Source organism: Camelina sativa, chromosome 2 (genome assembly GCF_030686135.1).
Source record: "Camelina sativa cultivar CO46 ecotype springtype chromosome 2, ASM3068613v1".
In the NCBI taxonomy this organism is placed as follows: domain Eukaryota; kingdom Viridiplantae; phylum Streptophyta; class Magnoliopsida; order Brassicales; family Brassicaceae; genus Camelina; species Camelina sativa.
Window position 1 is genome coordinate 21,355,718 of NC_141881.1, and position 122,226 is coordinate 21,477,943.

A 122,226-nucleotide genomic window follows, 5' to 3' on the forward strand; every position below is an offset into this window, starting at 1 on the left:
ATTTATAAATTAAATTAAATTTAACAAAAATATATTAAAATTTGTTGTATGTAGTTTATAAATTTATTTTTGTTATAATACACTGATTTATATCCATTTACAAATCTTTTATGAATGTTAATATTAAAAGTGTATTCTTTACACCTAAATATACTCTATGTTACAAATATATTTTTTATCACCACCTAGAAAATGTCTATATGAACACATTAAACCAACTATTTTACTTTCACTTCTGCAAAGTTTTTTAATTACTAAAAGTATTGGCTCAAAAAACATTTTGAACAAAAAATATATTACATAATATACTAAACAATGATGTACCATTACAATAATGTATGACCACCATGGAGAAAACCTCGGCTCTGCCCTCTTCCCTTATGGAGAGAACCTTGCATTCAACCTCCTCCACCATGGAGAGAACCTTGGCTCCGCCTTCCTCCCTTGGGAAGCTAACCTTATGTCCAACCTTCTTCACCATAGAGAGAACCTCGGTTCTGCCCTCCTCCTGTGTGGAGAGAAAATGTTCACGTCTTTTTGCTTTCTCAAAATGGTTTGCTCCGACAACCAATGAAAGTAAAAATCTTTTTCTAACGTCACAAAATTTTTTGATAGTAACTAATGTTAAATTTCCCAATGTATTCGTGGAAGTGCCTTTGACACACCATGATGTAGCGTTTGTCTTTGTAACGCCTCAACCACCACTTTTCTTAGTGAGCCCATGTCCACTCTTAGTCCATGGGCCCACCTTCCTAAGTGGGTCCTACATTTATTCTCATTCCGTGGACCCACCTATATTCGATGGTCAGTTTGTTACATATGGGTATGGGAGGCTTTAAAAACTTGTTACCGACCCTACAAATCAACAAATGATTTTTTTCCTGTGTTTTGTCCTCACTCGCACAGTTCCGACAATCACTTCCAGGAAAGTGAATCATCATGAAGTTCTCTCAAGACCCTTGACCAAAAAATAAGTGCATTTTGGTGACATATATGGCCAAATCAATTCTTTTAAACATTTCTACAAACCAGGGTGTCAGAGTCTTTGAGCTCTTATGGATCTATCAACAACTGTTTATGTTTTTCCAACCTATCTATCTATGTTTGTTGTAAGCTTATGTTTAATTAGCCTATTTTATCCATCCATTTGGTTGATGAACTTCTACTTGTTATCTCCCTTTGGGATTGAATGAATAATGGTAACAATTATGTTTGAAAAAAAAAAGTTTGAGAAATTAGAAGAAAAATAATTTGGAACAATAGAAAGTTATAAGCATGGTAATATATGAATCCCTAATAATTCAAAGATAAAAATATAAATTAAATAAAATAATCTAAAAATAGTACGATAAATTTTAAAATACAGGTTTAGGGAAAGAAGACGCATACATTAAATTATTATTTTTTTTGTAGGTCAACATATTAATCTTACCTATTCCCAACTGAAAAAGGAGAAAGTATGAGAAAATTTTGGTTTAAAAAAATAAGAAAAATTTAACTTCTCATTAAAAAAAATTTCTCAATTAAACAAAGTTGAAAGCAATGTTTATGAATAAATTATTTAAATATGAGACGATCTATGTTTATGTAGAAGTGAGTATTTACAAAATTTAGAATTAATAATTAACTGTATATTTTCCCTAATCCCTTTTTCTATATTTTTTGTAGAATTAATAACTTAAAATTAAAAATAAGTAAATAATATTATAATTTCGAATTTTATGAAATATATATATATATATATATATAATCTCCTTATAATTATTAAAAAAAAACTTTATATTTTTTATAAATTCTATAGTTTTTGATAATTATCTTTTTACATTATTAATATTTTTAAAAACAAAATATTTTATTTTTGTTGTAATCAAATTCCTCTTATTAAATATCAACTTTTACACATGTTAAAGTCTAAAATTGATAATTTGACAGATATCAAAATCTTGTTAATGACTAACTTTCAAAACCCAACTTTATATAATAAAATAATACCAAACCGTTTGACTTACATTTAATTAAAATAAATGCTCAGCGAGCCAATAAATTCATAGTTCCAACCGGTTTGACTCTAATTTATTTCAAAAAAATTCTTAGCGAACCCAAATTACTGTAACTTTAATTTACTTTCTAAAAAAAGAACAATAATTATTTTTAACTTACCGATGAAAGACCTTTGCGTTCCAATACCTATACCAAGAGGAACATAGTCCGGGTCGTCAATGGAGACTCGAGCTTTTTGTAGCTCGAAGTCGATGTTCTCTAAATTGCTAAGAACTATTCTTTTCTTTGGTTCCAATGACGCCGTAGAAGTGACGTTATTACTTGTTGTAGTAATGATCGGATTCAATCGAATGGTCCGATTATCATTTCCCTGTTCAATAATAATATACTGTATTAATATTTAAATTACTTTTAAGTTTTTAGTAACCAAAACATATTGACATGTGTTGTTGATTAATTAGTTCAAATTTAGACCACCCGACCAAACAGATAACAAAAAAAAAAACAATTTCGCTATAACTTTTGCTCACAAAAAGAAACGAATAAAAAATTTACAGTTTGTTATATACGAGATCGAGATGAATATAATTTCCTTATTCTTCTTGGAAAATTTAACATATGTAGATAGGTAGATTTACTATTATCATAAATGTAAAGAAATTTCGATATATGCAAGTAATATTATTGTATACATAATATAAGTTTAATAAAGGCTAATGAAAAAGAGAGAATATTCTAACAAGTAATATATACACATGTATATGTTAGCTTTCCTAAAAATAATAAGGAAATAAAACAATATGAATGTTATGATATCTGTTGGTAAAAAATAAGATTAGAAAGAAAAAAAGAATAAACAAAATAGCCGGAAAGAAGAAAAGACATAATTAACATGCAAAGATGAAGAATGAAGGAAAGAATAATTTTGGTATTTCTAATTAAGTAATTTCTCTAACCTGAATAGATTCCACTTTAGTCGATAAAGATGATTGCAACGACGGAAGTATCATCTCTGGTGGCAGAGGAGATGGCGCCGGTGCCGTCGTTGAAGGCTACAAAATCATTGGTATATTATATACATATATATATACTAGATCCGTGCTAGAGTACGGGTTGAAATTCATTTTATTTATATTGTAATTTTTATATAAAATATAATTTATGTGATTGTTTTTAAAAGTTTTTTTGGATAAAACATTATGCAACAAAATCACATGCAAATATAATAGCTTGAAAAATACACTTATTTTGTAAGTTTTATATTATTAATGATTCTAGATAAATATCCGTGCTATAACACTGGTTAAATTTTATTTTATATAAAATTTTGTATATTTTATATTTTAAAATAAAATTTTAATATTTTGTATTAGTTTATTTATGTGAAGTTATTTCCAAAATGAATATTCTACATCATGAGTTGAATGTCATTATAAGACATAATTTTGTAAATTTGGTTTTTCAAAGGCGAGTTATTATATTATGAATAATTTAGTATATTGTAATAGTTTTTGTTTTAATATACTTTCATATTATATTGACATATTATTGACATTGCTATAACAAACCAGTTTAGAGTGTTTATAGTTTCTAATTTTTATATCAAGTTTTAATATTTTAAAAATATTTCAAAATATATTATTTAAAGTTTATTGTATTATATAAAATTATAAAATTCAACAAAAAACAAATGAAATATTCAAATTTTGATCTTTTACTCAGTAAAATTTTTAATTCAATAGATATTATTTTTAAAGAATAATATTACTAAATCTTGAATATTTTATAGATTGAACAATTTATATTTGTTTTCAAAAATTCAACTTATGGTATATCAAGAAATAAAACTATTTTTTTAATTATAATAAATAATATGATAATTTATTTGTTTCACAAAAATAGACTCATATATAAAAATGAGAGGTGAAGTATAATGATACTCCCTCTGTTTCACAATAAGTGTCATTTTGACACTTTTTCTTGTTACAAAAAGAGTGTCATTTTATGTTTCTAATGCAAATTTTAAGCTTAAATCTCTTTTTTATCTTTATTATTTGAGCTTATTAATTAGAAAGAGAAAAAACTTTAGTGTATTTATAAAGGGTAAAACAGAAATTTAAACAATTTCTTAATTTGTGTGCATTATGTCAAAATGACACTCTTTGTGAAAGAGAGGGAGTAATTAACAAATTAATATGTTAAGTTAGATATCAAAATATTTTATTTGATGCATAATTTAATAAAAGAAATTAATATGGTAAGTTAGATGATATCAAATGATTATTTAGAATATTCTTTTTAAGATTTTTGGAAACAACGTGCTCTAGTAATAAAATCTTCCGAAAATAAATTAAGGTTACACCTACTATTTAACTTGTAACCAATTAATCTATTAATTAATATATAACCTATTTGTAACCAACTTATTAAAATTATATAGTTTACAAAAAAATGTTGTGTACTTCCGTTTTATTATAAAAGACTAGATTAGGATCCGTGCTAGAGCACGGATTAAAATTTCTTTTATTTATATTATAATTTTATAATAAAATACGATTCTGAAGATCATGATTAATGCTAGATTAGGACGTTAGAAACTTTTAAAATCAATCATATAAATTATATTTTATTCTAAAATTATAATATAAATAAAAGGAATTTCAACCCGTGCTCTAGCACGGTCCTAATCTAGCATTAAGATTTAATTTTTAATTTCTGAATACGATCCCGAAGATCACGATTAATCTTGTTAAATTAGCGAGATTTGATTACTTTTTATGATTGTGAGTATATTTTTATCCCTTTAATAACTTTTTTTATTGATGTGGTTTATCAATAAAATCTATAGAAAATAAATTAATTCGGTTTGGTTCTTCGGGTTATATGTATTGGTCTAATTAAAATCGAAACTGTATTGGTTCGAGATTTATGAAGATTTTTGGAAAATTCAACAAAATCATAAAAAATGAATAAGTGAAAGATTGTTAAAGATTGCTAGAGAGTTTTATTGATTAGTTTTCTAAAATCTTGTAAAGTTTTCCAAACAATCCATGTATTTTTATGATACTTTCCATGACTTTATTTTGTAAAGAAAATGTCTAAAATCATGAACCAATAATATAATAATTGTACTCATTAACAATCCTAGATTCTTTTGTTTTAATTGAATAACACAAAACTTTTAATGACTTTATAAAAGTCTGAATCCAATAGCCCAGATTTTAAATGACTTTTTTTTAAATCACAAACTAATAACACTAAACTTTAACAGAGTTTAACAAAATCTTGATCTAATAACAACAGATTCTACATAACATTTAAAATTTTAAAACTCTATTCAAATCTTAAACCAATAACCTCACTAATAAATTCCAATTCTGTAAACACTACACGTCTTCTAAATCCTCTTACATAATCCGCCACGTGCTCTTCTTCACTCTCTTTTTATCTTCCTCTCTCCCAACTCGAAATTTTCTCACCACATTTTCCCAAGAAAACAAGAAAAAAAAAAACAAACCAAAAGAACAATGTCTGGAGGTCTCGGTCCAACGTACAACGACATAACCTTACCAAAAGAAGAAGAACAACATCATCAACAAACCCAAACACCATCCACCGGAAAAACCACTGGCTTCTTTTCATTTCGGCAACTAAACATCCTTGCAGTAATCATCGTTTTCTCCGCAAAGGGTCTCGTAACGATCCAAGACTTCATATTCACGATCCTCACTCTCATCTACTTCTTCTTCCTCTCTAAACTCATCTTCCCACCACACAACAACCCGAGCCGCGACGCTCCTCTCAACGTTTCCGTTGTAGTTCTTTGCCTTGTGTTCTTCAAGCTCTTCTTGCGTTGCTGGATATTGCCAGTTCGAACTCAAAAGAAGCTTAGAGATAACGGATTTTTAGGTCCACAACCTAGTTTTCCATTAGGAAACCTTAATGACATGAAGAAGCTGAAGATGGCTCCGTTAGTGGTGGATAATAGCAAATCTTCCACTATTATCAACCATGACATACACTCCATTGCACTTCCACATTTCGCTCGGTGGCAACAAGACTACGGTAACTAATCAGTCTCCATTCTTACATGTATCTTATTAAGTTCCCGACATTCATATATACCATATGATCGGTTTGGCTACCAACATTACTATATGTAATTATTAACATTTATCATTGGTTCCGTCTTATGTAACGCAGGGAAAGTGTTTGTTTACTGGCTAGGGATAGAGCCGTTCTTGTACGTTGCGGATCCTGAATTCTTGAGTGTCATGTCGAAAGGTGTATTGGGGAAGAGTTGGGGGAAACCAAATGTTTTCAAGAAAGACAGAGAACCAATGTTTGGTACCGGTTTGGTTATGGTCGAAGGTGACGATTGGACAAGACATCGCCACATCATAACACCTGCATTTGCCCCTCTTAATCTTAAGGTATAATTATAATCATTACTCTTTTTTACCGTTTACATTGGCAAGAGTCCAAAATATTGTAGAAAATTAATAGGGTGACTAATCTATTTCAACAATTTAGACTTTATAGTCCTTCCTCAAAAGCATGAGCCACCATTTTTCATGACAAATAAATTTCAAGGTCTTATAGTGTTAAAAAGACTATTGATAAAGTTATTAGACTCATTCAATTCAAAGGGTCATGGATAAAGAATATTTCTCATTTTCTCATTGCTTTTAATTGATCGTCTTAATTATTAGGCAATGACAAACATGATGGTGGAATCAATCTCCAACATGTTGGATCGATGGACAATACAAATAAACTCGGGCAATCCCGAATTTGACATGGAAAGCGAGATCATAGGAACAGCTGGTGAAATAATCGCTAAGACAAGCTTCGGAGTCACGGGAGAAAATGGAGTTCAAGTCCTCAAAAACCTAAGAGCTGTGCAATTCGCTCTCTTCAACTCAAATCGCTACGTAGGCGTACCGTTCAGCAACATTTTGAATTTCAAGCAAAACGTTAAAGCAAAGGAGCTAGGCCGAGAGATCGATGGTCGCCTTTTGTCGTTCATAAACGAACGGAAGAGGTCTTTAGTCAAAGGTGGCGACCAAGGCCACGATCTTCTCGGAATGTTGCTAAAGGCAGATCATACAGGGAATTTTACGGCAAAGGAGCTTGTGGACGAATGCAAGACCTTCTTCTTCGCTGGCCACGAGACGACGGCTTTAGCACTCACGTGGACGTTCATGCTTCTCGCGATTCATCCCGAGTGGCAAGACTCGATCAGGGAAGAGATTAGACAAGTCATCGGAGATTCCAAGATAGAATATAACAAACTTGGCGGACTAAAAAAGGTACGTTACCAAACACAATACACAACAATCCACGTGGTGAATGATATGCATGCATAAATTATATTTGGACGCGTTCACAAAATACAATTTAGCATGTTCACATTTTCTTAGAAAACGGAAAAGAAAAAAAAAAAAAAAAGCTAATGCACGTAAATGTGGATATAATTGTAGCCTGATACTACATAATTAATATACACCTTAAGTATAATAAACCTAATTAATATACATCTGACCACTGTGGTCAAAGTCTAATGGTCACAAAGAAGTCAAAATATACGAAACGTAGTAGATCAAAGCATAGAGGCGCGTCGCCTCTCTAGATCAAAACTAGTCAACGACTGCGCTGGAAAATAAGTGAAGCACCCACGTTATCTGATATCTGTACTCATAATGCATATTGTGCGATACAAGTGTCATTAGTCATACTTTAATTAAATATTAACACTTCATAATTAAAAATTATTTGAATCACATACCTCTTGATTTTTGTATAAATATTAACGAAACAAAACTTGTGAGCATTATAATGCAGATGAGTTGGGTAATGAACGAGGTTCTCCGGCTATATCCGCCTGCGCCTAACGCACAACGACAAGCTAGGACAGACATTGACGTGAACGGCCGAGTGATTCGAAATGGAACAAACATTTGGATCGATTTGGTGGCGATGCACCACGACGTAGAGTTGTGGGGAGACGACGTTAACGAGTTTAAGCCGGAGAGATTCGACGGCGATTTGTACGGTGGTTGTAAGAACAAGATGTGTATCGGTCGGAATTTGACGACAATGGAGTACAAGATTGTCTTGTCGTTGGTTTTGTCCCGGTTCGAAATCTCGGTTTCGCCCGGTTATCGTCATTCACCGACGCATATGCTCTCTCTTAGACCAGGTTACGGTTTGCCTCTAATTGTGCGACCACTTTAGCTTGCATTAACGCATAAATTACAAAATAAAAATGTTTTTAATCTTGAGTTTGATTAGGATCATTTTTCTTTTTTTTTGGTCGGCAGATCAAAATTTAAGGTCTCGACTATCTCTACTATTAAAAGAAAAATCTTTTAACAAATTAAGAAAAGTCTTTTAACAAACTAAGACCTTCCCCAACGGAGGTTTTTTTTTTTTTTTTTTGGCTCAACAATAACTTTCATTAACCAAATCAAGAACACATTATATTCACCTCAATAGATTTAGACCACAAAACAAATGCAAATGGTTGATCAAGTACAACCCTAGAACACTAGGCGGATCCAACGCTACTTAATCGAGAACCATTGCATTTTTTAACCACAACACTAGGCGGATCCAACGCTACTTAATCGAGAACCATTGCATTTTTTAACCACAGCGAGATAGATAATACACCACGACTCGGAGTGAAATCATCTCTTAACTACCTAAATTTACTCAATGACATGAAATCAAATACTAACACAGAGAAGGCCTAAACCAATACTGAAAACAGATCAAATCCCAGCTAAGAGATCCACATGATCGACGTGAAGAACTTGTCTCAATAACTTCAACACCCAGGAGGCGCATGATCAGGAGGCGCATGATCAGAAAAGCATGATCAGAAAACCTCCCAACGGAGGTTTTAAGGGGTTTATAAGAGGGGTTTTAAGTGAAAAGAAGGAAAAAAATAAATCAGAAAATTGAAAAAGAATAAGAGGTTCTCTTATATAGTAGACTCGATTTGTTTATAAGAGACGCTACGTGTCACAAATTGGTTGGGCAAACCGAGATAAAAAAAATTTGATGGTCGATTGATTTTTTTTTCTTCCTCTCCCTCTCTCTGTCTCTCTCTCGATCGAAGTCGCGAAGATGTTGGGGTCGGAGGATGGTCGATTGATTTTTTTCTTTCTCTTCCTCTCTTTCTCTCTCTCTCTCGATTGAACTCGGAGGAGATTGAATTCCGATATTGCCCATCTCGGCTTTTTGATTCCGGTGAGTTTTTCGATTTCTAATCTCCTCATTCGAATCTTTTCTATTGCCCAACTCGCAGGATGCTTTGCCTCCAAAAGAAATTGATCCTGCAAGAGAAACACTGCAAAATGGCTGATCTTGTACTCTGCTTGGGTACCAGGTAATCAATGACCAAGAACTCTCATGTTTGTTTCCTTAACACTTTGATCATTTAGCCAAGCACATCAGAAATGTTTAAACAGTGGGAAGTTAATTTGTCATGCTGAATTGCTGATGCTATTCTTGCAAAGGCAGCCGATGTTTTGCGGAGACGTCAGGAAGAAGAGAAAAGCTCTGTAATGCTGGTTGCAACTATTGGTGGAATCTATTGGTGGTATAAGACATCTTCACATCCTGCTGCAATATTAGCTTTGAGAGGTTTGGGTTAGAGGAACGGTTGCAGCGAAGCCAGGAGAGTTCGCTGCCATTGTCAATGACCATGGAGATGTTTTGAGGAGTGCTGACGGTGAGAGTGACGTTGTGGTGGAAATGGGGTTTGTCGGTGGGTCGATGATCCGTTGGAGTTATTTGTGTCTTTAAAGGCAGAACAAGTGTTTGATGTTTTTGATTATGTAATCTTGAGAACATGATGAGAAGTTTTTTTGATTATTGTAAGTTTGAGAAAATTTTCAAATTAAGAGACTAAAACCCACCATTGGAGGGGCAAAAAATTAATTAGGATTTCCAAAGTTCTTATCCTACTAAAAGTACAAAATATAGTAATTAAAAATTTAAGAGCTCCAAAAATATAAACCTCCCATTGTGGATGACTTTAGTTTCGTAAAGAATTACGACTGCCGTTGGAATGATGACAAATTTAATCTATTTAAAAGAGGGTAAAAACGAAATTAAATAAATTAATAATAATAACTAATAAGAAAAGAGTAATAACTAGATTTGGATCTTAGTTTTAATTTTTTGGAAACAAAATTAAATAAATTAAGAATAATAACTACCCAGTATTTTAGGAAAACTCTTAAAGTTGTTACCATAATAATCAGACTATTAAATTTAAATTGTAGATATGTAAACTAATTTGATTTGGTTTTATATTTTGAGATATTTAGGCAAATCAATTTAATACAATTAAAGATGTGGTTCCTACTTTAAAACAGTTGGATATACGATAATAATTAATATTTTTTAAAATAAAACGGGGAATATCGGCATATATTTGTTTTCTCTTTTCAGAAACTTTAATCAACTTAATATTTTCTAAATTTTTTTATTTCAGAAATTTTAGGAAACAATAACAAACTATTTAATTCTCAAAACCTAATTTAAATAACACAATATTCCTTATAAATATAATACTATATACATCCGATTACTTCATATTTTGTTTTTGGTTATGAAGTATGAAGGTTGTTTTCTCTTCTTTTTCTTAATCCATATAGTCTTAAATTTCTTTTGATTTGTTTTAGTCCAATATAAAACTAGAAAATGCTATATGTGTTTCTTCTTTTTACAGCCATCTCTGTTTTGACTTTTGAGTTTTAGTTTTAATGATTCGTTCGACCAGACAAATGGAAGAAATTATACATCAGTTTACATATAACTTTCTTTTAATAATTTATCTTTACATGGAAAAAAATTCTCATCAGTTTTCTATAACTTTGAGAAACTAAGTTATACATTTAAGATGAAATATTCGTCTTTTCTTTTCAAGGGGTTTTCAATATAAAAAATATTGTGATGTCTCAAGTTCGAGCCACTATAACATCCAATTTTTTTTCCTTTTTATTATTCTGCTATAAATTACTGTAATATTAAAAAAGATATTATATATTAATTTAATGTTTCTTATTATTTCTCTATTTTTGAAAGAAACGAAAAATATAAACTGTAATATAAATCTTCATATTATATAAGATTATACCAAATTTTAAGCTGGATTTTTAACGCAAATTATTTGATTGCATGTCCTATAATTATGGTGTTAATTTGTATAAAATTATATCATATAATTATGAGATTTATTAAATAACAAACAAACTTGGTTACCAAGTATTATAACATATATGATATTTTGAACTAGTTAAAATATATATTACGGGAAGAATAAATTTACTATATTACTGGAAGTATATATTACTAAACTTTGTTCTATTTAAAATATACTAAAATAATACTTATCTACCCTTACATACTAGGTTGTTACTTACTAAATTTTTATATTTTTAAAATATATTATTTCTTAATTAGTTATCTTACTAAATTTCAAAAATCATAAACTTGCAGTTTCCATAATTCTCGAACATTTAAATTAAATTGGATTATACATTTTGATGAATGCAACTTAGAAAAATTTGTTGAATAGATAGATAGTTGGTGGGGAACTCGCTTTGGGGAAAAATATATTAGTTATAATATCAGCCAATTTCATTCTTTTTTCTTAAATTTGGTAACAAATTTTTTCAAAAATCAAGGATATGTTAAAATTAATACTAAATTTCAAAAATCATAATTTTGCAGTTTCCATAATTCTCGAACATTTAAATTATGTTTTTATGTTTATTATATATAGCAAAACATTCTTAATGCTTTCTCTAAGGTTCAAGAAGGGCAACTCAGTTTCGCATGCAACAGCGTACTCATTCGGCGAAACAACATGGTCAAATCCAACTTCTACGATTGTGAACAGCTTAACGGAACATCCTCCTTCTTCCTACTCTGTCAAGATTGAGAATCTCACACAACTTAACAATGAAAAATACCAATCTCGTTGTTTCAGGGTAGGCGGGTGTGTCGGGTATGTATCTAGAATCTAGCCTTTACATTAGCAGGCCTACTATACATACTTAGTACTCAATCAGTAATATTTATGTTTTATGACATTATGAGACATGTATGCATGAAACACGTATAGACGATGATTTTACTATATTCACATTAGCTCCAAAATTGTTCAATCTTCATCATAGGAAAAGAACATCAATTAATCTTTCTTACTTACTTATGCAATAATATATATTAAAAAAATTTAGGAGATTGATTATATATCCGGAAGGGAACAACGGGACTAAAATCTCATATCTTCCTATCCATCAAAACAATTTCTCAAAACCCCTCAATGGTAAAAAGACAATATTACCCTTAATGAATGTTGTTTTCGGCTGTTTTAAGTTAAATATAATTAAACCAGTAAATGTTCAACGAAAAACACAGTAGCTCAGTGGTTGCAAGCTCCATGCGCACGCACGCGCGCTCAGGGTTCGAATCCCACTATGCTGGGTGCAACTAGGTACAACTGGGTACAACTGGGTGCGGGTACAACTGGATGCAATTGGGTACAACTGGGGATATATGGTACAACTAGATGTTCAATTTTAACTTAAAAATTGTTAGAAGGGTAGTTTCGTCCTTTCATTACAGAATGGGTAGTGAGAATAAGTGAGGGTTTTTGAGAAATTGTTTTAAGGAAAAGGGGGATAGGAGATTAAAATTCACAACGAGGACAACGGAGGCGGTTTTGTTTCAATGTACGTGAAAATAGAAAACACCACATCCGAAGTTACTGCATATGTCAAGTTCTTTGTTTACAATACAAAAAAAGTATTTTACTATTCATGGTATAGTAGAACACACATCTAGACTAGAAGACTTAGGGCCTGACTGGTTTAAACGTTGTGGTTGCGGTTGCGGGAGATTGCGGAAGCGGGCGATTGCGGTTTCAAGCGTTATTAAGCGTTTTGAATGACTGGTTTAGCGGTTGAAAATTGGTGCGTTTGCGGGAGGTTTACCACAGGTTGACCAGCGGGTGCAATAGCGGTTGGAACATAATAAATGTGATATATAATATATAAATGTTTTAAAACACCAATTTTTTAAATAAACTTGATTTATAATTAAAATTTATTAAAAAATACTAAAATAATTATTCAAAAAACAAATAAATTTCATATTGAAATACTTATTCCTTTATGCATTTGGCTTTTCACCAAAATTTTAATCAAGTAATTTGATAAATGTGAAAACATCTGCTTTAGATCGTAGATCTTATCTCTTTTCTCTTAGATTGTGGGTAAGTAGTTGCATCGGTAAAAATTGTCAAATGAGAGTTGAGAAGAGTCATTGGTGATTTGTTTTAATATGTTTTACAAATAGTCTTATTTTCTTAAATTTCTGATGAAATATTATATTAATTTAGATTTTTTGAACTTATGTGTGATGTGCTATTAAATTTACATCAAGTTTTCCGGGTTATTGTTAATTGGAAACACGTATAGACGATGATTTTACTATATTCACATTAGCTCCAAAATTGTTCAATCTTCATCATAGGAAAAGAACATCAATTAATCTTTCTTACTTACTTATGCAATAATATATATTAAAAAAATTTAGGAGATTGATTATATATCCGGAAGGGAACAACGGGACTAAAATCTCATATCCCCCTATCCATCAAAACAATTTCTCAAAACCCCTCAATGGTAAAAAGACAATATTACCCTTAATGAATGTTGTTTTCGGCTGTTTTAAGTTAAATATAATTAAACCAGTAAATGTTCAACGAAAAACACAGTAGCTCAGTGGTTGCAAGCTCCATGCGCACGCACGCGCGCTCAGGGTTCGAATCCCACTATGCTGGGTGCAACTAGGTACAACTGGATACAACTGGGTGCGGGTACAACTGGATGCAATTGGGTACAACTGGGGATATATGGTACAACTAAATGTTCAATTTTAACTTAAAAATTGTTAGAAGGGTAGTTTCGTCCTTTTATTACAGAAGGGGGTAGTGAGAATAAGTGAGGGTTTTTGAGAAATTATTTTAAGGAAAAGGGGGATAGGAGATTAAAATTCACAACGAGGACAACGGAGGCGGTTTTGTTTCAATGTACGTGAAAATAGAAAACACCACATCCGAAGTTACTGCATATGTCAAGTTCTTCGTTTACAATACAAAAAAAGTATTTTACTATTCATGGTATAGTAGAACACACATCTAGACTAGAAGATTTAGGGCCTGACTGGTTCAAACGTTGTGGTTGCGGTTGCGGGAGATTGCGGAAGCGGGCGATTGCGGTTTCAAGCGTTATTAAGCGTTTTGAATGACTGGTTTAGCGGTTGAAAATTGGTGCGTTTGCGGGAGGTTTACCACTGGTTGACCAGCGGGTGCAATAGCGGTTGGAACATAATAAATGTGATATATAATATATAAATGTTTAAAAACACCAATTTTTTAAATAAACTTGATTTATAATTAAAATTTATTAAAAACTACTAAAATAATTATTAAAAAAACAAATAAATTTCATATTGAAATACTTATTCCTTTATGTATTTGGCTTTTCACCAAAATTTTAATCAAGTAATTTGATAAATGTGAAAACATCTGCTTTAAATCGTAGATCTTATCTCTTTTCTCTTAGATTGTGGGTAAGTAGTTGCATCGGTAAGAATTGTCAAGTGAGAGTTGAGAAGAGTCATTGGTGATTTGTTTTAATATGTTTTACAAATAGTCTTATTTTCTTAAATTTCTGATGAAATATTATATTAATTTAGATTTTTTGAACTTATGTGTGATGTGCTATTAAATTTACATCAAGTTTTCCGGGTTATTGTTAATTGGAATATTATTTTCTTCTAATAGTTTATTTTATAATCTCTGCAATCGTATCCGTACTTCATTTTCTCCCATCCTTAATGAGTAAAATGGTTAGATAGAAGATATAACAAAAAAAAATTATTATCATTGATTTCTTTTAAGTTTTTTTACAAAAAAAAAAAAAAAAAATTCAACCGCAATCGCCTGCAACCGCAAACGCTTGTGGGAAGCAATTTTTAGAATTCAGTGGTTTGAAGTGGTTGGGAGCGATTAGGAGCGATTGGGAGCAGTTTGTGTGATTGGTTCCAATCGCTAGCAACCGCTAAGTAGCAGGAGAACCAGCCAACACCTTAGTTCATTTGTCATATGGTCACATTGAATTAATTATTCAATTTTTTTTTGTTCTTTCTAATAGATATTGAGGTAAAGCGTTTCACGCTTTAAGAATGGTAAGTGGATTCTCTCAAGTGCTGCCTTTCTATTTATTCAAGGATCCAAAAAATGGATATGTCTCAGAAGGGAATAAATGCGAGTTTGGTGTTGAAATCATGGTTGTTCCACCCCTTACCAATTGGAAAGTCATCTCTTTTAACGAGAGATTTTTTAATCCCGAATTCTCCTTTATTTTCGAAGATTCTCCAAATTGGTAAACAAGCTTGGGAGGGGGTATTGAATTAAGATTTTAAAAGACTTTGGGGAATTTAATAAATTTTGGATTTTGAGAGATTTATGTGAGTTTTTAAGATATTTGGTGGAATTGTTAGATTGTTTTTTTAATAGAAAATTGGATTGTAAAAGATTTCTATGGGAGATTGTAGGAGATTTTCTAAGAAACAAAAAAAGGAAAATTGGATTTCAGAAGAAAATTGGAAGAACAAACAAACGCAAAGAAAAGTATTGATTGATAAACAGAGCATTGTAGTAAAACTATGCAGAGAAATGAACAATTAATTCGGTTACAAGACAAGTCACGTTAAAAACTTATCTCACTTCGATGAAAATCCTAAATATAACAATAATAAAGATGATAATATGAAACACGAGCTAGGATGTCCAAGCAGCGATACTAATGCATATAAACGATGTCTTCTGAAATGAAAACCTAATGAATCAGGCGTTGTTCGACCTTATATTGCTACTAGTAGTGGACTAGTGGGATTCAATTTATATTTGTGTGATCATGTTCTGTAACAAAAAATGGAGGATTGGAATACAAAATTGATCGGAGAATCTGAATCTGGATTCAGTCCGAAATGGAACGTAGGAAGATCTCCTTTGAAACTCAGTTTTTTGTTTTCAGACCGAAGAATATAGATATGCAATGAGAACAAGAGAGTAAAGAACACAAGAAAAAAGAACGTCCCATTTATTTCTGTGATTCTTTTTTTTGTTAATAACAAATCTTACAAAATAACACCTCTAAAGGTGTGATTCTTTCATGTCAATTTTTTAAGTACAAACGTGTTCAAAGTCTTCCAAAATCAGTGTTTTGGATTTTTTTTAAAAACCTTTTATGTTTTGAATAACAGTTGATTTGATATGATTTTCATAAATTATTGATTGAATAACAAAAGATTGTGAGTGATTTTGAAAGATTTTATACAAATATCATATTGAATAACACAGGATTTGGTAAGTGATTTAAAAATCACAAATTGAATAACAGAGTTTTTTTCAAAAAACCAAATTGATTTCTATGTTTTATAGGGTTTTGAAGATGTATCCAATAGATAGAAGAACTAAAGAAAATGGCAAATCGAAATCGTTGTCTTTTTTTTCTGCAATTAGCTGATAGTGAAACCCTCTCAGAGGATGAGAAGGCGTACATGGATGCAGATCTCCGAATATTAGACACATACTACGATGACAATCACATCACAGGCGAACATACGTATGTCTTGAAACTAGAGTTTTATTTTGCTTTGTGTCCAAGTCTTAAACCAATATGTTTATATTTATTACTTTTTCTTGCATGCAGTTAAGTGCTGGTACAAGACACCGAATGGGGTTGGGAGTTTGACATTTTTGTGGCTTCAGCTAAACCTTGGGAAAGTATTCAGTTGGACAATGACACTTTGACATTGGAGGTCGAATTTAAAGTTATTTTACAACCATGTATTCTTTCTTTTTTTCCTTTTTTTCTTTTTAACTAAACCGATTCTCATTCAATTAATTAGCATTTCAGACCGGCCAAAAGGTCTTCTTTTGCCAGAGTGTCTGCTCGGTGATTAAAATCCCTAGATATTAAATAGAAAGAAACAGATGAAAATCCAGCCGATAAAATCAGTGCAAAATGCATTACTGGTAGGCGAGAATCTGATACACCGCCAAGTGTACACGACAGCTAGTTGCCCTCACTGCGGGAGTACAGAATCTGAGCTCCACCTACTCTTTCAGTGCCCTTTTGCTGCGCAGATTTGGACACAAACCCCACTCTACCCCTCGGTTCAACCATTGAGCTTCAACTCTATTCAGGAGGTTATCGCCCAGACTGTGAAAGCGACGTGCCTTCCCCCTACCGGTGTCAGTACTGGTCCGCTGTCCCCATGGGTCCTCTGGACCATCTGGACAGCTAGGACTCGATTAATATTCAATAAGGAAAAAATGACACCAAGCGAGGTACTAGCGATTGCGATCAAGCGAGCTAAGAAATGGCAAGAGGCACAAAGTGGGAAAGAAAAACCACTCACCAAGATGCGAAATCCACCCCGGTCCACTCCGAGAGGATCAAATTACCTAGTTTGCTCTGACGTCGCTTGGAGAGATGATGGATCAACGGGACTGGGCTGGGAGATATGAAACCCCCAAGAGGAACTACTCTGTGAAGGGTCGGCTCCGGCTTCGCATGTCTATTCACCATTGGTGGCCGAAGCTCTAGCAACTCTAATGGCAATCAAAGTTGCTATTGAATCGGATCTCACCTTGGTATCTTTCGCTTCAGACTCGTTAACCTTGTCAAAGCAATTAACAAGGAGGTCCAAGTCAAGGAACTCTACGAGATTTTACAACCATGTATTCTATGATCTTAATTAATAGCCTTTTCTTTTAGACTATCAATTACATTATATATCTACAACAATTCTATATTCTACTATATGTAGTGTGATACAATAAGATACAATTCTGGTTTAACTTTGCTAAAAGAAAGCGGTCTAGGCGGCCGCCTAGGCGCTAGGTGCTCAGCAGACGCCTAGACGACTATTTAGAACGCCTAAGATCACATAATATTATTTTTTATTTTTAACTACATATATTTAAATTTTTAAGTTTAAATTCATATCCATATTTATAAATGTTCACAACTTCATATGTTATTAATCTAAATTAAATAAATGTATTTTTACTAATTTTAGTTTATGATTTATTATTATTTATTTTTCTAACATCTATATATACATTTTTGGAGACATTTATGAAATAAATCCTGAAATTCATACCTATTTACAACCATGTCATTGACATTAAATATTAAATATTAATTTGGTAATTAATTTAAATAGTATCAAGATTCCGATTTTTGGAAACAAAATTTCCCCTTAACCAAATTTCAAAAAAAATCTCCCTAATAAATAATCGATTAATTGCTAAAAAATCAGCCTAGATATTCGATCTTAAAACATTGATTTCGGATTATTTTCCCCTATAATATATGTTAACAATCAAATTAAAGAAACAAATTTAAATACCAAAAGATATCATATCCCTACCATATTCCTTAAAAAGAGATTACAGTGATTTACTCCCTAATTAGTTACTAAATCAGATTTTTTTTTTTTGCCTGGAAAGGTTTGTTTCCTCAACATAATGTTCACCCTATAAATACTAGAAAAATACTTAGTTTCACCCCTAGGGGTGAACCTCTCCATTCACCCCCTCTTCTCTCAGCCAATCAAAATCTTTCATCTAATATTTCATTTAAAAAATAAATAAAAATTAAATTAAAAAGCAACCCAAATTAAGGAAACAAATTCTGTATACTTTTAATTAAGGAAAGTTAAATATTTGGCTTGGTTTAGATTTTTAAAACTAGAGTAAAATTATATGTCGGTTTGAATTTACAAATGAAGTGGTTAGGGTTTAGATTTTACAATTAAAACGAAATTATATGTCGGTTTGGGTTTACAAATGAGGTGGTTAGAGTTTAGATTTTACAATTAGAATGAAATTATATGTCGGTTTGGGTTCACAAATGAGATGGTTAGGGTTTAGATTTTACAAGTAGAACAAAATTATATGTCGGTTTGGGTTCACAAATGAGATGTTAGGGTTTAGATTTCACAATTAGAACGAAATTATATGTCGGTTTGGGTTCACAAATGAGATGGTTAGGATTTAGATTTTACAAGTAGAACGAAATTATATGTCGGTTTGGGTTCACAAATGAGATGGTTAGGATTTAGATTTCATATATATCGGTTTGGGTTTATTAAAAAGTAGTTTAAGTTTTTAATTTTATAATAATATATACAGATTTTATTTCCTAATTTTATAAGGGGGTGAATGGAGAGGTTCACCCCTAGACCCAAGTATTGTTCTAAATACTATACATCTAAACACCAATTATATATCAACAATCATAATTACATAACCCTTAAAAACCCTTAAACACTTTTTCGTGTTTGATTTTTAGATTTGTCTCCAAATATTAGAAATCTTTATAAGAAAAAATATAATGATGGAGAAACAATGGAGTGGTTATTATACCTTTTTTTTTTTTGGTTAAGGAGCACTATCAAGATTTTGTAATATCATATAAAAGTGTAAGAAGAAGGAAAAAAAAATCTAAAAAAAATTATAAATTAATTAGAAAAAATAATTAATTGAGAATTTGAAAACTAAATAAATTAAAAATTATTATTTAAAATACAACAATTTATAATGTAGTTTCGTAGTGTATCACGAGTGAAATCCTAGTATTTTTACATAATTTTATATTTAATATCATATATATAATGTTTTGTATTGTAAACGCTTAAACCGCCTAAAAACACTTAAACCCTGACTAAGTGTTTTAGGCGCTAGGCGTTGGGTGACCGCCAAGCGCTTGAACACTGGTTTTTAGTTAAGCCATTTCAGTAATTTGGTTCCGGTTCATTCATTTGGTTCTAATGTAATACGCGAAACCGAGATCCCAATTTTTCAATTCGGTATAAAGATTGGAATCGTTCGGTTCTAACGTAGTATCCAAATGTTCAATTCGGTTAGGTTCTTCGGTTAATACGTACTGGCCTAATTAAACTAATTTGTGAGCACAATGATAAGACAAACCAAAATAAAAAAATTCCAGTTCTGTAAACACTCCACGTCTTCTAAAACCTCTTACATAATCCGCCACGTGTTTACTTCTTCACACTCTTTTTATCTTCCTCTCTCTCAACTCAAAATTTTCTCACCACATTTTCCCAAGAAAACAGACTAAAAAAACCAAACCAAAAGAACAATGTCTGGAGGCGTCGGTCCAACGTACAACGACATAACCTTACCAAAAGAAGAAGAACAACATCATCAACAAACCCAAACACCATCCACCGGAAAAACCACCGGATTCTTCTCATTCCGGCAACTAAACATCCTCGCAATAATCATCGTTCTCTCCGCAAGTGGTCTCGTAACGATCCAAGACTTCATATTCACGATCCTAACACTCATCTACTTCTTCTTCCTTTCCAAACTCATCTTCCCACCGCACAACAACCCAAACCGCGACGCTCCTCTCACAAGCTCCACAAACAAGATCTTCCGTATCTACGTAACGTCGGCGGGGATCGTCGGGCTTTTGATCCCGATCTGTTACATCTTCGAAGGTATGGTCGAGGACGATAAGAGCGGTGTGAGTGCAGCTGCACCGCACGTGTTTCTTTTGGCGAGTCAGGTTTTTATGGAAGGGTTGGCTGCGTCTTGTGGGTTCTCTGCTCCGGCGAGGATCCTTGTTCCTATTGTTTATAACGCTAGGAGGGTTTTGACACTTGTCGAGTGGATTTTTAGTGAGTTCTCCAGGGAGTATGTGAACGGGACGACGGTGTCTCCGCGGCGGATGTATGCCGGAAAAGTTTTGGCTGCGGTGAATTTGGGGATTTGGTCGTTTAATCTCTTTGGTGTTTTGATTCCGGTTTACCTACCCAAGGCTTTTAAGAGGTACTACGGTTCTGATAAGGAGAATTGAAAACCCCGGTTTAGTTCCGGTTTCAGTTAGAAGAATTGAAACCCGGTTTAGTTTTCCATCACTTCCAAGCTCTCTTGTTGTCTTTTTTCGTTTTATTTTGTTTAATCGGTCCGGTTTGGTTTTAGGATTAATCGTGATCTGGATGTGTTTTTCTGCTTTGTTCTGTATACTATTTTGATGTTTTTTCTTTGAACAAGGTTTATGTAGCTCCCAGTTTCATTATATCCAAATCTATGTTTCAAGATTGATCAGCTTAAAGAACAAAAATGAAACAAGATGTTTGTGTGATCGTGTAACAGAAGAAATAGAATTTCATTTCACAAGGCATGAGTACTTGTATAAGTGTAACGACATTGTAACAGGATTAGATGTAGGAGCTGATACAAGAATATTCCAAAGTTCCTAACTACATCAGTAGTACAGAAGTTAACTGCAAACCAAAGCTTAGCTTATTTATTCAGTGTGTATAAGTTGTTAGAACCCAATCTCTTACCTTTTTTTCACGATCCATGTTCAAGGGTTGTTATAGTTTTTTTTTGGTAATGAAGAAGAAGAATGAGACATGTTATTATTATATGGTTAGCTGACTCCAGAACGTAACCCAGGGAAGAAGCTCCAGCTGTTTCCAGCGACCTTCTCAATATTCTCGTCTTTAGTGTTGTCGAATTTGAAATCTTTGCTAGATCCAACCGATGAGGAACTCAGCTTCTGAATTCTCTGCTGTTCGGTCTCTCTATTCTCTATACTTTCAATCTTTTGGAAGCTGTTTCTTCTTCCTCTGTCTGTTAATGAACTCTCCTCTGTCGCAATCCGGTCATTGTTGTTCATTCTGTCGTGTGATCGATTTAGCTTGCTTGCAAAGCAACGTGCAACGTCTTCGCCTGTTAACTCAAACGAAACTCTGTGATCTGCCACAATGACTTCAGAGCCATGATCCGAATTCGCCAGTGAAGCAACTTCAGAGATCTGATTCTGAAGTGGCCATGTGGTGTTGTTGGGTGTTAGGTTCCCAGAGACTATCTCTGGACCATTTGGTGTCAGAGCGCCTGAAGCCAAACCTGAACCGTGCCCAACAGGTGTGATCGAGCCAGAACCAAACCTTGATCCCCATTTACGTGCTGTGAAATGCTCAAAACCAAGGAACTTTGGAGGCTCGCCTATTCTAAACTCGACCATGGGGGATTTACCCGGGTAAGGAGAAGATGTACCAGAGTTTGAAATCACTGACCCGGGGGAGATAAGATTACCACCACCAGGACTTCCAGGACAGACCTGATTAGACCGAAACTCATAATGTGACGATGAGAACTTTTGATTCATCCCACTACTATCTCTTCGAGTTAGCTCCAAAGAAGATGTAAGCAACTGAGCAAAGGGAACCTCAGGGGACGAAGGTGTAGTTATATGGACTGACGACTCCGGAGGTGGAGTGTACGGTGCAGTAGAAGGCTCGGTTATAAACGCAGAGAACACAGGAGGAGTGACAGGTTGAGTTTCATTAGCATATGGTCCAACGGTAAAGACAGACTGAGGTTCCTTAGGAGAGAATGTATTGCTGGTAAGAGAAAGCGGACCAACAGGCGAATGAGAAACAGACGAAGGATCAGATTGAAGAAACGAAGCTGGAGATGAAGGAGGAGCTATAAAAGGAAGAACAACTGTAGTTGAAGTAGCTGAGTTTTGAACTGTAACAACCGGAACTCCAGATGCAGCAACAGGTTCAGGTACAAGCACAGCGTTACCAATCCGTTTATTGTTCTTTTGTGATCCAAAACATGAACATAAACTCCAACATTTTGCCCATCTTCTCTTCTATATAAAACCAAATACATAAAATATTAGAATCATGAGCTACAGAATCTTAATCTTGATCCCCTTTCTAGAGACATAGAGCACTGTTTCAATTCAACCAAAGTAAAAAGCTAGTATTTGAAATAAAGTAAGTAAATAAAGAAGATAAATTACCTAAACGTCTTGTTAGTTCTCACTTTTGGAGAAAGTTATACTAATCTGAGGAAAATTACGAAACATGAAGTGAAAAGAAAAAAGAATAACGCTTTAAACCTTTTTTTAATCATGAATGCTATAATGACTTGTAAAGCACAATCCACAATAAGATTGGAAAAACAAAAAAGCTAACATATTCTTCTTTCAATAAGCAAACCTTTTTTGGTATGACCAAATTGTAAGTAAAATCCAAAACACAACAAAAATTAACACTAGTGAAATCAAGAACTAAGCTCACCAATTGCATAAATCTTAGCTCTGATCTAAAAATCTATTAGAACGTTGGATCTAAACTTCGAATTCCTTATCAAGATCCAAGATCCACACACAAAAAAAAAAAAAAAAAAAAAAAAAAAAAGATCGAAACACAAAAATTTAGACTAAGCACAGATCATATATCTCACAGCAATCAAACAATAAGCTAGACGATCTATATTATACAGTTAGTTTCAGGAAAAAAAAAAAACAATACTGATCTGAAGCAGAAGACATATTATAATCTCGGAAAACTAGAAGAAGGAAGTAAACCTGAACAGAGGAAGGCTGAACACGAGACTCGGCGGTGACAATAGCAGTAGCGGCGGCGTTAACAGTCTCAACACTATTATTAACAACGTTGCTCATCTTTTTTTTTTCAACTTCAGATTCGCCACAACAACACCGACAATAACATCCGGATTCGCTACTACTACTACTCTTACACTTGGATCTCTCTACGAAAGAGAGAGATTTTTCCCGAGAAAATAAAAAAAGGTTTATTGTATAATGATGGGATTGAATTCTCTCTCAGCTCTCTTCTCTCTCTCCTCTCTCTTCTCTCTCAGGGAGGGAGGGGTCGTTATCTAATCCAGCTTTTCATTCAATTTTAGTTACCACGAGCTTTTGCCACGTCATCACGGTTCCTTCACACGCGCTTCAGTTAAAAAGTTATACTAGTATATAGCATCATTTACAACTTGATTAGTCTACTCATATGTAATTTTGGGAGGGTAAATTACGATTGTTTAAAAAAAAAAAGATAAATTTAGTTTTAATAAAGTGAAAACTCTAAGCTGAATTTCAGATTCGCATGTGATTTTTTTGTTTGGTGTTTTTTACTAGTGAACTCATTGTTTAGCTTTAAAGTCAATGAATGATATGTCATTAGTAATGACTCATTACACTGTTTTGTTGTTGTATATAATCGATGATTGCAAAAAAAAAACTTAGGGGGTTATTGGTTTAGGATTTAGAAAGAATTTGAATGATTTTAAAAGTTATGTAAAATATGTTGTTATTCAATCAAGACTTTTTAAAACTCTTTAAAAATTTGGTGTTATTGGTTGTGGATTTGTAAAAAGTTATCTAAAATCTTGATAAATCTAGTGTTATTGGATTAAGAGTCTTATAAAGTCATTAAAAGTTTTATGTTATTCAATTAAAACAAAAGAATCATGGATTGTTAATGAATTCAAATTTTGTGTTATTGGTTTAGGATTTTATAACATTTCCTTCATAACAAAAGTCATGAAAACTCTTTCATCAAATAGAAAGATTTTGAAAGATTTTATGAAATATTTTACAAGATTAGAAAACACAAATCAGCAAGATTTAAAATAACTTCCTAAACAATCTCTTATAGAATCCTTCATTTTTACTTTCTAATTTTCTATGATTTTAAAAATCAGCAAGATTTTTAAAAACACAAAGTCATTAAAACTCTTTCTAAATCCTAAACCAATACCTCCCCCTTAAAGAGTGTGAGCTGAAATACTTAATTACAATTCAAACTGCGCTGTATTTCTTTTGCACATCACCATCCATAATTTAAATTGTAGAATAATGAATCATTCTTTTGTCTTTCAAATCATAGAGAAAGGCCCTTAATTTTTTTTTTTTTTTTAATTCATGAAAACATCAACTTTTCTTTCTTAAAAAAAGAACATTTACCTTTCAAATTATCCATACAGTCTAAATAACAGTTCTTTATCACTTTATTTTTACTTGTTTTTATAGAGTTTAAATTTTAATTTGTCTGATATAATAAACTGAACTGGTGAAGACATATGGAAAGACTAATAAGATTTTTTTTTTCCATCAACATATTGGCAAAAAAAAAAACAAAGGAAGATAAACTTGATTTCAGCAGCTTAGATTGACCTAATAAATTTTTTCCATAACCAAGGGCTTGCTGGAGAGCCATTTCTTCATATTGATCCTATAAAGACTTCAATGTATTCACTAATTTTGGATGGTCCTCTATCCAAGATTTAAGGCCATTTTTGACATCCAAGAAAGTGTTTTTTAATTCATAGAATGAAACATTCTTCTCATCATAGCACACAGAAGATTAGGTTTTACGAGCATGATTGAGAGTTCTTGTTGGTGTCAAATCTTTTTGGATCCCAATTTGAATTGACAAGCATATACAAAGCTTTGTCAGGGTGGATAACTATCCTTGAAAATTTGAGGTAACAATAGCGTTCATCTTCTAATCGTCGATAATAATCTTCGTCATTTTAGATTCGCGTCGAAAGACTAAGGTGATATGCAGTTTAACTTCTCTATGTTCAAAAGTAGAGACCATAATTTTTTTATAAAAAAAAACAGTTTAAATTTTTCTAAGAAATTCAGTTTTGAGTTTTGCTGGAATATAATTTTGTTACTTCTATTTTTCATATTTGTTTTTTCACTAGCTTTTCTCCAACAAATAAACTTTATTAAGAATAAAACCAGTTAACAGACAATAATTTAATCATCTAAACCGAATAATCCATAAAACCAGAGTAGAAATTAGAAATATTACAACCCAATTTCCAATTTTTTTCACTAGTATTATTATCTTTCCGTGGACGTGATTTTGATGTCATAAACTGGTCTTTCTAATATCCTAGATTGATGATGATATATTATGAATTGACGAATAACAAAGTCAAATTGTTTTAAATATATATCAAATAAAAATTACTGAGAAACTTCTGGAAAGTTATTAGAAATAAGAAGACTTGTAAAATAATATTTTTTTCTCAGCGTTGTTAGTTTTCTCAATTCCAACTTCCAACCCATAAAAAAAAAAAAAGTATTCGTGGATCTTAAAATATTTATGTAACGTAAAACAATAACGTTGGCTAATGTCTATATGTAGGTAATCTATAAAACGAATGATTCTTGTCAAAGGAAAGAAGAAAATACTAGTATTAAAACTACCATCCGAAGAGTTGACCCTTACTTAGCCGTGTATCAGTGTATATTATATGATATGATATGGGGACCAAACCAATAAGTGAGGGTAATAATATAATAGCCGGCTTCATCATTGGAACTCCCATGTGACTCTCCTCATCTCATGTTTTAAGTTTACTTTATTATAATCTCTTTGATAACGAGAGTCGCTTTATTTCATGCCATGAAAATGTAATCTTAATTACTTAATTTGATTCTTCTTCTCTAGTGCTCCTAAACTATTCACTTATTATTACTATTACTGTTTTTACCGTTGGATAAACTCTTTTCTTTTCTTTAGTAGTATGTAGAAACTAGGTTTCCACAATGAATTTGTTTAAGGAGGGAAACAAATTCAATAGGGTTATCTCTCTAGAAAATAGATCTTAACCTTGAAATTAAGAGTAAAAAAGAAGAACTCGAAAGGATTAGGGTTTATTGCAAAGAACAAAAAGAGTACTCAATTATTGTATTGGATTCTGGATGATCTACAATGGAGAAGTCTCCCCTTATTTATACATATTCGTAGATCTCTAAATATATTAACTTTCCTTAACGGACGAAGTGATATATGGAAAACTGCCTCATTCCTTGAGTCGGCCGCCGCGTCGAAGTGGATGTCGGTTCCTTCTTCTCCAAGATTATACTTCGTCCGAATTAACTCCTAATGACCTAATTGATCCCCTAACCGGATTCCCGGTTAAACAATCAATTAATACTTCTGGTTTAGTTCGGTATGTCGGGGGTGCTGAATCCCGCACCAACAATTAGTCCCCCCCCCCAGTTCCGAATATTCGAAATTTAATTCGAATATTTTGAACTATGAAAAGAGAATATCCGATCTAACCCATAAAGACTTAATTGATTTTACTCAGATCTCCGAATCATCTCGCCGCGTACTGTCCGGATGACACGTGTCGTTCCCGTCACATCCGCTAGCTCGGAATTCGAAGAGTCGCGTAGGTCATCATTACTTTTCATAGGGTTGCCGCCCACTCAACTCTATAAATACGCCTCTTCTTTCGTCATTTCTCATTTTCCGCCAACAACGACAGGTAATTTGCTCCGATCTCTCTCCTATTTATTTCCTTTGTTCCACTTTCCTTCCGCACTCTCCGAACTCAGGACATGGCGAGTACTTCGGAACCCGTCTCTTCGCCAGAAATCGAAAGCGAACAACTAATTCGTCGTACTTCCAAACGAAGAACTCTCAACCCTGAATGCTTTGTGCAGATCGGGGAATCAAGTAGATCGGCCTCCGAAGTCCCACCACTCCTGGTTCGCTGTTCAACAGGAGTTTCAAATTTGTCGTCGTCAGTTCGTCGCGAAGAGGAAAGTACCGAACTGACTCCGGATGTACTTGCGCAAGAAGAAGACCGGTTCGTTCCCCTTTGATTCTCGATCGAAGATATCGATCCGTTGTACGACCACGCAGGACGAATTGGAGCCGAAAAAAGTTTGAGTTCGACCAAGTCCGTGAATGACATGCTGAACTCGTGTGGCTTATTCAACAGCAACGTTACAATTTTGATTCCGCGAGAAGACCAACGTCCCTGGAATCCCCCGGAAGGGTATATATGCTTGTACGAGGGTTATTTTTACGAGTGTCGCCTCCTGTTCCCAATCCCGGAATTAATATTACTCTACTCCCAAAGACGGAGGATAGCGATCTGCCAGTTCGTTCCCGGAGCCATTTGTAACTTTATGGCCGCCCTTACCATAGCAGCCAAAGTCGGAGTCAACATTGGAGTTCAATGCTTCGAACAACTATCCAGCTTTAAGTCGTCGAAGAGTTCGAACCGCTGGGAAGTGAATATGAGGCCAGCCCATAACTTCCTTCCCGGCAAAAAAGTAAACAAATTCAAGAAGTACGTGGACCACTACTTCTATATCCGGGTTGACCAGTACTCGCTTGCCAATCCGTTGGGTTTTCAGCGGAGAGTGTGGAATAAAAATCCTGGTAGACTTATTTTTCTAGTATACTTTAATTGACTTCGGCATCTCTGACCATTTTTAACTGTTTCTTGTCCTGCTCCCAGATCGTTCGTTTTGCGCAACGCGCCTAGCTCCAAACTTTCTCCTTGTCAGAGACGCTTTGCTAACCGGGCGCGATCGTCAGTGGGAGCTTATTACTCGTATTCGTGTCGAAACAGCAATGGGCAAGGCTAGGACAAATTTCCCAAGTTTCGCCAGTTCGCTAGGACGATCTACTGGATGCAACATCATGGAAGCCAAAGATCTCCAGGTTGTTCGCCGAGACACTCAAGCTGCCATTGAAGCCGAGATCGGTCCATCCCAGGGTCTAACCGAAGTTGATCCTACCCCAGACCAGACCATCGCCGACCCTATTCGGGCACCCGGAGAAGAGATCGAGCCATCCAGCGTAGCAGAGGGAGAAAACCTTCCGTTGGCTGTAGAAAACGCCGATCTTCCGAACGAAGAACAAGATGTTCCTCAACTTGAAGCTGGATCTAAAAGGAGGAAGAAGAAGAAGAAGCAATCCGGAGATAACCCAGCCACTGAGCCGCGACCAGGAGTGAATCGCAAGCGCTCAGCCGAAGAAGCCGGACTGGAATCAGTAGATCGGTTCCGTCTGGAACGGAGGAATGACAAAACTGATCGCTTCTCCTATCACTACTTCAGCGACTACCCTCTGGTGACCAATCGTGAGGCTTCAGGCGAGCTCTTCCGGACCTTGAAGGTCTCCAATCGAATCCTCCCGTCGGCGGATGATCTGGAATTCAAATAGGCGTACCTTGATGTCGCCGAATCCCACCTAAGAGTATGCCTTCTTTTAAACTGTAAGTGCTTAAAATTTTAGCGGGTGAACTGACAGACTGCGGCCAAGATGAACATGCTAACTCAGTTATACGATAGCCGTGCCAAGTCCAACAAAAAGTCGGGATTGGAGCTCGAAAAAATGAAGGAATGCGCCGAGCAGATCCGAGCTGCCAGTGACGCTAAGGATGCAAGGATCAAGGAACTCGAGGTGCTTGTTGCCGAAAAAGACGGCATTATTGCCAACGTCAAACTGAGGGTTGGCAAACTGAACTCCCGAGCGCTTACTCTTGAAGAAGAGAAAGCCGAACTGCAGAAATCATGCGATGGGTTGAGGGCTCAGCTTGCGTTCGAAGTTAAGAGACTTCAGACGGATCGATGGGAGAAGGTGGAACGAACAACGAAGAAAGCGCAGTCTCGACTGGATAAGGTCAAGGCCTATCTAGTTGAACAGGTGAAGGTTCGCCCCCTGGAAGATCTGTTGAACCAAGCCACCGGAGTACAAGAAGCTGTACGATATCTGATCAAAAACGGGGCCGTCATTCCTGAAGAGCGGATCAAGGAGATCAACGAGAGAAAGGTCGAAGCTGAGGAGATGGTCAAGGCGGTCGATGTACTCGAACTGAATGATGATGACCTTGCCATGTCCCCGGACCAGCTCGGTTTTGGGTTTCCCCCCCAGAGAGGTCGGCTCCGGAGTCCGTTGAACATCCATTCGGCTCGAACGCCGGGAGTTTTCAAGCAGATCTGTCCGGTGCTGTGGACGTGTAAAATTTGTTTTGCTTTTTGTTTTAGACTTCATGAAGTATGGACTTGGATATCCTTGTAAAACATTGCCGATGTGTTGGGCCCATTTTCCTTTTTTGTTTTTTGGAACTTATTAGCTGGAATGTTTCCTTTTCGGTGGAAAAGAAAATTGACAATTTGGAAAAAGGTTGCATTTTTGCCAATTTGCATGGAAAGTTGCCAATTTCGGAGAGAATTTTGCCTTCCGATACTTGTATAAATGTACTCAATGCTGCTCACGGATTAAACATCCAAGAAAACTTCTTAATCAAAGATAATGTCAAGCTCGATTAGCAGCGTAGAATCCCCGTTGGTTGGTAATGACGTGCCGACGTTCTCGAATGCCGAAGCTATCGAAAGAGGGATAGCGTACTTCCCGAATATCCGAGCTCCCTGGATGTTGATGTTCCGCATTAAACCGGAAGAAAGGCGCGAACTGGTCGAGTTTCTTCACGAAGTGGAAGATCGCCACGCGGAATATTCCAGTCGTATTGCCGCATCAGAACAAGTACAACGAGATCTGCTGCTCAAACTTGAGATGCTGGAATCTCACCCAAAGGATTGGATCAAGAACGGGTTCGACAAGATAGCTGATTTGCCGCCATGTCTTGTTGCATACTGCAATGAATGCCGAAGTGAATCAGATCGGAAGCCGATACACATGGATCCTGCCTTAATTGGCGATTTCATTCCAGGCAATGTTAAGCCGTTCTACATTAACCGGCGCGCAACAGATGCCGAGCTTGACGAGGCTGACGGCTTTTTCCGTCAGGTAACCGTTAACTTCTTTTCCTTTTTGCTTTTCTTGTAAGCGATCGAAACTTGCCTCCTTCGTACTAACCCGTTGTTGATCTTGCGTATGCAGATTGAGGGTACGCACCAAGAATTGACTCAAGATCTTCAGTATTTTCATATGAAGAGGGGCAGAATCGATCGGCGATTGAGGACTCTGGAATCTGAGATTGCCCTACTCAAGGCAAAAAGGAAAAGGACTACTGATCTGCTTGACGAATCCGAACAAAAAATCAGAGCGTTGGAAACTCGTTCCGAGGATTGGGAAAAGACTGGGTTGCAACAGCTATGGCCAATGCCGAAACGACTCAAGACGAGCATTCGTGAGATTGCTGCGAATGGCGAACCAGTTCGAAATTAGGATATTTTATTTTATTATTTTATAAAACCTAGCTGCAATGTAATGGGCGAACTTGAATTTCGCTTAGAATAAAATTTCCATAATAATAAAAGATTTGCGTTGCTGCTTTATTTGAAAAATATGTCAAAGGCGAGACGTCTCCCGGCTTACAACAGACAATTTCTATTGATTGATGGTTACAACTTTCAAATCGACTCGAGCATCAAAAGTTGGCGATGAAGTGTTAACAAAGTGTGTTTAATCGGAGAGCGAGATAATGGGCTCGGCTTATCTCCTTTGTTTTAGTTCGGATGCCGGACTGCGAAAATATTCTCTGGGTTCGGCTAACTGTTCCGTCCGAACTAAAGTTTGGGTGCGAAATAAATACTCTGGGTTCGGCTTACCCCAAAAATAAAAAGCGGGTGCGGAAAAAATACTCTGGGTCCGGCTTATCCCTACATAGGAAGGTCAGGCGCGACTCTGGGTTCGGCTTATCCTGAAAATAATGGGTCTTTATCTTAGCTGATCACCTGGCCAGGGTGTCAACGAAGTGAATTTAGTGTGGACTAATACTTTTTCTAGATCGGGCTGAGATATGTATATATATATATATTTATATATATATATATATATATATTTTTTTTTTTAAGGAAAACTTCCCTTTCCATCTCGCATTAAATGCGCTGCGCGGTCTTTGAGAGTTATTCTCGGGACCTCGCGAAAATCTCGCTGCACGCTGATTGGTGGGTTCAGCGGCTGTTGCTTCCTTAATCCTGTATAAGTAGAGATTGAGAATCTGAGAAGATCATTCTAAAAACCACAACTTCCCTAAATATTGAGTAAAAAGATGGTGACTACTCGATCTGCGTGGCTGAGACGAGCCCGGGAAAGGTTGGCCACTTCGTCGAGCGGTTCCAATCAAGCCGAATCGTCAGATAACCCCTCCGCCCAAGAGAGCGTATAGACTTTCCGAGTCTGCGCACCTCCCCCACATGTCGATATGGCGGGTGTGGAAGGGAGCCCCGTGTGTCAAGAACTCCGAAGGTATCGAGCTCGCCGCTATAGGCTGGGGGCTCACCTTATGGCGAGGCGCCGCAGATTGACCGAAGTCTGTCGGCTTTATCGTTTGGACGGGACTATTCGGGTCCTGAACGAGATCATCGCCGAGGGCTTCTACTTGGAAAAGTGGCGCATGACCGGGCTGCTTGCCGCGCGTGCGGCGTGCCAAGAGCTGGTGGCGAACATGGAGGTGCCTATTCTTTTGGAAGCCGACTGTCAGCCTCTCGAAGATACCGCGCACCTGCTTACCGTGCTTCTCTGGGCCTACCGGGCTTCTCTAGAAAGGTTAAGGCGGTACGCCAATTTTCTGGAGTCGGCAGGCCCGATTTTTCGTGAGAGGCACTTGGTTGAAGGCCCGTATTCCTTTTTGGAGGACCTGGTGTCAAAAGGTGTCGAAGTGCTGAGGGAAAGACTGGCGATCCTGAGGCAATCTCGTCAGTTCTGGCGAACCGAACTGGATAAGGTAACGGTGGAGGAACCGCTGGCGGACGATCTGTCGGGTCCGCGGCCTCCACTTCGTCTGCAAGACCAGCCCAGACGGTGATGGTAGAACTCCGACCATTCCGAACTCCGAATTCGGACGATCTTTTTCTTTTCTTATCTAGGACCCTGAGTCGTAGGAGGGATTTTCTCCCTTTGCGTCTCTTTTCTCTTTCTTTCTTTTTTTTTATTAGTATTAACATCCAAAGCATGTAATGGGGATTAACTTAGTTATCGAATCCTTATTTTGATTGGAATTATCAAAACTGCCATAAGGAATGCAAGTGAATGTTGGATATTTTGGAAACTTTTGCACATCGGCTTGTCGCCGAATAAGATAAAGTTTTTAAACCACTCAAAAACTTTATTAATGTATTAGCTGCATTCGCTTAGTCTTTAAAAGATAAGGAATTGCCTACGTACCCCGAAGTGGGGATCAAGCCAACCGTAGTTCGTTTTACAAATGAAAAATAAATGGAGTTTGGATTCCCGAAAACTCCTAGACAGAGTCGTAACAACAGCTTAGCTGTAGTAGCGTTTCAAGTGGGCCGCGTTCCACGAGTTTTTGATTCGTTCCCCGGCCATGGTTAAGAGTTCGTAAACGCCCGGACAAACTGCTCTAGATACGAGGTATGGACCTTCCCATCGAGCGCCGAGTTTGCCGGCGTTCACTTCTTTGGTGTTCTCGAAAACTTCCCGAATAACCAGATCACCTTCGTTGAAACGCCGCTGACGAACAGTCTTATTTTAGTATCGAGCCGCTGCGTCTTGGTAGTGTTGCATCCGAACTAGAGCTTTGTCGTGCAATTCTTCGGCAAGATCGTTGTGGTCGATCAGCATCTCATCGTTAAGTTTGGGATTATCGACCATCATAGTGCGACGAAGTGTCGGGACTCCAGCTTCAGCCGGGGCAAGTGCTTCGAGACCATATGCGAGGGAGAAAGGGGACTGTCCCGTGCTTTGCCGCGGGGTTGTGCGGTATGACCAAAGCACGCCATCCAGGTGATCTGCCCACGCTCCTTTCCTTTAACCGAGTCGTTTCTTGAGCCCGTCGGCGATTGACTTGTTCGTGGCTTCGGCTTGACCGTTGCCTTGCGGGTATCGAGGAGTCGAAGTGCTGAGATGGATTTGCCATTTTGTCAGGAAGCATCTGGTGATCATCGAAGTGAATTGGGTACCGTTGTCGGTGACAATCTCATATGGGAGTCCGTGGCGACATATGATGTTCTTCCATATGAAATTGGTCACGTCTAAGGATTGGATCCTTGTGAAAGATTCTGCCTCCACCCACTTGGTGAAGTAATCGGTCAGCACCAGGACATACTTCTTGGATTTGGAGGCCGGCAGAGGTCCTATGGCATCCATGGCCCAGCGCATAAAGGGATACGGAGCAGTGACGGTGTTTAATAGTTCGGGCCGGACGTGCCGCATGGGCCCATGGCGCTGACAAGCTTCGCATTTGGCCGCGAAAGTTTCACAATCGGCCATCATGGTGGGCCAATAGTGTCCGTCCTTTTTGATTTTGAGAGCAAGTGCGCGTCCGCCAGAATGGTTGCCACCCTCGCCTTCGTGCACTTCGATCATGATGCGTTCGGCTTCGTCCCGAGTAACGCAGGTAAGGAATACTCCCGAAGCACTCCGGCGAAACAGTTCCCCGTCCAACAGGATGTACCTGGCACTTCGAGCCTTCAGTCGTCGAGCTGCCCATCGGTCTGCCGGGACGGTGCCATCGGAGATGTAAAGTTTGATCTCAGTCTGCCAATCTTCGGGAGGCTCAACGATATCCGCCATATCTTCTATTGGCTCGTCGACTTCCATCGGGATTGGGTCATCGTTGATGAGGGCGATCTGGCTGTCCGGATTAATGCTGGGAGCGTCGATGCATTCGATGGGAATGGTACGCCGTAACTCGGGGTCGGAGCGGTTCGCCAGAGCTGCGAGAGCGTCAGCTGATGCGTTCTCATTCTGTGGGACCTTCGTCAGAGAGAAAGACGTAAATTTGCCGGATAACATGCGGACCAACTGTCGATATGCTCCCATTCGCTTGTTTTTGGCGTCGGATTCGCTGCTGAACTGGCTGACTACGAGTTGGGAACCACAGAAGACCTGCAGGTGTTTGACCCAAGTCCCTGGGCTAGCCGAAGTCCTGCGAGAACGGCCTCGTACTCGGTTTCGTTGTTCGACGCCTTGAAATTGAGCTTTAACGCCTGCTCGAGGATTTCTCCGGTGGGGGAACGGAGTATAAGTCCGACCCCGGATCCCTGATTTGTTGACGAACCGTCGACGAACATTGTCCATTGCTCCACCGCGGGAGTGGGATCGTCAAGCTCGGGTGACAGTTCGGTGATGAAGTCAGCCAGAACTTGTGACTTCAGACTTGGGCGAGAACGGTATTCGATGTCGTACTCGCTGAGTTCGACTGCCCATTTTGCCATGCGCTCGGTTCGGAGCGGTTGATCGATAAACACGACAATAGAGTGTGACTGAAAATAGGGTCGCAGTTTCTCCAGCGTGGGGTATCGCGACTCCGCGTCGTTTAGTGCTTTGCTTGTGTAGAAAATGACCTTCTGGTCTCCGCGATCGTCTCGGACTAGGAACCCGCTAACTGCCGAACAGGAAACCGAGACATAGAGATATAGTCTTTCGCCGTCCTCCGGTTTGACCAAAACTGGGTGGCAGGTCAGATATTCCTTCAACTGGCGAAAGGCGATATCGCATTCCTCGTCCCAATGGAAGTCCTTATTCCCGCGAAGAAGTTGGTAAAAGGGGAGGCACTTGTCCGTTGAACGGGCGATAAAACGGTTCAGAGAAGCGATCTGACCGGTCAGGCGCTGTACTTCTAGCTTGTTGGTCGGTGACGGGAGTCCTAGTATGGCTTCGATCTGCTTAGGATTTGCCTCTATTCCCCGTTCAGTGACGATGTACCCCAAGAATTCCCCCGAAGTTACTCCGAATGTACACTTCGTCGGGTTTAGTTTCATCTGGAATTGATCCAAGATGTCAAAACATTCTGCCAGGTGTTGGACGTGCTGTTCCGCGATCAGAGATTTGACCAGCATGTCGTCTATATAGACCTCCATGGTTTTGCCGAGCAGATCAGCGAACATCATGTTTACCAAGCGCTGGTAGGTTGCTCTGGCGTTTTTTAGTCCGAACGGCATCACTTTGTAGCAGTAGGTCCCCCTATCTGTGATGAATGCCGTTTTCTCGCGGTCAGCTGAGCTCATGGCGATCTGGTTGTAGCCTGAGAAAGCATCCATAAATGAAAGCAACTGGTTTCAAGCCGTGGCTTCGACGAGACGATCTATGTGCGGCAGAGGAAAGTTGTCCTTAGGGCAAGCTTTGTTGAGATCGGTGAAGTCCACGCAAACTCTCCACTTGCCGTTTTTCTTTTTGACCACCACCGGGTTAGCCAGCCAATCAGGGTATTGGACTTCCATGATTTGATCCGTCTTAAGTAGTCGTTCCACTTCGTCTTGGACCGCTTTGGCTCGATCCGGGCCTAGGTGCCTGCTTCTCTCTAATCGGCTTAAACGTGGGGTCGATATTGAGCTTGTGGCACATGACTTCGGGTCTTATCCCCACCATGTCCTTTGTTGACCAGGCGAATGTGGAAGCCCGAGATTGCAGGAAAGCGATCAGCTTAGCCTTTATGCTTTCATCGAGTTCAGCCCCGATACCGACAGTTCGCGAGGGGTCGGAAGGGTCAATATTCGCCTGTAGGATCCGACACTCCGGAGACTTGAGGCGATCTCGCTCCGGCTTTCGGGGACCGGTGAGATGGTCCCCGCTCTGTAATTGCTATGCGGCCTCCGTCTTCCTCTGCTTCTTTTCGATAATAGAGCAGGCTCGGGCCACCCTCTGGTCGCCGTAAAGTGTGCAGATTCCTGTAGGAGTTGGGAATTTGAGGCAGAGGTGATAGGTCGATGGTACGGCCTGCATCGCATATATCCACGGTACTCCCAAAATAGCGTTGTAGATTGGTGGTGCATCAACGACTGCGAATTTAGTCTTCCGGGTTACTCCGCCAGCTCGTACTTGTAGTTTTACGTCTCCCATCGACATCTTGGCGACCCCATCGTAGCCCGTCAGCGTTCGAGTTTCGGGTTTTAGTTGGTCTGGTGTGACGCCCATTTTTTCTAGCGTTTGCCAGCAGAGTACATTGACGGTGCTCCCAGTGTCAATCAGGACTAGCTCGACGTCGAAGTCGCCCATCGAGACTTCGATAACCAAAGGGTCTGAATGGGGGTGTTGGATCCCTTTGGCATCCTCCGAAGTGAATGATATCGGGTCCAAACAGAGTGAAGGCTCGCTCGGAGCAGTTTGAAGGGCGCAAACTTGTCGTGCCCTCTTTTTTAGTGCGCGAACGGAGTCTGCGCAGTCCTCTGGTGGACCAAATATCATGGTTATTCGTCCACGGGGAGGAGAATTGACCCGCTCCGGGTTTTGTCCCCTCTGTCGTTTGGGAGGGCCAGGCAGTTCGTCTGCTTGGGGCGCCTCCTCCTGATGATTGGCGGGTGCTTGGTTGACCAGCTGTTGGGCTGTGTTGGGTGGTCCATCATAACCCCGTCCGCCGCCTGCACCACGGCCTCGGTTAGATCGTCCTCCGCGCCATCCCCCTCGGCGACCTCTGCCTCCACGAGCGCTTTTTGGCTGATAAGTAGCTTCGACTTCTCCGGAGAGATACTTCGCGTACAGGTAGTTTTTCAGGTGGACGCACTCTTGTGTGGAGTGACCGGGGTACATGTGAAAATCATAGTAGAGTTCCTTCGGGTCGGATGGCTGCTTCTCTTGATCGTCCACCTCGGAGACTGTGTGGATGACCCCCTTTTGCGATCCTGAGGTTCATGGTGCTTGCAGGGCTCGTGGTGTTCGACCCGGTTTTTAACCTTAGGGGGATGCGATGGTTGTTCGTCCTGGGTTTTTGCGGCTATTCGGGCTTCCTCCTCCTCGTCCAATGCGAATCTGGAGGCTCGATGCAGCGCGTCATCGAGGTCCTTGGGTTCCCGGATGTTGAGGTCCTTTCGTAATGGTGATCCAGGGATCAGGCCCTTTCTGAAGGCTATCATTGCCGCATCCTCCGGGACGTTGACCTTTGTCAGCTTTTCCTTGAACCTGTTCAAGTAGTTGGCGATGGGTTCTCCCCGTTCCTGGGCCATCTCCCATAGATCTGAACTCGTCACGCCTTGTTCGATGAACATTCGGTAGTTCTTGAGGAAGGCCTTAGATAAGTCATCGAAGTTGTCGATCGAGTTCGGCTCGAGCCTTGTGAACCATACCAAGGCAGGGCCGGAAAGGCTATCTACGAATAGCTGACAGCAACCGGCATCTCTCTGTTCGTCGGTGAATCGTGCCTTTGACATGGTTGCCATGAAGGATGTCATGAACTGGACCGGATCTTTGTCTCCTTGGTAGATCGGAAGCTTCAGCTTGACGTTTGGTATGGCAGCCCGTGCTATCCGTTGAGTGAATGGTGACTGCCGAGTTACTTCGACGATCCTATCGATCTCGGGGGCCGTGCTGATAGCTCAATGGAGGAGCGTGTTCATGCCGCTAATCTGTGAATTGATTTCTTCGAGTTCGAAGCAAGGTCTAGAGTTCACAAGGCGGGTGACCGGGGCGGTCGAGCTCTCGTGTATCCGTAAATTCGGATTCGTTGGTCGAATGCTCGACGTAGTTTGAAGGGAGGATTCCTCTGCTCGAATTGTGCGTCCGAAAAGTCGAGACGACAAGTGAAGCCGCCCAAGTTGAGTGCTGGCGATTGTCCGGCAGAGATTTGTGATGGGGTTGTTTGGGTTACAACGGTGTCAACTCTGCGGTTGGTGTCGGAGATCATCTGGTAGATCTCTTTCGTCATGGTGCCGAACAAGATTCTGAAGTCCTCCATGGAAACGACCTGCGGATTCTAGACCGCTGGCGTGGTATGAACGGGGAGGTTCCCGTTCTGTGCGCCGATTTGCTGCTCTGTTGTGCGAGCATCCGCCTCGTTATGGGTTTGTTCATTAGAAGGCTCCGTGTCGAGGTTGACTAGCTCTTCGGGAGTTCGTCCTGCACCCTGGCTGGTTTCCCCTTTGGATCTGACCCCGACTGGGAGTTCGGTGGAGGTTCCGACCAGGTTTGCCGTTGTGTTCACGCGATGAAGGGAGTACACGGCAGTGACATGCCTAGTCGATGCGCCACCTAGTGTCGCGATGTCATCTTGAGAAGGCGTGATGCCCGTGAGATCGGGCGTGCGGTTTGTTTCGGGGACTTTGTTCACGACGGAAGACATTATTGCAAGGCTTTTTAAGGAGAGTTTCCTAGAGAGTAACTTTTCTAGAGACGATTTGCGTCCCCACAGATGGCGCCAATTGTAGAAACTAGGTTTCCACAATGAATTTGTTTAAGGAGGGAAACAAATTCAATAGGGTTATCTCTCTAGAAAATAGATCTAAACCTTTAAATTAAGAGTAAAAAAGAAGAACTCGAAAGGATTAGGGTTTATTGCAAAGAACGAAAAGAGTACTCAATTATTGTATTGGATTCTGGATGATCTACAATGGAGAAGTCTCCCCTTATTTATACATATTCGTAGATCTCTAAATATATTAACTTTCCTTAACGGACGAAGTGATATATGGAAAACTGCCTCATTCCTTGAGTCGGCCGCCGCGTCGAAGTGGATGTCGGTTCCTTCTTCTCCAAGATTATACTTCGTCCGAATTAACTCCTAATGACCTAATTGATCCCCTAACCGGATTCTCGGTTAAACAATCAATTAATACTTCTGGTTTAGTTTGGTATGTCGGGGGTACTGAATCCCGCACCAACATAGTATAAAACTAAAATAAAGATTTAGAAAAAGGAGAAAGTTTGGGAACAATTAAGAAAAGGCACATGCACGTGCACACCATAGTCATTGGGTGAGTTGTGTGTGTGAATCTGTGATGGCTTTTTGAGCAAACGCTCGTGCGTGCGTACGACTGCCACTCCTTACCTTTCTTTTATTACCTTTTCCACTTTTGTTTCTTTCTTCCTTTTTCAACTCTACTTGGAAAACTAATTTACTACTATTTTTTTTTTTTACCTTTTAGAGCATAGGAAATTATGAATGATATGATATGATTATGAACCTTATTGAAGAAAGAAACCAATCAAAAAACTTTAAAACTCAACTTTTATCTTTCTGATCTTGCTAAATCAAAACACCAAATCAAGACATGAATCATATTTGGTTGTGTGATTTATAATTTTATACACTTCTTTTCTTAATTTTATACACTTCTTATATTTTCTTAATTTTATACACTTCTTTTATAAAATTCTACTTGTTTAGTTGTGCATCTATTTTTTTTTTCTCCAGACCAATTTGTGTTATGCATCTTTATAAAATTCAGCCTTCTTGGTTGTGTATCATTATCTAATTATAATTTCTGTAAAAATAGTTTTGTTGAGATACAATACACCCATGATTCTACATTTCACAAAGAACTATATCCACAACGCTCACTTGTCATTTAATTCGCTTGAGAATAAAAGAGAAAAGCAAAATCAGAATCAAAAGAACGTGACAAAGTTCTTACTCAATCTCAACTCTAAAATCTAAGCTTATCTCAAGAGAAGATGATACTTGCGATCTAGTTTCCAACCCTAAACAAAACAAAAAAAACACTCATATCTAGTTTATAAGCATCCTAAGGCCCAAACAACGTAAACCCAAATTAAACTTTATTAACGGCCCATTTCCACTTTCTAAGCAAAGGAAAAAAAAGAACATTATCTTCAGATTTTCCAAAGGATAAATTTAGATTTTTCTTTTTATGTTCTTCTGAGCGTTATTTCATTTTCAAGGCTAATGACATTTTGATTGGTGACGAAGGTGAGGAAGTAAGTTTTTATGGCTTAGGTTCCTCTTCGAAGCTTAAAAAACTTATAATACAAATCCTTCGAAGCTGCTGTCTCTATGGCCATGGCCTTTCAGATAATAGCTTCTTCTTCTTCTTCTTTATCACCAACGATTACAAAATCTCACCTTTTCTCTTATCATCCTCTGCAATCTTGTTATAAAGCTTCTTCGAAACCTAATCATCTCTCTTCATGGTGTTCTCTACTGGGTTCTTCTCGTTTCTCACCTTACATTGGTTTAAAGCATCTGGGCATCTCTGTCTCAACTACTAAATCTTCAAACCCAGGTCTCGATTTCTCTTTTATACTTCAAATTCTTCTGGGTTTTGTTAAAGTTGTTCAATTTTCTGAATTTTTGTTGTTGTGTGTGTATGTGTAGAGATGAAGAGAAGATGTAAAAAGAGTATGGTGATTCGTGCGTCTCTGTTTGGTGTTGGAGCACCTGAGGCTTTGGTTATTGGTGTTGTTGCTTTGTTAGTCTTTGGTCCTAAAGGCCTTGCTGAGGTTAGTCTCTTCGTTTCTGTGGCTCTTATTTCTTCATGATTGATTCTGGAATCATAGCTTTTTTAGGGTTTAGGCAGCTTATGAATTGGTACTATTTAGTTTATCTTAGGAGAATTGGAGTATAGATAAGGCTGTTGCTTAATTCTGTTAGAATCTCTGTGAATTGATGTCTGAATCTTTATCAATGTTCTCAATTGGGAGCAAGTTCAATTCAACTCCTTTACTGAGCATTTGAGAGTCTGAGTGTTAGAAATGAGAAGGGAAAAGAGCTCTAGGTGTCAATGTCTCTTAGAATCTTTGAAGAAGTGTATACCTGCTATGATCCGTGCAGGTAGCTCGGAATCTTGGAAAAACTCTGCGTACATTTCAGCCAACGATTAGAGAGTTACAGGTTCATTTTTTTTTCTCAACACTTTTAGAAGAGTTTGGTTGGTTTGTGTATGAGCGAACTATTTTGTGATTGCTTACATGTCTTTTTCTTCTTAGGATGTTTCAAGAGATTTCAAAAGTACCCTTGAGCGTGAAATTGGTCTCGATGACATTTCATCACCAAACGTGTACAACCAAAACAGAATGAATACTGTTCAACCTCCTCCTCCTCCTCCTCCTCCACCGTCAGCTCCCCAAATTGAAGATCCTGTGACTGCAAGTGACCCCAGTGAGTGCCCTTTTAAGTTTACTATGTATATGCTAACAGAATAGGTATTTGCTTTGAAACATAATCAAAATAGTTTTGACTCCTGTCTAGACGACGAGCTAGTCTATAACAAAACTGTTATTGTTTTCCATATACATAATGTTCTGAATGTAGTGAAGCTAAGCTAAGATGTTTTCCTTGCAATAAGCAGATGATGTTCAATCACCAAAAGCTTACACAACCGAGGATTACCTCAAGATCACTGAAGAGCAACTAAAAGCTAAGTCAACCGCTGAAAGCCAAACAGAGGATCAAACTCAGACTCAAGAATCGCTACAACAACCCGCAATTGTACAAACACCAACTGGTGAAAGCCAGCCCAATGGTTAGCCTTTCATCCGTCGGACTTAATCCATGAGTAATGAATGATCAGCAAATTAAGAACTCTCTCATCATCTTCCAAATTGCAGGTACAGCGAGAGAAACAACAGCTGCATCTCCTCCAAGGCAAGATTGAAAGCACCAAACTTTGACTTTTAGTGTTCAAAGCATAAGGCCTCTCTCTATATATTTATATTGGGAAGCTTCGGAGGGAATTTTTTTGATCTGCCAAAAGAGAAGAAGCTATTATTAGCTCTCTTGACATTCTCACAAAGCTTGTATGTACGCATCTTGATGGATTGAAAATAATCAGAATCTGTATCAGTTGTGTATTTATGTACCCATTAGTTTTTCTTCATAATGGTAATTGAGTTTATTAGGTAAACCGTAATGAATTTGAATAAATTATTGGCTCTTGTAAAGTTCACAGAGAAAATGAAAATGAAGTTCAATGATTTATTGGCTCTTCCATATTTGATTAATTGACTATCAATGAAAATGATAGAGTGCTTTTATTGTCAAGAACAAGAAAGCATACACAATGGCTCTCAAAATACAACAGTTGATCTGTCATGGACTGCAAAATCTTTCTCACTTGAAGAAGACTCAACTCTGTGTGTAGCTTTCTTGGCCTATCCATCATACAATAAACGAAGAAAACATTAATGACGATAATCACAAAACCACATGTATAAATTTTGAATTTTTTAACAAAGCATTTTTTACCTCTTCATCCCAATTGGTAAAAATGGTGACGAGGGCAAGACCAAAAACTTGGACAACAAGAGCACATATGATTCCAAGCCAAAGCCCCTTCGAAAATTGATATGTTTATGTTTAACGTTAACATTATCATCAGTTAGATTGAAAACAAAGAAGCTGATTTATTAAGGTTAGTTTTAATTACCCGACCACCAACGTGGAAGTGAAAAGCAAGTAACAAGCCTGAAGGAACTCCAACAAGATAATATGATCCAAGATTAATGAATGCTCCTATCTTCTGCCATCCACATCCTCTAGCAACCCCTGTTTAATTAACCGGAAAAATCAAACAAACATAACCAGACTTAACCAAGTTCTTCATGATTAGGGTGTTTCTAAAAGCCTTTACTTGTAAGAAAAGCAATAAATAAAAACCTGAGAGAACGCATTGAAGATTATCTAGAAAGTTGCCTAAGGCGAGAATAGGCATCACTTGTAAGGAAAGCAAGAAATAAAAACCTGAGAGAACGCATTGAAGATTATCTAGAAAGTTGCCTAAGGCGAGAATAGGCATCATCGAGGCTACGTAGGTGACTACTTCTGTTTCACTACTATAAGCCAACCCCCAGATATTCCTTATCAATATCAAAATTGTTCCGATCACTATACTTTCTGCGATTGCAATCCATATGACCACACGCACCGCAAGTTTAGCCACTCTCGGATTACCGGCTCCTAACTCATTCGAGATCCTCGTGCTGCACCAATTTTAATTAAGGGATAGTCAATGGTCTGTATTATGAGTTTGATGTAAGGCTATATGATTTGGTTTGTTACCTTGCAGCACCACTGAGACCAAATGGGATCATCCACATTGTTCCTGATGTATTAAGGCTGCAAATATTTTATGACCAAAGTCAATTTTGACACTAAAGAACTAGGAATTATACACAGTAATTCATATGAATCATTCTTACCAGATTGAGAGAACAGAAGTTTCTAGAACTGGGTTGGGAAGAAGTCCTGATAAGAGAACTAAAAGTTCAAAGGACCACATCTCTAAGCTGGACACACAAACAACAATACATCAAAATATCAAGATAGCTTCGTTAAGTGTGATGCAAGTAATTGATTCATTAATTCATATTTGTATTACCAGACCATAAGTGCAGAAGGAACAGCTAGTCTCAGAAAAGGGATGATATCGCGTAGAGCCTCCTTAGAGAAACCGGTCCAAGTCAGTGAGCAAGAAGGCGAGAACTTGACGTAACAGAACAAGAGAATGACATTAAGCCAATACGAAATGGAGTTGGCCAGAGCAGCTCCTTGAAACCCTAAACCAGATTTAAAAACCAAGACCCAACAAAGAAGGACATGAAGAGAAGTGGTGACTCCAGAGCAGAAAACCACAGGAAACACATTGTTTTGTGCCTGCAAGAACCTGTTAAAGCATTGAAGGAGACCGTAGGCGAAGATGCTCGGGATCATGAATTTTGCGTACGAGCCAGCGAGTGTAGCGATGGTTTTGTTTTGTCCAAAGAAGACAAGAAAGTGCTCTGTGTTTGCCCAGATGATGGAGAGAGGAATAGAAGCAAGTGTAAGAACAAACATTGCTCTTTGCATTTGTATCCCTAACATTCCGTACTTCTTTGCTCCGAACGATTGGCCACAAAGTGTATCTAACGCACTAGCTGTTCCCATCTGTTCATGAGGAATATGGAAAAGGAAAAAAAAAGTGAATCAGTGTAGATTTCTTGCTTCACACGTAAACGTCCAACGCAATTTGTAAACAATATTAAATCTGGATTCGTTGACATCATCACAGTAACTGTTTCAATGTTTGACAAAGTGGGTTGGTAATTTGGTATCAAGTTCAAGTAGGAAAATATAAGCAATAATTCACTTCTTTATTTTTTTTTATTTTGGCGTTTTTCACTTTGGTCCATCCATATAATGACAAAGTTTGTTTGAATATATTTCTTGTCGTTAAATCTGTATGAGTGGCAGAGAAGTTGCGTAACTGTATGAGTGGCAGAGAAGTTGCTTACGCAACTTCAACTAGGATATTCAAACAAGGTGGCCTGTGATAAGTCCATCATATACGATGAATAAAAAAAAATATCCTTACTATAAAATTACTATTATTTCTCTTTTTAGAGATATATGTTAAAGTTTTCTTCTTCTTCTTCTTGGGGTTAAAGAGATCAGGGCCGGCTAAAACTTTTCTTGCACCTTGTGCCAAATTTTTTTTTTCTCCTAATTTACAGGTCTTATTTGTAGATTTTCAGTATTTTTGGGATTTTTTTGTCAAAATATAAAACATTGAAGAGCCTAAAAACCTTATAATTTTTTCCAAAATATTGTGACATGGTGCAAATGCACTTTATGCACTGGGTCAGCGCCGGCACTGAAAGAGATATATGTATGTTAGAAGAAAAATCTCAATGTGCATATAGAGAAGAAAACAAGTAAATTAATATTACCCATTAACCAATTTATGTTTCAAAATCAGACATTCTTTGTGCAAATTTAGAAGAAAATTATTAGGTGTGAATTTATAAGATATGGATTAAAAAAAAAGAGAGAGTGAGGAAAACTGACGAGGAAGCTGAAACCGGTGACGGAGGCGAAAGAGGTGGCGATGGAGGCGGCGGAGAGAGGAAGAGAGCCAAGATGGCCGACGAACATGACGGAGATAACTTGGAGACAAAACTGAAGAAGACTCACGGCGATGAGTGGACCGGAAAGCCATAGCTGTTTCTTCACTTCTTCTTTTACACTACTCTTCGCTCCGATCAAAGGCCATGACAATTCATCTTCTCCTCTTTCCCTATCTTCCCTCATTGTTTTTGTTGAGAAAGAGCAAATATATGACAAGTATAACGTTATTCCTGTTTTTAAGGGCTCTGTGTTAGGTCCTGTCTCTTTCTCCTCTCTCTCTCTCTCCCTGTCCCTATTGATGTATGATGTGTGGTGTGTGGCGATCGAGTAGTATTTTTTTTTCATTTGTCAACTTTATAAATAGAATTATACACGAGTGACTTATGTAGGTATCTACGTGGCTAATAACGAAAATCAAATGGAGATTTTGTTCCTTTAAAATATTGAATGGTAGTCGCATACCAGAGCACGTACAAGAACAGTTGTGACTAGCAAATAATTACTAAAAAAAAAAAAAAAATATCATAATAGAATAGCTTGACTAACTGTCTGTGTTAATCCTCTTGATATAGATTTTGTAGCAAATAGGAGGAGAATATATTCTTCATTCAAACAGAAGCTCAGACGTTGAAGGCATAAATTTTAAATCCTGTTTCGTCTCTTCAAGATTGGAGGTTGATATCAAGGCGACTGTCACTTTCTTTAAACACTTTGAGTTAGCAAGTATGTATCTCATGAGCTGTTCCTCTTCTTTGCTTGCTTTATATCCCTCCCACTCAAACTCCTCTAAATGAGACGACAAGCATCTGGGGGCTAAACTTGGTTGGTTCCATGACCATGACAATGGTAGACTCCCGGGTCGATATCCATTTTTATTCTGGATGCAAGTAAGTATACATAATTTTTTTAAGAGTATGAATCAAAGAATCAATCTACAACAACAAGTATAGTGTGTTGTTACTTACAAGGATATATAGATACCGTAGTTGAGGAGAGTTGTTGAGAATTATTGAAAGTTGATGCAACCAAAGATGGCCAATTGTACATAGGTTAAAGCGCTGAAGTCGAGAAGGTAATGCCACTAGACTTAAGAGCCTGCAATGACTTTAAACAACAGAGACAATATTCAGCTGACAATATTAAGCAACATGATTAAACTAACAAGGACGAATAGAGGGAGAAACAGTGATAAAAGCTATGGAATCCATACCATTGGGTCTTTCAAAGATAAAAAAAGAGACGTGACAATTGGGATAGTTATAAGAAACTTGTCATCAGTTTTGCATAAAACGAAGATACGTGGCACATCTAAGCGAAGCTTATTCACCATGGGGAAAGGGTTTCTGATCAAGAAATCATTGATGCCGAGGTACACTCTCGATCGAGCAAGAACTGAGCAACTTGATACAAGCCTCTCGAGAGAATATTCGTCTTTGAATATCACAAAGAATAGGCGCAATATTTTGAGTGACGGGAGGCAAACCGAAGAAGGAACATCCACAAGAATCTTTCCCGAAAGAGTCATTTCCACTAGCGTTTTGCATGTGTAAAGGCTCTTAGGCAAACTGGTAGGCTCCGCGGTCCAGAGTAGCTCCAACTTTACCTTGCGCACAAAGCGATCAACTGCATTTGCAACCAATTTCCCAACATCTACATCAGTAGGACGTTTTCTACCGAGTTGGATACACAAAGTTTCTAATGAAGGTGCCTTGTGAAGTTCCGATAACTTTTCAAGAAACCTCCAAACGCTTTCGCACTCATCACTAGTGTCTATGTACTCGATTTTAGGCACCAACGTCCAGAGGTAACGCCATCGTTTTGACAAAACCATTGTGGCCACTGCATCTTTCGTTGGGACAAGCAACAAAATCTGGATGAGCAAATCGTTGGGCAACGAACTGATACTGTCTCTAGAAGCAACGGCCTCTTCATTTCTTTGACTACAACGTTCGGTCTCTAGTGATGACATAGCTAACTATAAGAGTCAATACTATAAAAACAGGATGCGTTTATCTCCAGGGCTTAACACCTCAGCCTCAACTTTCAATTTGGTATTGACACATCAGTTAAAATCATTAGCCAATTAAATTATAACAAATAATACACATCATCTTTTTCTTTGCCAGGTCACATAACTAGAGATCTAACTTTTTTGGGCTAATCTCTTCTCTCGTCGATCTCTCTGAAACTCGATTAGAAAACCTCAAACTCGATCCCAAATTTGTTTGTCTTATCATTCACTCTCGATCCCTCTCAGTCTCAGTTAATCCCTCTCAGTCGTTATCCCTCTGAGTCAGATTCATCGACGTTCTACAACATCCTCTCATAGTGAGGAGTCACATACATCAATCCAAATCGAACTGGTGAGCTCGAAACACAGAAGGGTAAAATATATGCTTGGGTGTTCGTTATTTGTAGTGATTTAGTGTTTAAATCATGTTGGGTTTGATCCGTTTAGTTGTTTTGCTCTGTTGCAGGAAGATTTCAATTTCAGTAGTTCTACTTTCAATTTGGGTTTTCGATTGATGTTTTTTTTAGTTGATTTTTCTGATGATATTGTGTATTTCTGATAAACTGCATACCGCCGCCGAGCCCGAGCCTAGGGAAAGTGGGATCGTTTGGTCGGTAGAGAAAGACGTGACCATGTATCACGTTTTGGTTTTGGTAAAGAGTCGATTTATTCAGTGTAACCGATTTCTAATTGATATGTCTTTGACTGTTTTTGCAGTTGAATTTTGCACCTATTAGAAGAACTAACATGTATATGATAAATTTAAGTTGGAAGCAATGGATCCGGTGAGTCTGGTTTTTGTTTTAGATTTAAGTTCTCCCCTGACTCTTCTTTTCTTGAGCTTTAGATTTTGTCACTTGTTTTGCTATTCTATAATTTGTCTTCAGTATGGTGAGACTCCATTGCACATGGAAGCCGAGGACGGTTGGCCGGTTGTAATGAAGCTGCAAAATTACTCCTTCAGAGTGGTGATTTTATTGAAGCCAAAGCCAACGTAATTTCCCAACTCTTTGTAGTTATCTGTCTTCCCTTTTTGTAATGTGAAATTTTTGCAGCTCTACTTCATTGACAACTGCTTGGACTGATTTTTTTTTTTGGTTTTGGTTACTTTATTCCTCGTTTCGATTAGATTTAGCAATTTTATTCCATTTCAGTGTTTAGATGATCGAGTTTTGCTGTTGATATATGTGAATGGTAAGACTTCTGTTTCTTTTTGACAAAATGGTAAGACTTCTGTTTCTTTTTGACAAAAGTTTGACAAAAAGTTTTACATTACTACTTGCTATTGAGATTCAAACTTAACACATTTTTTTTATGCACTTGCATGTGTAGTCATATTTTCAATGTACAAGTGAAATTAATAATTTATGTTATTTATTTCCTGAGGTTACTTAACGAATTGAAATGTAAGCTAATGCATCTTTATTTCTTTTGCCAAGTTGCACGGTTTGGAAGAAAATATTGCAGATGAACTTCTGCAGTTTTGGATCAGCCATAGTGAAGGGAAAAAATCCAAATTCTCAAGTGTCGTTGACTATATAATACTATAAATATACACTTGTGGTTTTTTTTTGTATATATTCTCAAAATGTCGTTATTTTCTTCGGTATCTTTTTTTTTGTAAATAACATTTTACCAATATTTATGTAAAAAAGAATGATTGGCACTTGTGAAAAATACTACATATTTGTAATTAGCCTTTAACCAAAAAATCATTAAAATTAACAAATCTTTGAAGTTTACTAATCGTATAATTTACACTACACCTTACTACATATTTGATGGGCTATTTTTCTCTCCTTCCTCAATTTAGAGTGAATAACTTGGATTTGTTAAAATCCTATTGATTGATGAAATGTTTAAATTTTCTATTGTTAAAAAAAAACAACAACACATATATAAAAAAAAAATAGAACTAACAATGGAATAAATTAACTAATGTATTATAATATATATATATATATATTAATGCCTCATATGTTCATAATTCGTAAATAAAATTTAAGTAAAAAGTTTTAAATGTTTTCTTGGTATATTACTTTGTTATTTGAAAAATAGTGAAATGTGCTTCAAGATTTCATGATTTAGGGTATAGGGTTTAAAGTTCAATATTAAGACATATTTTATTATTTATAAATTAACAAAATAAAATGAAACTAAAAATTATTTTGTAATTACAATAACATAAAATTGGAATAAATATAATATTACAAATATACAAATTAATTATAAAAATTGTTTAGTTGTAAGCCTTCTTTCATTAATAGTTTACATTATGTTTTATGGTCTTATTTGTAAAAAAATTACTTATAAATTGAAATATTTGTTAAAAAAATATTATGATCATATTCTCATTATTATAACACATTTCCATTTGATGATAGTATTTTAAAACATTTTAAATTAAGAAAAAGAGATTAAAATGGGATAAAAATATACATAAAACAAGAGCCAATAGAAAGAAATCATTCAGATAGCTGACGTGGGGTATTTTCAAACCATAGGATCCGAGTGAATCTAAGGGACACAAATTCTAACCTCTCTTCATTATTTCATTGGCTAAACCATTAAAAACTAAAACATTATCAATAAACACCATCAAAAACTATGTTTGCTCATAATTTTTTTATTGCAAACAACATACAAAATTATTTTTTCAAAAACATAAATAATAAAAATATTCAAAAAAATAAATAAAAAACAACCCCGCTGTGTAGCGCGGGTATTAACGTAGTGTTTTCAAATAAAGATTACGAACATAGATAAGCAAGCATAGATCAGGAGGAACCCTAAAAAACTTTCGAGCTGCCTTCACAATGGCAAAGTAATAAATAACCCATTTTGGGCCAACGAGACCGGCCCATTATATATCTTGATCCAACACCAATCAAAATCCAACCCCTATTTTGGACCTATCTCTTATACCAATCTAGAGTTAAATTATAATACAAAATGTGAAGGATCTACATAATCTAAGGGCCAAATTATAAATACGAGAAAATTTTATCGAAGCATAAACCCTAAAAGCCCTAAAATCATTTTATATAAAAGCAAAGTCACAGAGGCTTCATAAATCCGCCACCACCGCATACCTCTTTTTCATTTGCCTTCGTTTTTGCCTCCTTTCTCGTCTCTCATTCTTCACTTTTAGGTCTAGCAGATATGAGACCCCCACTTACAGGTAAGAACCCTAGTTAAAGTTTATATCTTTATTGTTCTGTCTGCCTCCATAGTATGTAACTCGGTTCGAACTCAAAGTACGATTTTGGTCAAGTCTGAATTCGTATCGTTACGGTTTCTGTAGTTTAAATTGAGTTTTAGGGTTTGTAGTCTTGACCCTTTTGTGTCTTTACTGTTTCAATTTAGTTCAAAGGTTAAAGTAGAGATTTTTAATTACACTCTGTTATGATCAGGAGGACGTGGTGGTGGAGGATTCAGGGGCGGACGAGATGGAGGTGGTCGAGGTTTTGGAGGTGGAAGAGGCTTTGGAGGAGGAGGCCGTGGTGGTGACAGAGGAGGTCGTGGTGGGCCTCGTGGGCGAGGACGTGGTGGTGACCGTGGCCGTGGTGGAAGAGGAGGGCCAGGACGTGGAGGAATGAAAGGAGGAAGCAAAGTGATTGTGGAGCCTCACAGACACGCTGGTGTGTTTATTGCCAAGGGTAAAGAAGATGCTCTTGTCACTAAGAACTTGGTTCCTGGTGAAGCTGTTTACAATGAAAAGAGAATCTCTGTTCAGGTATGGATTGGCTTTGATAACTGATGATTTGACTTAGTTCTAAATAGGATTGTTTTTTGTAGTTGGTTTTGTTCTTATAGTATGTCTACTTTGGTTTTGCAGAATGAAGATGGAACTAAGGTTGAATACAGAGTTTGGAATCCATTTAGATCTAAGTTAGCTGCTGCAATTCTTGGTGGTGTTGATAACATTTGGATCGTAAGTTTACATCTATACACATAACATATTGACTCTCTTGTTTTGTAAGACTTGTTCTTGAATTTGTTCTTTGCTAAACCTTTTTAGAAACCTGGTGCTAAAGTACTTTACCTAGGTGCTGCTTCTGGAACCACTGTCTCTCATGTTTCTGATCTTGTTGGCCCTGTAAGTGTAACCTCTTACCACTCCATGATTCTTTTTCTCAAATTATTAGTCCTCAGGTCGTTTTCTTTCCCTTGTTTGTGGCTTATCTTTGGTATATGAATTGTAGGAGGGATGTGTTTACGCTGTTGAGTTTTCTCATAGAAGTGGTAGAGATTTGGTGAACATGGCAAAGAAGAGAACTAATATTATTCCAATCATTGAAGATGCTAGACACCCTGCTAAGTACAGAATGCTTGTTGGCATGGTTGATGTTATATTCTCTGATGTTGCTCAACCAGATCAGGTTTGGTTCTTTATTTCATTCGCAGTTGCCTTTTTAACTTTATATTCACAAAGTTTACTTTATACTGCATTGCATCTTTTTGGTTTTAAAAACAATCAGTACATGAAATCGGCAGATGATGATTTTACTTGGATTCCCCTTCAGAACATTATGAATGTTGCAAACTCCAAGTTCTGATGCTACTTTGAATCTTTTTTACCGTATTTTGTTTGTTTTCAGCCACCAAGTTGGCTGCTCCGACTTGCAAATTTGTTTTAATCCCAAAGTCTTTTTACTCATTTTTTATTTCCCTTAAAAAGAGATGTTCAGTTTTTACTCTCTACAAATTCCAGTTTTGTTACATAAAGACATTGCATTTTTTAGACGAAATAGAGAATACGTGTTTTGATTTGTCTCTAGAGAGACTCAATTGTAGTAGCTGTAATGATTGAGCTGAGCTTGCAGGGATTTCTCAATGAAACTATAAATGTTTTATCTTTGGCTCCATTTTTAGTTGTCTGTTTTATGATTCTTTTTTTAATTGAAACCCATCTATTTGCCTAACTCTTGAAGGCGAGAATCGTAGCCCTGAATGCCTCATTTTTCCTCAAAACTGGAGGACACTTTGTTATCTCAATCAAGGTCAGTACACTTATCCTTACTCTAATTCTCCTCCTTACAACACCAAAACAAATTTAATTCTTTCTGTTTATACATCAACTTGTACGTCCGAAACTAAATAAACATGTTTGAACTCCCTTCAGGCCAACTGTATCGACTCTACAGTCGCAGCAGAAGTAGTCTTCCAGAGCGAGGTGAAGAAGCTGCAGCAGGAGCAGTTTAGGCCAGCGGAACAGGTGACTCTGGAGCCTTTTGAGCGTGACCATGCCTGTGTTGTTGGTGGTTACCGCATGCCTAAGAAACAAAAAGCTGCAGCTACATAGAGCGGTACTAGGTGTTTTGTGTGGTCCAAGTCAAAAGCTTAGTAGAATTGTTGAACTAGTCTGATTCAAGCCCTTGCAGTTTCTTTGGGTTTTGGTTTCTTGTTGTATTAAGTTATTGAATGTAGGATACTTTTATGCGTCTTTTGGATTTTTCATCTTTTGATGAAGCACTGATAAATTATTATAACATTTTCATTACTCTTTGCATCCAGACTCCAAAGTAATATATACTAACTCCCTCCTGGAAAACAAACCCTTCTAAAATTCATTGTCGGTTTCTTCCAAAAGAGAGTCCCTAGTCCTCGCCTTCTTCCCCTATTCTTCCTTTCTTTGTCTTAAGAGAGAAGAGACAGTGTCATCCTCCTCCTCAAAAATCCAAGACGCTCAACCGAATAAATGTGAAGTCGTCTTTCTTTGATTAGCAAAAAGTAGAGAGAACATAGTGATTAGTGAGGTTTCTGTGATTTTGCATTATAGTTTTCATGATTGGTAAGGATTTGGACCATATAGGCGTGGGCTTTTCATATGTTTATCATTTGGGTCATTAAGTTTATAGCATCATGAACAAAATTGGTTATTTCCGGATAAGTCCAAATGGAAATGTTTGGTTATTTCTTGGTTGATTTGGTTATAATCCGAAATGTTTTTGCATTGGACCAATTTTTATCTTCGTGCTTTATTGGTCCTGACCGTAGAAAACCAAGTTGGTATACTATTCCCTTTGATCACGAACACAGCACACAGTTTCATCAACACCAACGAAAGAGATAAAACGGCAACGCGTTTGCACTTGAAATGGTGTCAAAGGGAAGGGAGTCGAAAAGGCGAATTCAAGGCGCCATAAAAGCACAAGAGTGTTCTAAAGGCTTATTAGGGTTCTATAAGCTTAGCTAGATGACTGTGGAGGGTTTGATACTTTGATCTGCCGTTCTAATTAAACTCCATTCCGGTACGTTCGTCTTCCTCTTCTTCTTATACTGTTGCTCTTGATTTTAAGTCAATCTTCCGAAACGCTGAAAAAACCCTAACCTAAGAAGCTCTCACGTAGTTATTTTGAGTCCAAAATTGAAAATTTTGGAGCTTTCCGGCGAGTACTGATGTATAGATTTCATCTTGGTTCAGTTAAAAATTTGTAATTTCGACTAGGGTTTTTGAGAATTCTATTTGTGTTATCCAGCTTTACGTTGATATGCAAGCCTAGTGTTTCCGCATGACTCAGTAACTGATTCCAGTTTTGATAGGTTGATTGTTTCTGTAATGCAGTTTAGTTGCGTGAATAGATAAAAATGGTGGTGGGTAGACAGAAGAAGAAGACCAAAATATGTGAACATGGGAAGGAAGATTTGATAAGCCAGTTACCAGAACCTTTAATATCTGAAATACTTTGTCGTCTCTCTACACAAGATGCAGTAAGAACAAGCCTTTTGTCCACAAGATGGAGAAATCTTTGGCGAGATGGGTTCCTGATTTGGACATAGACTCCGATTCATTCTCCAAGTCCAACTTTGATGCTTTTGTGAGTTTCGTTGAAAGGTTTCTTGTTTCCCACAGGGACAGGGAGTTATGGATACGCAAACTCCGGCTATGTTTTGGTTTCCTTCATCATTGTCCTATCTATGATCTCACGTCATGGATTGATGTTTTGACTACGTGTAGGATTCAGCATCTTGATGTTTGTTCTTGGAGCGATCATGACATACAGATGCCCCTGAATTTATATACCTGTGAGACACTGGTACACTTACTACTCTGCGAGGTCACCTTAAGTAATGCTGAGTTTGTTTCCTTACCTTGTCTGAAGATCATGCATCTAGTAGATAATACCTATCTCAACGAGACCACGTTGCAGAAACTTATCTCAGGCTCTCCAATTCTGGAAGATTTAACCATCACCAGATCTTTGAATGATGATGATAACGCAACTGTTTTACAACTGCGCTCTCATACACTAAAGAGAGTCTATATTGATGAGCTCACTGAAGTTGTTATTGATGCACCTCTACTCCAGTCCTTGAAGGCTACGGTCTCCTCACCAAAAAACTTTCAGATCGTCAATTTGGGACCCTCTGCCAAACTAGATATTGATTTCCCTTACTGTGGCCATGCGACATGCAGTAGCAGCATGATTCATGACATCATCACCGACATATCGAGGGTCAGGGAGCTAGTAGTTGGCAATGCTATTTGGAAGGTATACATCTCAACGTTTGAGCCTCTATATATGAATGAATATATATATATGCATCTCACCGTCCGTAACATTCTTTTTTACTTGTTTACCAGGAAATCTTTCAATACTCAAAGTCAGAACCAGTACTGCTTCAGTTCCGTGACTTATCCCGTCTGAATGTTCAATTTACTAAATCTGATATTGAATTATTACCACCCTTTCTTGAGAGCTGCCCAAACCTATAATCTTTAGTAATGGTAATAAATAATTGTCTGTAACCCTCTGAATTATACAATATTGTTTGTGAAAATCTTTTGTCTATATTTCTTCTCTAGTCAACTTGTTTTCTTCTGTTTTTGCAGGAATTGGTTAAGGACCGATCCATGCGTGGTAAGAAAGAGATAGAACCAAAGGTGATGTTTTCAACAGTTCCCCAGTGTTTGGTATCATCGCTCAAGTTTGTGGAATGGAAACGTTCGATCTCAGGGTATGAAGGAGAAACAGAGCTAGTTAGATACTTGTTGAAGAATTCAAAATTCCTGGAGAAATTAAGGCTCGATATTTACTATACCGAAAAGGCTAAGTGTGCCTTCCTGCAAGAACTCCTTACAATGCCAAGATGCTCCAGTGTTTGTGAACTTCATTGCTCTATGATTCCTAGAAAGAAATAATGTTGAATATTTCGTTTAAAAGGTTGATCTTTTGATGTTAAATTAGTTGATTTTAGATATTCTCTGAGCCACAAGCAAATATTGCAGTTTTAAGTCTCTCTTTATGTTACTGGTGGTTGCTACTCATGTAACAGTCATTACCAGCTTTATCTCATATTTGATGGATATCTCCACAAATTGTTCAAGCACTAGTTAGGCCTTTGTGTATATGATTTTTTTTTCTAGTTCTTGATTTATATATATTCGGCAATCCTCTGGGTTACTTTGTTACATCCGGACTCCAAAGTAAAGCACTCTTTTTAGCTCTGGCTTGCTGCCCGTAATCGGCTCACTACGGGAGACAGCATGCAGTGTTGGAACAGAGGTGTGGACATCTCTTGTGTGTTCTGCAGGGAACCAGTAGAGACGTTGACTCACTTATTCTTTGGCTGTCCATATTCTTCCCGTGTCTGGCAGGCTTTAGCTCGTAAGCTCCTGCAACGTCACTATACATCCTCGTTTGCACAGTTGCTATCTCTTCTCTCGGGATCAATCATCAACGGCACTACTAGATTCATTATGCGGATTCTCTTTCAAGCGACAATACACACACTCTGGCTCGAGCGTAATCGTCGTCGGCATGGAGGTAGGCACAGTACATCACTACATCCACCCAACTCGTCCAGTTTCTTGACCGGTTTGTCCGTAATAAACTGCTCTTGATGCAACGCCAAACGGCAAAGTTTGCTGATGGTCTGCAGCTATGGTTAGCTACTCGCGGTTACTAAGTTCAACTCAATTTCCTTTCCAATTCTAAATTTGATATAAGGATGCATTTTTGTAAAAAAGGACTTTTTCGATTGAATATAATTTTACATTTATTCAGAACAAAAAAAAAAAAAAAATACTAACTCCCTCATTTATTGACGGTTTCTTCCAAGAATTCAAAGTCATGATCCTCGCCTTCTTCTCTTGCTTTCCTTGTCTCTGAAGAGTATGCATTTTAAAAATATTATATATCCCAATGATACCACTTTTGAGTATGCTTCCACCGAAGCAGAGTATAGAAGCGTGTCTGAAACCGCTTTGGAAATAAAGTGGATGAGTTCGGTTCTAAGAGATTTTGGTGTTCTTCTACTCACCACTTCGGAGTTGTATTGTGATAACCTCTCTGCGGTTTACCTGACAGCTAATCCAGCGTTTCACTCACGAACAAAGCATTTTGATATCGATCACCATTATGTTCGAGAACGTGTGGCGTTAAAGACATTGACAGTGAAGCATATCCCAGGTCATCTCCAGACATCACATATATTCACCAAGTCGCTCCCTGCTGATGCCTTCGCTCGGTTGAGACTCAAACTTGGCGTTGGCTTACCGCCTACACAAAGTTTGCCGGGGGGATGATAACAGAGCAATACCAAAACAAGAGTTTTTGGTTCCTACTCGAAACGATGTCACTTTGGAGAAGAATGTTTTGGATCAGAAGAAGCCCAAGAACAAAGAGATTCAAGTGAAGCCCAAGACAGAATCATCTCCTTCAACGGTCATCTCACAAGAAGACAAACGGCAAGAAAAACAACCTGTTGTCGACCGTACGGAGACAATTAAGCTGTCAAACCGATTTGCCACCCTTGATCCCTCTTGCTCAAGAAGATCCTGACACCTGGCAGAACACTCTAGACTTCTCTAGAATACATCTAGGGTTTATGGTTTGAGTATAAATAAGCTTGTAAGAACACTCTTGTAAGTTAAGCAGAAATGAAAGATTAAAGCTTCAATCTTGTTCAAGTGTTTCTACTTTCACCAATCACCTGAAGAGTTTTTTAAATTGTTACTCAGATTCAAAGAACAAGAATTAATTGAGAAGACAGAGAACAAGATACAAACCTCGTGTATTTGTACGATGTTGGGATGGTTAAGAAGCTTAATGGTTTGTATCTCTCGCTTGACTTGAGACTCAAGACCCTTTTGAATAACCAGAGCCTTGTCTATGATTTTGACAGCTACGTAAGTACCATTGGTCGTGTCGTAACCAAGTTTCACTTTTGCAAAATTCCCTTCCCCGATTGTTCTTCCTATCTCATACTTACCGATCTTCTTCGTCCCAAACAAACCCTCCTCACAGACACCACAACAGAGTCAGAGAGAGAAGAAAGAAGATGGTTTACGGAATTTTGAAGGGTCAAGTTAAAATGTTATGACAGGGGGACTCAATTAATTAAAGAATTTGATTCTCTTGTCATGTTGGGGATCAAGAAATTGACTTTTAGATGATATAGACCGGTTGGAGTGATCAAAAAGAGAAGATATTATTAGTAAGATTGGGTGTGTGCTGTATTTGACCGATTGGCTTCGTGTTTGAGTGACTCGTAGCTCGTGAGTCCCGTGGGGTTAAGAATGTTGATAACAGAGCAATACCAAAACAAGAGTTTTTGGTTCCTACTCAAAACGATGTCACTTTGGAGAAGAATGTTTTGGATCAAAAGAAGCCTAAGACCAAAGAGATTCAAGTGAAGCCCAAGACAGAATCATCTCCTTCAACGGTCATCTCACAAGAAGACAAACGGCAAGGAAAACGACCTGTCATCGACCGTGCAGAGACAATTAAGCTGCCAAACCGATTTGCCACCCTTGATCCCTCTTGCTCAAGAAGATCTTGACACGTGGCAGAACACTCTAGACTTCTCTAGAATACATCTAGGGTTTATGGTTTGAGTATAAATAAGCTTGTAAGAACACTCTTGTAAGTTAAGCAGAAATGAAAGATTAAAGCTTCAATCTTGTTAAAGTGTTTCTACTTTCATGGTATCAGAGCACATGGAAATCACATCCATGGCCTCTTACTCTATTCCTTCTCTCAATATCTCAAACCGTGTTACAGTTACTCTCACTCATAAAAACTACATTCTCTAGAAAAGTCAGTTCGAGTCGTTCTTAGCCGGTCAAGGTTTACTGGGTTTCGTCAACGGCTCCATCCCTGCTCCAAGCACTACAGCGGTTTCCACGAGTCTAGATGGCACCAGAAAAGAGTCAACAATTCCAGAGTTTTCGACTTTGTATCGTACGGATCAGGTTGTCAAGTCGTGGCTTTTAGGGTCCTTCTCTGAAGACATACTAAGTGTCGTGACCAGCTGCTCTACTTCACACCAGGTATGGATGTCTCTTGTGAATCACTTTAATAGAGTGTCCTCATCTAGGTTGTTTGAGCTTCAAAGGCGTTTACAGACCCTAGATAAGAAAGATAGGTCTGTGGAATCATATCTTAGAGATCTTAAGGGAATCTGTGATCAGTTAGCCTCTGTTGATAGTCCTGTTCATGAAAAGATGAAGATCTTTGCTGCGTTGAATGGTCTAGGCAGAGAATATGAACCAATCAAAACCACCATTGAGACTCTTGTTGATGGTTTCCCTGCTTTGACTTTGGATGATGTTATCCCAAAGTTGACTGGTTATGATGATCGCCTTCAAGGATATCTAGCTAAAACTGCTTCATGTATCACACCTCATGTTGCTTTTCACGTCTCTCAACCTGCAAGTGGGTACTACTACCAGAACAACTTCAGAGGAAGAGGCAATGGCAACAGGTCCGGTCATGGCAGAGGCTCATTCTCTACGAGGGGATGAGGATTTCATCAACAGATCTCATCCGATGGGTCTCAAATGGCTCGAAGTGCAGTTGTTTGTCAGATCTGCGGTAAAACAGGACATCCGGCACTCAAATGTTGGCATCGGTTCGATAATGGGTATTAATATGAGGATGTACCACGAGCTCTTGCTGCAATGCGAATCACTGAGGTTACTGACCAACAAGGCACTGATTGGCTTCCAGACTATGGTTCTTCAGCTTATGTCACCAATACAGTGCAAAATCTGCAGCAAGCTCAACTGTACCATGGCAACGACTCGGTAATGGTGGGTGATGGTTCCTTTCTTCCCATCACTCACACAGGTTCGACCAGTATAGCTTCCACTTCAGGTAAACTACCTTTAAAAGATGTACTTGTTTGTCCTGATATTACTAAATCTTTGCTATCTGTTTCAAAACTCACAAAGGATTATCCGTGTTTGGTTGCGTTTGATTGTGATGGTGTGTGTATTAATGATAAGGCCACAAAGAAGCTACTGGTAATGGGAAGTCTGCATAATGATCAGTATTGCTTGGAGGAACCAAAGCCACAAGTCTTCTATTCCACACAGAGGCATTCAACAAGTGGTGAAGTTTGGCATAGAAGACTCGGTCATCCAAACGCACAAGTCCTCCAGCAACTTGAGAAGTGTGGGTATATCTTGTTTAATAAAGTCACCAAGGCTGTTTGTGAAGCATGTCAGCTTGGAAAGAGCTCAAGGCTTCCTTTTACTATCTCTTCTTTTACTGCATCAAAACCTCTTGAGAGGATTCACTGTGATCTGTGGGGACCCTCTCCAATAATGTCTCTTCAAGGTTTTTGTTTTATGTCATTTTTGTTGACAATTACTCAAGATTCAGTTGGCTTTATCCACTCAAGTTGAAATCAGATTTCTTCCACATATTTACTATGTTTCAAAAGATGGTGGAGAATCAGTTAGAATGCAGAATCAAAGGTTTTCAATGTGATGGAGGAGGAGAGCTCATTAGTACACAATTTCTGAAACATCTTCAAGAAAATGGTATACAACAGTTCATCTCCTGTCCTCACACACCTCAAAAAAATGGTTTGGCTGAGAGAAAGCATAGACATGTTACTGAATTAGGCATGTCAATGATGTTTCAAAGTAAACTTCCTCTAAAGTATTGGGTGGAAGCGTTCTTCACAGCCAACTTCTTGATCAATCTTCTACCAACGACAACTATTGCTGACTCAGTCTCACCATATGAAAAGCTACACAAGACGAAGCCTACCTATCCTGCTCTAAGGTCTTTTGGTTGTGCTTGCTTTCCAACGTTAAGAGATTATGCATCTACAAAGTTAGATCCAAAGTCGTTGCAGTGTGTCTTTCTCGGCTATAATGACAAATACAAAGGCTACAGATGTCTATATCCTCCCACGGGAAAAGTTTACATAAGTAGACATGTCATCTTTGATGAATCTGCTTATCCTTTCTCAAAAATTTACAAAGATCTTCACCCAGAAACGGTGACCCCTTTGTTATCTGCCTGGCACGAGAGCTTCATTCCTACTCCGATCACTACAACTCGTCCTGATACATCATCATTGCCAATCAACGAACCAGTTCATGTTATCTCGAGTACTCCTGTGAATGTGGAATGTTTTGAGCGTACGACAGGCTTTGATCCTGCTTCTATAGGCGACAGCGTTCCTCAGTCATAGTCAAGTTCTCCGATGACTGATAGTGATGATGAAGAACAGCCTGCTCCGATTGTCAATGATCATTCAATGATAACCAAAGGAAAAGATGGCATTCGAAAGCCTAATCCAAGATATGCTCTTATGTCTCATAAGGTCTCATATCCTGAACCAAAAACAGTGGTTGCAGTGGCCTTAAAACATCCAGGTTGGACAGGTGCAATGGGAGAAGAGATGTACACCTGCAAGGAAGTAAACACTTGGTCTCTAGTGCCTCCTGAACCCGATATGCATGTTTTGGGAAGCAAATGGGTTTTTCACACCAAGTTAAATGTTGATGGGACGTTAGACAAGCTGAAAGCACGCTTGGTGGCAAAAGGCTTTGACCAAGAAGAAGGAATCGACTACTTTGAGACTTATAGCCCTATTGTTCGAACTCTTACAGAATGGTGTTTCACGTTGCAGTCAGTAACAACTGGGAATTAAAACAAATGGATGTTAAAAACGCATTTCTCCATGGAGATCTTGTGGAAAAAGTTTACATGAAGCAGCCAGCTGGATTTGTAGACAAAGATAAGCCAGATCATGTGTGCCTTCTTCACAAATCCTTATATGGCCTAAAACAATCTCCTAGAGCATGGTATGACAAGTTTAGTACCTTCCTCTTGGAGTTTGGCTTTCTTTGTAGTCTATGGGATCCTTCTCTCTTTGTCTACTCTCGTAACAATGACATGATCTTCCTGCTGCTTTATGTCGATGACATGATCATCACTGGTAGCAATTCTCACACGCTCACTCATCTTCTTGCTGAGCTCAGTAAACAGTTTCGCATGAAGGACTTGGGAAGAGCTCACTATTTTCTTGGCATACAGCTTCAATACTTTCCTGATGGTATGTTTATGTCTCAACAGAAATATGCAGAGGATTTATTGATTGCAGCTCAGATGGAAAACTGTGCATCGATGCCAACACCTCTACCATTGGAACTTGACAAAGTACCAGACCAACAAACAGAGTTCCCTGAGCCAACCTACTTTCGGAGTTTAGCTGGAAAGCTGCAATACTTAACGTTAACTCGGCCAGACATTCAGTTCGCAGTCAACTATGTGTGCCAGAAGATGCATAAACCGACCACTTCTGACTTCCATCTGCTCAAATGAATTTTGAGATACGTCAAGGGAACAATCACAATGGGGATCACCTACACTAGAAACGGTGATTCTACTATCAGTGCCTACAGTGACAGCGATTATGATGATGAAAATGCTCTCACTGCATATAGTGATAGTGATTATGCAAATTGCAAAGCCACAAGAAGGTTTGTTGGGGGCTTCTGCACTTTTATGGGTCCAAATCTTATCTCTTGGCCGTCAAAGAAACAACCAACTGTTTCAAAGAGTTCCACCGAAGCAGAGTATAGAAGCATGTCTGAAACCGCTTCGGAAATAAAGTGGATGAGTTCAGTTCTACGAGATCTTGGTGTTCCTCTACTCACCACTCCGGAGTTGTATTGTGATAACCTCTCCGCGGTTTACATGACAGCTAATCCAGCGTTTAACTCACGAACAAAGCATTTTGATATCGATCACCACTATGTTTGAGAACGTGTGGCGTTAAAGACATTGACAGTGAAGCATATCCCAGGTCATCTCCAGACAGCAGATATATTCACCAAGTCGCTCCCTGCTGATGCCTTCACTCGGTTGAGACTCAAACTTGGCGTTGGCTTACCGCCTACACAAAGTTTGCGAGGGATGATAACAGAGCAATACCAAATCAAGAGTTTTTGGTTCCTACTCAAAACGATGTCACTTTGGAGAAGAATGTTTTGGATCAGAAGAAGCCCAAGACCAAAGAGATTCAAGTGAAGCTCAAGACAGAATCATCTCCTTCAACGGTCATCTCACAAGAAGACAAACAACAAGGAAAACGACCTGTCGTCGACCGTACGGAGACAATTAAGCTGTCAACCCGATTTGCCACCCTTGATCCCTCTTGCTCAAGAAGATCTTGACACCTGACAGAACACTCTAGACTTCTCTAGAATACATCTAGGGTTTATGGTTTGAGTATAAATAAGCTTGTAAGAACACTCTTGTAAGTTAAGCAGAAATGAAAGATTAAAGCTTCAATCTTGTTAAAGTGTTTCTACTTTCAGTATCTTGCGTTTTCAGACTTGTCTCATCCTCCCCCGTCCTGGAAGAGTTAGAGATGGAACATAGTTATTTTGCAACTAGAGCCGTTGCCTCAATTTTGTTATATGTCCCGCCTTCAAGTAGCTCTCTAGTATATTCCATTCGAAATGGTTACTGACTTTCTAGAGAGCTTCCCAAACTTGAAATCTCTCTCATCTTGGTGATGATCTTCTAAACCCAATAAGCATTTTCATTTCTGGTTTTTTTATTTTGGTGACTTTATGTAAAGGCAATGTTGGATATGTGTAGCAGTTGTTACTTGGTTTTTTGATATTCTGAATTTTCCAATGGATCTTCTTTATTATATCTGTTCAGATGCTAGAAAACTCGTAGCATTAAACCAGTTTATATAGGATTCTGAACACAATTGGATATTTCCGAGTAAGTCCAAATGGATATTTGGTTATTTCTTGGTTGATTGGACCAATTAATCTTCGGGATTTATCGGTTCAGACCGGAGAAAACCAAGTTGGTCCAATTTAACTAGAAGCCAATTAAATCAAACGAACACGAACACAGCACAGCACAGCACAGCCTTTGATCAACACCCCATCGAAAGTGATGAAACGGCAACGCGTTTGCACTTGAAAATGGAGTCGAAAAGGCGAATTCAACTCCATTGAATCTCAGAGTGTTCTAAAGGCTAATTAGGGTTCCATAAGCTAGCTAGATGACCGTTGAGCCGTGGAGGGTTTTTGATCTGCCGTTCTAAGTAAACTCCATTCCGGTACGTTCGTCTTCCTCTCCTTCTTATACTGTCGCTTGTTGGATAATTCCAATTACTTGAAGGAAAAGATATCTCTTAAGGAGTAGCTTAAAGAGATAATGATGAATACAAAATAAGAATATTTAGATAAGGCTTTGTATTCCATATAGGATTAGGAGAAGCTAATCTCTATATAAGTAAGTGTCTATGGAGAGTTGTTCCATAAGAGACTAAGAGGTTTGGTTTAGTTTTGAGAAGAGTTTCTAAATCAATAAAAAAGAGCAAGTTCTTTAAAACCTTTTGAGTCAAGTTTGGGTTTTGTCGCTTTACTAAGAAGCCCTCACGTAGTTATTTTGAGTTCAAAATTGAAAATTTTGGAGCTTTCCGACGAGTAGTGATGTATAAATTTCATCTTGGTTCAGTTAAAAATTTGTAATTTCGACTAGGGTTTTGAGAATTCTATCTGTGTGGGAACTTTTTATAAAGCATCCAGCTTTACTTTTTTTTTTTTTTTTTTTTGCTTTACTTTTGATATGCAAGCTTAGTGTTTCCGTATGGACTCAGTAACTGATTCGAATTGTTAAATTATATACCAAAAGAAAACATGGTTTCACTTAGTTTTATACTAAAACAGCTCTTAAGAAGAGATTTGAGCGTTTGCCACTTCTAAAGTGGGTAAGAAATGCAACTAAAGTAGAATCCAAGTAAAGAGATTGAGTGCGGGTTGGTAGAATCCAAGGAAGACTGTAGTTCTTTACGACAGCTTACTCTTGATATGCAAGCTAGTGACGGTTGATTTTTTTCTGTTTTGCAGATTAGTTGCGTGAAGAGATAAAAAATGGTGGTGGGTAGACAGAAGACGAAGAAAACCAAAATATGTGACCATGGGAAGGAAGATTTGATAAGCCAGTTACCAGAACCTTTGATATCTGAAATACTTTGTCGTCTTTCCACCAAAGATGCTGTAAGAACAAGCCTTTTGTCCACAAGTTGGAGAAATCTTTGGCGATGGGTTCCTGATTTGGACTTAAACTCTGATGCATTTCCCAACTTTGATGCCTCTGTGAGTTTCGTTGAAAGGTTTCTTGTTTCCCACAGGGACAGGGAGTTATGGATACGCAGACTCCGGTTAAGTTTTGGTTATCGTCATCATCGTCATATCTGTGATATCACGTCATGGATTGATGCTGTGACTACATGTAGGATTCAGCATCTTGATTTTCGTTGCTGTAGCTATCATTTTCATTACATACAGATACCCCTGAGTTTATATACCTGCCAGACACTGATACACTTACGACTCAGTGGGGTGTCCTTGTGTAATGCCGAGTTTGTTTCCTTACCTTGTCTGAAGTTCATGCATTTAGTGTGTAATAAGTATCCCAACGAGACCACCTTGCAGAAACTTATCTCAGGCTCTCCAATTCTGGAAGATTTAACCATCTACAGAACTTCGAATGATGATGATAAGGCAACTGTTTTACAAGTGCGCTCTCATACGCTAAAGAGAGTCTATATTGATGATTTCACCCAAGTTGTGATTGATGCACCTCTACTCCAGTGTTTGAAGACTTCACTGTCCTCACCAAAGAACTATCAGATCGTTAATTTGGGATCCTCTGCCAAACTAGATATTGGTTTACTTTACTTTGGCCGTGCGAGATACAGTAGCAGCATGTTTCATGACATCATCACCGACATATCGAGGGTCAGGGAGCTAGTAGTTGGCAATGCTATGTGGGAGGTATACATCTCAACGTCTGAGCATAAATATATATATATATAATATATATTGAATGTCCTTCCACGAAATGTTCTCACCACAACATTACTTTTTACTTGTTTACTTCTGTTACCAGGGAATCTTTCACTACTCGAAATCCGAACCAGTACTGCTTCAGTTCCGTCACCTATCCCGTTTGAATGTTAAATTTATTAAATCTGGTATTGAATTATTGCCATTCTTTCTTGAGAGCTGCCCAAAACTAGAATCTTTAGTAATGGTAATGAATAATAACTGTAACCCTCTGATTTGTGCCATACTGTTTGTGAAAATCTTTTGTCTATATTTCTTTTCTAGCAACTTGTTTTCTTCTGTTTTTGCAGGAATTGGTTAAGGACCTATCCATGCGTGGTAAGGAAAAAGAACCAAAGGTGATGTTTTCAACAGTGCCCCGGTGTTTGGTATCATCGCTCAAGTTTGTGAAATGGAAACGTTCGATCTCAGTGTATGAAGGAGAAACAGAGCTAGTAAGATACTTCTTGAAGAATTCACAAATGCTGGAGAAATTAAGGCTAGATATTTACTATACCGAAAAGGCCAAGTGTGCCTTCCTGCAAGAACTCCTTACAATGCCAAGATGCTCTAGTGTTTGTGAAATTCATTGCTCTCTGATTCCTGAAGATAATTATCGTTGAATATTTCGTTAAAGAAGGTTGATCTTTTGGTCGTTAAATTAGTTGATTTTAGATATTAGGGTCTGAGCCACAAGCAAATATTGCAGTTTTAGTCTTTCTTATGTTACTTGGTGGTTGCTACTCATGTAACAGTCATTACCAGCTTTATCTCATATTTGATGGATATCTCCACAAATTGTTCAAGCACTAATTTATAGTTGTATATGATTTTTTTTTTCTAGTTGTTGGCTTGTTAAAGGCACTAATTAGGTTGCAAGCTATGTGTCCCTTTTAGTACCTTTGCATTGCATCTAAATCGTCTCTTTAGTACTCGTACGATGAGCTCAAAGACGCAATTTCTTCAGGGAAATGGGCGAGAGGTCCTTGGTCAGCCAGCGACGCGGACGAACAAAGGGTAAAAGAAGAAACCTCATTGTAAAAGACCAAATACACTTATATTTTGTCAATACAACTTGTCATCACTACATTCTTTACACTGATCCTATCTACTACTTAAAAATGGAATGTGTACTACATAACTCCTACTAGGAAGAATTTCAAGACGTGCAATGAAATTGCAGCCTTTATGAGCAATCATGATTATAATGATGCATTGTTTGGAGATTTCAATTTTACAGTCTCAAAGCTCAAAGGTGATTGAACCTAGTGGTATACATCTCAGGACGCCATCCAAGGAAAACTTATGAGAATAAACTACTTATGTTGTTAAAGTTGTTCTCGAAGTGATCAAGGATCTCCAGATTATAACTGCTATAGTATTTTAAAGGAGGTTAGGTTGGACATATGACTTTAGAATGTTTTTTAAACCCATTGCTTTGACTCTGATTGAGTTGTGTTATATAATGAAGGATGACATTTTCTTTTCTTTTCTTTTCATCTTGTTTACAACTACGTGAGTCGCTTGTTTAATTTTATATATTAAACAACTAGAAGATAAAAACAAAAAAAATGGAACCTCAGTACGTAAACTCGACAAAGTGTTTCTATAGTCTGGCTTTGCATTCTCAAGCAGTCAAGCAAAGCTCACTCTCTGCTCTCCCCGCGTGTGAAAGTCAACATAAATATTGAAACTAGTTTATATGCTTACATGCGGTGATATATACAGATGCTTTAAGATTATGTAATGAACATCACCACTTGAAATATGTATCGTTGATGAGTAAATGCTAACAAAGTCTTCCGGATTAGGGGGTTCAACACCAGGTCAATCTCAAGAATGTATAGTAAAGTGCAAAATGAACTTTACATGGAAGAATGGTATGCACATAGTTCACCAAAGGAGTATAATGAGTTTATTTCCCAAGTCTTGGAAACTCAAATTCAAATATGTGAATGAGGGCATAAAAATGGATGCGTACTACATAACGCCTATATGTAAGAAGGTCAAGAAGCGCACTAAGATTGCAGCCTTCATTGATGCCAATCAGGATTATAAATTTATAATAATGCACCACTTGGAGATTTCAGTCTCACAGTCCCAAAGGTGATGGAAGACACTGTATCTAGTGGTATATTTTTCAGGACCCGTACGTAACCCATCCAAGGAAAGCTTCAGAGTATGTAAGCTTTTTATGATGTTGAAGTTGTTCTCAGTGTGATCAGGGATGTCTAAGTACTAGCTGGTTCAGTCTTTTGAATGGGGTTAGCTTGGACTTCTGACTTTTAGAATGCTTTTTAAACCCATCGTTTTCACTCTGATTGAGTTGTTATTATATAATGAAGAATGACATTTTTCTAGTATTTAGATCTAAGTTATAGCTGCTGCAATTCTTGGTGGTGTTGATAACATTTGGATCGTAATTCACATCTATACACATAAACATATTGACTCTCTTGGCATGGTTGATGTCATATTCTCTTATGCTGCTCAACCAGATCAGGTTTGGTTCTTTATTTCATTCGAAGTTGCCTTTTTATCTTTATAAGTTTACTTATACTGCATTGCATCTTTTTGTTTTTAAAACCAATCAATACATGAAATCGGCAAATGATTATTTTACTTGGATTCCCCTTCAGAACATTATGAATGTTGCAAACTCCAAGTTCTGATGTTACTTTGAATCTTTTTTACCTTATTTTGTTTGTTTTCAGCCACCAAGTTGGCTGCTCCGAACTTGCAAATTTGTTTTTAAGTCCCAAAGTTTTTTTCACTCGTTTTCTTAATTTCCCTTAAAAGGAAGATCTTCGGTTTTACGCTATACAAATTCCAGGAGTTTTCATATTATCAATGTCTTGAATTGGAGATACAGTTCAGAAGGTTGACTCCTAGTCATGCACTACAAAATACAAAAACAGAAACTAAAAAGGAAAATAGAGGTTATCGAAAAACAAGAAAATTAAAACTAAAATTGAAAAATTTAAAGTATCTTAGATGAAAGTTCTTATCAAATTCAATGGACAGCTAGTTAATCCCCGGCAACGGCGTCTAAAAGCTTGTGATGAGTGTGATTTTTTGCTTCAAAATCTTTTATCTTAAAAGACCACACGACTACTGCAAGTGCACAGTTAATCGGTTGAAGTATTTAAGGATCGATCTCAGAGAGAGTAATAGCTAACACAAACTGAATTATAAGAGAAAGAACTATGGCTAAGACTAAATAAAAGATTGGGGTTTTGGCTTTCCTAATATCTATTGCAAAGAAAGAAAGCATAAATAAAAGCGGGTTAAAACTATAAGACTAAGGCGTTGGGCGTTTGGGAGTCATCTCAGGGTTTTCATGGTTCTAAGCAATATTATGTGTCAAGATATAACAAGTAACTACTAATTTCGGTCTAGGTTCTCAACTACGAAACACTAATGAACTAACATGAAACCTAGATTAGCACTCCGCAACTCGATATATTCACCAAACTCCGCAACTCAACTTACGCAGGTTAGGATGTGAGGTTTCAGTATAACACTCGTTCGGAGAAGTAGGATAACGCGGTGATACGCTCCCGTTCTCTAGATTAGCACTTGGTGATCAATCTAAGCACATGCATTAAAATAAAGATGTCCCATAAGAATTCTAGTATAGAACCGAAAATAAGATCTAACAACCTAATTGAAGCGAACCAAGAATTCCCCTTGAATCAACCCATAAAACCCAACAAGTAAAGTACTCGTTCATGATGCAAAGAAACGACATTGATATTATAAAGTATAGCATCAAAAACGAATGAAATAACAAAAGAGGTTCAAAGAAAACTTCTCTAGAGGTTCAAAAGAGGTTCAATTATGTCAAACTTTTCTTTCAAAAACATCCCATCCACTGCTATTACATTTCTTATAAACTCAAATACTCTTAAACATTGACCTAAGGCAAAAAAACAGGTACTTAAACCTTTGGTTATCTACAAGCTCTAGGTCAGCAATTGTAACAGGCTTTGCTTTCTTTATCTTGTAGATATACTTGGGGAGTTGCTCATAATTACTTTCATGAGAACCTCTTGGTAACTCACGAGCTTGCTCTAAAGCATCCCAAAGTTGGTGATAAGTTAGCATTAAACTATAATATTTAAGTAATGGTTTCTCCAAGTCCCTTGGTTTCAGTCCATGGCTAATACCACCAAAAAGATCTAATATGAGTTGGCTTATAATTTTTGGCGTAATTGATCCTAATGAAAAAATTATAATCCAGAAATACTCTGTTGTTTCATCTTTTGTTGTTGCTCGCACCCATTATTTTTGCACACAATAACAAATTTTTTAGTATCCGACTTAGATGCTTTCCAGCCAAACTTATATTTTACTGAAAGCATCCATAACCTTTGTTGTAATTCATATTTGGCTTGCTATTGAATTTTTCTTAGATTTTTTTAACTTGTAGAATCAAGGAATGTGATTTTGTATTATGGGCTTAGTTACAGGCCTGAACTAAATTGAAAGCCCAAAAACAAGAGACGGTTATGTCCGAAAATAATAAGGTTAAAAGATAAATATGAATTGTAACTTAAGAAAAAAAACACGAATCGTAGTCGTTCTTGTGAAATCAACCATGGACGAATCCGCCATCAAGGTAAGTAATCTTCTCTTTATGGTTCTCCCTATTTGCATAAGCTCCTCTGGTTCTCTCTCTCTCTCTATTAGATTATTTAGGATTTGAGGTAGTGGAGAGAATGTCTGATTAGATTTTTTTTTTTTTTTTTGGGTGTACATTAGGGTCAGGAATCGCTGAAATTGAACAGTGAAAAACGGTAAATTTCATTCATTTGATTTTATTATTTTTGTTTTGTTTTTTTTGGGAACCATGAGATGTTTGTCATGTTAGCTAATAATAATATTATCTCCTGCAAACAAATTCTATTGTAGCATTAGCTCGATTTCCGTAGAGGGATATGAAACTATGTTTCATCATCAGTTTCGTCTCAGTCTCGCGTTGACAAAGCATTTCGCTAAATGCGGAAAGATCGCGCGTTTCTTTATTCCCAGAGACAGAAAGGGTATCCTCAGGAGTCCTGCCTTCATTTATTTTTGGGGAGAAGGTGCGAGAGACAAGGCATTGAAACTTAGTGGACGTGACCTGGGAGGATGGACTGCAGTCGTTAAGCCTGTACCCCAGCCGGAAGAACCTGCGGAGTTAAGCAACTACCCCTTGGATCGAGAATTAAGCAAGTAAGTTGATTAATATTATTATTATTATTTATTTTAATCTCCTGCAATGCTTTTAGTATCTGTTCTTGTGATCATGCGTGCTATTTATAATCTTCTCTCCTTGTTAATTAGGCTGATGGTTAAGGTAGATGGTTTACCTTCTTCGGTGCGTAATATTGATTACATGATCGGGTTGTATGAACATTTCTCTTCATGTGGAGAGGTCACCGATATTAGTGTTATTCCCACAGTTGATTTGGTCGACGGAATCTTTGTTCCCACTAGGTTGTTTTTCCCTTCTTACTTCCCCAAATTGGTGAATATTTTTCCCAGCTCTCCCTCTCCCTCCCTGTCTCAAGTTATTAAATTATAACTAAAGAATCGAATTTTCCAGACTTGCTGAGATTTCTATTATGGGAGAAGGATGTGTAGAGAAGGCGCTGGAACTAAGTGGACGTACCGCACATGGATGGAATATAGTAGTTCGTCGTCTTGACCCGCCAATTCTCCGTAAAAGACAGCGTACCGGCTGTGAACATCCATGTACGTAAATTTTGCTCTTTGTTCTTGGTTTTCTTTTTTTTTTTTTTCTTTTTTTTTTTTATAATTTTTTTTCCAGCGACTCTTGCATAATTATAACCTCTCTCATTAATTTCGTTGTTTATGATATTTGAGAAGGCTAAGATGGAGAAGGCTAAGAAGATGGAGAAGGCTAAGATGGAGAAGATGGAGAAGGGGAAGAAAAGGAAGAATACTGCGGAGTAGAAAGCTCTCTCCTTAATTAGGACAAGACAAAAGCTCTTTGGTTTTTTTAGTTTGTGTGATACAAAACCTTTCGTGTTTTTTTCTTTTTCTTTCTTGTTTTCATGTATGGCTTCATGAAATTATAAATCGAGCAATACTTTACATGTTTCACTGAAATATATTTGTACATGTATCTGATTTTAAAAGTTGTTCTTTATTGGTTTCTACTAATGGTTATCGATCGTTGTGTTACCACTTGTACTTTAGATTTTCTTTTTTAAGCACTACAAGATATATATATATATATATATATATATATTGTAATAATTTAGAGTCGGTGTACATTCAGTAGATATAATTGGATTGTTGTATGAATTTTACGATGAATAGGCGTATGGGGAATGAGAGAGAGAGAGAGAGGGGGGTATAAGAAAACCCATAGGCGAGGAGACAATGGCAAAGCTTTTGCTCGTTGTAACTAAAATGACTCGTGATGTCTACGTGACTGGTTCATACATAATGTCATCATCCTTTTTCTATTCACTCTTTCTAGAATGTCACACATACCTTAAGATTATGTACAATGGTTCTAAAATTACAACACCCACTTTTTCTTTTTTAACACTCCACATCACCTTTTCTCTCTTCCACATCATAATTCAACACCTACATTATTTTTATCTTCTACAATGGTTTTGTTTAACAAAATTACAACACCTTACCCCACTAATTTTATTTCATATTTTTAACCTTATTTATGTTTATTTTTGGTGAACACATATTATTAATCATAGTTAATATCAAATAAATTAAAATAAGTAAAAATTAAATAAATTTATAAAATAAATTGAGATTTTGTTTTATTTTTGAAAATATATAAATGATTAGGATCCATTAAAAAAACGGATAAACAATAAACAAGAGTTTATGAAGACTGATAGCAAAAATATAATAGAAAGTTATGAGTTTTTTTTTTGTGTCCAAATTAAATGAAACAAATCTTTATTTATAGAGAATGAAAAATGATAAATTTTGGTATAAAAATAATAAAATAAATTTTGGTATTCTATAAGATAATTGATCTCAAATAATTGGGTTGGGTAAAAAATACTCCCTCCGGTTCATAATATAGGATGTTTAGAGAAATATTTTTGTTTTATAATATAGCATGTTTCCAACTTTCTATGCAACTTTTAGATTAAATTTATATTTTATATTATGCAGACTTGTTTATGATTGGTTAAACTTTTTAAAAGTAACTATTTCTTAATATGCGTGTTTTCCCTAAAACATCCTATATTTTGAAACGGAGAGAGTATTTGAAATCTAACCATCCAATAGAAACAAAACATGTTTCTTCTAAATATTATTTTATAATTAAAAAAGTAAACCATTCACAATGTGCCACATGGCGAGCCAACCCACTACTTTTGGGTTTCAACGGAGTTAAATGTTTTCAACTGTGTTGTCTCCACCTCATCTCTTTTCTTTTTTACAACACCCCATTGCATTGCTTCAACTGTTGAATTTTTTATTCAACAGCTTAAAAATACACCATTGTAAGTAGTCTAATAAGTTACCGTCGTATTTAATTTTATTTTCCTAAATGATGCCTATGAAAAAGCAATAGTTATATAATCATTATGAGCTGACATAAATAAAAATGAAATCTATAACTACATTAAGATTATTAAATAAGCTACTCGATTTAACTATGCAAATAATACATGACTAGGTAACAACCCACACATAGTGCGGGATAAATCGATTTAAAGAAAATTATTATACGTAAAATTATTATCATAAAACTAATATATATTTGTGTTAAATATAATATGTAATAAAGTTTTTTATTTATTTATTCAAAGCTGCATTTTTCGTGTAAAAAATCATAATATATTTAAATTGCGTGATTAGAACATATATTCCTATTCGGTTATTAATATTTTCAATTTTAATGAATAATCACACTAAATATTGAGATTAATTAGTTTACATACTTAGATATATATATATATATATATATATATATATATAAATAATCATACATCATGATATCCCTAATTTGTTGTCATTTTTATATTTATTCATCTATATATAAATTGATATTTATTGGGAATTAAGTTTCTGTTAATGAGTTGGAGATAATTTAAGGGTAATATACTTTTTTTTTATAATCAATTATAATAACTATTAAAAGCTTGTTATTAAAATTATTATGGTAATAATACTAACATAAAAAATAACATTTCATTTTTATATGATTACGTTAATAAGTTATATGTTTAATAAGTTATATATTCTTTATTTTTATTAACTTTATATTAATTGATATGTTTTTATAGCCTTTTTCGAATGTTTAACTTATATTGATTTTAAGAAATCAACATAACTTTGACTTGTATATATATTTGTAAGTAAATTTTAGTGAAATTTTGCCTTAAAATAGTATGTAATTATTTAACTAGTTTTAATATGTGATTTTTATATTTGTGTGAACAATGATGATATATCTAATTATTATTCAATTAATTTTAAAAATATATATAATGGCATGTCAATGTAATTAAGTAGAAAATTTAAGAATATTTTTCTAAAAGGTACACAGATCTCTCTGGCGGTGACACAATAGCTTTTTCAAAAGTGTGCTTCTCTAATAATATATAAGGAATATAAAAAAGTTGTGTATTGGAAAACAAATGAGAGATAAAATTTATTTATTTGTTTATATTTTACAATCTTTTTCTATAGTGAAACGTCGATGTAATTTTTGTTTTGATGTATATTTATTCTGCAAGGATTTTTAAAATCTACTAGAAAATTATATTTGTTCTGCAAGGATTTTTAAAATCTACAGTACTAGAAAATTATATTTGTTCGTCGTGCAGCCAAAGTTGGTGTTATGGGTTACTAGTCAATGGTGAGGAAGGGTACTTTGGACAATGGCATAGTTTCTGGTTACAACTCAATCGTAAAAGGATCAAATCAAGATGGTGGTAACTCCTGCAACAACTGAAAAACATTTTCAAATTCCCGAACCATAGAGATTTCACCCACAGCAACCTGTCCTACAGACTCCGTCATCAATATCGTAGCCAAATACACCTCCCGACCCTTCCTGTTCATCTTCTCTGCCTGCACAGCTGATATAACCAGACTCCCCAAGGTTGGCCTCACTCTCTCATAAAACCAACTCCTCACTCCAGGCCTCTCAAATACAACTCTACCCTGATGACAATCCAAATGTACTCCATACAGGTGTAACCAATCCATGCCCAAAATCACATCATACAACTTCACTGGACTAATAACCAGGTTTGCCGGCATTGACTCCCCAGCCACCTGAATATCCCTACTCTCGCACGTCCATGGACCTGGATCATCCCGCCTCCAGCAATCTTAACGCTCCTGAACTGCTCTATGGGATCTCTATGAATGTTGCCCCTCTCAGCACACTTTGGGGTAACGAAGCAATGAGTAGCTGTGGAGTCGAACCCTATGCATTAAGAACCCTATGCATTCATCACAGACACCTATAATATCGAAAAATGACAAAAACCACAAAGTAAAGTTTAGAAATTATACTTGTGATCGCGTTAGATGATTTAAAAGGTTGATATGCTGGTCGCTAAATTAGATGATTTTAGATATTAGGCTCTGAGCCACAAGCAAATATTGCAGTTTCAGTCTTTCTTATGGTACTTGGTGGTTGCTGCTCATCTAACAATCATTACCAGCTTTATCTCATATTTGATGGATATCTCCACAAATTGTTCAAGCACTAATTAGGCTTTTGTGTATATGTTTTTTCTGCTAGCTGTTGGCTTGTTAAAGAATTTGATTAGGTTGCAAGCTATGTGTCCCTTTTAGTACCTTTGCATTGCATCTAAAAATAGTCTCTTTTCAAACTTTCGTTTTCAATTTTGCTAATTTCTTTCGTGTGTCTCTCTCTCCTCAACTTTTTATTATTTTTTGGTTTTTATTAGTTTGACATCCATTGGCGTATGATCAATGGAGATGGTCTAACGCTACTCCAAGGTAAAAGACCATAGACACATATTATGTCAATACAACTTGTCAATTGTCATCATTACATTCTTTACACTGATCCAATCCCCTACTTAAAAATGGATGTGTACTACATAACTCCTATTAGGAAGAAGTTCAAGACGTGCAGCCTTTATGAGCAATCATGATTATAATAATGCACCGTTTGGAGATTTAAATTTTACAGTCTTAAAGGTGATGGAAGGCATTGTCCCTAGTGGTATACATGTCAGGACCCCCAAGCCATCCAAGGAAAAATTATGAGACAAAAGTTGTTCTCGAAGTTGTTCTAGACTTCTAGTGGATCTCAAGATTATAACTGCTTTAGTCTTTTAAAGGAGGTTAGGTTGGAGTTGGACATATGACTTTAGAATGTTTTTTAAACCCATTGCTTTGCCTCTGATTGAGTTGTGTTATATAATGAAGGATGACATTTTATTTTATTTTCTTTTCATTTTGTTCACAACTACATGGAGTTGCTTGTTTAATTTAATATATTAATCAACTAGAAGATAAAACAAAAAAATGGAACCTCAATATGTAAACACGGCAAAGTGTTTTTATAGTCTGGCTTTGCATTCTCAAGCGGTCACGCAAAGCTCACTCTCTGCTCTCCCCGCGTATGAAAGTCTACATAAATATTGAAACTAGTTTATATGCTTACATGCGGTGATATATACAGATGCTTTAAGATTATGTAATGAACATCACCACTTGGAATATGTATCGTTGATGAGTAACTGTTAACAAAGTCTTCTCGGGTTAGGGGGTTCAACACCAGGTCAATCTCAAGAATGTAGAGTAAAGTGCAAAATAAACTTTACATGGAAGAATGGTACGCAGATAGTTCACCAAAGGAATATCTCTATATGCTTATTTAAACAATGTTGTTAAAAGTTTAATCCTACTATCATGTGACATATTACAAAAAAAATTGTTGTATTTTAATTAATTTAATAAGTAACCAAAGAAAAGTTTATATTGGTTTATAAAATAATAAAATAATATTTTTGAAATTATTTAACAGATTCTATTTATTGTTTCAAAAACTTTAAGAAACTATAACAAACTATTTAGAATAATTATAAAACTTAATTTTATTTATAAAACTAAGATTAAATATATGCATCCCTAAATCTTTTAATAATGGTATATTTTAAAACTAAGATACAACATTGCTTATGTTTTAAAATATAAAATATTAGATCTAATTTATTAAACATTTTTTTGCACTGCAATTCAACGCAGTGACATTTTATTAAAATTTAAGAAATTACAAATATTATATTTTATTCATCATAGTATATATAACTAAAAAATCAAAAAGTTAAATCGAGATTTCTAAACACGACCGCGTTTCAATACGGATTTTGTTTTATTTTCTGGAATTGACCAAATTTATATGATTCACGGATTTGAACATTGTATCATATACCGAAGACGAGTTGAAATAAGAGTATGAAACTAAGTAAATTACATGTAAAATATTATAAAATGTATATAGTAACTCAAATAAAACTTCTATTATAATTTTATAACTAACAAATTACAGTAACATTTACGCTTCCCCGTGATGTACAGCACGGATAACTATCTAGTTATTAGTTTATTGTCTTGGAAACTCAAATTCAAATATGTGAATGAGGTCATAAAAATGGATGCGTACTACATAACTCCTACATGGAAGAACGTCAAGACGTGCAGTAAAATTGTAGCCTTCATTGATGCCAATGGGGATTACAATAATGCACCGCTCGGAGATTTCAGTTTCACAGTCCCAAAGGTGATGGAAGACACTGTCTTAGTGGTATCTTTGTCAGGACCCCTAACCCATCCAAAGAAAACTTCTGAGTATGTAAGCTTCTTACAATGTTGAAGTTGTTCTCTGTGTGATCAGGGATGTCTAAGTACTAGCTGGTTCAGTCTTTTGAATGGGACTAGCTTGGATTTATGACTTTAGAATGCTTTTTAGACCCATCTCTTTGACTATGATTGAGTTTGTTATTATATAATGAAGAATGACATTTTTCTTCTCTTTTCATTATGTTCACAATCCAATCAAAGTCAAACCAATGGGTATAAAAAAACATTCTCAAATCATAATTCCAATCTAGCCCCCTTCAAAAGATTAAACCAGCTAGAACATAGAAATTCATGATTACTCCGAGAACAATATTAGAAGCTTAAAGACAAAAGATTTATTTGGATGGTTTGGGGGTTCCGACAAGTATATCACTAGGGATAATGTCTTCCATATTCTTTGGGACTGTAAAATTGAAATCTCCAAACTGCGCATTATTGTAACTCTAATAGGCTTCAATGAAGACTGCAATCTCAGTGTGTGTGCGTCTATAACTTCTTCCCAATAGGAGTTATGTAGTTTAAATCCATTTTTATGCCCTCATTCACATATTTGAATATGAATTTCCAAGACTGCAAAACTGACTGTTGCGTCATCATTATTATTATAATTAACGGGAGAGTGCGTGCGGTTTAGCATCAATGTATTCAGATTTGAACAAGACATGCATGCAAGTTTTAGAGACTCTCCTAATAATTAAATTTCTGAAACCTCAGGTCTTTAAGCAGTGGAAGTTTCACAACTGCTTGAGCAAATCCCTCGAATGTTAATTTCAGAGCACATTAATTACAAGTCTAATTGTTTCTCAGATTACTTGACTTTGTAAGATGCATTTCATATACAAGTCTAGAATTCCTTTAAATTCAAATCATGTTGACCGAGTTTGATTTTTTGTACTTACAAGGAATTAAACAAGTACGTTATGTTTTGGTTTTGGATTTAAAAAAATTCAGATTTTATTTTTTTCATTATTATCATTTTTTATATGGCTTTTCTTTTAAAAACTTTTCTTCTATCATCATTTTGAATTTTTGACTTAGGATTTAAATGTTTTTACTTAGGAATTAAACAAGTACGTTATGTTTTGGCTTAGGATTTAATTTTTCTTTAAATATTCTTAAAATATATACACGACTAGCGCTAAAGCAATTTAGAACACTGGTAACAAGTTGAAAACATATAATCTAACAATCTCACCCGACACACATATCTTATCACTTAAACCAACGATAGTACTAGATTTGCTTGCGACTGTTAAGGATAGAATTAAAAGAGTACCTGTCGGCGATCTTGTGCCCAATAGTGATCTGACATGGCCACAAGATCGATCACCTTTGGTTTGAGGTGATGTAGATCTTATGCCACATCGATGGGTCTTTAGAGACATGTCGCCACGGTCTGCACACCTTCTGAGCGTTGTCTAGTATCTCAGTCACGCTGAGATGTTGCGGAATCGAAGACGTCAAATCCGTCAGAAGATCCGCCTGGTTTCGGCTCTCCGCCTTTCATCAACGGTGGCATGGAAGTAGAAGACGGCGAAGTCATTTCCGAGGATCAAATGTCAAATCTGTGAAATAAGAAATTCAAGTGTGTTAATAAGACCTTAGATTGTTCGTAGATTTTAAGTTGTTTTTTGGATTTTGACTTTCCAAAAAAAAAAAGATTTGTTACCCAGTCAAGATTTCATATAATTTATTACCCATTCAAGATTTCATATAATTTATTACCCATTCAAGATTTCATATAATTTATTACCTATTCAAGATTTTGCATTAGTAGTTTCCCTATAATTAAAGGTTAAGAAATCTGACTTTTAGACTTTTAACTATTTATTGGAAAATAAAAACATAACCCCAATTTTATAAGTTTGTTTTATCAACTTGCCACTTGTTTTTCTCCTTTATTTTTTTATTTATTTACAAACTGATAAAAACAACAATCGAATACCAAATAGCAAAAGTCAAAAAAATATTCATGACCTTCAGACCTTCCTTGAAACTTTCGGCTTAGGGTTGACATTCGTTATTCAGTTTGCTTGGATTCAAGTTATTCTGATTTTGGATTATCTCAAATTTCCGAAAATAGCTTTATTAGGGACTGAATTTTGTTTTGGTACCATCTGTTTTGGACAAAAGCTTATAAGAAAATAAACATAACTAATTAATATTATAGATTTATTAGTATATTTAATTTTTCTTATATGTATATCTAACAAAATTATTCATCTTTAATAAATTCCAGTCAAATGGTTCATGATTATATATATAATTCGGATTCTGTTAAACCATTTGATTTTTGAATTTTTGCTGCGGATCGAGTTATTTCGTTTGGTAGTTTTGACCAACTCCTATTTCGGTTTTGGTTTTGGTTTCCAGTTTTGTCCTCGTAGCATATACGTACAGTATTTAATGTTGGGTGAGGGTCAATCAAGCTTACTTTGACAAGGAATTTACACGGTAAAAAAGCTACTTGTTGGTACGGGAATTAGCATCCCCGACATATCGATCACGACCCGTTAAAGAACCAGCTATCTAAACCGGGAATTCGACCTAGGATTGGATTTCATCCCTGAAAGCCCAATAACGTTAAGAAGCCCATGGATGAGGTGACGAATCGGCACTTCAGCTCGCCCTGCGGCTGACCTAGTGAGAAAGGAAAGACTTTCCTTATTAATTCGCCTGTAGTTAGGAAAGTCAATATATTCAATATATTCGATATATTTGAGTATATTGAGTAGATCTTTGAATACCTATAAATAGAGGGCAATCCTCTCATTGTAAGATCATCGAATCATTAATACAAAACCCTAAATTCTTCTTTGTTCTTGAGCAAAACCTATCTTGTTCCTCAAGAGATTTCATTTCTTCTTTTCTTGCTTACTTTGATCTAAATCCTCCAAGAGATTGTTATTGAATTTGTTTCCCTTCTAAACAAATTCATTGTGAGAAACCTCAGTTTCTACAATTGGCGCTAGAGAGAGGGGGGCCTAAGTTCTACAAAACACTTATCTTCTAGATCTCATCAAAAGCAAGAGCCAACACCATGTCTTCAATCCTCAACAACGGTGCCAACGCAACTGCCCCATGACAAGACGATCCAACCAACCGAGAGACCAAATCTCAGGACGTCGCCGCGGATCCACCTGTCGCCACACCCACCACGCGCGTCTACGCGCGGACGGGTATTCGCCGAACTTCGGCCAACCCAGCAGATGAGTCCGCAGCACTTGCCGACGGGGTGGAGGAAGTTGAGATACCCCGCCAGGGGGATCAGGAGGCCGACGAGGTGCCACCAGTCAATGGAACTGTCGATGGACTGAGATCGCCTGCGCAAGTCGCCCAACCATCCCAGTTCGTCACGATGGACGACCTCCGTCACGTGTTCGGAACGATATCCAGGGACCTCTTCCAGGCTATCTCCGCAACAAATCAACGGCTGGACGCGATGGGACACAACGCACCCCCGCCACGTCAACAGAACGAGGCAACATCACAGGAGGTTCGGAGGAACGATCCTCTAAACCGCCGCCTGTTCAGCGACCCGCCGTCTTCGACTTTCCGATTCCCGAACCAGCACGTACCATCCGTACTAGCATCAGGGACGCAGCCTCAGCTGGGGCAATCCTCTCAGAGAGATCCGGCCACACCTTCCTGCCCCGAGCTGGAGGAAATGAACCTCAGGATCAAAGCTATGGGGTCCCTCCTCCACCGAGCTGTAAGCTCGGCACCTGAGATCGACAGAATGTTCGAGGCCACGCAGCGATCTCCATTCACCCAGCGCATCTTGGGAACATATGTTCCGAACGTAAAGATAAGGGTTCCAACTTACGATGGAACGAAGGATCCAGTGCAGCACTTGACCTCGTTCATGGCTACTATCGCAAAAGCTAGGTTCACCGAGGAGCAGAAGGACGCCGGCCAGTGCCAACTGTTCGTCGACAGTTTGATCGAGAACGCTCTAATATGGTTTTCCCATATCCCTCCGGGCACTATCGACTGTTTCGAACAACTGTCAACAGCCTTCCTGCGAAATTATCGGGTGTTCATAGAACGCAACGCTTCCAGCGCCGAACTATGGGAAATAGTCCAAGAGCCCGACGAACCCCTGCGAAAGTACCTCACCCTATTCAAGGAAAAATACGCCACCATAACGGTCGCTGAGGACGTCGCAATCGCTGCTTTCAAGAAAGGACTCATTCCCGGATCCCGACTGCACGTAGATCTCAATATCAGGGAAGCCACTGACCTGGACGAAGCCCTTCACCGAGGATCTCGCGTCGCTTACGTGGAGGAAGATGAGGAGAAGCGAGCTAACAAGCTCCCTCCTCCTTGCCCGGCCCTGGCCAAAGAAAAAAGTCGGGAAACCTATCAGGAACCTCGGAAGCATCACGACCAGAGGGACCCCAAGCGCGGAGTAGTCAACGCGATATCCGAGGACGAAGGATAGAACACCGCTTCTTCCGATGCACAAGAGGAGCTGTACTGCGATTTTCATATGTTCGGCGGCCATTCAACAGCCGAGTGCAAGCACCTGTCCAATTATTTATATGAGAAGTACCTGTCCGGTGAAATCAAAGCCGTCTATCAACCAAAAGCTTCTCGCGGCGGCCGCGGTGGCAGAGGTCGAGGAGGAAGGTTCGGACGATCCAACCCCGGCCGAGGTCAGAAGGGTACCAACCAATCCAATAACGCACCAGATACTCCGCAACAGCCACCCCCCACCGAGCAGCAGGCGCCGTTGCCAGGGACAGTGGAAGTCCCCCAGACACCGTCCAAACGTCAAAAAGGACAGCAGAGCGATCAAGCAGCACCTCGGGGTCGTATATCTATGATCATCGGCCAGACCGATGAATGCCCGGACTCTGTACGAGCCCTGAAAAAGCGAGCGCGTCAGGTCTTTAACGTCCAAGCGATTTCCGAAGAAGAAGCGCTAAGCACGAACCCCATCGCGTTCACCGCGGAGGACGCCAAGGGGATCCACCACCCTCATAACGACCCCCTAGTGGTGGAAGTCAGAATGGGCGAATTTGACGTAGAACGCGTCTTAGTGGACACCGGTAGCATGGTTAACGTCCTGTTCTCGCAAACACTGGAGAAAATGGGCGTCACGCCAGAACAAATCAAACCAGGGGGCAGAACGCTGACCGGGTACGACCTTAGATTGTTCGTAGATTTGTGAAATAAGAAATTCAAGTGTGTTAATAAGACCTTAGATTGTTCGTAGATTTTAAGTTGTTTTTTTGGATTCTGACTTTTCAAAAAAAAAAAAAGATTTATTACCCATTCAAGATTTCATATAATTTATTACCCATTCAAGATTTCATATAATTTTATTACCCATTCAAGATTTCATATAATTTATTACCTATTCAAGATTTTGCATTAGTAGTTTCCCTATAAAGGTTAAGAAATCTAACTTTTTTTTTTACTATTTATTGGAAAGAAAAAAACATAACCCCAATTTTATAAGTTTGTTTTATCAACTTGCCACTTGTTTTTCTCCTTTATTTTTGTTTACAAACTGACAAAAACTAACACATATATTATATACCATTCAAAACAACAATCGAATACCAAATAGCAAAATTCAAAAAGTATTCATGACCTTCCTTGAAACTTTCGGCTTAGGGTTGACATTCGTTTATTCAGTTTTCTTGGATTCAAGTTATTCTGATATTGGATTATTTCAGATTTCCGAAAATAGCTTTATTAGGGACTGAATTTTGTTTTGTTACAATCTGTTTTTTGGACAAAAGCTATAAGAAAATAAACATAACTAATTAATATTATATATAGATTTATTAGTATATTTAAATTTTCTTATATGTATATGGTATATCTAACAAAACTATTGATGTTTAATAAATTTCAGTCAAATGGTTCATGTTTATATATATAATTCGGATTCTCTTAAACCATTTGATTTTTTTTTGAATTTTCGATGCGGAGTTATTTCGTTTGGTAGTTTTGATTTCCAATTTGTATTTAACATTGGGTCAATCAAGCTTAGTCAAATGGTTCATGTTTTCTACGGTTTAAAAGACCAAAGAAACAACACATGTCTATCGAAACTACGTACTGAAAAGAGGGCAGGAACGAACGAGTTCATTAATTTCAAGTCTAGACACTTGTCATCATTGCATTTTTTGCAATGGCCTAATCCGCTTATCCTTATCTAGTCACAAGACGAGTCGTGCGTACGTTGTAGACGACGTACGTACTCACCCCTGATATAAGTATCTCACAACTTTGATCTTCTCGGAATACCGCTTCTCTAAATTCTTAACAAGTTTAACATTGAAGTAAAGGTGTCCACCACATAACTCAAGATGTAACAAGTTCGGAAAATTGTCAAATATGGCTTTTATGCCGGTTTTGGATAATCCGTTCCCAAAAAGCTGGAGGTGGCAAAGAACGGGTATTGTTTTAGCGATCGCTAGAGCAACGTCATCACCACTATTTACGTAACTATTGTCGTATGCCTTCAACGTTCTCAGATTGGGACAAGACTGACCTACATCTTGTACTCATTCTACTCTACTCTATCTTTTAATACAATGTCATTTTCATTCATTTCTGTTGCTTTGTTATTCGTTTCTATGTCCGAGTAGTGTAGTAAAGTTTCTAGGGATGGGATATATGATTTTGTATTCTTGATCGGTTAGGATGCCTTAGTTGATTGTAAATGATTGATAGATTTCCTTCTAGGTTGGTGTTCTTAATGCTGTCAACAGACCGAGAGGTTGAGATTAGATCTAGGGCGTTTACCAATGCTACAGGCTGAAAGGAGTAGATAAAATGCTTGATTTAGCCAATGCTAGAGGTTTACTTGACTCTGAGTAAGAAATTAGATGAGTTCGAGTCTACTGACAATAATGGATCGACCTTAATGCCTGCTTGTTCATATTGCTAGTGCGACAGTGTGGTAATGTGTTCAAGGTTGATTGTTGCTAGTGCGAGAGTGTGGTGACAAGGTTTTAGAGGTTCATTGTCTAGGAAATAATTGCTTGAGGCATGTAAGGAATTTGTACTGGTCTAGAACACTTAGGATTCGATTACCCCCATCCTTAGGAACTTTCGTATTTTAATTGTTTGCATTTTCTTCACTTACTCGACTATCTACCCAATCAGGTACACGATAACCAGTATCGAGTAATACATCGAGCTGTTCATATCTCACTTGCATACTCGATCACCCCACTCGATCATGTACTCGATTGCTTGCATCGAGTGCTTAGGTCATGTGGTTTCTTTGTTTATATTCTTTTCTTTTGTTTATTTTAGGACTGTTAGAACCAAAACCCTATCTGCTTGGCTTGACTTGTATTGTACTGATCATATCCTTCCTGCTAGCAATAAACAACCATTTGGATTGATAACCCTTTGTACTACAACTGCATAGGGAATTGATACTTTGGTGAAAACCTGTCTATCATCTCTAGAGACTCTTCGTCACGATCTACACACTTTACGAGCTATGCCAAGTATCTCTTCAACACTAAGACGGAGCAGAATCGAAGACATTAACTCCGGTGGAAGCTCCGCCCAGTTTCTGTATTTTCCGTTCTCAACTTTTGAGCCTCTCTATATATGAATATTCTTCCACGAAAGTTTCTCACCATAACATTCCTTTTTACTTGTTTACTTCTGTTACCAGGAAATCTTTCAATACTCGAAATCAGAACCAATACTGCTTCAGTTCCGTCACCTATCCCGTCTGAATGTTCAATTTACTAAATCTGATATTGAATTATTGCCACTCTTTCTTGAGAGCTGCCCAAAACTAGAATCTTTAGTAATGGTAATGAATAATTGTAACCCTCTGATTTATGCCATATTGTTTGTGAAAATCTTTTGTCTATATTTCTTCTCTAGTCAACTTGTTTTCTTCTGTTTTTGCAGGAATTGGTTAAGGACCAATCCATGCGTGGTAAGAAGGAGAAAGAACCAAAGGTGATGTTTTCAACAGTTCCCCAGTGTTTGGTATCATCGCTCAACTTTGTGGAATGGAAACGTTCGATCTCAGGGTATGAAGGAGAAACAGAGCTAGTAAGATACTTCTTGAAGAATTCAAAAATCTTGGAGAAGTTAAGGCTCGATATTTACTATACCGAAAAGGCTAAGTGTGCCTTCCTTCAAGAACTCCTTACAATGCCAAGATGCTCTAGTGTTTGTCAAATCCATTGCTCTGTGATTCCTAAAGATATATAGTTCATTCGTTTAAAAGGTTGATCATTTGGTCTTTAAATTAGTTGATTTTAGATATTAGGGTCTGAGCCACAAGCAAATATTGCTTTTTTAGTCTTTCTTATGTTACTTGGTGGTTGCTACTCATGTAACAGTCATTACCAGCTTTATCTCTTATTTGATGGATATCTCTACAAATTGTATAAGCACTAGTTAGGCCTTTGTGTATATGATTTTTTTTTTCTAGTTGTTGGCTTGTTAAAGGCACTAATTAGGTTGTAAGCTATGTGTCCCTTTCAGTACCTTTGCATTGCATCTAAATCGTCTCTTTAGTACTCGTACGATGAGCTCAAAGACCCATTGCTTTGACTCTGATTGAGTTGTCTTTTCTTTTCATTTCATTTTGTTTACAACTACATGAGTCGCTTGTTTAATTTTATATATTAAACAACTAGAAGATAAAAACAAAAAATGGAACCTCAGTACGTAAACTCGACAAAGTGTTTCTATAGTCTGGCTTTGCATTCTCAAGCGGTCAAGCAAAGCTCACTCTCTGCTCTCCCCGCGTATGAAAGTCAACATAAATATTGAAACTAGTTTATATGCTTACATGCGCTGATATATACAGATGCTTTAGGATTATGTAATGAACATCAACACTTGAAATATGTATCGTTGATGAGTAAATGCTAACAAAGTCTTCAAGAATGGTATGCACATAGTTCACCAAAGGAGTATTATGAGTTTATTTCCCAAGTCTTGGAAACTCAAATTCAAATATGTGAATGAGGGCATAAAAATGGATGCGTACTACATAACTCCTACATGTAAGAAGGTCAAGACACGCACTAAGATTGCAGCCTTCATTGATGCCAATCAGGATTATAATAATGCACCACTTGGAGATTTCAGTCTCACAGTCCCAAAGGTGATGGAAGACACTGTATCTAGTGGTATATTTTCAGTACCCGTAACCCATCCAAGGAAAGCTTCTGAGTATGTAAGCTTCTTATGATGTTGAAGTTGTTCTCAGTGTGATCAGGGATGTCTAAGTACTAGCTGGTTCAGTCTTTTGAATGGGGTTAGCTTGGACTTCTGACTTTTAGAATGCTTTTTAAACCCATCGTTTTCACTCTGATTGAGTTGTTATTATATAATGAAGAATGACATTTTTCTAGTATTTAGATCTAAGTTATAGCTGCTGCAATTCTTGGTGGTGTTGATAACATTTGGATCGTAAGTCACATCTATACACATAAACATATTGACTCTCTTGGCATGGTTGATGTCATATTCTCTTATGTTGCTCAATCAGATCAGGTTTGGTTCTTTATTTCATTCGAAGTTTATCTTTATAAGTTTACTTTATACTGCATTGCATCTTTTTGTTTTTAAAACCAATCAATACATGAAATCGGCAGATGATGATTTTACCTGGATTCCCCTTCAGAACATTATGAATGTTGCAAACTCCAAGTTCTGATGCTACTTTGAATCTTTTTTACCTTATTTTGTTTGTTTTCAGCCACCAAGTTGGCTGCTCCGAACTTGCAAATTTGTTTTTAAGTCCCAAAGTCCTTTTCACTCGTTTTCTTAATTTTCCTTAAAAGGAAGATCTTCAGTTTTACACTATACAAATTCTAGGAGTTTTCATATTATCAATGTCTTGAATTGGAGATACAGTTCCGGAAGGTTGACTCCTAGTCATGCACTACAAAATCCAAAAACATAAACTAAAAGAAAATAGAGGTTATCGAAAAACAAGAAAATTAAAACTAAATTTGAAAAATTCAAAAGAAAAATTCAAAGTATCTTAGACGAAAGTTCTTATCAAATTCAATGGGCAGCTAGTTACTTCCCGGCAACGGCGCCTAAAAGCTTGTGATGAGTGTGATTTTTTGCTTCAAAATCTTTTACCTTAAAAGACCACACGACTACTGCAAGTGTACAGTTAATCGGTTGAAGTATTTAAGAATCGATCCCAGAGAGAGTAATAGCTAACACAAATTGAATTATAAGAGAAAGAACTATGGGTAAGACTAAATAAAAGATTGGGATCGATCCATAGTTTTTAAGTCCCCAGTCTTTTATTTAGTCTTAGCCATAGTTCTTCAATTTGTGTTCGCTATTGAACACTATTATCATAGAATGAAAATCTTACACTAATGAACTAACAAGCTATTATCATATAATGAAAATCTAAAGTCTTCATACTCTGTTACTCAACTTACGCAGACAACGACGCATGTCAACCAGCTAGTAAAACAAGTTCGATACATTCACCGAGCTCCCATTCTCTATATCAGCACTTGGTGATCAATCTAAGCACATGCATTAAAATAAAGATGTCCCAAAAGAACTCTAATATAGAACCGAAAATAAGATCTAACAACCTAATTGAAGCGAACCATGAATTCCTCTTAAATCAACCCATAAAACCAAACAAGTAAAACTACTCGCTCATAATGCAAAGAAACGACATTGATATTATAAAGTATAGCATAAAAACCAAATGAAATATCAAAATACGTTCAAAGGAAACTTCTCTACGGGTTCAATTATGTCAAACTTTTCTTTCAAAAACGTCACATCCACTGCTATTACATTTCTTATAAATTCAAATACTCTTAAACATTGACCTAAGGCAAAAAAAAACAGGTACTTAAACCTTTGGTTACCTACAAGCTCTAGGTCAGCAATTGTACCAGGATTTGCTTTCTTTATCTTGTAGATATACTTGGGGAGTTGCTCATAATCACTTTTATGAGAACCTCTTAATAACTCACGAGATTGCTCTAAAGCATCCCAAAGTTGGTGAGATAAGTTAGCGTTAAACCATAATTTTTAAGTAATGGTTTCTCCAAGTCCCTTGGTTTCAGTCCATGGCTGATACCACCAAAAAGATCCAATATGAGTTGGCTTATAATTTTTTGCATAATTGATCCTAATGAAAAAATTATAATCCAAAAATACTATGTTGTTTCATCTTTTGTTGTTGCTCGCACCCATTATTTTTGCACACAATAACAAAACTTTTAGTATCCGACTTAGATACTTTTCAGCCAAACGTATATTTTACTGAAAGCATCCATAACCTTTGTTGTAACTAGAGATGAAACCCGCGCGTTGCGCAGGGTTCTTTGTTATTTTATTGACCATTCTATTTTATTTTTGAGAAAATATCAATAAAAGCATGAAGTTAGCAAAAATATTAATTAAATTGTCAATTTTTATTATTTTTTAACGTTAAATCGCAAACTTTTGTTAATTTTGCCAAATAAAACACATAGTTAAGTCAACTGACGGATATATTTTATAGTATTAAGTCAACGTCGGTAAAATCCGTTAAACAGTAAAATGACGTCGATTTGTAATATTAAAAGAAAAAACATGATATGGTGATTTGAACCTGCCACCTGTTAGATGAGTTAATCAATACTTAACCAAACACATATTTATATATTTTTTGGTAATTTCTTATTTGGACTTTCTCCTTCTCACGATCGATAGAACCGCGTACTTATCAGTAAAATTTTCTTTCTTCCTCATTTAAGCGTTTCCATTAACCAATTCCAATATGATTTTTTTTTCTATTTCTCCATTACGATTTATCAAATTTTAATTCTATCTCACTTTCTAGATTTCGTGGCGGAGATCACCATCTCCTCGCTGAGACATTCCCAGGGATGGCAGTGGAGTTTAGATGACGATTCCCACGGAATCCATTGGCGGCTTAAATCTGAATTTGAGGAAAAGCTAAGGTTCAAATTCTTCGACAATATATATATTTTTTGTTATGTAAAATTGTCAATATACGCAGCGGCTCTGTTATTTTATTTTTAACTTACAAACGACGTTGTTTCACTGTTTAACAGAAGTTATCAACGTTGACTTACATTGTAAAATTCATCTGTTAATTGACTTAACTATGTGTCTAATTTGGTAAAGTCAATAAACATTTGTGATTTAACTGAAAAAATAATAAAAATTGACAATTTAATTCACCATAAGCAAAGTTGAGCCTTTTTAAAAACGTTTTTACTATATAACTTCATGTTTTTAATGTCATTTTTCTCTTTTATTTTTATACACATTTTATTTATTTTTCCTTTCCTATGTGTTTGTGTATGGTGTAAGCTGTTATTCTCTTTCATATATATCTATATTGTATTATTAAGGCCTCAATATATATGTGGCCAAAATGGGCCATTTTTACTTGGCGATTATCCAAAGATCATTTATTACCTTGTTGGGCAGTTCTTGTTTTATTATAGGATTTTACCGTATTTTGTGTTAATTTTCTGGTAGCTTTGTTCTGAAATGAGAGTGTCCGTACTTAATTATCTTCTTCATCCAGTCATTCTTCGTGACTATTTTTGTCCTTTTCCTTTGAATTCAATTGTTCATCATCCACATATGCATTTTTCTTTCAATTTAGGAGAGTGGTTGATTGTTTGATTGGTGATGCTTCTGGTAAGTCATGGGAAGACTGTTCATTGAGTCTATTTTGGTTTCGCTTGCTGGTGGAAGCTAAGTAGGTTGTTTAGTAGATTAGATTGTTGTTATTTTTATTTTGATGCTCGTTGATAGTGTATTATTCTATGTGTTGTTGTGAAGAGTTTCGTTTCTTTTTGTTTGGTTTATCTAGTTATTAAGTTGATTTCTATGAATCTAAAAGATTAAACTGTGTTGGTCCAACCTCCATTTTGTTTTAATTTTGTTTTCTATGAATCTAAAATATACATAGAAATACCATTTTATTTTCTTTTCCTGTATATTTCGAAATTTTTTTACTGGTTTTGATGTTTTGGGCTGATGGTTTATCTTAGAATCATGTCGATTAAAAATGTCTTGATAGTGATATTTCTACGTTTTTAATATTTTGTCATCAAAATACTTATGTTATGGAAAATTAAATAAAAAAGAGTAGGCTTATAAAACTGGATAAAACCCACATAATTTCAAATTAGAGACAAAGTCCACAAAATTTATAAAAAATTATGCTGAGGTGGAACTCTCTAATGAGAGAAAACTCTGCTATTATATATATGATTCATATTTGCTATTGAATTTTTCTTGAAAACCGGTTAGATTTTTTAAACTTGTAGAATCAAGGAATGTGATTTTGTTTTATGGGCTTCGTTACAGGCCTGAACTAAATTGAAAGCCCAAAAACAAGAGACGGTTATGTCCGAAAATAATAAGGTTAAAAGATAAATATGAATCGTACCGTAAGAAAAAAACACGAATCGTACCTTGTTCATCAATCCTAAAGCCCTAGATCTACAAAAATCCTTGTTAGCAGTCGTTCTTGTGAAATCAACCATGGACGAATCCGCCATCAAAGTAAGTAATCTTCTTCTCTTTATGGATCTCCCTATTTGCTTACGCTCCTCTGATTCTCTCTCTCTCTCTCTCTCTCTCTCTCTCTCTCTTAGATGATTTAGGTCTTCATATTTGAGGTAGTGGAGAGAATGTCTGATTAGATTTTTTTTTTTTGGGTGTACATTAGGGTCAGGAATCGCTGAAATTGAACAGTGAAAAACGGTAAATTTCATTCATTTGATTTTATTATTTTTGTTTTGTTTTTTTTGGGAACCATGAGATGTTTGTCATGTTAGCTAATAATAATATTATCTCCTGCAAACAAATTCTATTGTAGCATTAGCTCGATTTCCGTAGAGGGATATGAAACTAGGATTCATCATCAGTTTGCTCTCAGTCTCGCGTTGACAAAGCATTTCGCTAAATGCGGAAAGATCGCGCGTTTCTTTATTCCCAGAGACAGAAAGGGTATCCTCAGGAGTCCTGCCTTCATTTATTTTTGGGGAGAAGGTGCGAGAGACAAGGCATTGAAACTTAGTGGACGTGACCTGGGAGGATGGACTGCAGTCGTTAAGCCTGTACCCCAGCCGGAAGAACCTGCGGAGTTAAGCAACTACCCCTTGGATCGAGAATTAAGCAAGTAAGTTGATTAATATTATTATTATTATTTATTTTAATCTCCTGCAATGCTTTTAGTATCTGTTCTTGTGATCATGCGTGCTATTTATAATCTTCTCTCCTTGTTAATTAGGCTGATGGTTAAGGTAGATGGTTTACCTTCTTCGGTGCGTAATATTGATTACATGATCGGGTTGTATGAACATTTCTCTTCATGTGGAGAGGTCACCGATATTAGTGTTATTCCCACAGTTGATTTGGTCGACGGAATCTTTGTTCCCACTAGGTTGTTTTTCCCTTCTTACTTCCCCAAATTGGTGAATATTTTTCCCAGCTCTCCCTCTCCCTCCCTGTCTCAAGTTATTAAATTATAACTAAAGAATCGAATTTTCCAGACTTGCTGAGATTTCTATTATGGGAGAAGGATGTGTAGAGAAGGCGCTGGAACTAAGTGGACGTACCGCACATGGATGGAATATAGTAGTTCGTCGTCTTGACCCGCCAATTCTCCGTAAAAGACAGCGTACCGGCTGTGAACATCCATGTACGTAAATTTTGCTCTTTGTTCTTGGTTTTCTTTTTTTTTTTTTTCTTTTTTTTTTTTATAATTTTTTTTCCAGCGACTCTTGCATAATTATAACCTCTCTCATTAATTTCGTTGTTTATGATATTTGAGAAGGCTAAGATGGAGAAGGCTAAGAAGATGGAGAAGGCTAAGATGGAGAAGATGGAGAAGGGGAAGAAAAGGAAGAATACTGCGGAGTAGAAAGCTCTCTCCTTAATTAGGACAAGACAAAAGCTCTTTGGTTTTTTTAGTTTGTGTGATACAAAACCTTTCGTGTTTTTTTCTTTTTCTTTCTTGTTTTCATGTATGGCTTCATGAAATTATAAATCGAGCAATACTTTACATGTTTCACTGAAATATATTTGTACATGTATCTGATTTTAAAAGTTGTTCTTTATTGGTTTCTACTAATGGTTATCGATCGTTGTGTTACCACTTGTACTTTAGATTTTCTTTTTTAAGCACTACAAGATATATATATATATATATATATATATTGTAATAATTTAGAGTCGGTGTACATTCAGTAGATATAATTGGATTGTTGTATGAATTTTACGATGAATAGGCGTATGGGGAATGAGAGAGAGAGAGAGAGGGGGGTATAAGAAAACCCATAGGCGAGGAGACAATGGCAAAGCTTTTGCTCGTTGTAACTAAAATGACTCGTGATGTCTACGTGACTGGTTCATACATAATGTCATCATCCTTTTTCTATTCACTCTTTCTAGAATGTCACACATACCTTAAGATTATGTACAATGGTTCTAAAATTACAACACCCACTTTTTCTTTTTTAACACTCCACATCACCTTTTCTCTCTTCCACATCATAATTCAACACCTACATTATTTTTATCTTCTACAATGGTTTTGTTTAACAAAATTACAACACCTTACCCCACTAATTTTATTTCATATTTTTAACCTTATTTATGTTTATTTTTGGTGAACACATATTATTAATCATAGTTAATATCAAATAAATTAAAATAAGTAAAAATTAAATAAATTTATAAAATAAATTGAGATTTTGTTTTATTTTTGAAAATATATAAATGATTAGGATCCATTAAAAAAACGGATAAACAATAAACAAGAGTTTATGAAGACTGATAGCAAAAATATAATAGAAAGTTATGAGTTTTTTTTTTGTGTCCAAATTAAATGAAACAAATCTTTATTTATAGAGAATGAAAAATGATAAATTTTGGTATAAAAATAATAAAATAAATTTTGGTATTCTATAAGATAATTGATCTCAAATAATTGGGTTGGGTAAAAAATACTCCCTCCGGTTCATAATATAGGATGTTTAGAGAAATATTTTTGTTTTATAATATAGCATGTTTCCAACTTTCTATGCAACTTTTAGATTAAATTTATATTTTATATTATGCAGACTTGTTTATGATTGGTTAAACTTTTTAAAAGTAACTATTTCTTAATATGCGTGTTTTCCCTAAAACATCCTATATTTTGAAACGGAGAGAGTATTTGAAATCTAACCATCCAATAGAAACAAAACATGTTTCTTCTAAATATTATTTTATAATTAAAAAAGTAAACCATTCACAATGTGCCACATGGCGAGCCAACCCACTACTTTTGGGTTTCAACGGAGTTAAATGTTTTCAACTGTGTTGTCTCCACCTCATCTCTTTTCTTTTTTACAACACCCCATTGCATTGCTTCAACTGTTGAATTTTTTATTCAACAGCTTAAAAATACACCATTGTAAGTAGTCTAATAAGTTACCGTCGTATTTAATTTTATTTTCCTAAATGATGCCTATGAAAAAGCAATAGTTATATAATCATTATGAGCTGACATAAATAAAAATGAAATCTATAACTACATTAAGATTATTAAATAAGCTACTCGATTTAACTATGCAAATAATACATGACTAGGTAACAACCCACACATAGTGCGGGATAAATCGATTTAAAGAAAATTATTATACGTAAAATTATTATCATAAAACTAATATATATTTGTGTTAAATATAATATGTAATAAAGTTTTTTATTTATTTATTCAAAGCTGCATTTTTCGTGTAAAAAATCATAATATATTTAAATTGCGTGATTAGAACATATATTCCTATTCGGTTATTAATATTTTCAATTTTAATGAATAATCACACTAAATATTGAGATTAATTAGTTTACATACTTAGATATATATATATATATATATATATATATATATATAAATAATCATACATCATGATATCCCTAATTTGTTGTCATTTTTATATTTATTCATCTATATATAAATTGATATTTATTGGGAATTAAGTTTCTGTTAATGAGTTGGAGATAATTTAAGGGTAATATACTTTTTTTTTATAATCAATTATAATAACTATTAAAAGCTTGTTATTAAAATTATTATGGTAATAATACTAACATAAAAAATAACATTTCATTTTTATATGATTACGTTAATAAGTTATATGTTTAATAAGTTATATATTCTTTATTTTTATTAACTTTATATTAATTGATATGTTTTTATAGCCTTTTTCGAATGTTTAACTTATATTGATTTTAAGAAATCAACATAACTTTGACTTGTATATATATTTGTAAGTAAATTTTAGTGAAATTTTGCCTTAAAATAGTATGTAATTATTTAACTAGTTTTAATATGTGATTTTTATATTTGTGTGAACAATGATGATATATCTAATTATTATTCAATTAATTTTAAAAATATATATAATGGCATGTCAATGTAATTAAGTAGAAAATTTAAGAATATTTTTCTAAAAGGTACACAGATCTCTCTGGCGGTGACACAATAGCTTTTTCAAAAGTGTGCTTCTCTAATAATATATAAGGAATATAAAAAAGTTGTGTATTGGAAAACAAATGAGAGATAAAATTTATTTATTTGTTTATATTTTACAATCTTTTTCTATAGTGAAACGTCGATGTAATTTTTGTTTTGATGTATATTTATTCTGCAAGGATTTTTAAAATCTACTAGAAAATTATATTTGTTCTGCAAGGATTTTTAAAATCTACAGTACTAGAAAATTATATTTGTTCGTCGTGCAGCCAAAGTTGGTGTTATGGGTTACTAGTCAATGGTGAGGAAGGGTACTTTGGACAATGGCATAGTTTCTGGTTACAACTCAATCGTAAAAGGATCAAATCAAGATGGTGGTAACTCCTGCAACAACTGAAAAACATTTTCAAATTCCCGAACCATAGAGATTTCACCCACAGCAACCTGTCCTACAGACTCCGTCATCAATATCGTAGCCAAATACACCTCCCGACCCTTCCTGTTCATCTTCTCTGCCTGCACAGCTGATATAACCAGACTCCCCAAGGTTGGCCTCACTCTCTCATAAAACCAACTCCTCACTCCAGGCCTCTCAAATACAACTCTACCCTGATGACAATCCAAATGTACTCCATACAGGTGTAACCAATCCATGCCCAAAATCACATCATACAACTTCACTGGACTAATAACCAGGTTTGCCGGCATTGACTCCCCAGCCACCTGAATATCCCTACTCTCGCACGTCCATGGACCTGGATCATCCCGCCTCCAGCAATCTTAACGCTCCTGAACTGCTCTATGGGATCTCTATGAATGTTGCCCCTCTCAGCACACTTTGGGGTAACGAAGCAATGAGTAGCTGTGGAGTCGAACCCTATGCATTAAGAACCCTATGCATTCATCACAGACACCTATAATATCGAAAAATGACAAAAACCACAAAGTAAAGTTTAGAAATTATACTTGTGATCGCGTTAGATGATTTAAAAGGTTGATATGCTGGTCGCTAAATTAGATGATTTTAGATATTAGGCTCTGAGCCACAAGCAAATATTGCAGTTTCAGTCTTTCTTATGGTACTTGGTGGTTGCTGCTCATCTAACAATCATTACCAGCTTTATCTCATATTTGATGGATATCTCCACAAATTGTTCAAGCACTAATTAGGCTTTTGTGTATATGTTTTTTCTGCTAGCTGTTGGCTTGTTAAAGAATTTGATTAGGTTGCAAGCTATGTGTCCCTTTTAGTACCTTTGCATTGCATCTAAAAATAGTCTCTTTTCAAACTTTCGTTTTCAATTTTGCTAATTTCTTTCGTGTGTCTCTCTCTCCTCAACTTTTTATTATTTTTTGGTTTTTATTAGTTTGACATCCATTGGCGTATGATCAATGGAGATGGTCTAACGCTACTCCAAGGTAAAAGACCATAGACACATATTATGTCAATACAACTTGTCAATTGTCATCATTACATTCTTTACACTGATCCAATCCCCTACTTAAAAATGGATGTGTACTACATAACTCCTATTAGGAAGAAGTTCAAGACGTGCAGCCTTTATGAGCAATCATGATTATAATAATGCACCGTTTGGAGATTTAAATTTTACAGTCTTAAAGGTGATGGAAGGCATTGTCCCTAGTGGTATACATGTCAGGACCCCCAAGCCATCCAAGGAAAAATTATGAGACAAAAGTTGTTCTCGAAGTTGTTCTAGACTTCTAGTGGATCTCAAGATTATAACTGCTTTAGTCTTTTAAAGGAGGTTAGGTTGGAGTTGGACATATGACTTTAGAATGTTTTTTAAACCCATTGCTTTGCCTCTGATTGAGTTGTGTTATATAATGAAGGATGACATTTTATTTTATTTTCTTTTCATTTTGTTCACAACTACATGGAGTTGCTTGTTTAATTTAATATATTAATCAACTAGAAGATAAAACAAAAAAATGGAACCTCAATATGTAAACACGGCAAAGTGTTTTTATAGTCTGGCTTTGCATTCTCAAGCGGTCACGCAAAGCTCACTCTCTGCTCTCCCCGCGTATGAAAGTCTACATAAATATTGAAACTAGTTTATATGCTTACATGCGGTGATATATACAGATGCTTTAAGATTATGTAATGAACATCACCACTTGGAATATGTATCGTTGATGAGTAACTGTTAACAAAGTCTTCTCGGGTTAGGGGGTTCAACACCAGGTCAATCTCAAGAATGTAGAGTAAAGTGCAAAATAAACTTTACATGGAAGAATGGTACGCAGATAGTTCACCAAAGGAATATCTCTATATGCTTATTTAAACAATGTTGTTAAAAGTTTAATCCTACTATCATGTGACATATTACAAAAAAAATTGTTGTATTTTAATTAATTTAATAAGTAACCAAAGAAAAGTTTATATTGGTTTATAAAATAATAAAATAATATTTTTGAAATTATTTAACAGATTCTATTTATTGTTTCAAAAACTTTAAGAAACTATAACAAACTATTTAGAATAATTATAAAACTTAATTTTATTTATAAAACTAAGATTAAATATATGCATCCCTAAATCTTTTAATAATGGTATATTTTAAAACTAAGATACAACATTGCTTATGTTTTAAAATATAAAATATTAGATCTAATTTATTAAACATTTTTTTGCACTGCAATTCAACGCAGTGACATTTTATTAAAATTTAAGAAATTACAAATATTATATTTTATTCATCATAGTATATATAACTAAAAAATCAAAAAGTTAAATCGAGATTTCTAAACACGACCGCGTTTCAATACGGATTTTGTTTTATTTTCTGGAATTGACCAAATTTATATGATTCACGGATTTGAACATTGTATCATATACCGAAGACGAGTTGAAATAAGAGTATGAAACTAAGTAAATTACATGTAAAATATTATAAAATGTATATAGTAACTCAAATAAAACTTCTATTATAATTTTATAACTAACAAATTACAGTAACATTTACGCTTCCCCGTGATGTACAGCACGGATAACTATCTAGTTATTAGTTTATTGTCTTGGAAACTCAAATTCAAATATGTGAATGAGGTCATAAAAATGGATGCGTACTACATAACTCCTACATGGAAGAACGTCAAGACGTGCAGTAAAATTGTAGCCTTCATTGATGCCAATGGGGATTACAATAATGCACCGCTCGGAGATTTCAGTTTCACAGTCCCAAAGGTGATGGAAGACACTGTCTTAGTGGTATCTTTGTCAGGACCCCTAACCCATCCAAAGAAAACTTCTGAGTATGTAAGCTTCTTACAATGTTGAAGTTGTTCTCTGTGTGATCAGGGATGTCTAAGTACTAGCTGGTTCAGTCTTTTGAATGGGACTAGCTTGGATTTATGACTTTAGAATGCTTTTTAGACCCATCTCTTTGACTATGATTGAGTTTGTTATTATATAATGAAGAATGACATTTTTCTTCTCTTTTCATTATGTTCACAATCCAATCAAAGTCAAACCAATGGGTATAAAAAAACATTCTCAAATCATAATTCCAATCTAGCCCCCTTCAAAAGATTAAACCAGCTAGAACATAGAAATTCATGATTACTCCGAGAACAATATTAGAAGCTTAAAGACAAAAGATTTATTTGGATGGTTTGGGGGTTCCGACAAGTATATCACTAGGGATAATGTCTTCCATATTCTTTGGGACTGTAAAATTGAAATCTCCAAACTGCGCATTATTGTAACTCTAATAGGCTTCAATGAAGACTGCAATCTCAGTGTGTGTGCGTCTATAACTTCTTCCCAATAGGAGTTATGTAGTTTAAATCCATTTTTATGCCCTCATTCACATATTTGAATATGAATTTCCAAGACTGCAAAACTGACTGTTGCGTCATCATTATTATTATAATTAACGGGAGAGTGCGTGCGGTTTAGCATCAATGTATTCAGATTTGAACAAGACATGCATGCAAGTTTTAGAGACTCTCCTAATAATTAAATTTCTGAAACCTCAGGTCTTTAAGCAGTGGAAGTTTCACAACTGCTTGAGCAAATCCCTCGAATGTTAATTTCAGAGCACATTAATTACAAGTCTAATTGTTTCTCAGATTACTTGACTTTGTAAGATGCATTTCATATACAAGTCTAGAATTCCTTTAAATTCAAATCATGTTGACCGAGTTTGATTTTTTGTACTTACAAGGAATTAAACAAGTACGTTATGTTTTGGTTTTGGATTTAAAAAAATTCAGATTTTATTTTTTTCATTATTATCATTTTTTATATGGCTTTTCTTTTAAAAACTTTTCTTCTATCATCATTTTGAATTTTTGACTTAGGATTTAAATGTTTTTACTTAGGAATTAAACAAGTACGTTATGTTTTGGCTTAGGATTTAATTTTTCTTTAAATATTCTTAAAATATATACACGACTAGCGCTAAAGCAATTTAGAACACTGGTAACAAGTTGAAAACATATAATCTAACAATCTCACCCGACACACATATCTTATCACTTAAACCAACGATAGTACTAGATTTGCTTGCGACTGTTAAGGATAGAATTAAAAGAGTACCTGTCGGCGATCTTGTGCCCAATAGTGATCTGACATGGCCACAAGATCGATCACCTTTGGTTTGAGGTGATGTAGATCTTATGCCACATCGATGGGTCTTTAGAGACATGTCGCCACGGTCTGCACACCTTCTGAGCGTTGTCTAGTATCTCAGTCACGCTGAGATGTTGCGGAATCGAAGACGTCAAATCCGTCAGAAGATCCGCCTGGTTTCGGCTCTCCGCCTTTCATCAACGGTGGCATGGAAGTAGAAGACGGCGAAGTCATTTCCGAGGATCAAATGTCAAATCTGTGAAATAAGAAATTCAAGTGTGTTAATAAGACCTTAGATTGTTCGTAGATTTTAAGTTGTTTTTTGGATTTTGACTTTCCAAAAAAAAAAAGATTTGTTACCCAGTCAAGATTTCATATAATTTATTACCCATTCAAGATTTCATATAATTTATTACCCATTCAAGATTTCATATAATTTATTACCTATTCAAGATTTTGCATTAGTAGTTTCCCTATAATTAAAGGTTAAGAAATCTGACTTTTAGACTTTTAACTATTTATTGGAAAATAAAAACATAACCCCAATTTTATAAGTTTGTTTTATCAACTTGCCACTTGTTTTTCTCCTTTATTTTTTTATTTATTTACAAACTGATAAAAACAACAATCGAATACCAAATAGCAAAAGTCAAAAAAATATTCATGACCTTCAGACCTTCCTTGAAACTTTCGGCTTAGGGTTGACATTCGTTATTCAGTTTGCTTGGATTCAAGTTATTCTGATTTTGGATTATCTCAAATTTCCGAAAATAGCTTTATTAGGGACTGAATTTTGTTTTGGTACCATCTGTTTTGGACAAAAGCTTATAAGAAAATAAACATAACTAATTAATATTATAGATTTATTAGTATATTTAATTTTTCTTATATGTATATCTAACAAAATTATTCATCTTTAATAAATTCCAGTCAAATGGTTCATGATTATATATATAATTCGGATTCTGTTAAACCATTTGATTTTTGAATTTTTGCTGCGGATCGAGTTATTTCGTTTGGTAGTTTTGACCAACTCCTATTTCGGTTTTGGTTTTGGTTTCCAGTTTTGTCCTCGTAGCATATACGTACAGTATTTAATGTTGGGTGAGGGTCAATCAAGCTTACTTTGACAAGGAATTTACACGGTAAAAAAGCTACTTGTTGGTACGGGAATTAGCATCCCCGACATATCGATCACGACCCGTTAAAGAACCAGCTATCTAAACCGGGAATTCGACCTAGGATTGGATTTCATCCCTGAAAGCCCAATAACGTTAAGAAGCCCATGGATGAGGTGACGAATCGGCACTTCAGCTCGCCCTGCGGCTGACCTAGTGAGAAAGGAAAGACTTTCCTTATTAATTCGCCTGTAGTTAGGAAAGTCAATATATTCAATATATTCGATATATTTGAGTATATTGAGTAGATCTTTGAATACCTATAAATAGAGGGCAATCCTCTCATTGTAAGATCATCGAATCATTAATACAAAACCCTAAATTCTTCTTTGTTCTTGAGCAAAACCTATCTTGTTCCTCAAGAGATTTCATTTCTTCTTTTCTTGCTTACTTTGATCTAAATCCTCCAAGAGATTGTTATTGAATTTGTTTCCCTTCTAAACAAATTCATTGTGAGAAACCTCAGTTTCTACAATTGGCGCTAGAGAGAGGGGGGCCTAAGTTCTACAAAACACTTATCTTCTAGATCTCATCAAAAGCAAGAGCCAACACCATGTCTTCAATCCTCAACAACGGTGCCAACGCAACTGCCCCATGACAAGACGATCCAACCAACCGAGAGACCAAATCTCAGGACGTCGCCGCGGATCCACCTGTCGCCACACCCACCACGCGCGTCTACGCGCGGACGGGTATTCGCCGAACTTCGGCCAACCCAGCAGATGAGTCCGCAGCACTTGCCGACGGGGTGGAGGAAGTTGAGATACCCCGCCAGGGGGATCAGGAGGCCGACGAGGTGCCACCAGTCAATGGAACTGTCGATGGACTGAGATCGCCTGCGCAAGTCGCCCAACCATCCCAGTTCGTCACGATGGACGACCTCCGTCACGTGTTCGGAACGATATCCAGGGACCTCTTCCAGGCTATCTCCGCAACAAATCAACGGCTGGACGCGATGGGACACAACGCACCCCCGCCACGTCAACAGAACGAGGCAACATCACAGGAGGTTCGGAGGAACGATCCTCTAAACCGCCGCCTGTTCAGCGACCCGCCGTCTTCGACTTTCCGATTCCCGAACCAGCACGTACCATCCGTACTAGCATCAGGGACGCAGCCTCAGCTGGGGCAATCCTCTCAGAGAGATCCGGCCACACCTTCCTGCCCCGAGCTGGAGGAAATGAACCTCAGGATCAAAGCTATGGGGTCCCTCCTCCACCGAGCTGTAAGCTCGGCACCTGAGATCGACAGAATGTTCGAGGCCACGCAGCGATCTCCATTCACCCAGCGCATCTTGGGAACATATGTTCCGAACGTAAAGATAAGGGTTCCAACTTACGATGGAACGAAGGATCCAGTGCAGCACTTGACCTCGTTCATGGCTACTATCGCAAAAGCTAGGTTCACCGAGGAGCAGAAGGACGCCGGCCAGTGCCAACTGTTCGTCGACAGTTTGATCGAGAACGCTCTAATATGGTTTTCCCATATCCCTCCGGGCACTATCGACTGTTTCGAACAACTGTCAACAGCCTTCCTGCGAAATTATCGGGTGTTCATAGAACGCAACGCTTCCAGCGCCGAACTATGGGAAATAGTCCAAGAGCCCGACGAACCCCTGCGAAAGTACCTCACCCTATTCAAGGAAAAATACGCCACCATAACGGTCGCTGAGGACGTCGCAATCGCTGCTTTCAAGAAAGGACTCATTCCCGGATCCCGACTGCACGTAGATCTCAATATCAGGGAAGCCACTGACCTGGACGAAGCCCTTCACCGAGGATCTCGCGTCGCTTACGTGGAGGAAGATGAGGAGAAGCGAGCTAACAAGCTCCCTCCTCCTTGCCCGGCCCTGGCCAAAGAAAAAAGTCGGGAAACCTATCAGGAACCTCGGAAGCATCACGACCAGAGGGACCCCAAGCGCGGAGTAGTCAACGCGATATCCGAGGACGAAGGATAGAACACCGCTTCTTCCGATGCACAAGAGGAGCTGTACTGCGATTTTCATATGTTCGGCGGCCATTCAACAGCCGAGTGCAAGCACCTGTCCAATTATTTATATGAGAAGTACCTGTCCGGTGAAATCAAAGCCGTCTATCAACCAAAAGCTTCTCGCGGCGGCCGCGGTGGCAGAGGTCGAGGAGGAAGGTTCGGACGATCCAACCCCGGCCGAGGTCAGAAGGGTACCAACCAATCCAATAACGCACCAGATACTCCGCAACAGCCACCCCCCACCGAGCAGCAGGCGCCGTTGCCAGGGACAGTGGAAGTCCCCCAGACACCGTCCAAACGTCAAAAAGGACAGCAGAGCGATCAAGCAGCACCTCGGGGTCGTATATCTATGATCATCGGCCAGACCGATGAATGCCCGGACTCTGTACGAGCCCTGAAAAAGCGAGCGCGTCAGGTCTTTAACGTCCAAGCGATTTCCGAAGAAGAAGCGCTAAGCACGAACCCCATCGCGTTCACCGCGGAGGACGCCAAGGGGATCCACCACCCTCATAACGACCCCCTAGTGGTGGAAGTCAGAATGGGCGAATTTGACGTAGAACGCGTCTTAGTGGACACCGGTAGCATGGTTAACGTCCTGTTCTCGCAAACACTGGAGAAAATGGGCGTCACGCCAGAACAAATCAAACCAGGGGGCAGAACGCTGACCGGGTACGACCTTAGATTGTTCGTAGATTTGTGAAATAAGAAATTCAAGTGTGTTAATAAGACCTTAGATTGTTCGTAGATTTTAAGTTGTTTTTTTGGATTCTGACTTTTCAAAAAAAAAAAAAGATTTATTACCCATTCAAGATTTCATATAATTTATTACCCATTCAAGATTTCATATAATTTTATTACCCATTCAAGATTTCATATAATTTATTACCTATTCAAGATTTTGCATTAGTAGTTTCCCTATAAAGGTTAAGAAATCTAACTTTTTTTTTTACTATTTATTGGAAAGAAAAAAACATAACCCCAATTTTATAAGTTTGTTTTATCAACTTGCCACTTGTTTTTCTCCTTTATTTTTGTTTACAAACTGACAAAAACTAACACATATATTATATACCATTCAAAACAACAATCGAATACCAAATAGCAAAATTCAAAAAGTATTCATGACCTTCCTTGAAACTTTCGGCTTAGGGTTGACATTCGTTTATTCAGTTTTCTTGGATTCAAGTTATTCTGATATTGGATTATTTCAGATTTCCGAAAATAGCTTTATTAGGGACTGAATTTTGTTTTGTTACAATCTGTTTTTTGGACAAAAGCTATAAGAAAATAAACATAACTAATTAATATTATATATAGATTTATTAGTATATTTAAATTTTCTTATATGTATATGGTATATCTAACAAAACTATTGATGTTTAATAAATTTCAGTCAAATGGTTCATGTTTATATATATAATTCGGATTCTCTTAAACCATTTGATTTTTTTTTGAATTTTCGATGCGGAGTTATTTCGTTTGGTAGTTTTGATTTCCAATTTGTATTTAACATTGGGTCAATCAAGCTTAGTCAAATGGTTCATGTTTTCTACGGTTTAAAAGACCAAAGAAACAACACATGTCTATCGAAACTACGTACTGAAAAGAGGGCAGGAACGAACGAGTTCATTAATTTCAAGTCTAGACACTTGTCATCATTGCATTTTTTGCAATGGCCTAATCCGCTTATCCTTATCTAGTCACAAGACGAGTCGTGCGTACGTTGTAGACGACGTACGTACTCACCCCTGATATAAGTATCTCACAACTTTGATCTTCTCGGAATACCGCTTCTCTAAATTCTTAACAAGTTTAACATTGAAGTAAAGGTGTCCACCACATAACTCAAGATGTAACAAGTTCGGAAAATTGTCAAATATGGCTTTTATGCCGGTTTTGGATAATCCGTTCCCAAAAAGCTGGAGGTGGCAAAGAACGGGTATTGTTTTAGCGATCGCTAGAGCAACGTCATCACCACTATTTACGTAACTATTGTCGTATGCCTTCAACGTTCTCAGATTGGGACAAGACTGACCTACATCTTGTACTCATTCTACTCTACTCTATCTTTTAATACAATGTCATTTTCATTCATTTCTGTTGCTTTGTTATTCGTTTCTATGTCCGAGTAGTGTAGTAAAGTTTCTAGGGATGGGATATATGATTTTGTATTCTTGATCGGTTAGGATGCCTTAGTTGATTGTAAATGATTGATAGATTTCCTTCTAGGTTGGTGTTCTTAATGCTGTCAACAGACCGAGAGGTTGAGATTAGATCTAGGGCGTTTACCAATGCTACAGGCTGAAAGGAGTAGATAAAATGCTTGATTTAGCCAATGCTAGAGGTTTACTTGACTCTGAGTAAGAAATTAGATGAGTTCGAGTCTACTGACAATAATGGATCGACCTTAATGCCTGCTTGTTCATATTGCTAGTGCGACAGTGTGGTAATGTGTTCAAGGTTGATTGTTGCTAGTGCGAGAGTGTGGTGACAAGGTTTTAGAGGTTCATTGTCTAGGAAATAATTGCTTGAGGCATGTAAGGAATTTGTACTGGTCTAGAACACTTAGGATTCGATTACCCCCATCCTTAGGAACTTTCGTATTTTAATTGTTTGCATTTTCTTCACTTACTCGACTATCTACCCAATCAGGTACACGATAACCAGTATCGAGTAATACATCGAGCTGTTCATATCTCACTTGCATACTCGATCACCCCACTCGATCATGTACTCGATTGCTTGCATCGAGTGCTTAGGTCATGTGGTTTCTTTGTTTATATTCTTTTCTTTTGTTTATTTTAGGACTGTTAGAACCAAAACCCTATCTGCTTGGCTTGACTTGTATTGTACTGATCATATCCTTCCTGCTAGCAATAAACAACCATTTGGATTGATAACCCTTTGTACTACAACTGCATAGGGAATTGATACTTTGGTGAAAACCTGTCTATCATCTCTAGAGACTCTTCGTCACGATCTACACACTTTACGAGCTATGCCAAGTATCTCTTCAACACTAAGACGGAGCAGAATCGAAGACATTAACTCCGGTGGAAGCTCCGCCCAGTTTCTGTATTTTCCGTTCTCAACTTTTGAGCCTCTCTATATATGAATATTCTTCCACGAAAGTTTCTCACCATAACATTCCTTTTTACTTGTTTACTTCTGTTACCAGGAAATCTTTCAATACTCGAAATCAGAACCAATACTGCTTCAGTTCCGTCACCTATCCCGTCTGAATGTTCAATTTACTAAATCTGATATTGAATTATTGCCACTCTTTCTTGAGAGCTGCCCAAAACTAGAATCTTTAGTAATGGTAATGAATAATTGTAACCCTCTGATTTATGCCATATTGTTTGTGAAAATCTTTTGTCTATATTTCTTCTCTAGTCAACTTGTTTTCTTCTGTTTTTGCAGGAATTGGTTAAGGACCAATCCATGCGTGGTAAGAAGGAGAAAGAACCAAAGGTGATGTTTTCAACAGTTCCCCAGTGTTTGGTATCATCGCTCAACTTTGTGGAATGGAAACGTTCGATCTCAGGGTATGAAGGAGAAACAGAGCTAGTAAGATACTTCTTGAAGAATTCAAAAATCTTGGAGAAGTTAAGGCTCGATATTTACTATACCGAAAAGGCTAAGTGTGCCTTCCTTCAAGAACTCCTTACAATGCCAAGATGCTCTAGTGTTTGTCAAATCCATTGCTCTGTGATTCCTAAAGATATATAGTTCATTCGTTTAAAAGGTTGATCATTTGGTCTTTAAATTAGTTGATTTTAGATATTAGGGTCTGAGCCACAAGCAAATATTGCTTTTTTAGTCTTTCTTATGTTACTTGGTGGTTGCTACTCATGTAACAGTCATTACCAGCTTTATCTCTTATTTGATGGATATCTCTACAAATTGTATAAGCACTAGTTAGGCCTTTGTGTATATGATTTTTTTTTTCTAGTTGTTGGCTTGTTAAAGGCACTAATTAGGTTGTAAGCTATGTGTCCCTTTCAGTACCTTTGCATTGCATCTAAATCGTCTCTTTAGTACTCGTACGATGAGCTCAAAGACCCATTGCTTTGACTCTGATTGAGTTGTCTTTTCTTTTCATTTCATTTTGTTTACAACTACATGAGTCGCTTGTTTAATTTTATATATTAAACAACTAGAAGATAAAAACAAAAAATGGAACCTCAGTACGTAAACTCGACAAAGTGTTTCTATAGTCTGGCTTTGCATTCTCAAGCGGTCAAGCAAAGCTCACTCTCTGCTCTCCCCGCGTATGAAAGTCAACATAAATATTGAAACTAGTTTATATGCTTACATGCGCTGATATATACAGATGCTTTAGGATTATGTAATGAACATCAACACTTGAAATATGTATCGTTGATGAGTAAATGCTAACAAAGTCTTCAAGAATGGTATGCACATAGTTCACCAAAGGAGTATTATGAGTTTATTTCCCAAGTCTTGGAAACTCAAATTCAAATATGTGAATGAGGGCATAAAAATGGATGCGTACTACATAACTCCTACATGTAAGAAGGTCAAGACACGCACTAAGATTGCAGCCTTCATTGATGCCAATCAGGATTATAATAATGCACCACTTGGAGATTTCAGTCTCACAGTCCCAAAGGTGATGGAAGACACTGTATCTAGTGGTATATTTTCAGTACCCGTAACCCATCCAAGGAAAGCTTCTGAGTATGTAAGCTTCTTATGATGTTGAAGTTGTTCTCAGTGTGATCAGGGATGTCTAAGTACTAGCTGGTTCAGTCTTTTGAATGGGGTTAGCTTGGACTTCTGACTTTTAGAATGCTTTTTAAACCCATCGTTTTCACTCTGATTGAGTTGTTATTATATAATGAAGAATGACATTTTTCTAGTATTTAGATCTAAGTTATAGCTGCTGCAATTCTTGGTGGTGTTGATAACATTTGGATCGTAAGTCACATCTATACACATAAACATATTGACTCTCTTGGCATGGTTGATGTCATATTCTCTTATGTTGCTCAATCAGATCAGGTTTGGTTCTTTATTTCATTCGAAGTTTATCTTTATAAGTTTACTTTATACTGCATTGCATCTTTTTGTTTTTAAAACCAATCAATACATGAAATCGGCAGATGATGATTTTACCTGGATTCCCCTTCAGAACATTATGAATGTTGCAAACTCCAAGTTCTGATGCTACTTTGAATCTTTTTTACCTTATTTTGTTTGTTTTCAGCCACCAAGTTGGCTGCTCCGAACTTGCAAATTTGTTTTTAAGTCCCAAAGTCCTTTTCACTCGTTTTCTTAATTTTCCTTAAAAGGAAGATCTTCAGTTTTACACTATACAAATTCTAGGAGTTTTCATATTATCAATGTCTTGAATTGGAGATACAGTTCCGGAAGGTTGACTCCTAGTCATGCACTACAAAATCCAAAAACATAAACTAAAAGAAAATAGAGGTTATCGAAAAACAAGAAAATTAAAACTAAATTTGAAAAATTCAAAAGAAAAATTCAAAGTATCTTAGACGAAAGTTCTTATCAAATTCAATGGGCAGCTAGTTACTTCCCGGCAACGGCGCCTAAAAGCTTGTGATGAGTGTGATTTTTTGCTTCAAAATCTTTTACCTTAAAAGACCACACGACTACTGCAAGTGTACAGTTAATCGGTTGAAGTATTTAAGGATCGATCCCAGAGAGAGTAATAGCTAACACAAATTGAATTATAAGAGAAAGAACTATGGGTAAGACTAAATAAAAGATTGGGATCGATCCATAGTTTTTAAGTCCCCAGTCTTTTATTTAGTCTTAGCCATAGTTCTTCAATTTGTGTTCGCTATTGAACACTATTATCATAGAATGAAAATCTTACACTAATGAACTAACAAGCTATTATCATATAATGAAAATCTAAAGTCTTCATACTCTGTTACTCAACTTACGCAGACAACGACGCATGTCAACCAGCTAGTAAAACAAGTTCGATACATTCACCGAGCTCCCATTCTCTATATCAGCACTTGGTGATCAATCTAAGCACATGCATTAAAATAAAGATGTCCCAAAAGAACTCTAATATAGAACCGAAAATAAGATCTAACAACCTAATTGAAGCGAACCATGAATTCCTCTTAAATCAACCCATAAAACCAAACAAGTAAAACTACTCGCTCATAATGCAAAGAAACGACATTGATATTATAAAGTATAGCATAAAAACCAAATGAAATATCAAAATACGTTCAAAGGAAACTTCTCTACGGGTTCAATTATGTCAAACTTTTCTTTCAAAAACGTCACATCCACTGCTATTACATTTCTTATAAATTCAAATACTCTTAAACATTGACCTAAGGCAAAAAAAAACAGGTACTTAAACCTTTGGTTACCTACAAGCTCTAGGTCAGCAATTGTACCAGGATTTGCTTTCTTTATCTTGTAGATATACTTGGGGAGTTGCTCATAATCACTTTTATGAGAACCTCTTAATAACTCACGAGATTGCTCTAAAGCATCCCAAAGTTGGTGAGATAAGTGAGCGTTAAACCATAATTTTTAAGTAATGGTTTCTCCAAGTCCCTTGGTTTCAGTCCATGGCTGATACCACCAAAAAGATCCAATATGAGTTGGCTTATAATTTTTTGCATAATTGATCCTAATGAAAAAATTATAATCCAAAAATACTATGTTGTTTCATCTTTTGTTGTTGCTCGCACCCATTATTTTTGCACACAATAACAAAACTTTTAGTATCCGACTTAGATACTTTTCAGCCAAACGTATATTTTACTGAAAGCGTCCATAACCTTTGTTGTAACTAGAGATGAAATCCGCGCGTTGCGCAGGGTTCTTTGTTATTTTATTGACCATTCTATTTTATTTTTGAAAAAATATCAATAAAAGCATGAAGTTAGCAAAAATATTAATTAAATTGTCAATTTTTATTATTTTTTAACGTTAAATCGCAAACTTTTGTTAATTTTGCCAAATAAAACACATAGTTAAGTCAACTGACGGATATATTTTATAGTATTAAGTCAACATCGGTAAAATCCGTTAAACAGTAAAATGACGTCGATTTGTAATATTAAAAGAAAAAACATGATATGGTGATTTGAACCTGCCACCTGTTAGATGAGTTAATCAATACTTAACCAAACACATATTTATATATTTTTTGGTAATCTCTTATTTGGACTTTCTCCTTCTCACGATCGATAGAACCGCGTACTTATCAGTAAAATTTTCTTTCTTCCTCATTTAAGCATTTCCATTAACCAATTCCAATATGATTTTTTTTTCTATTTCTCCATTACGATTTATCAAATTTTAATTCTATCTCACTTTCTAGATTTCGTGGCGGAGATCACCATCTCCTCGCTGAGACATTCCCAGGGATGGCGGTGGAGTTTAGATGACGATTCCCACGGAATCCATTGGCGGCTTAAATCTGAATTTGAGAAAAAGCTAAGGTTCAAATTCTTCGACAATATATATATTTTTTGTTATGTAAAATTGTCAATATACGCAGCGGCTCTGTTATTTTATTTTTAACTTACAAACGACGTTGTTTCACTGTTTAACAGAAGTTATCAACGTTGACTTACATTGTAAAATTCATCTGTTAATTGACTTAACTATGTGTCTAATTTGGTAAAGTCAATAAACATTTGTGATTTAACTGAAAAAATAATAAAAATTGACAATTTAATTCACCATAAGCAAAGTTGAGCCTTTTTAAAAACGTTTTTACTATATAACTTCATGTTTTTAATGTCATTTTTCTCTTTTATTTTTATACACATTTTATTTATTTTTCCTTTCCTATGTGTTTGTGTATGGTGTAAGCTGTTATTCTCTTTCATATATATCTATATTGTATTATTAAGGCCTCAATATATATGTGGCCAAAATGGGCCATTTTTACTTGGCGATTATCCAAAGATCATTTATTACCTTGTTGGGCAGTTCTTGTTTTATTATAGGATTTTACCGTATTTTGTGTTAATTTTCTGGTAGCTTTGTTCTGAAATGAGAGTGTCCGTACTTAATTATCTTCTTCATCCAGTCATTCTTCGTGACTATTTTTGTCCTTTTCCTTTGAATTCAATTGTTCATCATCCACATATGCATTTTTCTTTCAATTTAGGAGAGTGGTTGATTGTTTGATTGGTGATGCTTCTGGTAAGTCATGGGAAGACTGTTCATTGAGTCTATTTTGGTTTCGCTTGCTGGTGGAAGCTAAGTAGGTTGTTTAGTAGATTAGATTGTTGTTATTTTTATTTTGATGCTCGTTGATAGTGTATTATTCTATGTGTTGTTGTGAAGAGTTTCGTTTCTTTTTGTTTGGTTTATCTAGTTATTAAGTTGATTTCTATGAATCTAAAAGATTAAACTGTGTTGGTCCAACCTCCATTTTGTTTTAATTTTGTTTTCTATGAATCTAAAATATACATAGAAATACCATTTTATTTTCTTTTCCTGTATATTTCGAAATTTTTTTACTGGTTTTGATGTTTTGGGCTGATGGTTTATCTTAGAATCATGTCGATTAAAAATGTCTTGATAGTGATATTTCTACGTTTTTAATATTTTGTCATCAAAATACTTATGTTATGGAAAATTAAATAAAAAAGAGTAGGCTTATAAAACTGGATAAAACCCACATAATTTCAAATTAGAGACAAAGTCCACAAAATTTATAAAAAATTATGCTGAGGTGGAACTCTCTAATGAGAGAAAACTCTGCTATTATATATATGATTCATATTTGCTATTGAATTTTTCTTGAAAACCGGTTAGATTTTTTAAACTTGTAGAATCAAGGAATGTGATTTTGTTTTATGGGCTTCGTTACAGGCCTGAACTAAATTGAAAGCCCAAAAACAAGAGACGGTTATGTCCGAAAATAATAAGGTTAAAAGATAAATATGAATCGTACCGTAAGAAAAAAACACGAATCGTACCTTGTTCATCAATCCTAAAGCCCTAGATCTACAAAAATCCTTGTTAGCAGTCGTTCTTGTGAAATCAACCATGGACGAATCCGCCATCAAAGTAAGTAATCTTCTTCTCTTTATGGATCTCCCTATTTGCTTACGCTCCTCTGATTCTCTCTCTCTCTCTCTCTCTCTCTCTCTCTCTTAGATGATTTAGGTCTTCATATTTGAGGTAGTGGAGAGAATGTCTGATTAGATTTTTTTTTTTTGGGTGTACATTAGGGTCAGGAATCGCTGAAATTGAACAGTGAAAAACGGTAAATTTCATTCATTTGATTTTATTATTTTTGTTTTGTTTTTTTTGGGAACCATGAGATGTTTGTCATGTTAGCTAATAATAATATTATCTCCTGCAAACAAATTCTATTGTAGCATTAGCTCGATTTCCGTAGAGGGATATGAAACTAGGATTCATCATCAGTTTGCTCTCAGTCTCGCGTTGACAAAGCATTTCGCTAAATGCGGAAAGATCGCGCGTTTCTTTATTCCCAGAGACAGAAAGGGTATCCTCAGGAGTCCTGCCTTCATTTATTTTTGGGGAGAAGGTGCGAGAGACAAGGCATTGAAACTTAGTGGACGTGACCTGGGAGGATGGACTGCAGTCGTTAAGCCTGTACCCCAGCCGGAAGAACCTGCGGAGTTAAGCAACTACCCCTTGGATCGAGAATTAAGCAAGTAAGTTGATTAATATTATTATTATTATTTATTTTAATCTCCTGCAATGCTTTTAGTATCTGTTCTTGTGATCATGCGTGCTATTTATAATCTTCTCTCCTTGTTAATTAGGCTGATGGTTAAGGTAGATGGTTTACCTTCTTCGGTGCGTAATATTGATTACATGATCGGGTTGTATGAACATTTCTCTTCATGTGGAGAGGTCACCGATATTAGTGTTATTCCCACAGTTGATTTGGTCGACGGAATCTTTGTTCCCACTAGGTTGTTTTTCCCTTCTTACTTCCCCAAATTGGTGAATATTTTTCCCAGCTCTCCCTCTCCCTCCCTGTCTCAAGTTATTAAATTATAACTAAAGAATCGAATTTTCCAGACTTGCTGAGATTTCTATTATGGGAGAAGGATGTGTAGAGAAGGCGCTGGAACTAAGTGGACGTACCGCACATGGATGGAATATAGTAGTTCGTCGTCTTGACCCGCCAATTCTCCGTAAAAGACAGCGTACCGGCTGTGAACATCCATGTACGTAAATTTTGCTCTTTGTTCTTGGTTTTCTTTTTTTTTTTTTTCTTTTTTTTTTTTATAATTTTTTTTCCAGCGACTCTTGCATAATTATAACCTCTCTCATTAATTTCGTTGTTTATGATATTTGAGAAGGCTAAGATGGAGAAGGCTAAGAAGATGGAGAAGGCTAAGATGGAGAAGATGGAGAAGGGGAAGAAAAGGAAGAATACTGCGGAGTAGAAAGCTCTCTCCTTAATTAGGACAAGACAAAAGCTCTTTGGTTTTTTTAGTTTGTGTGATACAAAACCTTTCGTGTTTTTTTCTTTTTCTTTCTTGTTTTCATGTATGGCTTCATGAAATTATAAATCGAGCAATACTTTACATGTTTCACTGAAATATATTTGTACATGTATCTGATTTTAAAAGTTGTTCTTTATTGGTTTCTACTAATGGTTATCGATCGTTGTGTTACCACTTGTACTTTAGATTTTCTTTTTTAAGCACTACAAGATATATATATATATATATATATATATATATATTGTAATAATTTAGAGTCGGTGTACATTCAGTAGATATAATTGGATTGTTGTATGAATTTTACGATGAATAGGCGTATGGGGAATGAGAGAGAGAGAGAGAGGGGGGTATAAGAAAACCCATAGGCGAGGAGACAATGGCAAAGCTTTTGCTCGTTGTAACTAAAATGACTCGTGATGTCTACGTGACTGGTTCATACATAATGTCATCATCCTTTTTCTATTCACTCTTTCTAGAATGTCACACATACCTTAAGATTATGTACAATGGTTCTAAAATTACAACACCCACTTTTTCTTTTTTAACACTCCACATCACCTTTTCTCTCTTCCACATCATAATTCAACACCTACATTATTTTTATCTTCTACAATGGTTTTGTTTAACAAAATTACAACACCTTACCCCACTAATTTTATTTCATATTTTTAACCTTATTTATGTTTATTTTTGGTGAACACATATTATTAATCATAGTTAATATCAAATAAATTAAAATAAGTAAAAATTAAATAAATTTATAAAATAAATTGAGATTTTGTTTTATTTTTGAAAATATATAAATGATTAGGATCCATTAAAAAAACGGATAAACAATAAACAAGAGTTTATGAAGACTGATAGCAAAAATATAATAGAAAGTTATGAGTTTTTTTTTTGTGTCCAAATTAAATGAAACAAATCTTTATTTATAGAGAATGAAAAATGATAAATTTTGGTATAAAAATAATAAAATAAATTTTGGTATTCTATAAGATAATTGATCTCAAATAATTGGGTTGGGTAAAAAATACTCCCTCCGGTTCATAATATAGGATGTTTAGAGAAATATTTTTGTTTTATAATATAGCATGTTTCCAACTTTCTATGCAACTTTTAGATTAAATTTATATTTTATATTATGCAGACTTGTTTATGATTGGTTAAACTTTTTAAAAGTAACTATTTCTTAATATGCGTGTTTTCCCTAAAACATCCTATATTTTGAAACGGAGAGAGTATTTGAAATCTAACCATCCAATAGAAACAAAACATGTTTCTTCTAAATATTATTTTATAATTAAAAAAGTAAACCATTCACAATGTGCCACATGGCGAGCCAACCCACTACTTTTGGGTTTCAACGGAGTTAAATGTTTTCAACTGTGTTGTCTCCACCTCATCTCTTTTCTTTTTTACAACACCCCATTGCATTGCTTCAACTGTTGAATTTTTTATTCAACAGCTTAAAAATACACCATTGTAAGTAGTCTAATAAGTTACCGTCGTATTTAATTTTATTTTCCTAAATGATGCCTATGAAAAAGCAATAGTTATATAATCATTATGAGCTGACATAAATAAAAATGAAATCTATAACTACATTAAGATTATTAAATAAGCTACTCGATTTAACTATGCAAATAATACATGACTAGGTAACAACCCACACATAGTGCGGGATAAATCGATTTAAAGAAAATTATTATACGTAAAATTATTATCATAAAACTAATATATATTTGTGTTAAATATAATATGTAATAAAGTTTTTTATTTATTTATTCAAAGCTGCATTTTTCGTGTAAAAAATCATAATATATTTAAATTGCGTGATTAGAACATATATTCCTATTCGGTTATTAATATTTTCAATTTTAATGAATAATCACACTAAATATTGAGATTAATTAGTTTACATACTTAGATATATATATATATATATATATATATATATATAAATAATCATACATCATGATATCCCTAATTTGTTGTCATTTTTATATTTATTCATCTATATATAAATTGATATTTATTGGGAATTAAGTTTCTGTTAATGAGTTGGAGATAATTTAAGGGTAATATACTTTTTTTTTATAATCAATTATAATAACTATTAAAAGCTTGTTATTAAAATTATTATGGTAATAATACTAACATAAAAAATAACATTTCATTTTTATATGATTACGTTAATAAGTTATATGTTTAATAAGTTATATATTCTTTATTTTTATTAACTTTATATTAATTGATATGTTTTTATAGCCTTTTTCGAATGTTTAACTTATATTGATTTTAAGAAATCAACATAACTTTGACTTGTATATATATTTGTAAGTAAATTTTAGTGAAATTTTGCCTTAAAATAGTATGTAATTATTTAACTAGTTTTAATATGTGATTTTTATATTTGTGTGAACAATGATGATATATCTAATTATTATTCAATTAATTTTAAAAATATATATAATGGCATGTCAATGTAATTAAGTAGAAAATTTAAGAATATTTTTCTAAAAGGTACACAGATCTCTCTGGCGGTGACACAATAGCTTTTTCAAAAGTGTGCTTCTCTAATAATATATAAGGAATATAAAAAAGTTGTGTATTGGAAAACAAATGAGAGATAAAATTTATTTATTTGTTTATATTTTACAATCTTTTTCTATAGTGAAACGTCGATGTAATTTTTGTTTTGATGTATATTTATTCTGCAAGGATTTTTAAAATCTACTAGAAAATTATATTTGTTCTGCAAGGATTTTTAAAATCTACAGTACTAGAAAATTATATTTGTTCGTCGTGCAGCCAAAGTTGGTGTTATGGGTTACTAGTCAATGGTGAGGAAGGGTACTTTGGACAATGGCATAGTTTCTGGTTACAACTCAATCGTAAAAGGATCAAATCAAGATGGTGGTAACTCCTGCAACAACTGAAAAACATTTTCAAATTCCCGAACCATAGAGATTTCACCCACAGCAACCTGTCCTACAGACTCCGTCATCAATATCGTAGCCAAATACACCTCCCGACCCTTCCTGTTCATCTTCTCTGCCTGCACAGCTGATATAACCAGACTCCCCAAGGTTGGCCTCACTCTCTCATAAAACCAACTCCTCACTCCAGGCCTCTCAAATACAACTCTACCCTGATGACAATCCAAATGTACTCCATACAGGTGTAACCAATCCATGCCCAAAATCACATCATACAACTTCACTGGACTAATAACCAGGTTTGCCGGCATTGACTCCCCAGCCACCTGAATATCCCTACTCTCGCACGTCCATGGACCTGGATCATCCCGCCTCCAGCAATCTTAACGCTCCTGAACTGCTCTATGGGATCTCTATGAATGTTGCCCCTCTCAGCACACTTTGGGGTAACGAAGCAATGAGTAGCTATGGAGTCGAACCCTATGCATTAAGAACCCTATGCATTCATCACAGACACCTATAATATCGAAAAATGACAAAAACCACAAAGTAAAGTTTAGAAATTATACTTGTGATCGCGTTAGATGATTTAAAAGGTTGATATGCTGGTCGCTAAATTAGATGATTTTAGATATTAGGCTCTGAGCCACAAGCAAATATTGCAGTTTCAGTCTTTCTTATGGTACTTGGTGGTTGCTGCTCATCTAACAATCATTACCAGCTTTATCTCATATTTGATGGATATCTCCACAAATTGTTCAAGCACTAATTAGGCTTTTGTGTATATGTTTTTTCTGCTAGCTGTTGGCTTGTTAAAGAATTTGATTAGGTTGCAAGCTATGTGTCCCTTTTAGTACCTTTGCATTGCATCTAAAAATAGTCTCTTTTCAAACTTTCGTTTTCAATTTTGCTAATTTCTTTCGTGTGTCTCTCTCTCCTCAACTTTTTATTATTTTTTGGTTTTTATTAGTTTGACATCCATTGGCGTATGATCAATGGAGATGGTCTAACGCTACTCCAAGGTAAAAGACCATAGACACATATTATGTCAATACAACTTGTCAATTGTCATCATTACATTCTTTACACTGATCCAATCCCCTACTTAAAAATGGATGTGTACTACATAACTCCTATTAGGAAGAAGTTCAAGACGTGCAGCCTTTATGAGCAATCATGATTATAATAATGCACCGTTTGGAGATTTAAATTTTACAGTCTTAAAGGTGATGGAAGGCATTGTCCCTAGTGGTATACATGTCAGGACCCCCAAGCCATCCAAGGAAAAATTATGAGACAAAAGTTGTTCTCGAAGTTGTTCTAGACTTCTAGTGGATCTCAAGATTATAACTGCTTTAGTCTTTTAAAGGAGGTTAGGTTGGAGTTGGACATATGACTTTAGAATGTTTTTTAAACCCATTGCTTTGCCTCTGATTGAGTTGTGTTATATAATGAAGGATGACATTTTATTTTATTTTCTTTTCATTTTGTTCACAACTACATGGAGTTGCTTGTTTAATTTAATATATTAATCAACTAGAAGATAAAACAAAAAAATGGAACCTCAATATGTAAACACGGCAAAGTGTTTTTATAGTCTGGCTTTGCATTCTCAAGCGGTCACGCAAAGCTCACTCTCTGCTCTCCCCGCGTATGAAAGTCTACATAAATATTGAAACTAGTTTATATGCTTACATGCGGTGATATATACAGATGCTTTAAGATTATGTAATGAACATCACCACTTGGAATATGTATCGTTGATGAGTAACTGTTAACAAAGTCTTCTCGGGTTAGGGGGTTCAACACCAGGTCAATCTCAAGAATGTAGAGTAAAGTGCAAAATAAACTTTACATGGAAGAATGGTACGCAGATAGTTCACCAAAGGAATATCTCTATATGCTTATTTAAACAATGTTGTTAAAAGTTTAATCCTACTATCATGTGACATATTACAAAAAAAATTGTTGTATTTTAATTAATTTAATAAGTAACCAAAGAAAAGTTTATATTGGTTTATAAAATAATAAAATAATATTTTTGAAATTATTTAACAGATTCTATTTATTGTTTCAAAAACTTTAAGAAACTATAACAAACTATTTAGAATAATTATAAAACTTAATTTTATTTATAAAACTAAGATTAAATATATGCATCCCTAAATCTTTTAATAATGGTATATTTTAAAACTAAGATACAACATTGCTTATGTTTTAAAATATAAAATATTAGATCTAATTTATTAAACATTTTTTTGCACTGCAATTCAACGCAGTGACATTTTATTAAAATTTAAGAAATTACAAATATTATATTTTATTCATCATAGTATATATAACTAAAAAATCAAAAAGTTAAATCGAGATTTCTAAACACGACCGCGTTTCAATACGGATTTTGTTTTATTTTCTGGAATTGACCAAATTTATATGATTCACGGATTTGAACATTGTATCATATACCGAAGACGAGTTGAAATAAGAGTATGAAACTAAGTAAATTACATGTAAAATATTATAAAATGTATATAGTAACTCAAATAAAACTTCTATTATAATTTTATAACTAACAAATTACAGTAACATTTACGCTTCCCCGTGATGTACAGCACGGATAACTATCTAGTTATTAGTTTATTGTCTTGGAAACTCAAATTCAAATATGTGAATGAGGTCATAAAAATGGATGCGTACTACATAACTCCTACATGGAAGAACGTCAAGACGTGCAGTAAAATTGTAGCCTTCATTGATGCCAATGGGGATTACAATAATGCACCGCTCGGAGATTTCAGTTTCACAGTCCCAAAGGTGATGGAAGACACTGTCTTAGTGGTATCTTTGTCAGGACCCCTAACCCATCCAAAGAAAACTTCTGAGTATGTAAGCTTCTTACAATGTTGAAGTTGTTCTCTGTGTGATCAGGGATGTCTAAGTACTAGCTGGTTCAGTCTTTTGAATGGGACTAGCTTGGATTTATGACTTTAGAATGCTTTTTAGACCCATCTCTTTGACTATGATTGAGTTTGTTATTATATAATGAAGAATGACATTTTTCTTCTCTTTTCATTATGTTCACAATCCAATCAAAGTCAAACCAATGGGTATAAAAAAACATTCTCAAATCATAATTCCAATCTAGCCCCCTTCAAAAGATTAAACCAGCTAGAACATAGAAATTCATGATTACTCCGAGAACAATATTAGAAGCTTAAAGACAAAAGATTTATTTGGATGGTTTGGGGGTTCCGACAAGTATATCACTAGGGATAATGTCTTCCATATTCTTTGGGACTGTAAAATTGAAATCTCCAAACTGCGCATTATTGTAACTCTAATAGGCTTCAATGAAGACTGCAATCTCAGTGTGTGTGCGTCTATAACTTCTTCCCAATAGGAGTTATGTAGTTTAAATCCATTTTTATGCCCTCATTCACATATTTGAATATGAATTTCCAAGACTGCAAAACTGACTGTTGCGTCATCATTATTATTATAATTAACGGGAGAGTGCGTGCGGTTTAGCATCAATGTATTCAGATTTGAACAAGACATGCATGCAAGTTTTAGAGACTCTCCTAATAATTAAATTTCTGAAACCTCAGGTCTTTAAGCAGTGGAAGTTTCACAACTGCTTGAGCAAATCCCTCGAATGTTAATTTCAGAGCACATTAATTACAAGTCTAATTGTTTCTCAGATTACTTGACTTTGTAAGATGCATTTCATATACAAGTCTAGAATTCCTTTAAATTCAAATCATGTTGACCGAGTTTGATTTTTTGTACTTACAAGGAATTAAACAAGTACGTTATGTTTTGGTTTTGGATTTAAAAAAATTCAGATTTTATTTTTTTCATTATTATCATTTTTTATATGGCTTTTCTTTTAAAAACTTTTCTTCTATCATCATTTTGAATTTTTGACTTAGGATTTAAATGTTTTTACTTAGGAATTAAACAAGTACGTTATGTTTTGGCTTAGGATTTAATTTTTCTTTAAATATTCTTAAAATATATACACGACTAGCGCTAAAGCAATTTAGAACACTGGTAACAAGTTGAAAACATATAATCTAACAATCTCACCCGACACACATATCTTATCACTTAAACCAACGATAGTACTAGATTTGCTTGCGACTGTTAAGGATAGAATTAAAAGAGTACCTGTCGGCGATCTTGTGCCCAATAGTGATCTGACATGGCCACAAGATCGATCACCTTTGGTTTGAGGTGATGTAGATCTTATGCCACATCGATGGGTCTTTAGAGACATGTCGCCACGGTCTGCACACCTTCTGAGCGTTGTCTAGTATCTCAGTCACGCTGAGATGTTGCGGAATCGAAGACGTCAAATCCGTCAGAAGATCCGCCTGGTTTCGGCTCTCCGCCTTTCATCAACGGTGGCATGGAAGTAGAAGACGGCGAAGTCATTTCCGAGGATCAAATGTCAAATCTGTGAAATAAGAAATTCAAGTGTGTTAATAAGACCTTAGATTGTTCGTAGATTTTAAGTTGTTTTTTGGATTTTGACTTTCCAAAAAAAAAAAGATTTGTTACCCAGTCAAGATTTCATATAATTTATTACCCATTCAAGATTTCATATAATTTATTACCCATTCAAGATTTCATATAATTTATTACCTATTCAAGATTTTGCATTAGTAGTTTCCCTATAATTAAAGGTTAAGAAATCTGACTTTTAGACTTTTAACTATTTATTGGAAAATAAAAACATAACCCCAATTTTATAAGTTTGTTTTATCAACTTGCCACTTGTTTTTCTCCTTTATTTTTTTATTTATTTACAAACTGATAAAAACAACAATCGAATACCAAATAGCAAAAGTCAAAAAAATATTCATGACCTTCAGACCTTCCTTGAAACTTTCGGCTTAGGGTTGACATTCGTTATTCAGTTTGCTTGGATTCAAGTTATTCTGATTTTGGATTATCTCAAATTTCCGAAAATAGCTTTATTAGGGACTGAATTTTGTTTTGGTACCATCTGTTTTGGACAAAAGCTTATAAGAAAATAAACATAACTAATTAATATTATAGATTTATTAGTATATTTAATTTTTCTTATATGTATATCTAACAAAATTATTCATCTTTAATAAATTCCAGTCAAATGGTTCATGATTATATATATAATTCGGATTCTGTTAAACCATTTGATTTTTGAATTTTTGCTGCGGATCGAGTTATTTCGTTTGGTAGTTTTGACCAACTCCTATTTCGGTTTTGGTTTTGGTTTCCAGTTTTGTCCTCGTAGCATATACGTACAGTATTTAATGTTGGGTGAGGGTCAATCAAGCTTACTTTGACAAGGAATTTACACGGTAAAAAAGCTACTTGTTGGTACGGGAATTAGCATCCCCGACATATCGATCACGACCCGTTAAAGAACCAGCTATCTAAACCGGGAATTCGACCTAGGATTGGATTTCATCCCTGAAAGCCCAATAACGTTAAGAAGCCCATGGATGAGGTGACGAATCGGCACTTCAGCTCGCCCTGCGGCTGACCTAGTGAGAAAGGAAAGACTTTCCTTATTAATTCGCCTGTAGTTAGGAAAGTCAATATATTCAATATATTCGATATATTTGAGTATATTGAGTAGATCTTTGAATACCTATAAATAGAGGGCAATCCTCTCATTGTAAGATCATCGAATCATTAATACAAAACCCTAAATTCTTCTTTGTTCTTGAGCAAAACCTATCTTGTTCCTCAAGAGATTTCATTTCTTCTTTTCTTGCTTACTTTGATCTAAATCCTCCAAGAGATTGTTATTGAATTTGTTTCCCTTCTAAACAAATTCATTGTGAGAAACCTCAGTTTCTACAATTGGCGCTAGAGAGAGGGGGGCCTAAGTTCTACAAAACACTTATCTTCTAGATCTCATCAAAAGCAAGAGCCAACACCATGTCTTCAATCCTCAACAACGGTGCCAACGCAACTGCCCCATGACAAGACGATCCAACCAACCGAGAGACCAAATCTCAGGACGTCGCCGCGGATCCACCTGTCGCCACACCCACCACGCGCGTCTACGCGCGGACGGGTATTCGCCGAACTTCGGCCAACCCAGCAGATGAGTCCGCAGCACTTGCCGACGGGGTGGAGGAAGTTGAGATACCCCGCCAGGGGGATCAGGAGGCCGACGAGGTGCCACCAGTCAATGGAACTGTCGATGGACTGAGATCGCCTGCGCAAGTCGCCCAACCATCCCAGTTCGTCACGATGGACGACCTCCGTCACGTGTTCGGAACGATATCCAGGGACCTCTTCCAGGCTATCTCCGCAACAAATCAACGGCTGGACGCGATGGGACACAACGCACCCCCGCCACGTCAACAGAACGAGGTAA

The 122,226-nt window shown here is 36.3% G+C and overlaps 13 protein-coding genes, 5 long non-coding RNA genes, 4 other non-coding genes and 2 pseudogenes across 37 annotated transcripts; 16 read left to right on the forward strand and 8 right to left on the reverse strand.

Annotated features, from left to right (window-relative positions):
* The first annotated feature begins 5,446 nt into the window (after positions 1 to 5,446).
* Positions 5,447 to 9,965, forward strand: LOC104727395 (cytokinin hydroxylase-like). Of its 3 annotated transcripts, none has more exons than XM_087486858.1 (5): positions 5,447 to 6,066; positions 6,205 to 6,434; positions 6,714 to 7,313; positions 9,317 to 9,397; positions 9,528 to 9,965. In XM_087486858.1, exons 1-4 carry the CDS (start codon positions 5,529 to 5,531, stop codon positions 9,371 to 9,373), a joined length of 1,425 nt encoding a protein of 474 aa, XP_087342984.1. In that variant the 5' UTR covers positions 5,447 to 5,528; the 3' UTR covers positions 9,374 to 9,397; positions 9,528 to 9,965. The 3 variants fall into 3 exon arrangements, with proteins under 3 accessions (XP_087342984.1, XP_087342987.1, XP_087342982.1); XM_087486861.1 differs by having other exon boundaries at positions 9,532 to 9,965; XM_087486856.1 differs by lacking the exons at positions 9,317 to 9,397; positions 9,528 to 9,965 and adding an exon at positions 7,846 to 8,402.
* Positions 9,966 to 17,092: 7,127 nt separating this feature from the next.
* Positions 17,093 to 17,629, forward strand: LOC147948987 (uncharacterized). Its single transcript, XM_087469476.1, has one exon. It carries the CDS (start codon positions 17,093 to 17,095, stop codon positions 17,627 to 17,629), a length of 537 nt encoding a protein of 178 aa, XP_087325602.1.
* Positions 17,630 to 20,158: 2,529 nt separating this feature from the next.
* Positions 20,159 to 21,237, forward strand: LOC104727430 (uncharacterized). Its single transcript, XM_010446539.3, has one exon. It carries the CDS (start codon positions 20,271 to 20,273, stop codon positions 20,991 to 20,993), a length of 723 nt encoding a protein of 240 aa, XP_010444841.2. The 5' UTR covers positions 20,159 to 20,270; the 3' UTR covers positions 20,994 to 21,237.
* A 49-nt stretch (positions 21,238 to 21,286) lies between these two features.
* Positions 21,287 to 23,895, reverse strand: LOC104753222 (uncharacterized). 2 transcript variants are annotated; one of them, XM_019235679.2, is made up of 3 exons: positions 23,529 to 23,824; positions 22,959 to 23,003; positions 21,287 to 22,805 (listed from the first exon to the last, which is right to left on the reverse strand). In XM_019235679.2, exon 3 carries the CDS (start codon positions 22,311 to 22,313, stop codon positions 21,573 to 21,575), a length of 741 nt encoding a protein of 246 aa, XP_019091224.1. In that variant the 5' UTR covers positions 22,314 to 22,805; positions 22,959 to 23,003; positions 23,529 to 23,824; the 3' UTR covers positions 21,287 to 21,572. The 2 variants fall into 2 exon arrangements, with proteins under 2 accessions (XP_019091224.1, XP_087342994.1); XM_087486868.1 differs by lacking the exon at positions 22,959 to 23,003 and having other exon boundaries at positions 23,529 to 23,895.
* Positions 23,896 to 27,329: 3,434 nt separating this feature from the next.
* On the forward strand, positions 27,330 to 29,899 carry LOC147948988 (meiosis-specific protein ASY2-like). The gene is made up of 5 exons (XM_087469487.1): positions 27,330 to 27,580; positions 27,716 to 28,161; positions 28,241 to 28,902; positions 29,038 to 29,733; positions 29,864 to 29,899. The coding sequence occupies exons 1-5, from the start codon at positions 27,330 to 27,332 to the stop codon at positions 29,897 to 29,899; spliced, it is 2,091 nt and encodes a 696-aa protein (XP_087325613.1).
* A 6,338-nt stretch (positions 29,900 to 36,237) lies between these two features.
* On the reverse strand, positions 36,238 to 38,293 carry LOC104753240 (uncharacterized). Its single transcript, XM_010475523.2, has 3 exons — positions 38,052 to 38,293; positions 37,326 to 37,956; positions 36,238 to 37,263 (listed from the first exon to the last, which is right to left on the reverse strand). The coding sequence occupies exons 1-3, from the start codon at positions 38,291 to 38,293 to the stop codon at positions 36,238 to 36,240; spliced, it is 1,899 nt and encodes a 632-aa protein (XP_010473825.2).
* Positions 38,294 to 40,199: 1,906 nt separating this feature from the next.
* On the forward strand, positions 40,200 to 42,227 carry LOC104727448 (sec-independent protein translocase protein TATB, chloroplastic). Its single transcript, XM_010446562.3, has 6 exons — positions 40,200 to 40,607; positions 40,700 to 40,824; positions 41,156 to 41,215; positions 41,311 to 41,482; positions 41,673 to 41,846; positions 41,932 to 42,227. The coding sequence occupies exons 1-6, from the start codon at positions 40,379 to 40,381 to the stop codon at positions 41,976 to 41,978; spliced, it is 807 nt and encodes a 268-aa protein (XP_010444864.1). The 5' UTR covers positions 40,200 to 40,378; the 3' UTR covers positions 41,979 to 42,227.
* A 51-nt stretch (positions 42,228 to 42,278) lies between these two features.
* Positions 42,279 to 45,575, reverse strand: LOC104727459 (protein DETOXIFICATION 16). Of its 4 annotated transcripts, none has more exons than XM_087486846.1 (9): positions 45,146 to 45,416; positions 43,986 to 44,245; positions 43,701 to 43,878; positions 43,522 to 43,608; positions 43,382 to 43,438; positions 43,064 to 43,302; positions 42,750 to 42,868; positions 42,569 to 42,655; positions 42,279 to 42,474 (listed from the first exon to the last, which is right to left on the reverse strand). In XM_087486846.1, exons 3-9 carry the CDS (start codon positions 43,706 to 43,708, stop codon positions 42,391 to 42,393), a joined length of 681 nt encoding a protein of 226 aa, XP_087342972.1. In that variant the 5' UTR covers positions 43,709 to 43,878; positions 43,986 to 44,245; positions 45,146 to 45,416; the 3' UTR covers positions 42,279 to 42,390. The 4 variants fall into 4 exon arrangements, with proteins under 4 accessions (XP_087342972.1, XP_087342968.1, XP_087342964.1 ...); XM_087486842.1 differs by having other exon boundaries at positions 42,980 to 43,302; XM_087486838.1 differs by having other exon boundaries at positions 43,701 to 44,245; positions 45,146 to 45,575.
* A 234-nt stretch (positions 45,576 to 45,809) lies between these two features.
* LOC104753250 (putative F-box/FBD/LRR-repeat protein At5g52460) lies at positions 45,810 to 47,174 on the reverse strand (annotated as a pseudogene).
* A 152-nt stretch (positions 47,175 to 47,326) lies between these two features.
* On the forward strand, positions 47,327 to 48,893 carry LOC104727475 (uncharacterized). 4 transcript variants are annotated; one of them, XR_015581472.1, is made up of 4 exons: positions 47,327 to 47,568; positions 47,934 to 48,001; positions 48,104 to 48,210; positions 48,656 to 48,893. It is a non-coding gene; the product is annotated as an uncharacterized LOC104727475 (long non-coding RNA). The 4 variants fall into 4 exon arrangements; XR_015581477.1 differs by having other exon boundaries at positions 47,330 to 47,589; XR_015581476.1 differs by lacking the exon at positions 48,656 to 48,893 and adding an exon at positions 48,346 to 48,438 and having other exon boundaries at positions 47,330 to 47,568.
* A 1,297-nt stretch (positions 48,894 to 50,190) lies between these two features.
* On the forward strand, positions 50,191 to 52,719 carry LOC104727478 (rRNA 2'-O-methyltransferase fibrillarin 1). 2 transcript variants are annotated; one of them, XM_010446583.3, is made up of 7 exons: positions 50,191 to 50,397; positions 50,630 to 50,952; positions 51,055 to 51,150; positions 51,238 to 51,315; positions 51,422 to 51,598; positions 52,151 to 52,219; positions 52,342 to 52,719. In XM_010446583.3, the coding sequence occupies exons 1-7, from the start codon at positions 50,379 to 50,381 to the stop codon at positions 52,519 to 52,521; spliced, it is 942 nt and encodes a 313-aa protein (XP_010444885.1). In that variant the 5' UTR covers positions 50,191 to 50,378; the 3' UTR covers positions 52,522 to 52,719. The 2 variants fall into 2 exon arrangements, with proteins under 2 accessions (XP_010444885.1, XP_010444888.1); XM_010446586.3 differs by having other exon boundaries at positions 50,256 to 50,397; positions 52,156 to 52,219.
* LOC147948989 (small nucleolar RNA snoR60) lies at positions 51,708 to 51,779 on the forward strand. Its single transcript, XR_015586386.1, has one exon. It is a non-coding gene; the product is annotated as a small nucleolar RNA snoR60 (small nucleolar RNA).
* A 612-nt stretch (positions 52,720 to 53,331) lies between the features above and the next one.
* On the forward strand, positions 53,332 to 55,634 carry LOC104727491 (F-box/FBD/LRR-repeat protein At1g51370-like; annotated as a pseudogene). Its single transcript, XR_015581496.1, has 4 exons — positions 53,332 to 53,470; positions 53,785 to 54,712; positions 54,805 to 54,948; positions 55,054 to 55,634. The product of XR_015581496.1 is annotated as an F-box/FBD/LRR-repeat protein At1g51370-like (transcript).
* Positions 55,635 to 63,349: 7,715 nt separating this feature from the next.
* On the forward strand, positions 63,350 to 66,138 carry LOC104753275 (F-box/FBD/LRR-repeat protein At1g51370-like). The gene is made up of 4 exons (XM_010475553.2): positions 63,350 to 63,551; positions 64,345 to 65,274; positions 65,390 to 65,533; positions 65,637 to 66,138. Exons 2-4 carry the CDS (start codon positions 64,369 to 64,371, stop codon positions 65,946 to 65,948), a joined length of 1,362 nt encoding a protein of 453 aa, XP_010473855.1. The 5' UTR covers positions 63,350 to 63,551; positions 64,345 to 64,368; the 3' UTR covers positions 65,949 to 66,138.
* Positions 66,139 to 67,929: 1,791 nt separating this feature from the next.
* Positions 67,930 to 68,001, forward strand: LOC147948990 (small nucleolar RNA snoR60). The gene has a single exon (XR_015586406.1). It is a non-coding gene; the product is annotated as a small nucleolar RNA snoR60 (small nucleolar RNA).
* Positions 68,002 to 70,110: 2,109 nt separating this feature from the next.
* On the reverse strand, positions 70,111 to 71,120 carry LOC147948991 (uncharacterized). Its single transcript, XR_015581530.1, has 2 exons — positions 70,982 to 71,120; positions 70,111 to 70,870 (listed from the first exon to the last, which is right to left on the reverse strand). It is a non-coding gene; the product is annotated as an uncharacterized LOC147948991 (long non-coding RNA).
* Positions 70,274 to 71,492, forward strand: LOC147948992 (nucleolin 2-like). Of its 3 annotated transcripts, none has more exons than XR_015581513.1 (4): positions 70,274 to 70,542; positions 70,654 to 70,837; positions 70,916 to 71,064; positions 71,200 to 71,492. XR_015581513.1 is itself a non-coding variant. In XM_087486889.1 (4 exons), exons 1-4 carry the CDS (start codon positions 70,274 to 70,276, stop codon positions 71,202 to 71,204), a joined length of 576 nt encoding a protein of 191 aa, XP_087343015.1. In that variant the 3' UTR covers positions 71,205 to 71,492. The 3 variants fall into 3 exon arrangements, 2 of the variants coding, with proteins under 2 accessions (XP_087343015.1, XP_087343019.1); XM_087486889.1 differs by having other exon boundaries at positions 70,654 to 70,806; XM_087486893.1 differs by lacking the exon at positions 70,654 to 70,837.
* A 2,691-nt stretch (positions 71,493 to 74,183) lies between these two features.
* LOC147948993 (uncharacterized) lies at positions 74,184 to 78,764 on the reverse strand. Of its 2 annotated transcripts, XR_015581521.1 has the most exons (3): positions 78,452 to 78,764; positions 75,845 to 75,942; positions 74,184 to 74,798 (listed from the first exon to the last, which is right to left on the reverse strand). It is a non-coding gene; the product is annotated as an uncharacterized LOC147948993 (long non-coding RNA). The 2 variants fall into 2 exon arrangements; XR_015581528.1 differs by lacking the exon at positions 75,845 to 75,942.
* An 8,010-nt stretch (positions 78,765 to 86,774) lies between these two features.
* Positions 86,775 to 86,846, forward strand: LOC147948994 (small nucleolar RNA snoR60). The gene has a single exon (XR_015586392.1). It is a non-coding gene; the product is annotated as a small nucleolar RNA snoR60 (small nucleolar RNA).
* A 3,754-nt stretch (positions 86,847 to 90,600) lies between these two features.
* LOC147948995 (uncharacterized) lies at positions 90,601 to 92,299 on the forward strand. The gene is made up of 6 exons (XM_087477628.1): positions 90,601 to 90,705; positions 90,872 to 90,906; positions 91,022 to 91,324; positions 91,436 to 91,588; positions 91,698 to 91,846; positions 91,982 to 92,299. Exons 1-6 carry the CDS (start codon positions 90,685 to 90,687, stop codon positions 91,984 to 91,986), a joined length of 666 nt encoding a protein of 221 aa, XP_087333754.1. The 5' UTR covers positions 90,601 to 90,684; the 3' UTR covers positions 91,987 to 92,299.
* Positions 92,300 to 94,965: 2,666 nt separating this feature from the next.
* Positions 94,966 to 99,546, reverse strand: LOC104727510 (uncharacterized). Of its 2 annotated transcripts, XR_758211.3 has the most exons (3): positions 99,234 to 99,546; positions 96,627 to 96,724; positions 94,966 to 95,580 (listed from the first exon to the last, which is right to left on the reverse strand). It is a non-coding gene; the product is annotated as an uncharacterized LOC104727510 (long non-coding RNA). The 2 variants fall into 2 exon arrangements; XR_015581532.1 differs by lacking the exon at positions 96,627 to 96,724.
* Positions 99,547 to 107,556: 8,010 nt separating this feature from the next.
* On the forward strand, positions 107,557 to 107,628 carry LOC147948996 (small nucleolar RNA snoR60). The gene has a single exon (XR_015586396.1). It is a non-coding gene; the product is annotated as a small nucleolar RNA snoR60 (small nucleolar RNA).
* Positions 107,629 to 111,382: 3,754 nt separating this feature from the next.
* LOC147948997 (uncharacterized) lies at positions 111,383 to 113,079 on the forward strand. The gene is made up of 6 exons (XM_087477631.1): positions 111,383 to 111,487; positions 111,652 to 111,686; positions 111,802 to 112,104; positions 112,216 to 112,368; positions 112,478 to 112,626; positions 112,762 to 113,079. The coding sequence occupies exons 1-6, from the start codon at positions 111,467 to 111,469 to the stop codon at positions 112,764 to 112,766; spliced, it is 666 nt and encodes a 221-aa protein (XP_087333757.1). The 5' UTR covers positions 111,383 to 111,466; the 3' UTR covers positions 112,767 to 113,079.
* Positions 113,080 to 115,749: 2,670 nt separating this feature from the next.
* LOC147948998 (uncharacterized) lies at positions 115,750 to 120,330 on the reverse strand. Its single transcript, XR_015581533.1, has 2 exons — positions 120,018 to 120,330; positions 115,750 to 117,508 (listed from the first exon to the last, which is right to left on the reverse strand). It is a non-coding gene; the product is annotated as an uncharacterized LOC147948998 (long non-coding RNA).
* Between the last annotated feature and the right edge of the window lie 1,896 nt (positions 120,331 to 122,226).

Bases quoted from the DNA above. Each gene is read 5' to 3' on its own strand.
- LOC104727395 (XM_087486856.1), top strand. From the start codon at position 5,529: ATGTCTGGAGGTCTCGGTCCAACGTACAACGACATAACCTTACCAAAA. The intron at 6,435-6,713 runs GTATAATTATAA...CTTAATTATTAG, and splicing joins TTGCCCCTCTTAATCTTAAG to GCAATGACAAACATGATGGT. The intron at 7,314-7,845 runs GTACGTTACCAA...ATTATAATGCAG, and splicing joins AACTTGGCGGACTAAAAAAG to ATGAGTTGGGTAATGAACGA.
- LOC147948987 (XM_087469476.1), top strand. From the start codon at position 17,093: ATGAAAATCCAGCCGATAAAATCAGTGCAAAATGCATTACTGGTAGGC.
- LOC104727430 (XM_010446539.3), top strand. From the start codon at position 20,271: ATGTCTGGAGGCGTCGGTCCAACGTACAACGACATAACCTTACCAAAA.
- LOC104753222 (XM_087486868.1), bottom strand. From the start codon at position 23,624: ATGAGCAACGTTGTTAATAATAGTGTTGAGACTGTTAACGCCGCCGCT. The intron at 22,806-23,528 runs GTTTACTTCCTT...GGTTTTATATAG, and splicing joins TTCAGCCTTCCTCTGTTCAG to AAGAGAAGATGGGCAAAATG.
- LOC147948988 (XM_087469487.1), top strand. From the start codon at position 27,330: ATGGCGAGTACTTCGGAACCCGTCTCTTCGCCAGAAATCGAAAGCGAA. The intron at 28,162-28,240 runs GTAGACTTATTT...TCCTGCTCCCAG, and splicing joins AGTGTGGAATAAAAATCCTG to ATCGTTCGTTTTGCGCAACG. The intron at 29,734-29,863 runs GTGCTGTGGACG...GGAACTTATTAG, and splicing joins TTTTCAAGCAGATCTGTCCG to CTGGAATGTTTCCTTTTCGG.
- LOC104753240 (XM_010475523.2), bottom strand. From the start codon at position 38,293: ATGACGAAAGAGATCTACCAGATGATCTCCGACACCAACCGCAGAGTT. The intron at 37,957-38,051 runs GTCACCCGCCTT...TTGAGCTATCAG, and splicing joins ACGAGAGCTCGACCGCCCCG to CACGGCCCCCGAGATCGATA. The intron at 37,264-37,325 runs GTTAAAAACCGG...GGATCGCAAAAG, and splicing joins AACCATCGCATCCCCCTAAG to GGGGTCATCCACACAGTCTC.
- LOC104727448 (XM_010446562.3), top strand. From the start codon at position 40,379: ATGGCCATGGCCTTTCAGATAATAGCTTCTTCTTCTTCTTCTTTATCA. The intron at 40,608-40,699 runs GTCTCGATTTCT...GTGTATGTGTAG, and splicing joins TACTAAATCTTCAAACCCAG to AGATGAAGAGAAGATGTAAA. The intron at 40,825-41,155 runs GTTAGTCTCTTC...TGATCCGTGCAG, and splicing joins GTCCTAAAGGCCTTGCTGAG to GTAGCTCGGAATCTTGGAAA.
- LOC104727459 (XM_087486836.1), bottom strand. From the start codon at position 45,550: ATGAAAAAAAAATACTACTCGATCGCCACACACCACACATCATACATC. The intron at 43,439-43,521 runs GTAAGAATGATT...AAATATTTGCAG, and splicing joins ACTTCTGTTCTCTCAATCTG to CCTTAATACATCAGGAACAA. The intron at 43,303-43,381 runs GTAACAAACCAA...AAATTGGTGCAG, and splicing joins GGTCTCAGTGGTGCTGCAAG to CACGAGGATCTCGAATGAGT.
- LOC104727478 (XM_010446583.3), top strand. The intron at 51,316-51,421 runs GTAAGTGTAACC...TATGAATTGTAG, and splicing joins TTTCTGATCTTGTTGGCCCT to GAGGGATGTGTTTACGCTGT. The intron at 52,220-52,341 runs GTCAGTACACTT...AACTCCCTTCAG, and splicing joins ACTTTGTTATCTCAATCAAG to GCCAACTGTATCGACTCTAC.
- LOC104753275 (XM_010475553.2), top strand. From the start codon at position 64,369: ATGGTGGTGGGTAGACAGAAGACGAAGAAAACCAAAATATGTGACCAT. The intron at 65,275-65,389 runs GTATACATCTCA...TTCTGTTACCAG, and splicing joins TTGGCAATGCTATGTGGGAG to GGAATCTTTCACTACTCGAA. The intron at 65,534-65,636 runs GTAATGAATAAT...CTGTTTTTGCAG, and splicing joins AACTAGAATCTTTAGTAATG to GAATTGGTTAAGGACCTATC.
- LOC147948992 (XM_087486889.1), top strand. From the start codon at position 70,274: ATGTTTCATCATCAGTTTCGTCTCAGTCTCGCGTTGACAAAGCATTTC. The intron at 70,543-70,653 runs GTAAGTTGATTA...CTTGTTAATTAG, and splicing joins TTGGATCGAGAATTAAGCAA to GCTGATGGTTAAGGTAGATG. The intron at 70,807-70,915 runs GTTGTTTTTCCC...CGAATTTTCCAG, and splicing joins GGAATCTTTGTTCCCACTAG to ACTTGCTGAGATTTCTATTA.
- LOC147948995 (XM_087477628.1), top strand. From the start codon at position 90,685: ATGGACGAATCCGCCATCAAA. The intron at 90,706-90,871 runs GTAAGTAATCTT...GGTGTACATTAG, and splicing joins TGGACGAATCCGCCATCAAA to GGTCAGGAATCGCTGAAATT. The intron at 90,907-91,021 runs GTAAATTTCATT...ATTCTATTGTAG, and splicing joins AAATTGAACAGTGAAAAACG to CATTAGCTCGATTTCCGTAG.
- LOC147948997 (XM_087477631.1), top strand. From the start codon at position 111,467: ATGGACGAATCCGCCATCAAA. The intron at 111,687-111,801 runs GTAAATTTCATT...ATTCTATTGTAG, and splicing joins AAATTGAACAGTGAAAAACG to CATTAGCTCGATTTCCGTAG. The intron at 112,105-112,215 runs GTAAGTTGATTA...CTTGTTAATTAG, and splicing joins TTGGATCGAGAATTAAGCAA to GCTGATGGTTAAGGTAGATG.